The sequence below is a fragment of the Ursus maritimus genome, unplaced genomic scaffold (genome assembly GCF_017311325.1).
Source record: "Ursus maritimus isolate PB19 unplaced genomic scaffold, ASM1731132v1 scaffold_24, whole genome shotgun sequence".
In the NCBI taxonomy this organism is placed as follows: domain Eukaryota; kingdom Metazoa; phylum Chordata; class Mammalia; order Carnivora; family Ursidae; genus Ursus; species Ursus maritimus.
Window position 1 is genome coordinate 18887840 of NW_024424897.1, and position 142106 is coordinate 19029945.

General features: G+C 50.2%; 2 protein-coding genes and 1 non-coding gene across 5 annotated transcripts; 1 reads left to right on the forward strand and 2 right to left on the reverse strand.

The window, feature by feature from the left end:
• The first annotated feature begins 59918 nt into the window (after positions 1-59918).
• Positions 59919-73000, forward strand: ETV4 (ETS variant transcription factor 4). Of its 3 annotated transcripts, none has more exons than XM_040639872.1 (12): positions 59919-59978; positions 60161-60254; positions 60472-60519; positions 67145-67198; positions 68382-68508; positions 68843-69004; positions 69240-69508; positions 71441-71515; positions 71675-71743; positions 71894-72066; positions 72335-72436; positions 72776-73000. In XM_040639872.1, the coding sequence occupies exons 1-12, from the start codon at positions 59919-59921 to the stop codon at positions 72998-73000; spliced, it is 1458 nt and encodes a 485-aa protein (XP_040495806.1). The 3 variants fall into 3 exon arrangements, with proteins under 3 accessions (XP_040495806.1, XP_040495808.1, XP_040495807.1); XM_040639874.1 differs by having other exon boundaries at positions 71441-71500; XM_040639873.1 differs by having other exon boundaries at positions 68385-68508.
• A 3295-nt stretch (positions 73001-76295) lies between these two features.
• On the reverse strand, positions 76296-107303 carry DHX8 (DEAH-box helicase 8). The gene is made up of 23 exons (XM_008693517.2): positions 107093-107303; positions 102083-102168; positions 101289-101361; positions 100777-100862; positions 99812-99921; positions 99072-99425; positions 98455-98599; positions 98161-98364; positions 97390-97477; positions 94675-94772; positions 93693-93840; positions 92134-92315; positions 90289-90483; positions 89800-89985; positions 89470-89680; positions 88853-89034; positions 86373-86513; positions 82474-82629; positions 79860-79997; positions 79263-79391; positions 78885-79081; positions 78251-78430; positions 76296-77367 (listed from the first exon to the last, which is right to left on the reverse strand). The coding sequence occupies exons 1-23, from the start codon at positions 107238-107240 to the stop codon at positions 77148-77150; spliced, it is 3657 nt and encodes a 1218-aa protein (XP_008691739.2). The 5' UTR covers positions 107241-107303; the 3' UTR covers positions 76296-77147.
• On the reverse strand, positions 83964-84036 carry TRNAM-CAU. The gene has a single exon. It is a non-coding gene; the product is annotated as a tRNA-Met (tRNA).
• Positions 107304-142106: the final 34803 nt, after the last annotated feature.

A 142106-nucleotide genomic window follows, 5' to 3' on the forward strand; every position in this document is an offset into this window, starting at 1 on the left:
GGGCGGAGCTGGCATCGAAGCCAGGTGTGTGAGACCCCAGCTCGGGACAGCTGTACTAGGCCACCCCAACACACAGTGACCTTAGCCCCGGAATGACTGGGGCCACCGAGGCTCTTTCCCTTCATGAAACAAAGTGCTGGGGCGTGGTTAAGAACCCAGGATTCTGAAAGCCTCACATCCATGCTCTACCAGCTCAGTGATTTTCTGTGGCCAGACCCAAAGATGTGGGGTCTGAAAGAAAAGAGGCAGGCGTTAATAGAAAGCAGTGTGTAGGCAACAAAAACGCTCAGAGAAATGCAACGTCCTTCCCTCCACCTGCCTTCCCTTAGCTGAGGCTGGCGGCTGGTTTCCTGGGGTGCAGGTATGGTCATCAGCGGGTACTTCTGGTGCCATCTTGGGGCTCAACTTCACTGCCACCATATTCCAGGAATAGAGTCGGAGCGCAGGGGAACTGTGAGGTGTTACAGATTGATCCCTGACCTGGGAGTCACGAGATCTTCTTTGAAGTTGGCTGGTCTGCTTGAGCTCTGTGACCTTGGGTCCAGTAACCTCGGCCTCTCTGGATCTCTCTGACTTCTCTAATAAAATCAGGTCCTCTCCCCCGAGTCCATGAGTCTGCAAGAATGACCCACCCCCAGTCCTTACTCCTTCCCGTCCCCTCCCCCTCTTCCTCCTTGGGGTAACACCCCTCAATCCAGACTGCAAAGTGAAGCGAGAGAGGTCTGTTCCTAAGCCTCTCATCCTACCTCCACATTCCCCCCAGTGCACCCTCGTGGCCCAGCCACAGATTCAAGATGTCGGAGGCAAAAGCCCGGAGATATCATCTCCGGGGAACAGAGGCCCAAACATGAGCAGGGCCACTCACCGCACAGTGGCCAAGCAGAGACCAATCGATCCTTCTCTCCCTGGCTCCCAATTCAGCTGTTGTACTCTCCTTATTGAACATTAGCTGATAAATAACCAAGGGTCACCATCCTGCCTGAAGACAGAAGTCATCAAGACCCCCCTCCCCGCCCAGTCCCTTTTGGACCAAATCAGTACACTTCTCTAAACCCTAGCTATGCTCCAGACTTTAGCCTCTGAAGCTGAACACAGCCCAGACCCTGCCTTCAGAGGCTTGCCAGCTACTGAGGAAGGAGACACGGGGCAGATACCTGCAACACAAGTGACAGCAGGTGCAGGAGAACAGCTGTGGTTTGGGAGTCAAACACCTGGCTTCCAGCCCCAGCTCCACCATCTACCTTTGCAGGAGGCCTAACTGTCAGAACACAAACTTCGGAAGGGGAGAAGGAAAACTCTATTTCCTATAGCTCAACTGTCTCTTTTCAGACTTGATCCTGACAGGCTGCAGAGAACTTTGACCTCAGTGTTTCTGTTTTTTTCCCACAGGTACCCAGAATTTGTGCCACAGAGCCAGCCTCTTACCCAGAGACATGGTGTGTGTGTGGGGGTGTACATGGCCTTCAAGTGCTCAGTCCTCCCGGGGACCTCCTGGGATGCCTGTTCTCTAGTGCTTGCTGTGCCCGTGGCAGTATGGGGCCCTGCAATCTCTCATCTCTGTGTCATGGGTTTGCTGGTCTACCTACAACAGCCAGCCTTCTGCCTGGGGGCTCAACCTCTTGCACCTGTCACAATGTCAAGAAGTTGTTTAAAAAATGGGTATTGGAAGGGCACCAGAGTGGCACAGTCAGCATCCGAGTCTTGGTTTCAGCTCAGGTCACAATCTCAGGGTTGTGGGATCGAGCCTTGTGTCGGGCTCCGTGCATGGAGTCCACTTGTCCCACTCCCTCTGCTCCTCCCTCTGCTTGCTCTCTCTCTTAAATAAATACGTAATAAAATCTCCCCCCCCCAAAAAATATTGGAGGGGCGCCTGGCTGACTCATTCTGTAGAGCATGTGACTCAATCTGAGTCGTGAGTTCAAGTCACCCGTTGGGTGTCGGGATGACTTGAAAATAAAATCTTTAAAAATATAAAAATAAAAATAAATTTAAATAAACAATAAACAGCTATTCAAAACACTTGTTTGCTTATACTAGCATTGTGATTGGGGGGGCAAAATTCTTGTTTTTGGGAAATGCATGCTCCAGCATTTTGGAGTAAATTGTCGTGGTGTTTGTAAGCCTTTGACATGGTCGGAATGGTTTGGCAGTTTCCTATAAAGTGAAATATACACTGACCATAGGATCTGGAAATTGCACTCTGGTTTCTACCCTAGAGAAATGAAATCTTATGCTTAACATGAGAACTTTTACCCAATGTTTATAGCAGCTCTATTCATGATTCAAAAACTGGAAACAACCCAAATATCCTTCAGGAGGTGAATGGATAAGCACACTGTGGTACGTCCATACAGTGGAATAGTATTCAGCAATAAAAAAGAATCAGCTACTGACAGCCTCAACCACTTGGATAAAGCTCAGAGGTATTGCGCTCAGTGCAAGGAGCCCGTTTCAAAAGGTTACACACTACGTGGTTCCATCTTTATGACGCTCTCACAAAGAAACTGTAGGAATGGAGACCTGATCAGCAGTTGCTAGAAGGTGTGTCCATAAAAGGGAGACCCCAGGGCATTGGGAGGGGTGACAGATTGCTCTGTGTCCTGATCGTGGTGTGACTACACAAATCCATACATGTGTTAAAATTCATAGAGTTGTGCACCCAAGCACCAACTTTAATGTGTTTTTTTATATGAATCTTTTTTTTAAGTCAGCCCTGTGCCCAACATAGGACTTGAACTCACAACCCTGAGATCAAGAGTCACATGCTTCACTGACTGAGTCAGCCAGGCACCCCACCGACTTTAACATATTGTTTTAAAAATCTCTCTAACAAATCTATTCAGAGACAAGACAGAAATGAAGTGAATGTGGCAAAATGTTGACTGGTTGTTGGGTCCAAGTGGTGAGCTGCATACTGTACTGGTCTTTCTGGTTTTTTGTACATTTGACATTTTTCATAATACAGAGGAAGAGGATTCCCTCTGAAGAGCCGGCCTGGCAGGAGCACTAGTCCCCTCTCCCCAGGAGCACAGGGAGGCAGCAGGTGTGACCTCTCACCCTCACATCCGTGGCCCTCAAGAACTGACCAGGTGCTTTCCGGGCCAGCCCACCAAAGCTCAGCGTTTGACCAGAATCTTCTATGGCCTATGCCTGCCTGGGGTAAGAGGGACTGCCCCTATCTGGTCCCTTACATGTGACGCGAGTATTCTGGATACCAGATGGATGGATCACTTCAGGGCTGCTGTTTGGTGGGGGTGCTCCCTCCCCATGCAGTAGCCCTCCTCTGGGCCCCTACTCCACCCCTCTGGGTCACCGTGGCATTTCTCACACCTCAAGGTCATTGCGTCTGAAACAGGAGGAAAGCATCTCTGTTCCATGGCAGGAGCTGGTGTCTGAGTGTCTGAGCACACGGGCCGGGGACAGCATACCCCAGTGTCTCTGGGGTCCAACTGCCTCAGAAGCATCAGGTGCTGGTTGAAAGACAGCTTCCGGGGCCCCACCCTGGACCTATCAGAAGCAGAGCTTCCGGGACCGGGGCCCACGAGTCAGCACTGGAGCCAAGCTCCCCACAGGAAGTCTTAGAGCCACTGGCCCTGGAGAGCAGGTCAATTCCTCTACAGATGAGAAGTGCTCTTCTAATGGGCCCGTTAGGCTAGGAGAGAAAAGCTTCCCCCCTCCCTCACCCCACCCAGGGCGTAAATCTGGATTAGCCATCAGAAAAGTTCTGTAGAGGGCCAGAGAGTCAATACTTTTTGGCTTGCAACTGGAACAAGTACTCAGCAATATGTAAATGAATGGGTGTGGCTGTGTGCCAATAAAACTTTATTTGTATGGGGGCGCCTGGGTGGCACAGCGGTTAAGCGACTGCCTTCAACTCAGGGCGTGATCCCGGCGTTCTGGGATCGAGCCCCACATCAGGCTCCTCCGCTAGGAGCCTGCTTCTTCCTCTCCCACTCCCCCTGCTTGTGTTCCCTCTCTCGCTGGCTGTCTCTATCTCTGTTGAATAAATAAATAAAATCTTTAAAAAAAAACTTTATTTGTATGGAGATTGAAATTTGAATTTCATATAATTTTCACATGTCACAAAATAGTCTTCTTTTGATTTTCTTAAAAAACCACTTAAACGGGCACCTGGGTGGCTCAGATGGTTAAGTGTCTGCCTTCCGCTCAGGCCATGATCTCCAGGTCCTAGGATCAAGCCCCACATGGGGCTCTCAGCTCAGCAGGGAGCCTGCTTCTCCCTCTCCCTCTGCCTCTCCCCGTGCTTGTGCTCTCTCTCTCTCAAATGAATAAAAAAATCTTAAAAGAAAAAATAATAAAATGTGTATTACCTTTAAAAATAACAATAATAAATAAAAAAATCACTTACAAATATAAAAACTATTCTTGGGGCCCCTGACTGGCTCAGTAGGTTAAGTATCTGTCTTCAGCTCAGGTCATGATCCCAGGGTCCTGGCATCAAGTCCCGCATCGGGCTCCTTGCTCAGCGGGGAGCCTGCTTCTCCCTCTGCCTGCTGCTCCCTCTGCTTGTGCGCTCTGTTCTCTCTCTCTCTGTCAAATAAATAACATCTTTCAAATAAAAAGATTGAAGGTTGCGCTATTAAAAATAATAATCATAATAAATAAATAAATAAGAACTATTCTTGATAGAAACAAAAAGTAGACCAGTAATGGCTGAAGACTGGGAGACTAGAGAAACAGTGAGGTGTCTGGGAAAGGGTACAGGGTTTCTCTTTGGAGCGATGAAAATATCCTAGAACTGACCGTGGTGATGGTGGCGTGTATCTGTGCAGTTATTAACAACCATTGACGTACACACTTTAAATGGGTTAATTATATGGCATGTGAATGGTATCTCAACATAGCTGTTTTAAAAGGAAATATTCTTAGCTCACAGACTGTACACAGACAGTACCTTGCAGACCCCTGCCCTAGACAGGAAATGTTTAGCCTCACCAGATTTAAATGCTCTGCATAATAAAGACAGAGGGCGGGGTGGGGGAGGGGTAGATGGAGGAAAGATGGGAAGAAAAGCCGGAAGAAGACAATTTGATGACAGACCGGCTTGAGAGCTAGTTGGGGAGGCAGGGCACGGCTGATGAACGTCTAAGCCAGAGCTCACAGCCCGTGGTCCACAGGCCAAACCCACCTACCACCTGTTCTGGAAGGCCTGTGAGCTAAAAATGGTTTTTATGGATGATCATTTTGCAATCGGTTTGGTGATAGGGAACACTGGCTTTGAACACTGATTAAGCAAAATGTTTTACTCCCCACCCCCCCAAAAATAATTCCATTGCTCTCATTAGTAAACCTGTACTGCAAAGAAATTTACTGCTATTATTATGCTTTGCATTTCATTAATCAAAAATTTGTGGAAATTGGCTCTATTGTTATAGAAGTACATACCTAATATGCTTGTTTGTGGCTTTTGGTCCACAAAGCCTGACATGTTTACTACTTGGCGCTTTACAGAAAAAGTGTGTTGACCCCTGATTTAGCAATGGATGATTTTCAATTTCAAGCGGCTTCCTGTCTGGAAACCCCGTATTATCTCAAGCCTCCAGTGAAAGTCTTTAAAAGACACACCGGCTCTGTTAGCAGAGCTCAGGAGGACCACAGCACCGTGGGAGAGGCTCCAGACGGAAGTGGGCAGGTTCAGGGAGGGGGAGCGCGCGAGGAGCTGCAGAGGGAAAGCACACAGAAGGCTAAGTGAAGCAGCCTGCTGTTCACGTACAAGGTCCGGAGCCTCTGACTGCTTCCATGTTGGCATCTGCCCCTCTCAAGAGCAAAAGCGAATGTTGGGTGAACGGCTCTTTCCTCTAATTCAAGCCGTGCACCCTACTCTTGCTGGTGAAATCACTGGCATGCTGGAGACTGAGAATTCAGAACTTCTTCATATGCTTGAGTCTCCAGAGTCTCTCCGTCCTAAAGCTGACGAAGCTGTAGCCGCACTACGAGCCCACCAAGCTAAAGAGGCTGCCCAGAAAGCAGTGAACGGTGCCACTGGCGTTCCAGCTGTTTAAAATCGATCAGGGACCAGGAGAAGAAACTCATGCTTCACCGAAGAAAAATACCTAAACATCGAAAAACTTAAACATTATGGAGAAAAAACATTGCAAAATATAAAATAAATAAAAAAGGGAAACTTTGAACCTTATGTACCGAGCAAATGCCAGGTCTAGCAAACATAATGCTAGTCCTAGATTACTTATTGATTTAAAAACAACAAAAAAAAAACCCACAAAAAAATAGTAAAATATAAAAACAAATTAATGTTTTATAGACCCTGGGAAAAAGAAGTTTCAGCAAAGAACAAAAATTTAAAGCATTCTTTTCTTTAATTTTGTAATTCTTTACTGTGGCTTAGCTCAGAATGCCACTTCTGTTTTAAATAACAGAATTGATAACTGAGCAAGGAAACGTAATTTGGATTATAAAATTCTTGTCTTAATAAAAATTCCTTAAACAGTGAAAAAGAAGAAGAAGAAGAAGAAGAAGAAGAAGAAGAAGAAGAAGAAGAAGAAGAAGAAGAAAGAAGAAGAAGAAGAAGAAGAAGAAGGCGGCTAAATGACCCCAGAGCCTACAGAGGCAGAGTGCTTGCCCTGAATATTCTAGAAGAAGGTGGTTCTAGAGAGAGGAAAGTAAAAGGCTAGATCCTTCTGTTGCCTGAATGGGACCCTATGCGAGCAGACAGTGAATGACTTCCCCACCAGGGGGTCAGCCCCCTGAGGGTGGGAACAGTGTCATTTTCATCTTTGTATCCAAAACATGCCCAACCTGGTATTTAATGAACATTGATGAAGGAATGAATGGAGGCTGGAATGAATGAATGAAGCAATTATTGGATTTAGCTGACCTGAGTAAAGAGATGACTCAAATGGTGACTTGGACTAATGTCTGAGAGGAGTTCCCACCCCCCTCCCAGCCACAACCTAGTTTTTACAGCATTGCCCAAGCTGTGTCCCTCAAGACATTAAAAGGTAGAAGACAAAATGTTTCGAGGGTCCAAATGTTATAACACACGGCCTAGTGAATCCCCTTTTGGGACAGTCTCAAGAGACACTGCACGGCAGCTTATTAAAGGCCCTGAGAAGTCCTGCGCCACCAGCTGTTCAGAGTGTGGCAGGGCTCTGACACTGTTTCTCAGGTTGCCAACCAATCTCCCTTAGTCGAGTCCTCACTCATTCCCCAGAAGTTCCAGGACTTCCCAGTGTCACGGTCCCCCTGCCCCCTGCTAAAATCCGGGCAATGAAAATCAGATTGGTTCTCAGTTTTCTCCATGGCTGGTGTAAGATTGAGCTTTCTTCGGTTGTGGGTTTTTTCCTCTCCTGGTCTCTTTGTTCTTGTGGGTTTATGCCTTCAAAAAAAATTTGTTGTTGTTTTACTGTGATTTTGGTTTGGGAGGGAGCAAAAGTTGACGTGTGCACATTCATCTGCCTTGTTTTATTTTATTTTATTTTATTTTATTTTATTTTATTTTATTAAGTAATCTCTACACCCAGAATAGGACTCGAACTTACGACCCCCCAATCAAGAGTCATATGCTCCACCGACTGAACCGGCCAGGCGCCCCTCATCTGCCCTCTTTCCAAGGTGAAAAGAAGGGCTCTACGGTGGGGTCGCATCAGGCAGCAGGAGAGACTGAATGAGGTAAACCAGAGGCGGAGGGTTAGGGAGTGGACTGCTTGCCTGGCTTCCCTGAAGCACATGAGTGGGGGGAGGGCTGATCGGCCGAGGGCTCTGCTAGGGCCTGGGAAAGCCAAAATATGAAAAAACAAGGAGATCCTCCCCGCAAGGTGCTTAATGGGTGAGAGATAAGGGCACGATTTTTTTTCCCAGTGGTCAGTGTACATGATAGACACAAGCTCAGGGTTACGGGAGGCCCATGAGTGGACTGGTGCAGCCAGAGAGAGATTGTGTGCGTGTGCGTGTGTGTGTGTGTGTGTGTGTGTGTGTGTGTGTGTGTGTGTGTAGGCATCCTGGGGGAGGAAGAGCAGCAGGAGCCACATTTCAGAGGTGAAGGACAGCACCATAAGGGCTCCCGGGTTCCTGACTAGCACGGTGCCAAGAGGACCCCGGGACAACCGCGGTGGGAGAGGAGCCGAGGAGAGGACGGGAGGACCGGGAGCACCCTGCGGGAGCTTGGGCTGATGGGGAGCCACTGAGCGGTGGCCTGGTGGCTCCTTTGGGCAGCTGGGTGGAGGACGGGCCCAAGGCTGACAGCACTGGAGTCCGGGAGACGACTTAGGCAGCTGTTGCAAAATCCGGTGAGAAATGATGACGCCTGCACTCAGGCAGCGAGCGTACTCGTGATGGATCATTGGGGACAGAGTCGAGGAGGTGAAATCAGTGGTGTGTGAGCTGCGGTGGAGGGAAGGGGAGGGTGGCCTAAGGAAGCCTCCCAGGTTTCCAGCTCCTGTTGGCTGTTGGAGGAGGAGTAGATTATCCCCTCCTGCTCCCCTCCCTCCTGCTCCAACCCACCACCGCCACCCCCCTCCCTGCACGTCTGGGAGGACACCCCCCAGACCATGAAAGAGTGTTGGCTATCCTCCCTGCCCCACCTTCCCTCCTCCGTTTGCCGGAGTCCCCTGGGAAGACAGAGAGGGAGATGAAATCATGGAACAAAGAGGATTAGAGCCGCATTTCTTCCCTTCTCTACAATGGAAAACTCTAAGTTGGGAGAGGGGAGCCTTTAGGGGGGCTGGTGGGGGGAATCTGATGAGGTTATGGTTTTGAAATAGGAGCTGTCAGGAACTGCCAATCTGAAGGGCGACAGGCTCTCACTTTCTTTCTTCTAAGTAGGCGCTCTTCTTGGTTGACCCCAGTTTAGAGCCTCTTCTTCCCAGGGTGAGTCTGTCCTATTACATCACCAGCCTGCGGGTGCCCCCTTCCGCCCGGCTGACCACTGTACCCCCACCCACAGCGGAGCGCAGCACCACTTCCTAACGCTCCCTGTGCGGGAAGGGGGAGGAGGAAGAGCCAGACATGGAGCTGGAGGGGCCACCTCCCAGCGTGGCAGACGCTCTCCAGGGTCCCAGACCTCCGCGCCTCCGAATCTTCACTTGTAAGTGAAGATGATCAGACCCAGCTCACGGGCTTGCTGTGGTGACCAAGCAGGTGGGAGGGGCCACGAGAGGGGCTTTGGAAACCAGGGCCACCCCAACAATGCAGGGCCTGGGGCAAGAGGACAGATGGAGGTTCACCTGCGTGTGTCTGAATTCTGGGGAACTAAACGCTAACAGGCCCTTAGATGAAATCTGTTGTATCCTCCAACTTTGATAAATTGTCTGTCTGTCGTAAGAATCTGGAAGGCCCAGTGTGACTTTGGAGCTCCTGGACTCTTTGGAGTTCAACAGGAAACACCACGGCATGGGGAAGGCGGCCTCTGGCCCCCTGGCCCGCCGCCCAGAGCCCCCTTCTCTTCCCACCGCCAGCTCCATCCTGCACCGTAGGGCTTCATGCAGACCCACGAGCGTAGCCCAGCCTTAAGGTCTAACCCACGCACACGCACGCGCTCGCGAACACATACACACACACACACACACGCATGCATGTACACACACGTGCACGCACGCGCGCACACACATACACTGCAAACAGTGGTGGACCTAGGGGTACACACAACAGGGCATATCTGGAGACAACGGATTCTGGGAAGAAGCTCGTGCAGATCCTTGGAAGAGGGCTCCCCGGTCCCAGGGACATCCAGCATGGTGGAGGAGGGGGCTGTTGGCTCGAGGTGGGCACATTCGCTTGGCCCCGCCCACTGCTCACCCCATGGCCCGGGGCGCCTTTGGAGGAACCAGCGTTCGGGTCAGGGACCCCTTTTCCCGATTAGGGTGGTAGGTACTGTTCTGAAGTGACAGTGAGGAGGAGGGATTCTTCTCTCCCCAAGATTTTTGTGTTTCTTTCCTCACTTCCTCGCTTTGATTCTCCTCTATTTTCCTTGGGACAAATTTGGGGATAATTTACACGCCAGTCAGTCAGAGAAGTGGGAGATGAGATGCCCTCGGGGACGTATGACCCAGGAGGCCAGGAGCTCTTGGGTGAGGTCCAAAGCCTCCTCAGGCCTCGGAGCTGCTAACATCTCTCTTCCCACATCTCTGAAAGGCTTCGAGGCTTCTAATGTATTGTCTGAAAGCAGAGAATGCTTAGAGCCTTAGATAAGAGCAGAGCAAGCAACCTGGAGGGAGGGGTTGTTCCAGCACAGACTGAGCACAGTGAAAAATGCAGTGCTGGACAAGGACACGAAGGACACGAAGCCTTCCTGTCCAACGCCCCCCATCAGGTGAGACAGGAAGAAGCCACATGGGGCAATGCAGAGAGGACTGGAGTCTGGACCAAGAATTAAGAGCCACGGGCCTGGGCCTGGCTGAAGGGGTGGGGAGCATTCTGGGGAAGAACAACACTGACTCAGGGCACCTGGGTGGCTCAGTCGGTTAGGCGGCCGGCTCTTGATTTTAGCTCAGGTCATGATCTCAGGGTTGTGAGATTGAGCCCCACCTCGGGCTCTGCACTCCACGGGGAGTCTGCTCGAGGATTCTTTGTCCCTCGCCCTCTGCCCCTTCCCCTGCTTCCATGCTCGCTCTCTCTAAGATAAATAAATAAATCTTAGAAGAAGAAGAAGAAGAAGGTGGACTCTGAGATCCCAGACCTACAGCCAGCTCTCCTAATCCCAGCTACCAGCTGTTCATGCTCAGGCAAAGTCCTATCCCTCTCTGAGCCTCAATTTCTTCATCTGTAAAATGCGGATAATGACGTAATCCTCACAGAATGGTGGTGCGGATTTAATTAGGTAAAGCACAAGACATGCTTAGCACTGTGCCTGGAATGGAGAAAAGGATCAATAAAGGTTAACCACATGACTGTTACAAGGATCACAAGGCCTGGGACATGTCCGTCAAATGGTGGTTGAACTTGTATGACCTGCAGCAGGTCACGTCCCATTGATGGGCCTCGGTTTCCTCATCTGAATTAATTTTACTCTCTAGAAACATTTCACTATTAATGCCCAGAGTTCCCCTGACACAAGTCATAGCTAACATTTGCAGAGCACCTGCTGGGGGCCCGGCGCTCTCTGAAGCACTCCAGACACACGACGTCATTTTATCCTCCCCTTTGGGGGCCTTGGAGGGGCCTTCTCTTATTCCCCATTTGGCAGATGAGGAAGCCGGGACATAGGAGGGTTAGGGACGTTGCCCTGTGTCACCCAGCAAGACCCAGGCAGCCTGGCTCCACAGTCCATCCTCCTGATGTCTCATCTACCATCCTTCCCTGTCCAGATGTGGCCCGTGCCCCTATCGGAGCCACCGGGCGGCGCATTCGGATGGAACCCTCTGGTCAATCCAGCCAGCTCATTGGTGTGGCGCCTATTCCCTGCACCGAACTAGTAATGGAGCCAAATTAGTCATTTTGGCCCCTGAGTCAATGATCTTGCCTCGACGTGTTTAGACTTTCTGACAAGGACACGTCCCTCCACCTCTGGGTTGGAAAGAATCAGTGGTAAGAAATACTGCTTTTGAATTAAAATGGGAAAATGGCCACCCCTCTGATCATTTACCTCTTAACTAAGGACATCGACCCACCCTGTCTCAGGAGGCACTCACCCTCTCGGGGTGAGATACTCGGGTCTGGGACTGTTTCCCCATTTCACAGCTGAGGAAACCCAGCTGGGGGCAGAGGGGTGCCGCTGGTTGCCCGGGATCTCACAGCCTGCTGGCGGTGGGGGCAGAGGTGACATTGGAACCCAGGTCTCCCAACGCACCTGCGCCTTACCGGCTGCCCGTCCGGGCCCGCTGGTAATGCGCTCCAAGGAGCTTGGAGCCCCCCAGCCCCTGGGAGCATCCCAGGAAGGGTAGGCAGCGCCAGAGACCATTTGGCCGGGCCCCTCCCATTTGCTCGGGCCCCTCCCATTTGCTCCTCCTTCTGGCAGGGAGCGCCAGGCTACATTAAGTGTTCTTTTCTGAGTTGTGTGTGGGCAGAAGCAGCCTGGAAATTGCAGGGAACGGAGGCACCTGGCTCCCTGGGGACAATTGCGAGTCCATCTCCTCACCTTGTTTATTTGTAAAATGGGAACGTAGACACAACTGGTGTATGTTTTACATTAAACCGAATAGGAGCTTGTGGCATTTCTGTCTGCACTGGAGACATGTTTATACTGCTGGGTCCATTATGAATCTGTTTAATATCCTCCAAATTCTGTGAGTCCTTCCATCCCTGAAGCCAGGAAGTGGATAATGTGCACATAGGGAAGAAATTTCCAGGCGTTCAGACCTTTAGGTAAATGAGGACTCTTTTTTTTTTTTTTAGAGGAAAAAAGCCTGTTGCAGAAAAATTAAATTCTTCCTGTTCAAAATGGTTTTTCCAATGATCCTTTCCTTGTAGGAAATTGCTTGGGTCCTAAAGAAATGCCGAAGAAACCACCAACCACTGGAGCCTGAGGCCCTGGCCAGTGAGAGCAGCATCCCTTTGCTCCGAGAGCTGGCCCGGGTCATAGACGAGAATGACCCTCCGGAGCTGAGGAAGACTTCAGGGATGCGTCACCAGGAGCTCAGGGGGCCCAAGGGCTGCCTTGCTTGCTGGGGGCTGCTGGGAAGCCAGCAGCAGACGAATCCTGCAGGATTGGGAAGAGGCTTCCCACAGGACTGCTGGCAGGAGCAGCTCCCTGCGTGCTGGCAGAACAGAGAAGTATTATTTTAGGGAGAAAAATGAGATTCCTGTTATTGCTTTATTCCTCCTGCAGAAATGTTGGTGTGTCCCCGCCAGGGCCAAGATGAGAGGCGGGTCGCTGCCGGCAGAAGGGTGAGCTCATCGCGTGTGGGGATATGAGTTTCCAGCAAGGCGAGCGTGGAAAAAGGCTCCATGCTTTGAATGCTAAGTCCCTTGTCAAAGCAGAACTCTTTGACCCTCCCATTAACTCCCTCCCCTGTCCGTCACCGTCCTTCTCCATCCTCTCTCATCTCGATCCTCCATTATCTGCCCCCCCGCCCCACCCCCTCCCATTTGATCCCTCTGTCTTCTTGCATCTCTGGCCAAACTCTCCCCCTCAACAGCCCTGAGGGTCTGGGCACATTCTGGTTTGGAGATCGCACAAAGGAAGAGCCCAGGCTTTGGAGTCAGTTCAAATCCCAGCCCTACCAGTTACTGGCTGGGTGGTGTTGGCCAAGGGCCTTCTGCTCTCTCCATATTATCCGGCAGCTAGATGAGAAAGCAAATGGGAAAATGCCTAGGACACAGTAGGTGCTCATTCAATATCTCCTTCTTCCCTTCCTTCTTGTGGAAGCCAAGGCCATTGTGTCATGAAGGAATCCTGAGACTTTGGGGTTTACGGATGTCAAATTCCCACAGGGCTCTGGGAAATGTGGGTCACAGGTTACCTGCTGTCTTCATCACCAGAGTCTTGACATGGCCCGGGGCTGACACGAGTCACCGTGAACTGAAGCCGGAATTAAGAAGAGGGGTTCAGGGGACTAGAGGGAATCTCCTGGTCTTAGCCAAGAAAAGAACAGGAGTGTGGCCAGGAGCCCAGGCCAGAGAGGGCAGGAAGCAAGATGGCGCTGCTTAGATAGAGGCCGCCTGACAGCCGGGGAGCAGAAAACTCCGTAAAGTGGCCACAGAGCTGTACCAGTTGGAAATTCTGAAAGGTGAGGGTGAAAAGGTACAGGGCTCATGGGATGAATCACCTATGGTAGGACAGAGCTCCAACTGGCATTTTGGCTGCCATAGGCAAGGGCCTGAAACACTCCCCAGCCAACGTTGATTTTCCATCTGTGATTCACCAAGGCATGGAGGGGAGAGGAGGGGAGGACAGGCAGCCTCCTCACACAGCTGGCCACCGAAGGTGCCTGCAGCTTTTCCGCTCACCCCATTGGCCACAGCTTAGTCACGTGGCCACATCTAGCTGCAAAGAAGGCTGGGAAGTGTGGCCTCCGGTGGGCATCATGTACTCAACTACATAAAATCTGGGGTGTTCTATCACCAAAAAGAAGAAAGGGACAACGGATGATGGGGGCATTTGTCGCTTTCTGCCATAAACCGGAAGAGGAAAGCGTTTCTCGGGCCTCGAGTGGAACTCTGGGACCCGAAGGCACGCTTCTAGAATTCTCGCTGAAGACATAAAGAAGGTTCTGGGCTTTGTTTTAAGGGAGGTTGTAGTAGACTGTTCTCAGCTCTTTGCTCTCACCCCTGCCCCCTTGTGACCTTCACGCAGGAGAGCGGGCAGAATACATTTCTCCACCGCAGTAACGTTGAGCTTGGACATACGACCAGTTTGGGCCAATGGAATATGAGCAGAAGTGACAGGGAGCCAATGCCAAGCCACAGCCTACAGGGGCACCTTCTGCTCCTCCGAAAGGGCATGTCTCCAGTAGCAGCTTGCCCAAGAAGATGAAGAGACACGTGGGGCATACCTGACCCTCAGCCCGGGGCCGAGTATAGCTGTGAGCCGGGAAATACCTGAGCGCTGGTTGTGTGACGATGGCTTATTGCGGGGCGTTATCGCAGCAAAACTGACCAGCACAGAGGTTTTGGCCCCTTCAATCCCCGATCCCGTCCCCATCCTTCCCCGCACCCACACTTCCTCGATTAACTCATTTAATCAATAGTCATTTACGAGCCACCTGTCATGTGCCAGGCGCTGGTCCAAGTGCCGGGCTCCAGAAACCTTGAGGCATTTCCAGTCTGAGGAAAGGGTCAGATACATAAATAAATGGCACTATCCGTGGTATGATACCGTGATTTCTAATAAGAAATATCTATGGTCTCTGTCCCCTGCCTGACTCAGAGCTCCTAAAAACCTTTAGAATTTCCTGAGCTTAGCGAGTGATCAGTGTGTCTTTTGTGATGTTCATGAGGTGCTTTGGGGAAGCACCTGGGCCACCTGGGGGGGGGGAGGGACAGAGTTGTTTAGAGGTGTGACAATCTATTGTCATGGTAAGCACTGTAGGAGCCGGTCTAAGCCAGCAGCTGGGTGAGGGGCAGCTCAGCGCGGGGCTCTGCGGACCAGGAGAACCCGAGTAGCTCTCCTTGCATCCTTTTGTTTTCGGCCTCTACCCCCAGCCCTCCAAACCATCCAGAACCTGGAGGCCTGGCCCAGAGTCCTAGATTCAGAAAGTGCTACAGAGACAGCTGTGACTCCGGGCAAATGGCTTACCCACTCAGTCTGTTTCGTCATCTTTAAAATAGCATCCATCCCACAAGGTCAGGGGAAGACTTGATGGGAGACATGCAGCATGTCTGGTACAGTGCCTGGCACCAAGTAAGACGCAATCAATCGATGGAGTTCTTGGGTCACCTGGGTGGCTCAGTGGTTAAGCGTCTGCCTTCAGCTCAGGTCCTGGGATCGAGTCCCTCATTGGGATCGAATCCCACATCGGGCTTGGGCTCGTGCTCAGCAGGGAGCCTTCTTCTCCCTCCGCCTGCACCTCCCCCTGCTTGTGCTCTCTGACAAATAAATAAATAAAATCTTGAAAAAAATAAATAAAAAAAAAATCAAAGGCATTCTTAGGTCACCTAAACTGTGCAAGGCAAGTGGTAAAACCAGACGGAGGGAATCTGGTTGGAGGAGGTGATGTAGGAAAGATGGTTCAGAGCCGACAGCCGAGAAAGAATTCTTGAGACTTCTTTGGTGCAAAAAGGTGATTTTATTAAAGCAGGGGGACAGGATCTGTGGGCAGAAAGAGCTGCACGGGGGTCACGAGTATGGTCCATTATATACTCTCAAGCTGGAGGGGGGTTAGGGATAGTGTTAAATCTCTAAGGAATTTGGAAGAAAGGTTTCCAGCACCTTGAGGGGGCTAGTTATTGTTAGGAAAATGTTATTAATTACTGTCTACTAAAACCTTAGTCATGAGACCCTTCAGATGTGTATCGGTGGGTCCTATGCTTGGGGGACAATTGCCAACACGTATCTTGGAGGTAGAAATAAGGGAAGTTTCCAAATGAATTTTTATGTGTTAAAGTAGACTCACAGGATCCTGGGGTCTGGCTAAGATTGCCTTTTATCCTTAGAAAGTATTAACGTCAAGGCAGCTGAGCTCCTAAAGGAATGTCACTCTGCTTGTCTCAGGGACTCGTCAGTGGGCTGTAAGTTGTAGGGGAATTTAAGTTTTCTTTTCCCTTTGTTTCCCACATCACAGGTAGCCGAAAGAGCTCAGGCTTAAAGTCTAGCTCTGCCTCTCACTCCTTGTAGAAACCTGGGCCAAGTGCCTACCTAGCGCTCAAGCAGGTGGCGTCATGTGACGGGCAGGGCAAAATGCTGCTCGACCTCATGACCGGCCCTTCAGGACGCTGCTCGGCAGGGGCACCACCAAACCAGTGGACCCCTTCTTGCCTGTGTCTTTTGAATTATTTCCTTGGGACAAATTCCAAAATCTTGTCTCCTAGCCTTTCTGCAGTTGTCAGATCCCAGAAAAAGCAGGTCGCAGTAAATCCTGAGGCCCCGGACCACGCGCCGTGGCAGCGCTCCTGCTTGAAGCTGCCAGCAGTGGGTCACCCGCAGCCGCGCATTCCAGCTGGCGCCCGGGGGCCAGAGATGACATCAGCGGGAAGGACAGGTTCTCAGCCATGGGGCGGGCGGGGTGGGGTAGCAGGACGTTTTTAGTCTCCTGGGACTGCTACCTCAGCCTGAGCGGGAGGAAAGCTGGTACAAATGCAGCAACAGGCTTGCCCAGTAGTCCTTTGAGAACCGTCCAGAAAATTCTCATGGGAGTGTAGGTATCACATCTCAGAGAGGAGTTAGAGGCAGCCAAGTGAGGCTGGGGCCTCAGCCTCGGAATCTGCTGCCTGAGACACAGGGTGTGAATGGGGGCCCCCCGGGGGGCTCAGTGCCTTGAGCATCCGACTCCTGGTTTCGGCTCAGGTCCTGATCTCAGGGTCATGAGATCCAGCCCCGAGGCTGGCTCTGCTGTCAGCGGGGGAGTCTGCTTGAAGATTCTCTCCCTCTGCCCCTCCTCCCACTGGTGCTCGCAGGCACGTGCGCTTTAGCTCTCTCTCTCTCTCTCTCAAATAAATAAATCTTTATTTTATTTTATTTTATTTTATTTTATTTTATTTTATTTTATTTTATTTTAAGTGAGTGAATGAGCATGAATTAAAAACAGTAATGGCCAGAAAGAGGCAGGGTCCAAGATGGGGGCTCTCCACTGGAAGGGTCTCAGGGCATCCTGAATCCCCAGGATTTTATGCAATATTTTGTGTGCATGGGGGTGCCTGGGTGGCTCAGTTGTTAAACGTCTGCCTTCAGCTCAGGGCATGATCCCAGAGTCCTGGGATCGAGCTCCAAATCAGGTTCCTCTGCTGGGAGCTTGCTTCTTCCTCTCCCACTCCCCCTGCCTGTGTTCCCTCTCTCGCTGGCTGTCTCTCTCTCTGTCAAATAAATAAATACATAAATCTTAAAATATATATATATATATATAGTGTGTGTGTGTGCATGATCCAGGCGTATCCAGTTAAGACGCCCCATCCTTTGAGTTTGAATAAAGTCAATGCCTACCCCATTCCACGTGCGCTCCTCCCAGCCCCACCAGGAATGCTGGGATGTTGCTTATGACTTTCCTAGTTATCAGACAGCACCATCTTCCAAATTAGTTCAGTTTGTGGACCATCTCATCACCCTGCTGGTACTGTCCTTGTTCCACGCTGGACTCACCCAGAGGTAGAAATCGGCCTCCCTCCATGACTTCGATACACATACGAAATCATTAAGACACAGCATGTTCCATGGGTAAAGTTTCAAGGACCAGCAAGGTAGATGAGACATTTGTTTTGTTTTGATGTTGGGGTGTGTGTGTGTGTGTGTGTTTTATCTGCCCAGTGTCCCTTCCACCATCCAGTAAAAACAAAGAACTGCTGGGGCACCTGGCCGGCTCAGTCTGTGGAACATGTGATTCTTGACCTCGGGGCTGTGGGTTCGAGCCCCACGTGGGGTGTAGAGATTACTTTATTTTTTTTTTAAAGATTTTATTTATTTATTCGACAGAGATAGAGACAGCCAGTGAGAGAGGGAACACAAGCAGGGGGAGTGGGAGAGGAAGAAGCAGGCTCATAGCGGAGGAGCCTGATGTGGGGCTCGATCCCATAACACCGGGATCATGCCCTGAGCCGAAGGCAGATGCTTAATCGCTGTGCCACCCAGGCGCCCCTAGAGATTACTTTAAAAAATCAAATCTTAAAAATCAAAAACAAACAAGCAAAACAGAGAACTACTTTCCCCCAATTCCATGTTTCTGGAAATGATACAGTATCCCAGCCCACCAGCCAGGGGTAAGCACCTAACCCAGGCCCAACCCAATCCGATTAAGGTACCCCATCCCCAGATAGTGAGGTGACTTAGCTGGTGTGAGGTAGGCCTGGGGATATAGGGACCATCTTCCCAACCGTATGGAAGAGGTCTCTCTACAGGAAAGAGAAGGAAGCCAATACCAAGAGAAGCCAAGCCAAGAGAGACAGGGAGATGAGCTGTGTCCTGGATCCCCTTAAGCCAATGTGAGAGCGGCCACAATGTTAATGGTGTTCCCCTGAGTTTTGTAACTCGGTGGGACATTGGCTCCGCTGTCAACTTCCCAGTTAAGTGAGCCAATATATTCCTTTTTTCCTGGTTTTTCTTTTTCCCTGAAGAGATTTGAGCTGATGTTTCATCACTTGCTACCAAAAGACTGAGTACAGAAAGGGTTTCCGTCTACTCTTGCTGGTCCTCAAACCTTTAGCCAAGTCTGCAACACATTTTTCGGAATTGAGGTCATGGGGAAGGGCTGATTCCATGTCTAGGCCAAGCAGAGCAGAAAGAGGGAGGTACCTGCCGGATGGTGAGAGGCTCACAGACTGAGCCCTTCTCTCATCCAGAGCTAGGTACTTGTCTCTGTGTTCTGCTCCTGCCTTTCATACGCTGAACTGGGTCCTACAACCCCATGGCTAATCTCGAATGAAGGCATTTTCCTTCTCAAAAGGAATCCGGGGATGCCCGGGTGGCTCAGTCAGGTGGGCATCTGCCTCCGGCTCAGGTCATGATCCCAGGGTCCTGGGATCGAGTCCCTCATCGGGCTCCTTGCTCAGCAGGGAGTCTGCTTCTCCCTCTGCCTGCCACTCCCCCTGCTTGTGCTCACTCTCTCTCTCTTTCTCTGACAAATAAATAAATAAAATCTTTTAAAAAATGGAATCTGGATAAAATAGTTATATTTTCAGAGCATGTATGTATTTTTTTTCTCTGTGTATTTTTCTGGAGGAAGCATTGGTAGTTTTCATTTAATTTTCAAAGAGTCCCATGACTCAGAAAACAAGATAGAAAAAAAGAAGGTGACGAGGGTGGGGAGGGGGAGAGGTCCTCACACAGAGGTGCAGGAGGAAGGAGCACACTGCCAGGCAAAGAAAGCTGGGCTCGGGCCCTGACGGGCACTTCACACGCTGTTCCAACCAGAAGAGCCCTGAGAGGTATTTCAACATTTTCAGGCTCAGCACTCTTTCTTCAAACTAAATCTTCACAAGAAAACCCAATTTCCATGGTGCTGGGTGTCTCAGTCGATTAAGCTTCCAACTCTTGGTTTCAGCTCAGGTCATGATCTCAGGGTCGTGAGACTGAGTCCCGTGTTTGGGGCTCTGTACTCAGCAGGGAGTCTGCTTGGGATTCTCTCTCCCTCCTCCTCTGCACCCCCTTCTCACACACGCGTGTTCTCGCTCTCTAAAATAAATAAATAAAAATCTTGAAAGGAAAGAGAAAGAAGAAAGAAAGAAAGAAAGAAAGAAAGAAAGAAAGAAAGAAAGAAAGAAAGAAAGAAAGAAAGAAAGAAAGCCAATCTGTGAAACAGACAAAAGCAGGCAGGGAAGGCATCAAGGGAAACCCTCTAAAACCCCAGAGAGGTTTTGTGAAATCCTTAAGACTTCTCAATCTATACTTTGGAAAATCCCTGGTCTAGCCTAATCGATTCATTTTACAGATGGGGAAACTGAGGCCCACAAAGAAGTGAGGGGCTTGAGTGTCCCAGCAAGTTGTGACATCACTGGGACTAGAATGTATGACTCCCAGGCTCCAGTGCCCAGGTCTGTGCTCTTCTCTCTGCCTGGGAAAATGTGAAAGCCACACTTTGTGCTCGAAAAGCTCAGGGTGCTCAGTCCCTCCCACAGCCCACACACGGGGGCTTGCCATCAGTCCCATAAAATGGCCCCCACTCCAGCCCCCTGCCTCCAGCCAGTGTGAACCTGGGGCCCGGGGAGCAAGGTCTGCTGGGGCAGAGTCCCAAGACATCTCACTTTACAAGGATGGAATTTCACGACTTGTGTATTTTAATTAAATTTTTATTTTTATGCAATTTTAGCTAAAGTTCCCCTACTCCTACAGCTCACTCATTGTTATTAAAAACCATGACAAGATGAGAAAAGAAAAAAAAGAAAGGAAAAATGCTGTCGGAGCAACGAAAATGAGGCCACTTTTCAGAAGAGGTCTGACGGCGTTGCACACTTGAAACCCACCCCCAGCCTTCGGATGCTGATTCCGCCCCCGTGACTTCACAGATCAGATTTTAAGTCTGTGGCTTATTGCTTTCTGAGTCTCCTGGGGCTTATAGGATTATTTGGGATTTAATCCTTTAATAATTTTTCCTCCCTCCTGTCTGAGGGCTGGTTTTCCAGCTGAAATCAGCCTGGGTGAAACGGCTTGCTCCCAGCCCTTCTCCGACCGCTGTCCTCAATCACTACATGAAAACTGAGGAGGGGAATCCGTGGAAAGCTGAGCACTTCTGGAACTTACAGAGAGAAAGCTTAGGGACCCTATGGTGAAGAAGGGGGAAGGCAGCCATGCCAAGGCCTGTGCCTGAAGCCTGGCATATGTTATCCTCTCTATTCCTTACCACAGCCTTGGAAGTGGGGGTGGATATCCCCATTTTACAGAAGAAGAAACTGAGGCTCAGGGACAAGGAACATACTCAAGTCGACAGAGGCAGTAAGAAGCAGAACGAGGCTTTCAACCGTCTCCCACTGGTCACAGCATGCCCGCTCTCTCAGCCACACCAGCCGCTGGGCCCTGGGCCCCTTCCACCCCAACCTGTTATCCCTCACGTGGCGAGACAGGGACGCCCATGGAATGGAGACCCCCCCCCCGCCGCCGAGCAGCCAAATGGCCCTGGCAGTGAAAGGGTGAGTGATGCCCCCAGCTGATCCCCCTCACCAACCCACTCTCCGAGATGAGCAGGTGTGATCCGGTTCAGAGGGCCCCCGAGCACCGCTGTGAGCCGGGCGGGAGCGCAGAGGCGCTGGCAAGATGCCCCATGCGGGGCAGGAGCAAACCCACCCGAACTACGCAACAGGCCACGAGGTTGCCGCCGTGTGGGAGCCCAGGGGAGACGATGAGCCTCTGACCTGCACACCGGTGGCCGCATTTGGACTCAGCCCTGAGTGGAGGCGGATGTCCACCAGCAAAGCAGAAACAAGAGGAGCACTGAGCGGGGTGACAGCATGAGCAAAGGCGTGGGGGTCCAAAAGAAAGGGTGTGCATTAAAGGGGCGCCTGGGTGGCTGTCGGTTGGGCGTCTGCCTTTGGCTCAGGTCATGATCCAGGGGTCCTGGGATGGAGCCCCGCATTGGGCTCTCTGCTCGGCGGGGAGTCTGTTTCTCCCTCCTCCCTCTGACCCTTCCTCCTGCTCATGCTCTCACTGGCTCGCTCTCTCTCTCTCTCTCTCTCAAATGAATAATAAATAAAAAGAAAGGGTGCATTAAAGAAACTGCAGAAACCACAGTTCTAAGTGCAGAAGGGGAAGGGACAGCTACAGAAGTGACTGAGACGTCGGATGTGTCCTCAGAGTTTGGGGCAAGGGGTGAGATCTCAGCCCACTGTGTGGCTGGAGCATAAAGTACCAGGAAAGGCGGCTGGGAGTCTGACCCAGCTCAAGGGAAGGGACAGGGTCCTCAGCATCCTTATGCCATCAGGCATTCCCGGAGGGAGAAAATGAAGTGGAAAGCCTGACTCCCCATCCCTCCTGGCGTCTCTGGCTGGCAGCTCAATCAGTGGCTCTCCTGTTTCCGGCTTTCTGGGAGACGGGGTTGCACTCATTCACCTTGACTGGTGAGTCTCACTCATGAGCCCGAGAGCTCCAGTAACCGGCCCTCATGCCCAGCAGCGCCCACTGGAAGACAGGAGCCGCGTCCTTGAAAGGGAAGGCTCTGTCTGCTGCCCTCTTTCCCTCAGCGGTGCTCAGCAACCCGCGAGTCGTTCTTATACACAAACATATGCATCGTTAATTCAATCAACAAACCTCTAGCAGGCAGCTTCACTGTACCACAGGGGCTGTGCGAAGCGTTGGGATGTAGAGGCGAAAAAGACAGCCCCAGCCCTCCTAGGGGAAGGGAAGGACACACAGACAGGTCATTGCAACCCAGAGGTTCAGTCAGTAGAGGTGGTCACGGGGGCGATCGTTGCATGGCCCTCTCCAGGGATCTCGTTGGAAATGCCAATTTGCAGGTCCTGCTCCAGATCTGTTAATTAGAGACTGGGGGTGGGCCTAGCAATCTATGGTCTGACAAACCCTTGGGGTGATTCTGATGCAGGCTACAATGTTTGAGAATCAAGGAGCTATAGGAACACGGACGAGAGAGTGGTACTTCACCCTGAATGGAGTGATGGGGAGGCTTCCTGGAGGAAGAAATTCCTGCGGTGGAATCTTCGAGAACAAGGCGCCAGGTGAAAGGGTAAAAAGCTGTCCCAGGTAGACAAAGTGGTGCATGCAAATGCGTAGAAGATGAGGGAGCTCTGGGGTCTTCAAAGGATCACGGGAGTGGTGGGCGGGTGAACAGCCAAGCGGCTGGAGACGAGACTGGAGGGACTGAGAAAAGAAAGAGTAAGAGATTTCAGAATTTCTGATGGAAGGAAGGTGAGAAAGAGAACTCAAGTGGGCAGGTGGACCCCCTGCAGTAAACACCCCGGCCTGAGCCATGCAGGACACCTATCCCCAAGGGCCTGGAAGCTCCCCTCCCACCCCACCCCCACCCCGTCTCCCCAAAACTTAATGAAAACGGCATGACCTCATGTGTTATGGCTGCAAAGGCATGGGGGAGGCCAAATCCGGCGTTTGTATTGAAATTAATTGGGGGCTCCATGGATGATGAAGGCTTTGAGGAATGCACAGGCCCCCCCTTGTGATCCCACGAACAATGGTGTCGCTTACGACCCCCGAGGCTCCCGGGGGCTCACATCTGCACGTCCACAGCCCTTCTCGATGAAACCATAATCATAGGCAGACACGAATATTTAAAACCCCAAGCCGATACCTACAGGACCTTGGGATGAAGAGGGTTTCGGCAAGCACCCCTGGAGCTATTTTTAGCCTAGGAAATGGAGCCACCATTTTACCCCGGGGCAGCCGCTTGTCAATCAGGAAAATCCCTCTGCTCACCCCCAGCCCTGATTTATGGTGATTCAGAGGGGAGATGCTGCCAGGAACAGGGCTGGGGCCAGGAAAATTTCATCTGTCTGGAATCCGACAGGAAAAAAGAGGCCTGGAAATTTCAGAGGAAGCTGGGCTCTGTGCCTGTCCCAGCGCCTCTGTTTGTGTTCGCCGGCCTGGCTGCTGTTAGCGAGTGAAGGGTCCGCTGAGGAAAAGCGTCAGGCCAGGTTTTTCCATCACTCCAGAACTTTGAGCTTGATCCCCAGGCAGCCGCTGCTCCTGCGACCTCCGACCCCACACAACAGGAGCCTTCGTCAGGTTCCCCCGGCCCCCAGCCCTGGGCCTTATCTTAACATCTTTGTTTTTGTTTTGTTTTGTTTTGTTTCTTTTCTCTTACAGAAAAAAGAAAAAAAGGATAGCAAAGTGGTTCTATCTTTTGTGTTGTTTGTTTAATCAGATTTAGGACACTCAAGAAGTAGGGTCAATATGGACACGAATTAATTCAATTTAGTTTTAATTTCCTCCCCTGGAATGGCCCAGCTGTCCCAAAGCAGCCTCCTCATCTGTCCTCCCTGGTGCTAGGGCACCAGGAACCCCCCTAATTTCCAAATCTGAGGCTACGAGCTCTGGAAGAAAGCCAGGGATTAGGACTCTGCTCAAAATCTTTTTTTTTGTTTCCAGGGTGCCTGGGTGGCTCAGTCGTTAAGCGGCTACCTTCGGCTCAGGGCGTGATCCCTGGGTCCTGGGATGGAGCCCCGCATCAGGCTCCTCCTCTGGAACCCTGCTTCTTCCTCTCCTGCTCCCCCTGCTTGTGTTCCCTCTCTTTAACAACAAAAAAATCTTTTTTTTCCCTTTGATTTTTTAAATATTGTATTTATTTATTCATGAGAAACAGAGAGAGAGGGGGGCAGAGGGAGAAGAAAGCTCCCTCCACAGGGAGCCCGATGTGGGGCTTGATCCCAGGACCCTGGGATCATGACCTGGGCCGAAGGCAGACACCCAACCAACTGAACCACCCAGGCGCCCCTCTGCTCAAAATCTTGCTGTGAGGCAAGCTCTAAAGGCACGAACAGCGTTATGCTCTTTGTGTGCGTGCATTTTTTCATTCCCTAGGAGCCTATCTTTTTTTTTTTTTAAAGATTTTATTTATTTATTCGACAGAGATAGAGACAGCCAGCGAGAGAGGGAACACAAGCAGGGGAAGTGGGAGAGGAAGAAGCAGGCTCCCAGCGGAGGAGCCTGATGTGGGGCTCGATCCCAGAACTCCGGGATCACGCCCTGAGCCGAAGGCAGATGCTTAACGACTGAGCTACCCAGGCGCCCCACTAGGAGCCTATCTTGGGCCAGGCCCTGTAACTGGGGATGTGGTATGGGGCAGGGGGGATACAAAACGGGCATGGCCTGCCCTTGGTGGGGGGGCTAGCCCTGTAAATAAAGAACTCCACTGTCCTAACTACCGTACAAAGGAGCAAATGGGATCGGCCAGGTAAATAGGAGAGTCACAAAGCACGGAGGAGAAGCGCCTTGGGCTGGCTCAGAAAGTAGATGAAAGGGGACAAGATGAAGGGGACAAGTAGATCCAAGGGGAAGGAACCATGTGTGCAAAGAAAGAGACGCAGGAAAGAAAGGGGACAGACACACGCCCACATCCCGAGGCGTCTGGTATGCCTGGGACGTAGATAGGATCTGAGAGTTGGGCTGGCTCGGGAAGGGGGTTTGTTTAGGCTGTTGGGACTTACGCCAAGGGTGCTGCAGAGTTTAGCTGGGGAACACTGAGGTCAGATACACACTTTGTCCAGGTGACCTTGGGGGCACTGTGGAAGCTGGGGCGTAAAGGGGTGAGGCTGGAGGCAGAGGGACCAGAGGCTGATAGGGCAGCCGGGATGGAGGGAAGGGCAGGCTTTAGGGACATTTGCAATCCCAATTAGTATACCCATGGTGGCTGGCAGATGGGAGTTCAACAGTCAGACATGGGTGGGCAAGCGGAGACCTAACTTCCTAGAAATTCCAAAGCAAAACCTCACGCCATAATGTCCAGAGGACAGAAAGCATCTAGGCCCGAGGCTGCTTCATACAGGCAGCCAGGGACCCAGGGGAAGGGAATCTCAGTGGCCTGGCCCTGACCTGTCTTGGAACCCAGGGTTTCCAGTAAGACACTTGCCCGGGGCACGAAATTTAAGGCTCAAAACTCAGAAATCAAGATAGATAATATTTTAATGCAGTACTTTCTAAACCAAAATTCACGCAAAAATTTATGATAAAAAATATGAAAATTTTAAATAGAGATCCAGCCCTGCATCCAGTCTTCTGCCTCATTCACCTCACCCTAATCCCAATTCTGGTTCCAAAAAAAATTTAACTTTATAAAACAGGCAGCCAGGGGTGCCTGGCTGGCTCGGCCAGTAGAGCTTCCAACACTCAATCTTGGGGTCACAAGTTTGAGCCCCACACTGGGTGTAGAGCTTACTTTCAAAAAACAAATCAATAAATATTTTTTAAAAATAAAAAATAAAGAACAGGGAGCCAGCCTGATTTTTTTTTTTTAAATATTGTGTTAACATTTTATTACTCCTGATGACTGAGTTTTTTGGTTCCCCATTGCATTTTGGGGTTTGTGTGTGTGTGTTTTAGATTTTTATTTATGTATTTATTTGACAGAGAGAGAGAGGCAGCGAGAGAGGGAACGCAAGCAGGGGGAGTGGGAGAGGAAGAAGCAGGCTCCCAGCAGAGGAGCAGGGAGCCCAATGCGGGGCTTGATCCCAGGACCCTGGGATCACACCCTGAGCGGAAGGCAGACGCTTAACGACTGAGCTACCCAGGTGCCCCACCTCATCGCATTTTGAGCCGGTGACAAGTGTCTTGCTCCCCTCTCCCTAGACCTGGGGTTGCCAAAGAGGGCCCCTTCCTGGAATACAAGGCCCAGTGAGGAGCCCTCCAGCCCGCAGAGAACAACATGCCCGCTTGAATTATGCTTGAGAGCTGTCTGAGCTCGTGTGCGCCGAGGGCTCCGTGCTGACCAGCAACTCTGGACCCACAGGTCTGAAAGAACCTGGCACCCTGTTGCTTGGAAAATCTAATGCTGCCATGCACCTGGGAAGGGTTGTGCAAACTGTCTTTTGTTTTGGGGTTTTTTTTTTTTTAAGATTTTATTTGTTTGAGAAAGAGAGGGGGTGAGAGAGAGACCATGAGTTGGGGGGAAAGGCAAAAGGAGAGGGAGAAGCAGACCCCCCACTGCGCAGGGAGCCTGCTGACAGGGGGCTCAATCCCAGGACCCGGAGATCATGACCAGAGCCGAAAGCAGACGCCTAAGCGACTAAGCCACCCAGACGCCCACCACTGCAGTTTATATGCACAGATTTGAAAGAACTAGGCCCAAAACAGAGACTAAAATAATTCATTCGTGTGTTCATTCATTCATTCATTCATAGGCATCCACTGAATAGCTCTATGCCAGCGGCTGCCAGGCGTTGTTTGCATAGACGCGACCCCTGGCCTCACGATCCTTACAGCCTGATGGTCAGGCAGACGTAGAAAAAGGACTGCAATACAGAGCGAGGTGTGCTCTTTAGAGACAAAGGGATACAGGAATTTATAGAGCGCGGGTCGGGGGGAGGGTGTTGCGGAGCAGGACCTTGAATTCCGTTCCAGTAGAATTGTGCCAGAAGGACTAGCCCTTTTCAGGCAAGGACCTTGTCTTAGTCCATTCAGACCACTAGAACCAAAAGACCGGGGACTGGGGGGCCAGAGATGCGCAGAGAGAAACAGAGCAACCACAGACAGGGGCCAAACACCGCAACCTTCTCCAAGGCTTTACCATTCGCCTTCTGGTTCTAGACCCCCCACTACAAGTGTCCTTACCATAAGCTCCCCTTTCCTGGGTGTGACTTAAGCAAGGCTCTGTGCCTCGCAGATACACGACTCAGATCAGAACAGGTCCATCCTGCCCACTCCTGGGAGACCAGTTTCCTCCCTTCCACATCCTTGAAATGGTGAGATATTCCAGATATGCCAGAGCTCTGAGCTGGAGCGAGGAATGTTCTTCCCATGCATACTTTGTCCTATGCTTCTGGTGGATTGCGGGTGAAATAGCTTTGGGGTCTTGTTGGGGAACCTAAGCGTTACGTGGGAAAATGAGTGTTGACTGAAACAACCCATTTAATGAGGAGTTGGGGCCTAAACATGGCGCCCTGTGCAGCCCAGTTGAGATCTCCCTTCTCCCTCCGTTGCCTCTCTCCCCTTGATCCTAAAACCTTACTCTAGTCTCTCTCACTTCATAAGACACACTTTCTCACTACCCCTAAGGGGTACCCTGTCAGTCCTGCATGCACCACCGTCTCCCCTTCCCCAGAACTTCTCGAAGGAGCTAGCCACGTTCATTACCTCCACTTCCTCACCTCCGTGGAGTTCTCGACCCTCTTCCCACCATTCCATGGAAACAGATGCACGAGTCCATGGGTTTATGGAGATGTAGCTTTTGGCTGATTTTGAAATTTCTCTAGCTAAAGTCACCAATGACCTCCTTGTCTTTAAACTGTGGTTTGGTTCCTGTCTTCATGCCCTTACCACGCAGCTGCGTGGAACCCTTTCTCCTTTAGTGCCTCCCCTCTCCTGGTCCCCCAGATATCACTCTTTCCCGCCAAGCCTCTGGTCTCCCTCATCCCTGTCTCTGCCGGCCTCTCATTTTCAGCTCTCTTCTCCCTCTATACCCTTTCTCTGGTTCAGCTCATCTGAGCCCAAACGCCCCCGGCTTACCCTGCAACATCTCCAGCCTAAATTCTTGTCTAAGCCTTGAGCCTATCCTGTCTCATCTGGTCATTTCATCTGAACATCTTTCGTATGCTCAGAATCAACAAGTCCCGAACGAGCCTATCCTCTGCTCCCCAACCTGCCCCTCCTCCCATATTTCCCTGTTTTATTGGCTGTGATCGCCACACACAACCACCCAGCCCAGGAACCTGGAAAACCATTCCAACCCCTCCCTCTTCCTCCTCTTCCGTATCTACCAGTCGCCAAGCTGGGTAGTCTCTTATCAGAAATCTCTTTAGCCCCAATCCCTGCTCTCCATCCCTCCCACCCCTGTCTTGGTTCAGGGCCTTTAACATTTTCCCCTTGGATTATGGCAAAATATCCCCACTGACTTCCCTACTTCAGACACTTCCAGCTTCCATCCCTCCTCTCCATGGAAGCCAGCATTCTCTTTCTAAAAACAGATCAAAAAGGGCCATTTTCTACCTAAAGGCTTCCAATGGCTCCCCATTGCCAATAGAGTAAAATCCAAATTTTATTTTCACATACAGGGCCTTTCACGGTCTATGCTGAGCTGGTCTTACCACCCCCTCTGCCGCCACTGGTCTTCCTGCAGGCTTTGATGATCCCGTGCTTCTCCCAGGCCCAATTCATGCTGCTTCTTTCCCACTCTGCCATAGCACTTACAGACCTGCTATGTTTGTGTCCCCCCAGAAGTCATGTTAAAATCCTAATCCCCAGGGGTGCCTGGCTAGCTTAGTGGGTGGAGCACGTGACTCTTGATCTCAGGGTTGTAAGTTCAAGCCCCAGGTTGGGTATAGAAATTACTTAAAAATAAAATCTTTTTTTAAATTTTTTTTTTAAGATTTTATTTATTTGTCAGAGAGAGAGAGAGAACACAAGCAGGCAGAGCTCCAGGCAGAGGGAGAAGTAGGCTCCCCGCTGCACAAGGAGCCCGGTGTAGGACTCAATCCCAGGACCTGAGCCGAAGGCAGACGCTTAACTGACTAAGCCACCCAGGACATCCCTAGACATAAAATCTTTAAAAAAATTAAAAAATAGGGGCGCCTGGGTGGCTCAGTCGGTTAAGCGATCCCAGGGTTCCGGGATCAAGCCCTGCATGGGTCTCCCTGCTCCGCGAGGAGTCTGCTTCTCTCTCTCTCCCTCTGCCCTTCCCCCTGGCTCATGCTCTCTCCCTCTCTCTGTCTCTTTCTGTCAAATAAATAAATAAAATATTTTTTAAAAAATAAAATAAAAAATATTAAAAATAGAAAATAGAAAAAATAAAATAAATTTTAAAAAATAAAATAAACTTCCTAACCCCCAATTTGATGGTGTGTAAGGGTAGGGCCTTTGGAGATGATTAGGTCATGAGGACAGAGCTCCCATGAATGAGATCAGTGTCCTTATAAAATGAGACCCAGAGAGCTCCCTCGCCCATCCTGCCATGTAAGGACATGGCAAAAAGACGGACGTTTATGAACCAGGAAGTCGGCTCTCACCAGACACCAAAACTGTTGGCTCCTTGATCTTGAACTTCCCGGCCTCCACAGCATGGTGAAATTAATTTTTGTTATTTATAAGCCACCCAGCCTGTGGTGTTTTTATTCTAATAGCCTGAACAGACTAAGACAAGCTCCTTGTCCAAAAAGTGCCCCTCGCTCCCACCCCCCACATCATGGCTCCCTCCACCCAGAGATGAGAGGAGTTGCCCCCTTTAATGCGCTTGTGTCTGTGGGCTCTGGGGATCCCTGTGCCCAGCCCTGTCCTGCCTGCCTACTTGGCACTCCCCTTCTGGAGGCCACTTCCTTCCAATAAGGGTCAGGCCCTGGGAGACCTGGGGTGGAGGCCCGAGGGTGTGTCTAAACCTCTGGCCTTTGGCCCACCCAGCAGGGCGCCCTGTCCCCGCCAGGGTGGAAAGGTCACTGAGGTTTCTCTCCATCATCGGCCTCCTCCTCCCTCCCCACCTCCCACCCCATCCAGCCCCTGACCAAACACACAGACTGCAGGGGGCTCTCCCTGAAGTCCCTGGCTATCCCCGTCGAAAGCAGGCAGCATCCCAAAAGCAAACTCCAATGGCTTCACCTCCCTGCGCTCCCACAGCCCCACCAGCCTGTCCCTGCTTGGAGCAAAGACCGTTAGAAACCAGCAAGCACGGAAAATGACCTCAGCGGATGTCGGTTAGAGACCTTCACACCAGAAGGGGAGCTGATCCGAGGAGGGGGCCAGAGAGCAGGGGACCTTAACTGACCCAGCACCCCCCCCTCCTGCATTCCGGCTTCTTTCTCCTCAGCCCTTTGGGCCTCCAAATCCTTAGCGGCACAGGAAGATCCTGTCTTCCTTCAAGCAGGCGGAATGTTCGCCTCTGCTATTAACAGAACATCCGGGCACATTTTAATTGAAAACCGAACTCTAATTATTCCACCTGCTGACCAGGAACGCAAGCAAACCCAAGGCCAACTGTGAGGCAGAAATAGACCCACATGTGAAAAGACAGGAGAGAGAGGGGCGAAGGCTGAGGCCGCCTCCCAGGAGGCCGCGCCGGTCCCCTGAGAGCCCACCCCCCCCACGCCTTCCCCAAACACACACCCATCCTCTCCCCGCCGCCCCTCTGCTCTCCCCAGTCCTACACCGGCCCAACGAGCCCTGCCTCTTGCTCAGAGCAGACCCGCACTCAGCAGCTTTGAGTGGTATGAATCCAGAAGATGACCAGAGACTGTCCCCACCCATGGCGCTCTGCTCCCCACAGGCTCGCGCCGGGGCGTGGCACAGCCCGGGAAGCCACCAGACTCGAACGTGGGGACAATCCTTTCCTGGAATATTTGGCAGGGAGAACCTTGGTTCTCGCATCCTATCAACCCAGACAGATGATGAGGAAGAAAGCAAGAGTTGCACGAATGTTTAAGTGAAACACCATCTTCGAAATCCTGTGGGCTAAAAATCACGTGGTATCCGCAACGCGATCCTGGCACAGAAAAAGGACAGGAGTGGAGACACTAGACAAATACAACTACACACTGGAGTTTCATTGCTGCTAAGGCACCCGGGGTAACTTCACAGTTTTGACAAAAAGTATCATGGTTCCGTAGGATGTTAACATGGGAACTTGGTCCTATCATTGCCACTTTTCTATAAATCTAAAATTATTCCAAAACAGAAAGTTTAGTTAAAAAAACAAAACAAAACACATGTGGCTGCTTCTGGCTTCCTGCCCGCCCCCCCCCCCCAGCCCGGGTTCCCCAACCCCAGCAGCACACAAGTTCACTATTGGCTTGATCGGAGAGCCTTGTGTGGCAACCGCTAGGAGCCCCCCAAGGATAAGCTGGGACCAGAGGCAGGATGTGTGGTCATGGGCAGGTCTGAGCCAGCTTGAACACAAGGGAATCAGTCTGCAGAACCACAGACAGACCCAAGCCCTGGAATTCCAGATCGTTCCAGATCGACAGGTCATTTGTTCACTTAATAAGTATTTATCATAGCACGCGCCAAGGGCCGTACTAGGCGGCTGTGAGAAGGGGAATGTGGGGGGAAGGGGCCGCCGGGACAAAGATGAGTAAGGCCCAGAGAAATACAGTCTCCTCCCTTGAGGAAGCAGTGAGGGAAACAGATGTGCTCCCCACACGGTGACAATACCCGGCAGTGACTGGAGTGTGGGGATGTGCCTGCTGGGGCGATCAGGGAAGACTTCACAGAGGAGGCGTTATAAGCGCTAGCAACTAGCCAGCCCCGTCACTCCCTGTGACCCAAAGAGCGCCACACCCCACCCTCTGGCTCAAGCCGCAGGAAGGAGCCGAGAAACAGGGGGGCCCTGCTCTCTGCAAACACCGAGTGCTGTCGGCACCATAAACTCATCATCACCATCATCATCATCATCACCATCAGACCCTGCTGGCCCAGCAGGAGGCCCGGGCCGGCCGCAAAGGGAGCCCCTGGTGGGGGGACAACAGGCACGGAGGAGACCACAGCCCTGCACCCCGGCTGTTTCCCATACCTGCAGCTAGCGGGGGGCCTGTTGACACAGCTGGGGAAGAGAGGCTCCGTCTGCCTCATTAATCACTGCTCATAAGAGCCCGGGGAGGGGGTGGGGGGAAGCACCCCCAGGGGCAGGGGCTAGCTCTCACCCGGGCTCCTGAGGGCAAATGGGGGGGGGGGGAGCTGGCCTCCAGCCGGAGCCAGCGGAAGGCCTGAAGAGGCCAGGATGGCACGCATGGAAGCTGCCAGGCCCCAAGGACACCCCAGGCCAGGGGATTTCCCAGCCAGGATGTTTGTTCCAAGAGCAGTGCCTTCCTGCCGGAGGTTAGAAACCCCTTCCAGCGGCTGGTAACCCCCGAACAGGCAGGTCCCAGGAGGAGCTTTTTTTTTTCCCTCATTTGGCCAAGCCAGTGTCAGCTGTTTGCCATGCGGTTCCTGACCCTCCCTAAACCCTGTCCAGAGTGTGTGTGTGTGTGTGTGTGTGTGTGTGTGTGTGTGTATGTGTGTACAATCTGAAACCATCAAGAGTTACCAGCCTTTGCTGAGGACAGAGAGAAGATCCATTCGAACCAGAAGACTGTTTTGAACTCGACCTGGGAGAGGATAGGGAAGCAATGGAACTGTTTCTGTTCATGATTCATTCCACGAACACTCAGCGAGCATCTGCCATGTGCCTGGCACTGGTCTGGGTGCCCGGGAGACAGCGGAGAGCAGAGAGGAGGCTGTTTCCCTACAGCTCACTTTCTAGAGAGAGCAGCAGAGAATGGGAAAACAGGCTGTTCACCGGAGTGGTCAGGAAGGCCAGAGCCCTGAGCCCAGACCCAGTTTCCAGAACCGTGCTGCCCACCCCGTTCCCCAGCCGGGGCAGAGAGCAGGGGACCTCTTCCTCTGTCCCTCAGAGAGGCCTTTCCCAAATCTGAACCTGGAGGCCTGAGGCCGGCCCGACAGCTGGAAGGCATGAAGGCCTGTGTCCTCTGGACTGCCCTGTGGCCGCGGTCTGCTCCTAACGGTGAAGGAAGGAAGGGCAGGCATCTCCCTCCAGTTTAATCATAACCAGCCTGGACTAGCAGGTGGCCACAGGGCCAAGGCCTCTGCCCTCTCTCTGCCACCTGGGAGCAAAGGGTTCGTGCCCTCTGCCTCTCCTCTCCGTTCCACACTCCTTTCTCTTTGCCTCCTGTTCTTCCGCTCTTTCTCCGCCTTTCTTCCTTCTCCCCCATCCCCAGTGCTCTCCCTCCTCCCCCCTCCCCTTCTTCCTGTCTCACATTTTCCTGCCCAGGAATCAGACCCCAGACAGTACCTAGGAAGTCTGCGGCCTTGCCTAATAGAACCGTAATAGTCCTCGGGGAGGAGCGATAATGACATCCTCCTTAAATAAAAGGACTTAATGGAGATTTCCCAAATTTGAAAACCACATTTCCACTAGCAACCGATTCAGCAAGTGACTGCTCTAGAAAGGAGCTCACAGGGAAGCTGCAGTGGGGAGGGGGCGACGTGGGAGGAGGGAAGGAGTCTGCGCAAAGAACATTCTGCTCAGGGATTTGCCAGGGCAAGACCAAGCGCCTGGCCCAGGGACACAAATTACAAGGGTGGGCCATCGCAGTCCTCCCCCACCCTCCTGGGCCAGCCCAGAAAGAGCCGAAGCTCAGAACCTGGAAATCCTGTGTGACCTGGGTGAGTTACCATTCCTCTCTGAGCCTCTGAGCCTCGGCTTCCTCAGCTGTGAGTTGCCTTGTCCTCATCTCTCAGGATCACCAGAGGAAGGTCAGGCATTAGCATTTACCTAGGTCCTAACAGAGCAGAAGCCCCATGAACTGCAGGCCAAGCCTTAACACCAACTGCTAGACCAGCATCCTTCCCATCCCATGAAAGAGCAGGTAAACCAGAGCTAGGCCACCCATTCACCCTGGATTTAAGAAAAAACCGGACTATTGCACAGGGAGGAGGGGGGAAAACAGTTTTCTCATTGCTTCTCACTAAGATACTAATTAGCAGAAAGTGAGGTGCCTAATATAAAATTAAGATCTCGGGGACTCTGGGTACCTCTGAACACAGGGATGCTAAGACTGAAACCAAGGGCTCTCAAGCCCACATAATCCCCCCCCCCCGCCTCCCCAGTCCTGAGATGAGGAATGTAATGGGAAAATGCGGATGGCAAATGGCTGTTAACTGAAGGAATCAAGTCAGAAGTCCTAGATCAGTGGCGGACCCAGCTCTGCCACCGCCTTGCTCTGTGGTCTTGGGGAAAGGTCTTCGCCTCTCCGAGCCTCCATTTCCAGAGATGTAGGCTCGTGGGATGAGGTAGATGGGATTAGGTGGTCTCTAAGAGCATTCCCATTCTAAAAATAATTTAAATTGGAGGTAAAATTCTGTTGTGGGCCCCTCTGCCACGCGTGGGATGTGGTGTGCTTGCCAACACTGCCACCTTGTGGCAGGAACACAAAACTCCCTCTTGAAGCCTCCACTCCTCACCCTCGACGAAGCCACCTGGGCCCGCGGGGTCTCTGCACCCCACACCCATCCCATAGCAGAGACTCATTCTTACCCACAGTGGCTCTGTTTGGGGGCACCTGGCTGGCTTAGTGAGTAGAGCATGCGACTCTGGATGCCAGGGTTGTGAGTTCAAGCCCCATGTTGGGCACAGAATTCACTAAAAACAATAAAACAGTAGCTCTATTTTGAAAAAGCTCTCCCTTAAGAGTTTGTAACATAGGACACTCATTGTTGCAAATATGGTCCTGTCTTAGAAGAGAAAAAGCTCCTACTATGTGCCAGTTATAATGGTGACCATGTTATACACATAGTCCTGTTATACACATGATCCTGAAAACACTGCTGTGAGGAAGATACGAATAGCCTTCGTTGTACAGATGAGGAGACTAAAGTGACTTCTCCAAAGTCACAGAGCTAGAAAAAGATGACCCTGAAACTCAGAGAGAAAGGTCACCAGACTCCAAAGCTCAGGCTGCCTCCCCAAGAATGCTCGTTTTTTTTCCCCTCAGGTCTCTCAGAATCCATTTTGACAGGCCTGTTGAGCGGGGGGGTTGAGGGGGACAAAGGAGCAAGGTCTCCAAGGAACACCCTCACCGCCCTCCTGGGATGGGAGTCCATGGAACTTCCCCCAAGGCGCTTGGCTCACCGGGCTGACTTGGGACACATCAGAAGCTTTCAGAATGTTCCCTGCGATGCCGAAAAGAGACCTCCGTATCCTAAAGAAGGCACGAACCCATGGCTCAGAGGAACCAGAAGGTCAGCTCACGTAGGTGAGGCACGTTCGTGAAGTCATCCTGTCGCCACTGCTGGAAACCTCCCCACCACATCCCAGAGGCTGTGACCAACCTGAGGTGAAGAATGGAGACAGAGCCATGTGGTTCTCATCATCTCAGGAAACGTGATTCTCTTCCTGACACGTTGCCTGCAAGCAAGACAAGCCCAGCTCCGAAATTTGTATTTTCACCGTCGCTTCTCAGTTACCTCCTCAAACACATTAGAACGTCTCGCACAATCGCCACCCATGTAACCACCCCACCCCCGCCCCCCCAACAGCCGGCACCCCACAAACCATGCGAGTGTCATGAGGAGAGATCCACGGAGAGCTGCCGCGATGACCTTACCCCCAGGCTGGAGAGAGTTGTCTGTAACTGTCTCATCCCCCAATCTTCTCTTACTCTTCTGGGTGTTAGCGCCCACGCACAGGCCCTGGAAATGTCCCAAACGGACCAAGACGCTGCCAGTCTGTCCCCTAGAGCCACCCAACACCAGGATGCCGTAAACACGATGACTCCAGGACTCTACCCCTTCCGAAAGAAGCCTGTAAGACTCAAAGGCTAAACAATAGCAATAAGAATAATAATAACAGAAAGGATGCGTGTCGTCCCTGGACGCAGAGCTAACCAGGAAAAGGAAGAGTACAGCCAAGGTCTCGCGCCCTGGACCCTCTAGCCCTAAGCCCATCCCTGTCCAGTTCATCCCAGTTCCGCAGAAACATGCCCCCCCTTTAAACTCACTCTATCGCTTTCCCGTGTAGGCACAATACATCAGCACGTCCAAATGTCCTTTATCTGAGACGTTGTCACTGTCTATTAAGCGTGATACGACAGTGATGCTCCTTGACAGAGGCTTATCACCCCGAGAGACGTGCCCAGCGTCTGCACATGACACCGTGTATGCGGCTTGGCGCTAGCGGTGTGGACGGATCGGGGACATGGGTAGGCTGTGCAGCGTCCCCGGAACCAGCACGCACTGTTCTAAGAGCTTCCCCTCCGGCCTGTGTGCTCCCACCTTTTTCTGGGTTCAACAACAGCTTTACCCCGAAACCCCACCAGCGCACAGCCGTGTCCCTCCTCCCCTGCCTGCCTTGATCACGGGAGGCTTGAAGAGCCCCCAAGAGCCGTGTGCCAGCCAGGGGAAGCCTGTACCTTACCACCGAGCACTTTCTTGGGGACAGCTTTCTTTGCCTTGTAAACTGCAGAGGAGTGAAGCCCCGCTCGTTGGTGGGGTGGTGTCAGCCGGCCTGGAGCTCTGATGAACTGGCAAGGTGGGGATGGTGTCAAGGTGAAGGGCTGCCCTCTGGCTCCCCACGCCCCGGTCAGAGCAGCTGTAATTCAGGGAACAGAGACCCCCCCCCCAGCTCTTTCCCCGGTAGGTTAGAGAGGTGTCATCTCTAAGGGCCGCAGGCCAGAGAGAGCCTGGCACCAGCCCCTCCTGCTGACCACCTAGTGGGGAACACAGGCCCCCAAAGGGCCAGCAGCACCAGGAACTCAACACAGCATGTGCCCCTCGACCCCGTTTGGGGAGACCCAGGGCCAGGCCAAGCTGCAGACACCCCAGGTTCTGCTGCTGCCTGAGTAGGGGCCGAGGCAACTCCAGCCTCCAGAGGGTTAAAAAACCCACTCTCCTCCATGGCTCCATTCCAAAGGGTCTCCGTTAACACCAGAGGTCTCCTGATATCTCACTCGCTTTAATAGATTTTTCCCATTGACAGCTCGCTTTATTGACTATCACTTCCTTTTCTGCAGGGGGGCTAGCTTCTGGGTCACTGATCCAACCAACTTAAAAGGGGTTGCATTGATCAGGTTTTATTGGTGGCGACTTGCACAGAGATGAGCCCACTTGCTCCTAACTGCTAACAGCTCCTTTGTTTCCCCCTCCCAGCCCCCACTCATCTGTGGACTTACGGGAGGGACAAAGTTGGAGCACTCGGGTGCTGGGCTTTACGCAGGGACAGGGAACTTCTGGCTACATGGCCTCAAGCTCTCCGTGGCATGAGGGTAAAGGCCATTCACACACACACACACGCACACGCACACCCAGGAATTCGTGTCAGCAAGGGCTTGGATAAAGGTAGAAGCAAATCCAGGAAGTCGCCCATTCATTTCCTGAGCACTTACTGAGCACCTACTGTGTGCGATCAGCATAAATAACGCCTTCGTAACATTTACAGGTTGCAAAACCTTTTTGGATTTATTATCTCACTTGCTGCTCACAAGTCTGAGCCATAAGTAGGATGATTATTATCCCAACTTCAGGGATAAAGCACCGGAGGCCAAAGAAACCTGCCCTGAATCACACGATTCGCTAGTGGCAAACTCAGAACTAAGCCTTCGTTGTCTGACTCCAGAGTCTCCAGCCTCTTGTGCTGAGAGCCCACGGGGCTACCAAGAGGTACAGGCAAAGTTAATATTTAATGTAAGTATAAGATTATTTATGTATGTCCTGTGCGTGTGTCACTAATAGACAAAGTACGGGGTGAGGCAGAAAGAAGCAGGACTGGAAAGGCTCCAGGAGGCATCCGGTTCAACCCCCTCAACCTACAGGTGAAGAAAAATGAGTCCCAGGATATAAGATCATGCCCAATTCATATCATGAAGACTTTTGTTCATTCGTTCTTTCATTCATTCATTTTCCGTGCTGGGTCCTCGGATGTGCTCTCGTGAGAGCAAGTACTCGAGTGAGAGGAAGAGCCACTCGCCTGTGGGAACGCTCGTTCCTGTCGAGAGGGCATCTGTGTGGGCAGCCTTTGATCCTTTCCTTTCTGGGTCACTGGCCTAAACCTTTCCCCTCCGTAGGCCTCCCACCCCAGCCTGTGACCGCGTTCGGAGCAGCCCACCTCCGGCCAGGACCCCAAAGCGCCAAGTCCCCCGACTTGGTCTCGGTCCCAATTAAAATGCCCCTCCAGTGCCTTCTTTCACTCTTAGCTTGTCCTGTTCTAGAATCAGATAGACCTTGTCTGGAAGGACAGCCGCTGCTACCCAGAGCCTTTCTGAAAGCAAAGGGCCAAGACGGGCAGAGCAAGAATCGATCAACGGGATCCAATTCCACAGCCACGACTAGGTGGGGGGAGCATGTATTTTTGCGGGTAAATATGTGTGTGATGGGGCACATGAGGGGCGGCTGCTGAGGGACCATGGATGTGTTTGTGTGTCTGCGGCTGAGGCCTCTGGAGGTACTCCTGACCATTCCCCTACTTGTGCGCTCATTCAGTCATTCAGGAAGCTTCTATTCGCCCAGCGTCTTCTCTGTCGCAAGCATTGCACTGGGATCCGGTGATTCAGAGATGAACAGGCACGGTCTCTACCCAGGAGAAACCCAGGGTGGAATGTGGGCGAAAGACACATGTGCAAAGAATTACAGCTGCGTGTGGGGAGCCCCACGGTCAAGATATCTGCAAGGGAGAGGAGACAGGGAAAGTGTCTGGTAAAACACGACGTCTAAGCGGAGCTCAGGACAAATCAGCGTTTACCGAGTGGGCCGAGGGGGAAGAGGGATGTTCCGGGCGGTAGAGAGAAACATGCAAGGGCACGGTGAGCTCTTGGGACTAGAACAGTCAAGTTCAAGGGAGGAAAAGAGGTAGGCAGGGGTGGATGGCAGTGGGCGGGGACTGCTGCTAAAGGCTGGGACCAGGGGAGCCGGTCAGCAGGGGGACCAAAAGGGGGCCGTTGGATGGAAGGACAGGAATGTTCTTCCTCAAATCTGGCCAACAAGATGAGCTCTTTTTCTTTTTCTTTTTTTTCTTTTTAAAGATTTATTTATTTATTAGACAGAGAGAGATAGCCAGCGAGAGAGGGAACACAAGCATGGGGAGTGGGAGAGGAAGAAGCAGGCTCATAGCAGAGGAGCCTGATGTGGGGCTCCATCCCATAACACCGGGATCACGCCCTGAGCCGAAGGCAGACGCTTAACCGCTGTGCCACCCAGGCGCCCCAAGATGAGCTCTTTTTCATAGAAAGACCCCGAAAGATAGGCTCTCCTTATCCTTTTGGTCCATGTCTGAAACTTCTTCCAATAGAGAGAAGTTCTGCTCCAGCTTTAGCTAGAATTACTGTGTTCAACCTTCTTCAACCCCCTCTCCCTCTCTCTCTCCTTCAGACCCCCGTATGCAGAATCTGTGTTTTGCTTTCTGTGAATGAGAGAATTAAATCATCTGAATTTAATAAATTAAATAAATTTCGGCTCCTAGGCAGGAAGCTTGGCACATTTCAGAAAGAATTCCAGCAAACCCCCCAGAAACAAAGAGAGAGCCTGAGATCCACCCAAATGAGCAAAGGCTAAAAGGGCCGGCTGGTTACCAGAACCCATTTTTGTCTGCACAAATCTGCAGCAATCGAGGGATGTGCGTTACAAACACACGTGAGGGCTGTTCCCCAGAGCAGCAGCCGCGGGGGCGCCCCGCCAGAGAGACACATGCTACACGCGTGTGTCCACACGCGGCCCTGCTAAGTCCCAAATCCACACTCCAAAGAGAGAGGAAAACTTCCGGGCCCTGTTTTAAGGCGGTGCTCACACACTCACACACAGACGTCTCACACACTGACTCGAAATCGTACTCACTTGCACACGTACACACCTCTCACACATCACACGTCTATCATCCACACATACCCGCAATCACACTCGTGCACAGGTACACACACACCTCACACATATGACACCTACTCCCACGTACACACTCGCTCATACACAATCACAAACACTTGTACACACACACATGTCACACCACACATGCGCTCGCACACACACAAATGTCTCGCACACTCACTCACAAACAACACACACATACACACTCATCTCACACCACATAGACCCTCGTACACACGCTCACAAGCACAATCACACCCACTCACATGTACACACAGCCACACACGCTCACACATGTACACTTGCACGCCTACGCTCACGCATTGTCTGTGCTCCGGGAAAGCAAGACTGGCACCTCACGCGTCAGGGGCAAAGGTGTGTATAGGCTGGTAAACTTCCAGTCTCCCCAGTCGTGTCCTTTGCTGCCCAGCAGAGCGATGGGGCTTGGGTGATGTCAACATTGCCTCCCTGTTCCCACAACTAGACTCACCAAAAGCTCATTGTCCCAAGATGCCTTTGGAGATGTTTTATGTACCGTGTGTGGGAGTAGAACAGCTACACAGAAACATGCCCAGATCGTAAGTGGAGGTTCGATGTCTTTTCCCAAAGACCATTCTTTTTTTTTTTTTTTTTAAGATTTTATTTATTTATGTGACAGAGATAGACAGCCAGCGAGAGAGGGAACACAGCAGGGGGAGTGGGAGAGGAAGAAGCAGGCTCCCAGCGGAGGAGCCCGATGTGGGACTCGATCCCGGAACGCCGGGATCACGCCCTGCGCCAAAGGCAGACGCTTAACGACTGCGCCACCCAGATGCCCCCCAAAGACCATTCTTGGATGAAGAAGCAGAACAGGGACATCTGGGTGGCTCAGTCGGAAGTGTCTGCCTTCGGCTCAGGGCATGATCCCAGGGTCCTGGGATTGAACCTTATGTTGGGCCCTGTGTCATGCTCCTTGCTCGGCAGGGAGTCTGCTTCTCCCTCTCCCTCTGCCCCTCCCCCCTGCTCACGTGTGCGCACTGTCTCTCTCTCAAATAAATAAATAAAATCTTGAGAAAAAAAAAAAAGCAGCGAACATTTCCTGATCCCAGAGGCCCCCACATGCCTCCTTCCTGGGATAATCACTCTCTTGGCTCCTAACAGCTTAGATGAGCTTTGCCTGGTTTTGAACTTTATATAAATACAATCAGTTGACTTTGACACCCCATAGACATCCACATCAAGAGATTCAGGGGGCCCCTGGCTGGTTCAGTTGGTAGAGAGCCTGACTCTTAATCTCAGGGTTGTGAGTTCAAGCCCCATGTTGGGCACGGAGCCTACTTTTAAAAAAATAAATAAATAAAATGTATAAATAAATAGAGTTTAAATAAAAATCTAAAAATTAAAAAAAAATACATAACACTGACACCATAGGACAAAAGAAGACTAGGAAACAGGCATACAGAGTAGCATTTAGACAAAGAATAAGGAAAGGCTTTGAAGAGTAAAAATGCAATCCACTGACGTGAGACGCTCTCTGATCCATCAGGCGAAACTAGCTGCCCGGAGCGAAGTCAGACTTGCTCTAAGGCATCGGCGCTAGAACAGAGGGTGTGCGGACAACCACACTGTCCCCCCTTAGACATTTTTCAAAGTGGGTGGAAACCACCACACTGAATACAGACTCAGGAGATCTGAGTCAGAGTCCCAGCTCTGCCCCCAACTCTCTGGTGACCCTGGGTAAGCCATTTTGTCTCTGGGCCCCTCTGCTTTCTCACCTGCACAGCAGGGGGTGAGAATAATAATGATTACACTCCCGTGAGCACTTTGGAGCACTGCTCCAACCTACTTAATCTTCTAGACCAGGAGTCAGCAAACCGTGATCCGTGCGCCCAATCTGGCCCCTCACCTGTTGGTATACCAGCAAGCGAAGAAGCATTCTCATATTTTTTAATGGTTTGAAAAAAAATCAAAAGGATGATATTTCGTGACACATGAAAACTATGATATTCAAATTTCAGTGTCTATAAATAAAGTTTTATTGGAACACAGCCATGCACATTCATTTACGTCTGTGACTGTTTCCAGAGCAGCTGTAACAAAGACCTTAACGGCCCACAGAGCTGAAAATGTTTACTCTCTGGCTTTCTACGCTCAAAGTTTGCTGAGCCCTACTCCACAGCACGCTCACCTTGGGCACTCGTTCTGATCGTCCCCACGTAACAGATATGGAAGCCGAGACCCAGAGAGGTTAAGACAACTACCGGGGGAGGCCCAGCTGGGAGTGGGAAGTCTGAGCTAAGTGCAGGCACCTGGCTCCAATCCACCGGCTCTGGGGAGCTGCCCCATATGGGAGGCCCTCTCAGGCAGCGGGCGTGATGGCATTGCTCGGCAAACGGCAGAGAGGCTCGAAGCACGGGATAGCTGCCCCCTAACCTCCTGGCAGTCATCAGTGACTCATTCTAAACACACCTCTCAGAGAAGATGCCCCAACACCCTACACATACCACATCCAGCCCAAGACCTTCTGATTTTTTTTTTTAAGATTTTATTTATTTGAGAGAGACAGCGAGAGAGGGAACACAAGGGAGTGGGAGAGGGAGAAGCAGGGCTCCTGCCGAGCTGGGAGCCCGATGCAGGGCTCGATCCCAGGACCCTGGGATCATGACCTGAGCTGAAGGCAGATGCTTAACGACTGAGCCACCCAGGCGCCCAAAGACCTTCTGGTTTGAGTTAACCGTACTCTGCTCATGGCCCCTTATCATAATTAGTCTTTGTAGGCCCATGCTCCTGGCCTCATTCATTCATTCATTCATTCATTCATTCTCTTTTATCCCCATAGCCCAAGTCCATATGATAGTGTCTATCGTTCTGTTTGCTGAGTTCTTACAGAATGGGCAGTGTTATTTTATACACATGTGGTTTTTTATTTACTTAAATGGTATTCTGTCATTTCTTCTTGTGTCCTCTTTCTGCCTGGGCAACATGTTTTGCTCTCTACTCTCCTACTGAGGTGTAACATGCAGACAGTAAAACTGTGCCATGTGCACTGGCCTCAGTATAAAACTCGATTATTTTAGTCCATGAATATACCTGTGTCATCACCACCTACATTAAAATAAGATGCATTTCCAGCACCCTAAAAGGTTTCCTGGGACCCCTTCCCAGTCGATAAATTCTTCCCTTCCCCCATTTGCTGCCGGAGATACCACTCTTCCCACTTCCGTCCTACCCGTTAGTTAACTGCTCTTGAACAGCATCTTTTTTAAATAAAATATTATTTTTATTTATTTGTTAGAGAGAGACAGAGCACAAGGAGGGGAGATTGGCAGGGGCAGAAGCCGGCTCCCCGCTGAGCAAGGAGCCTGATGCAGGACTCGATCCCAGGACCCTGGGATCACAACCTGAGCCAAAGGCAGGTGATTCCCTGACGGAGCCACCCAAGCCTCCCTTCTTGGACTTCGTCTACATGGAATCCCGCAGTGGGTTCTCTTTCACGTCCTGCTTCTTCCGCTCAGCTTGTCTGGGAGATTCCTACGTGTGGTGTGGGTAGCAGCACAGTGCTCCTGTCCACTGCCGTGCAGCACTAAGTCTTTCAGATCGAGCCTCGTGGCTCTGTGTACGTCCAGTCTGTTGCTTCTCACGGCTGCTCCATGGCACATCCACCCCACTTTACCTTTCCACGCTGCCAGCGAGGGACACATGGGATGGCCCAACGACTGCGCTCGTCCAGCCTCCCTTACGGAGCCGCGTGTACATTTCACGGGGCTGAAGAGCTAGGAGCGGAATTGCTGAGGCACAGGGTCTGGGCCGGGCTCAAACAGACCGGTTCCACCCCAGCAGGAGCTGGAAGAAGGAAGAGCTGCTCTGCAGGTCTGCCCCTGACCCCATTCTCCCCTCCCCCTCCCCTTCTAGAAAGCCTTTCAGCTCCTCCTCCGTGTCCTCTTGCAGGACCCAGTTAAGCGCCTTGCTTCCTGAATGTCGCTGCCTCTGTGGCCGCCCGCGCCATCCTCCTGCATTATAACAAGACGATAATCAATGAACTGCTAACTCTATTGCAATAAAGGAGCGAGCCCAACCTTATATAATTCTTTTTAATTGTTTTCTCACATTACAAGGGTTTTTTTTTTTTTTTGCTAAACTTATTCCGCCATAAGTTATGTCGTTTAATTTCTCAAAGTGCTAATAATTTAATTGCTTCCTTCCTGCACACAAAGTGCCTGTACCGTCCTCCCTCCCCAGCTCTGAGATTATAAAACGGAGTTGGCAGGAATACCTAAGATGGGAGTCTTTTTGGCGGCAGGATTTGATGGGAAGCAGCTTTCTCAGAAGTCAGTGTGTGGGACTGGGAACCTGGCTTGGGACTTCAAAGGGGCATGGGGCCCAGCCAAGCCTGCCTGCTAGGAAGCTCCAGGGGGTTTGTGATAATCACAGGGGAGGGGAGAGGGGAAGAGCTGAGATTAGAGGGGCGGGATGAGGTAAGGGAGCCCTGCACACAGAATGTTCCCGGTTCTGAAGGGCTGTCAGGGAAGCTGGAATCTATCTCCAGCAGGAGGGATTTAGATCAGACCCGACACATTCCTGACAGTCAGGACCCCAGGAGAGGAGCTGACTGGACCCGGCAGGGAGGGGAGACGGCATCTGCTAAAAAGAACTAGCATTTATTGAACCCTTCCTGACAGCCTGACACTGTGGTCCCCTAGGTCATCACATTTTGTCTTCACACCCAACACTCTGAGGTCGGTACTATTATTAACCACTCTTTGACAGATGAGGAAACTGAGGCAAAGAGACATTCATTTGCTCAGGTCCTCATAGCTTGCTGTGCTTTCATCCGCCACGTGGTCATGCCTCCACCGTCTGAGCTGAATGATGACGTCACAGCTTATGGAGCAAGATGGGGGGGGTAAGAGGCCTCAGAAGACAGGATTAGAGATGAGCTACTCTTGAAGGTTCCGAGGCCCTGCTCTCCCTCCCTCCCTCTTGCCCAAGGTCTGATTCTCAGAATCACTTTAACACCTCCCACACCTCCACACCCCCACTGCCCCATGACTCCACATTGTCTGTAGGATACGAAGTCCTTAACAAGGTCTCCAGAACGTTCGCACTCCCAGCCCCGTTGTTAATGCCCCCAACTCCATTACCCTGGGACCCATATTTCCTTTTGGGCTGCTGCAACTTTGTAAATGCTGTTTCTTCGACCCGGAACCATTTCCCCTCCCCTACGGATGAAATTTCACAACGCCCAGCACAAATGCTGCCTCCCCCCTTCCCCAAACCTGCCAGGACGCTTGGAGCGCACCTCCCCGGGAAAGGACACCTGGTCCGCGGCAGTGTTGGCATGAGCTTACTCGGTCGTCTCCCCAGCTACTTACTAGCTCTGTGACTTCAGGAAACTCACTTCTCTGAGCCCCCATGTGTGGCGTGGAACAAGGGACTGGCACCCATAAAATGTTGAGCCTGGCACAGGGGGAGCCCTGAAAGAAAGACTTGCTGTATTTTTGGCAGTCAGGATCCATGTATTCCCATGTCCTGGCACACTAGCTGTCATGTAGTAGCTGCTTCATAAATAAATAAAATGGGTAAAATATCTAATTAATTCATTCCCCCCCCCAGACCCCTCCCCACTCAAGCCCCGAAATGCTGCTGTGCGTCCAAGTTTAGGACCCCAAATGTAGCATCTCTTCACTGTTTCCATTAGCCTAGTATTTCCTCTGGAGGGCAGGGCCTCCAGGGGTCCACACAAATGAACACCATGTCCCCAGTCCCCCTCCACTCCGTAAAGCAGGCAGCAGAGGGCATCCTGAACCAGAAGTCATAGGCGTGAACCATTGTCCGGGATGTCCGGCCTCCTGATTTGGAGAATCCAGAGCTTTTCCACCGGCCATCCCTCTCCTGCTCCCTTTCCTTTCTCTGACTCTGGTTATGACCTCTATTATCAATCGGGACTCTACCTCTTGCTCTGCTCCTCAGGACGGGGGTGTCTGGGACAAGCTGTGTGTCTCCTGTTCTCAGTCTGTTGAGTCCATTCACACAAGGGAAAGAGCTCTAGACAGAATCAGAGAGCTTCCAGCTCCAACTATCATTCCTGGCTGTGTGACTTTGGGCAAGTCACTTACCCTCCCTGAATCCCCAGGTTGCGGTGATACTGTAGAGAAATGGGTGAGATTCAGCCACGTAAAGCCACAGAGATTATTCTGATGGCCCCCCTTCCCTGTGACAGCTGCCTGCCCTGGGAGACAGGGTAGGGTGCGGTCAGAGCGAAATGCCTTGGGGTCTCCAGAGTTTGAGATCCGGAGGGGACCAGGGAAGAGGGGTGAGCTACAGAGCCACCACCATTACCCTGGCTGTGGGAAGGTGGGGGGCAGGAGGGCAAGGACAGACACCGTCCTACCAGGGGCACCTATGTGACCAGGCACCGGAAGTGTGGCTCTGGGCTGCCCTGCTTCCTGTCATGTGCGTTTGCCGGAATTGGGTTTGAACCAAAGGCACGACTTGCTTCTCCAGCACTGTCTGAGCAGAGAAAGCGCGCTCTGCAACCGCTAGAGAAGGAACAGGGGGGGACCCAAAGTCTCAAGGCCCCCTCGTCCCTCACCGGGGAGGACAGACACACAGATCGGTGTGGCTCTGAAGTTACCCCATCCTCAGCTGAGAGCAGCAGAGACCAAACGAGGGCCTGACACCCCGAAGTAAGCATGTGACGGGCCCAGCGTGGAAGGACCCCCAGGAGAAGCCACTGTTGAGCAGAGCAGGGGGCTCCGAACTTCTTTGAGCTAGAATTGGGGATACCCCCTCTGAGGGTGTCTCCCCCGCTTCATGTTGACATCCACTTGGCTGGGTTGGCTTTGGTGCCTCAAACTTGAGTTATGGAAAATGTTATTATTATAACATTACGCTGCTACTCCCCACCCCCACCCCCGACTAGACAGGAAGCCTTGGGCAGGTAGAGGCCTGTTTCATATCTCCGTGGACAAGCCCCTTCCCCCAGCACGCACTCACTTCTTCCTTCCTTCGTTCTCAAATATTTATTGGCTTCTGAAATCAGACAAGGCTGGGTTAATAGGCTGGCTCTGCCCCTTCCCAGCTGGGTGACCTCAGGCAAATTCCCTCTCTTCCCTGAGCCTGTGTATTCCCCTCTATAATAAGGGGATAATGACAGACCCTCCTCTCCCCCCACACAGAGTTTTCCAGAGGATTAAATTATTCTCTACAGGCTTAGAATAATGTCTGGCACTTAGTAAGCTCTCAACAAATGTCAGCTATTTCTATTTTACTTATAACATTCCCCCTCATAGCGGAGAATGTCCATCTTCCCGGCCAGAAGATACTCTACCCACAGAAGGATCTCCATGAACGTGTGTTGAGTGAACAAATGAGGAAGGACGAGGCTGGCACGTCAGGTGTGAGCTCTCAAAAGAGTCACTGCTGGTGGTGCTCAAGAGGGTCCCCTGGGGTTGACCCCAACAGCGCCCAGTTCCCCGTTTGGTCCCAAGGAAGAGCCACTCAGGCACAGGGGCTTCTCATCTCTCTGACTCTTGGCTGTTCTTTAAGGCCAGTTTCTCAAGTGTCTCCAGCTGCCTGGCCTCCCCCATGTAGGTGCAGGAAAGAGGAGGGGAGCACCACGCACCCCACTCGAACCCCTTCTTTATAGGTGGCGGAGGACAGGCCAGGGCTGACTCCAGCGACATGGTGGCTGAGCCCTGCTCTGGGAGAAGCTGTCACTTCTCATCCTGTGGCCTCAGGATCTGGCTTGTGGCCACGGGCAGGGCTCTTCCCCAAGGATTCTAAAATGTGCTTCTCCATCTCATCCGTAAGTCTGGCTTCGGGGAAGTAAGAGCACGGTGTTATTTGGAGCCCTTTCTTCCCCTCACACCCCCTCGCACAGGTTCCCCATTCCTCCCTAGTCCAGGGGGCTCTGGGAAGAAGCTTGGAACTGGAGCCAAAGCCCCCCCGCTTTGTCACCTAACTCTCCACCCCACCCCCGCTCAGCTCAGGGGAAGATACACCCACAAAGGTCCTTCTCGGACTCCTGGGGAGGGTTCATGCTGGGAACATGGATCATGGCTGCCTTTGCCCCTGACTTGCCCAGAGATACTTGGCGCCCTCCCTTGGGCTGCCCCACCTTCCGTATGGACTCCTACTCTCTGAATTAGGTCCTCCATCGACACTTTAGAGGAAGGCTTGGTGAACTTTCTCTGTCAAGGGACAGAGGGGAAATAACGTAGGCTTTGAGAGTCACACATACCATCTTTCCTGCAGCTGCTCAACTCCTCTGTTGAGCACAAAAGCAACCGGACAATATGGAAACCAGTAAGCATGAGTGCGTCCCAATAAAACTATTTATAGACACTAAAAGTTGAATTTCTTGTATTTTTCGTATGTCCCTAATGTTTTTCTTTTGATTTTCTCCAATCACGGAAAAAGGTAAGAACCCTTTGGAGCTAATGCGCCATACAAAAACAGGCATTGCACCCGACTGGGCCCACAGGCCAGTTTCCCAGGCCTTGCTTCAGAGACTCCAGTCCTTCTGCATCTCCCCCAAGAACATTCCCTGGCCACAAACTCAGTTCCACGAACTTATCTTCAATTCAGCTTCTGCAGGCTGTTTGCAAAGCCCTGACTCTTCCAGGGGCTGGACTGGGCAGCAAAAGGGGTACAGAAAAGCAGTGGGGCCCCCAGGAGCTTTGAACCCAACAAGACAAGTCCAAGGAGGAAGGTCAGTGTCATGAGAGAGACCATACCTCGTCCAATGAATAAGTTCTGGCAACGTGCTTGGCAAACTTGGAGGAGAGGAACCAGTTTGCTGGGGGGAGAAATGTACCAAGAAAGACTTCAGGGAGGAAATGACATTGGAGATGAACTTGCGGGAATGGGAACTCTAGGAATGAATTGGTCACCCCTAGTCTTTCTTCCTCCACACAAAGGCCTTTGCACAAAAACATTGTGACCCGCTAGCTATTCCCTTGGCTTCATACCCATAATGCCATCACCAGACGGTGGGCTCCTCAGGGCATGGCTAGGGACCTAACTCATTTCTGAGCCTCTGGCCCCCAAGAACACGTTTTTTGCACAAAGTGTATTGTAGTAAATGTTTGTTGAGATTGAATTGAGGTTAGGGTTGGGAGAGAGGATGACAAAGATTTTTTTTCCTATGATTTTATTTATTTATTTGAGAGAGAGAGAGAGAAAGTGGTAGGGAGGGGCAGAGGGAGAAGGAGAGAAAATCTTAAGCAGACTTCAGTGGAGCAGGACACAGGGCTCGATCTCACAATCCTGAGATCACGATCTGTGCCAAAATCAAGAGTCAGACGCTTAACCGACTGTGCCAGCCAGGTGCCCCAAGGATGACAAAGATTTGATGGAAATTGAACCAACTAGGTTGTGTTGTTCCCTCTGTTTCCTCCAGCTCCCCGGGCCCCAGAAAGGCACTTCCCAGGGAACACACCAGCTGTCTTGGCCACAACCTAAGAGTCTCAGAGGAGACTCCTCATTCTGGAAAAATTACCGCAGCCTTCTGACTTCTTGAAGATGAGAAGGGAAGCGGCAACTATTATAATCTGTGTGTACACACACACACACACGCACACGGGGACCCCAATCCTCCCTCTACGACAGCCACCTCCTGCCTCTTTACTGGACCCCCCACTTCTCTGTTAAAAAAGGTGGAGTCCCTTAGACATCCCAATACCCACAGCAGACTGGGCTCTGGGGGCCTCAAAGCTAACTCCCCTAGAATCCAAACAAGCCCGGCCACCACCACCCAGGGAATGAAACAGGTCACTCCCTCGAAGCCGGCAAACCAGAACCATGGCTCAACAGGTACTACTGTGCCCAAGCAGCATGCGGGAGAAGTGCAGGGAATAGTCAGGATGGGCTGGAAGGAGCCCTCTCCCCCTACCCCTACACCTCCTGCTTTCTCCTTCTCGCCCTGGCCACCAGAGCTGACTGATCTCCCTGAGAAGAGTTCTCAGGTGACTGGGACTCAGCCCCTCCCACCATGGGTACCCTTGACCCCGAAGCTAGCCCACCACTGCCCACAGGCCGTGCTGCCTGTCCAGAAACATCAGAGCCTGAAGTGGAGGAGGCAGTGAAGTGAGGGTGTACCAGGAAAAGGGGACAGCCACAAGGACCTCGCGCACGCCCCTATGTGCCCAGACATACGGAGAGACTGGAAAATGGCTTGTTAACTTGGCAATGACTACACATTATCTCTAGTCCTCTCACTCCTATGAGGTCATTGAAATCCAGAGCCAAGGGAGATCTTATCCCCATGGTACAGATGAGGAAACTGATGTTCCGAGAGATTGCTTGACTCACCCAGATCACGAAGCCAATCGGAGGCACAACCAGGATTTGGACCCGGGCCCGTCTACCTCAAAACCCATGTCGGTAACACCAGAGTCAGTCTAAGACTGTGCCTTGGGCTCCAGCAAAGCAGAAGCACCAATATTTTATTCTTTTAAATACTTAGGTGTTGGGGCACCTGGGTGGCTCCGTTGGTTGGGCGGCCGACTCTTGGTTTCAGCTGGGGTCGGGATCCCAGGGTCCTGGGATCAAGACCTGCATCAGGCTTGGCACTCAGCTGGGAGTCTGCTTGAGGTTCTCTCTCTCCCTCTCCTTCTGCCCCTCCCCCCATGGTACGCACACGTACGTACACGCTCTTTCTCATAAATAAATTAATCTTTAAAAAATGAATAAATAGGGACTCCTGGTGGCTCAGTCTGTCAAGCGTCTGTCTTCAGCTCAGGTCATGATCCCGGGGTGCTGGGATCGACCCCACATTGGGCTCCTTGCTCAGCGAGGAGCCTGCTTCTCCCTCTCCCTCTCTTTCTGGCAAATAAGTAAATAAAATCTTAAAAATAAATAATAAATAAATAAGTACATACATACTTTGGTGTTGGTAATCAGGATAAAAATCAGACCTTTCTGGACTTCCTCTAAGTTATTCTGGGGTTTCTATTGTTTGTATTTTAATTGCGTGGCAGGTGAGACAATGGCATAACTATCTTAACAGTACACAGAACAGCCTCCAGAAGTTCAAGTCCAGCTGCATGAATTGCTTCTCGAACTACCCGTTCTCGGGTTGTGCCAGGCTCTGTCGGGATGAAGTTTCTTTGGCTCGTGATGCATTCAGGCCTCGGTGCTCACAGTTTCACACCGTTTGAGTAAACAAAGGAGAGGAGATTGCTGTTTGGTGTGTGAGGTCTGTATTTATCGTATGGAGGGAGGTACGCGTGGTCTGTGTCCCCAAGAGCACAGCAGAAACGGAACATCTTGGCTGCCTCTAGGAAGGCCAACTGGGTCGCCAGGGGAGAGATCATAAAATCTCACCAGAGACTATTCTGTGACTTTGGAATTTTGGTTTTTTTTTTAAGATTTTATTTATTTATTTGACAGAGAGACAGTCAGCGAGAGAGGGAACACAAGCAGGGGGAGTGGGAGAGGAAGAAGCAGGCTCATAGCAGAGGAGCCTGATGTGGGGCTCGATCCCATAACGCCGGGATCACGCCCTGAGCCGAAGGCAGAGGCTTTACGACTGCGCCACCCAGGTGCCCCTGGAATTTTGTTCTATGTGGATGTCTTACCTATTCAAATAAACAAATAAGGGCTTTACAACGTTTACAACCTCGCTTGAAGCAAAAACAACATAAAATGTGAATTCAGTAACTTCTGTTTTCAACGCCGCCGACCCACCTGGGACCACAACACAAAGGTCTGGTTACCGCCTCACAGCAAGGCAGAGAGACCAACACAGAGAACCAAATGCATTTTAAAATCTCACCAAATGGGATTCATGCGGAATAAGGATCCATCCTGGAAGTCAGGAAAGCGAGAGGCAGGAAACGGGCAGAGAAGAGATCTGGTACCAACTAGGGAGGCGGGGAAAGGGGCTCCGGAGGCCAAGCCCCTCCCAGCATGAGTTTGCACTGAGGGTGGGTGGGGAGAAGGGGGAGACATTTAAAGACAGAGGAGCCCATCGGTGATTCCTGCCCTTGAGATACACCAGGAAGTCAAAATAGGGGAAGAAGGTGGAGCCTTGGAGAACCAGCCCCTCACCCATTTCTGGAACTTCAGGGGACCCTTCGCCAATCTGAGACTTGGTTTCTTTGTCTATAAAATGAAGGGTTTGGCCCAGAAAGATCTCCAGGTGCCTCACAGCTCTAATATTCTCTGATTTGATGGCTGCGGCCTTCTGCAAACGTGCATAAAATAGATGAGTTTTAAGCAGTAGTAAAAACAAAACTGAAAATCAGATTTATCATTTTAATTAAATATACTTTACATTCTCAATTTCTAGGGAGCAAAATGCTACCCCCCCATCAGTTTTCCCTTCGTGGGAGACATTCATGGCTGATGCACAATTTAAGAAAATGCCGAACCGCCCCCTAAGAAGATCCACAATTAACAAGACCCTAACAGGTATTTCTTATCAGGAAAGTGGGACTTGAAGGGGGGGAAAAAGAACATAAAAAGGAAATGTCGGGGAGGGGAAGATCAGGTGGGGTCAGGGTAGAGAGGACAGGGACTGCTAAGAACAGCTTGCTTTTGTCTCCTCTCTCCCCTCAGAAGCCATAGTTCACCCTAGAAACTGGGTGGAGCTTGGATGGGACTCAGGAGCGAGGAGTTTGGTCCCAGCCCTGGTGACATAATGCAAACTGCTCCCTTAACTTTGGAAGGCTCAGCTATAAAATGGAACTAAAAGCACCAACTTCAAGGAGTGCTAGGCAAATGTAAGAGAACGTATCTGCAAACGCTTAGGAAACCGCTGAAGCGTGAAGCGTGTGTGCAATCACCGCGTTTTGGAACCTCGAATTGGGATCCAGGATGCCTGGTCCCCTCTGATGAGGTACTGTGTCCTCTTAGCATGCGTCCCCCTACTAGTCCTTCCTCCCTGCCACACACTCTCCACCCAGGCACTTGGCCCCACGGAAGAGCAAAGAAAGCAAAGCCTCACCCAGGGGGGAGTGTCATTTCCTGGGCTCCGGGCTCCACCATCCCCAGCCCGTAAATTAACAAATGTGGTTGTAAATTACCAGATAACTCTGGGCTGGGGTCCCCCGCGGGATGGATGAGAATCAACAGGAGAACTAAATCTACAACGGGGGGTCCCTGAGTCACAGGGGAGCCCCCTCCCCACACCCTAGGGGCGGTCAGGGGCTGGGGGGTTGGTGACAGAGGAGTTTCTGTTGTGAAAAACAAAAACACTCAGAAATAAAACCGGGAATGCCCACGGCCACCACTCTTCCCCCCAAAACAGTCCAGAATGAGTCAAGAACCCAGGCTTCTGCCAGCTGTGGCTTTCCCTGCCCCAGCCTTAGCGAGTCGGGGCATCCCCTCAGTTGCCCATTATTCGTAATGACAAGAGCAAATATAGACACTCTCAGAGAACAGAGGAGAGACTCAGTGAAATAAACGGTGTTCGGTCTTTAAAGAGAGCAATTGCCTTTGCTTGGGAGAGCCCCGCCCAGCGGGAGCTGAGGTCCCTCATCATTCAAGTCTACACTTAATTAAAAAGGGGAGCATTCTGGACTCTGCCCAACTGGCACCAATTCTATTCTAATCCTTCAGGCTGCTGACATTTGTCTGTTTGTCTCTCTTTGACAAAAAGCGGGGCGGTGGGAATCAAAAGACAAAAAGAATCTTCTTTCCCGCAGCTTTCAGACAGGGCCTGAACTTGAGCTGAGGCAGTAGGTCTGTAAGTAGAGGGCTGCAAGTTCAGTTAGTACGGGAAGACACAGAACAGGACAAGGAAGGTTTTGCATTTGGGGGGAGTCCCGAGTGGCTACAGGCAGCGAATATGAAAAGCTGAAGTCACCAACACCTTCTAAAAATAGAAATGACTCTCCTCGGGGCACAGTTGGTCTCTCTTTGGCCTTCCAGACTCTTGCCAGCATGAGGCTCAACCTTTTGCCCTGGGACAATATTCCAGATGAAAGGCGGACACATGTATTCCGCCTTGTTTAAAAATACTGAAAGGCTAGGGGCGCCTGGCTGGCTCAGTCGGTAGAGCATGTGACTCTTGCCCTCAGGGTCATGAGTTTGAGCCCCACGGTGGGTGTAGAGTAGCGTTTACTGAAAAATAGATATAAAAAACAGGGGCGCCTGGGTGGCTCAGTCGTTAAATGTCTGCCTTCGGCTCAGGGAGTGATCCCAGGGTCCTGGGATCGAGCCCCACGTCGGGCTCCTCCGCTGGGAGCCTGCTTCTTCCTCTCCCACTCCCCTGCTGTGTTCCCTCTCTCGCTGGCTGTCTCTCTCTCTCTGTCAAATAAATAAATAAAATCTTTAATATATATATAACAAAACAATATACATATATTGGGGCTCCAGGCTGGTTCAGTTGGTGGTGAACTCTTGATCTCAGGGTTTCAAGTTCGAGCCCCACCCTGGGGGTAGAGATTACTTAAAAAGAAAATCTTAAAAAAAAATATTTAAATGCTCTTCACTGGATTTCTGACAAGTTCTTATACAGCTCCCCAAAAGATTGCTCCCCAGGAGGAATCCTAAAATCAGCCCCTCCCAGGGATTGGCTTGGCCCCACGGAGATCGCTGTATCCATCCCTCTACTCCTGAGACTATCACAGCTGCCACACTGAGATGAGGGTCTCTCCCGGGGACTGGAACCTCCCACCTCAGATTCCTGACTGCCAGATCCATCTGCTCTAGGAAATCCACCCCCCCTTCCTCCCTGGAGTCAGGCTGGCATGATCACCTTCTATTTCTCCCAAGGTTCTTGAGTATAACCCACCCCACAATACCCAAGAGAAAGACCGGTCTCCAAGGCCTCATCTTTTTCTTTTTTTTTTTTTTTAAGATTTTATTTATTTGGGGCACCTGGGTGGCTCAGTCAGTTAAGCATCTGCCTTCGGCTCAGGTCATGATCTCAGGGTCCTGGGATCAAGCCCCGGGTCGGGCTCCCTGCTCACTGGGAACCTTGCTTCTCCCTCTCCCTTTCCCTCTCCCTCTGTGTATGCACGCACGTACTCTCTCTCTCTGTCTCTCTCTCAAATAAATAAATAAAACAGAGAGAGTGTGTGTGTGAGCAGGCAGCAGGGGCAGAACGAGCAAGAATCCCAAGCAGACTCCATGCTGAGCACGGAGCTCAACACGGGGCTCGACCTCACAACCCTGAGATCACGACCTGAGCTGAAACCAAGAACCGACCCTCATGCAACTGCACCACCCAAAGGGCCCTTTTAAGGCCTCACCTTTAGGACTTCCCTCCTGAGACAGCTCTCCTCTACAGGGTGCCCTCTGGAATTGAGCAAGACATCAGCTTCACCTGTACCTTTCCTCTTTAGCCCGACATGCTCCCGGCCAGCCGACTAGAAGGAGGGGTCTCTTTTCTGTGGGGTGTCAGGAAAGGTCTCAGCTAAGTGGCAGGTAGAGATGAACAAGGGAAGCAGTTGCACACCACCCCCACCCAAGCACATCTCCCAAATGGTGCCTTTCCAACCATTTAGAAGGTAATAGATATTGGCAAGATATCTGTAAAGACATCTATGATGAAAGCCATTAGCACATGATTCTTAACCTGGAGGTGGGGGGGTCACAGTCCCGTTCTGTGACGACCCTGAAAAAAGCCATGGCCTCTCCCGTCAGCAAAGTGCCTATATGAGTGCACACGCCAGTGCATCCGCTGGCCTCCGCGGGTGCCCCACCCATGAACCCTGACTTCAGATGCCCTATGCTTTGGAGGGAGCAATGTAAAAGTGGGTCTGGGAGTCAAGGACAAAAGGAAGCCCGCGAGGAGCACTTTGTGTTTGGTGGTCCTGACCCACCCGTCCACGGGGACGACCCCACGGTTCCCCACCCCTACTGCCTGACCCTGTTCTCTGGTTCATTCCCCCTGGGGACAGATCTAGACTGGGAGCCCCTAAAGGGACATAGGACACCACTCGACCCTGTTTATCTCATCCATCTGGCCTTATAGAGCTGTCTCCCTGGGTTACCTCCTGAGTTCCACACTTTTTGCCATTGGGACTCTGAGCTCTTCCAGACACTGTGGAAGCCAGGCCTTTGAAGACATTTTGGGTTCCCTCACAGGTAGGCCGGACAGGTCACCCAGCGCCCCGCCACTACACTCTCTGAAGGCTGCCTGGGAAAGCCGGCCTCTCTGATGGCTGCTGGGCCTCCTTGTCTGACCCAGGTGCCTCTCTCGCCTCCTGGCAGGGCTCAGCCCAGCCCTCTGAGCAAGCCCCAGGCTGCTATTATAGGAATATTTGCATATCTAAAACCCACATTGGCATTTTATAACTTAGACTCCTGGGAAACAGGTCAGAGTCCAGCCCCAATGTACTAGAAAGAAGCATTTACCTGGGCAACCCCCTCCCAAGCTGTTTTGGGGGGACTACCGGGGAGTATGTTGTGCTTCGGCAAGGAAGCTGTGTGTCCGAGAGGGGACTGTGAACATCCTGAATCTGGGTGTGTCCACATGTCCGCGTCCTGGCTCAGAAGAGTCCTCCAGGGGTGCCTGGGTGGCACAGCGGTTAAGCGTCTGCCTTCGGCTCAGGGCGTGATCCCGGCGTTATGGGATCGAGCCCCACATCAGGCTCTTCCGCTATGAGCCTGCTTCTTCCTCTCCCACTCCCCATGCTTGTGTTCCCTCTCTCGCTGGCTGTCTCTATCTCTGTCGAATAAATAAATAAAATCTTTAAAAAAAAAAAAAGAAGAAGAGTCTGTGGCAAAAAGTCTGTTTGGGATGCCCTCCATCTGTTGAGTAGACCCTTGGGATAGATGTGTGTTTGCAAGGCCTCAATCTGCCCATTTGTGAAGTGGACAAGACACCTCACAGGACCACTGTGAAAGTGGCGCGACTTACTCAAGTCAAGCACTGGACATGCTCAGGAAATGTTGCTTATCATGATGTGATTTCCGACAGAAACCTCTGGCCCCTCTATTCCTTCCTTTCCCTAACTATCTCGAGCCCTGGAAAAGGCTCGAATGTTCCCCCTGGAGATCACTGCTCTGAGCCTGGGTGTTGAATCAGAGGCCGGGTGACAGCAGGGGCAACAGCAGCGAGTGGCATTTTCTCTCACTCAGCCCGCATGCTAAGCCAAAGCCAGAAGAAGAGCAGGAGGAGGGGGTGGCTCTCAGCTGGGACCCCGGATGGGGAATAGAAAGGGAACACTTACTCTCCAGAGAGCCAGGGGCCTTCTAGAGAAATGCAAAAGCTCAAAACCAGAGGGGCACCCCTAAGAGAGTCTCTTCTCTGGAGTGCCCACTCTGGGACCCACAGGAATCTTCTTCATTGTCATGGAGACTACATCGGAAGAATCCTCTGTCCTCCTCCCCCACTTCTTTTGGCCCTGAGACACAAGCTCTTCCCTAAGCCGGTTCCATCCAGCCCAAAGCTGGGATTTGCTGGGGCTTGTCTCTCCTGCTTTGGGCAGGGTTCCTGCTAAGCTCGATTAATTTGGTCTTTATTGCACCTCTTCGCTGAACTAGTATTTCAAGGGACTCTCCTAAGCATGAAACAGCTGGGGGAAGGTTTTAAGAGACAAAAGAGACCTCCTCAGGACCTGGAGAGCTCTCCATGCTTCCGAACGACCATGAGGCAGAATGAAAGACATCTACAACAGAGATACAGGCGAGAATGTTGTGGGGTCCTTAAGGAACTGACTCAAGTTATCTGGAAGGCTTCCTGGAGGAGGGGGGCAGTAGACATGCGTCTCAAAGAATAGTTCCTCGGAGAAGAGAGAGAAGTTTATTTTCATCTGCCCACGATGATCTCCTGGAATTAACCCTAAATAAAATAAATAGCCCTAGGTGCTAGAGCTGTGGTGTTCGAGTCCCGGTTCTCACCTTGAGCGGCCTAAAGAGCTTACCAGTATCATTTCCTTCTCTGAAATGCCACTGCCTCATCTGTAAAGTGGAGGTGTTAGGTTAGACAGAATTTGGGGTTTGTTTATTACATAAACTCTCCGGCCAACGTGGGGTCCAAGCTCACAACCTGGAGATCAAGAGCCCCATGCTTTACCGACGGAGCCAGCCGGGCGCCCCAGGTTAGATGAATTTTGAAAGCAGCCCCAGCTGGCCTGGGGTTCGGCTAGTCTCTAGTGTGTATCCCAGATAGGCAGGGGGCAAAATCGGGCTCTCCTCAAAGGAGTGTATACACTGTAAACCCAGAGATTGTCTCTGAAAGAGGGCCTGGGGGACTTCATGTTCCGTGTACCCCCATGGCTACAGCCTACACAGCCCAGCTCTTATCGGGGGTCTGTCTTGGTCACAGCTGCCTGCCTGGCACCCAGCACTGTGTCTAGCACAGTAAATGTCTATTGAACGAACTGGTGAATGATCTTGGTGAATGATCAAGGAACCAGAGCCTGTGACCAGCTTTTTGGCTACACTGAACCAGTCCTACCCCCAGGTCATCAGATGCCTTGGGGCTTTTCTCCCTAAAACCCTATGTTTGCTCTCAGGATTAAGAGGAAAGATGGCTGAGAGGGAACTGCTCTTTCAGAGGTCCATGCGGGGGCCTCTGGCTTCTGCTGCAATCAACAAAAAGTGGGTCACAGACAGCTCTGCAGAGCAAACCCTTGAGGAAAAGCCCCGATTCCGTGCTCACTTACATTTATTGAGGGCCTACTGTGTATCAGTTGTTGTCACAAAGCCTTAATTCATTTAACTGTGGCCTCAAAGGGCTGTACAGGAGAATGTGGGAGATTGGGGGCTGTAAACCCCAGCTGCGCTGAGCTGCCGCAGCCAAGTCACCACCCCTCACTGAGTTTTCATTCTCAATCTCTGTAAAATGGAAACAATAGAATCCCTTCGCCAGGTTATGGGAATGAAACGAGCACGTGGAAGCGGAGCGCTTCATAAACGCTAGTTATTATTGTTCCTCCGGGCACAAGTCCGCTCGCCTCCCCGCAGGGCGCACACACAGACATGTTCACACTCCCACGTACACGCAGATGCAGAGACGTGTGCAGACGCCAGCCGGGCCAGCCCGAGGAGCTGGCCGAGCTTCACACCCAGGGACACCGCGGAGCCCCGCAACGAAGCCGTCGGGTCCTCGGCTTCGCTCCCTTTCTCTCAGCTCTTTATGAATGAACTCCGGCCGCCGAGGAGTTTATTTTTTTATGAATGGGAGCCCGAGCCGTGAATGAGGCCGGGAGCCAGCCCCTGCGTCCTGATTGGTCCTCGCGTCTGGGAAACTCCGCCCCCCAAGGCTCGGCCGGGCGAGTCTCCGGATTGGCGGGCGTGCCCGGCCCTGGGGTTTCATTCACAAAAGTCAATGAAACAAAGGGATCGGGGTGGGGGGGGTAAGAGAGCCGAAGCCGAGGCGAAGGAAATGCACCAATCAGCGGCTCCCCCGGGCTCACAACTGTCGGCGGCGCCCGGAAAACAAGCCGGTGCGCGGGGGACCCGGGGCCGGGGCAGCCTCGCTCCGACCTAGCCCCGCGGCCCTCGGTGCGGCCCCGGGGCAAGCTCGCGAACCCCCGCGGCTCCAGCTCAGACGCCCCGGCCTCAGGTGAGGCTGCGGGAGGGGGAGGGAGGGAGAGCGTCTGTGACTCCTCGCCTCGCCTCCGACACACGCTGCACTCTCTAACCGCCGCCTCCGCAGATTCTAGGGCGGGGGGGGGGTGGGAGGCGCTGGGATTCGGGGTCGGAGGGGGCGCGGGAGTTGTGGGCGTGCGAATGGTGCGCGCCTCGCCCGCTCCTCCGCGCGCGAGCCACACACACACACACACACACACACGTCTTATGTAACCGAGCTTGGGCAGAGCAGGGCTGCAGAAAGCAGCCGAAACGGCGAGCCCGGCTCCCAGGAGCAGGTGGGACCTCCTTTGGCGGGAGGGGAGTGGTGGCGGCGCTCAGCTCCGCAGGCGGAAACCTCCCCATCGCCTGAGTGAGTCGGAGAAGTTTTGCTGTCGGACGCAGAGCCTCGGGACTGCCCCTCCCTACTGCCCTTACCCACCCCCACCCCGCTGCCTTCCCAGGACGGTGTGCGAACGCAGCCCCCCAGGTCTGCCGGCCGGGCGGTGCGGCCGGAGGGAGCGGCCGGATGGAGCGGAGGATGAAAGGCGGATACTTGGACCAGCAAGTGCCCTACACCTTCTGCAGCGTGAGCGCCGCGCGGTCCTCCACGCCCGCCCCCGCCCTACACCCCGCCCCGCAGCCCCTTCCCCGCGGCCCCCACGGGGTCCAGCGCTGCCCGGCCCCTGTGTCACCCCGGGACCCCAGCCCCGCCCCCCCAGACCGGGCGGCCTCAGGGTGACTCGGGGGCATTCTTCCCCGTCTCCGCAGAAATCGCCCGGAAATGGGAGCTTGCGCGAAGCGCTGATGGTCCCGCAGGGGAAGCTCATGGACCCGGGCTCCCTGCCGCCCCCCGACTCCGAAGGTAAAGAGCCGAAAAGACAAACCATGACCCTCTTCACCTCACGCACGCCGAGGGCCGATCCTGGACCCCCGCTCTATTCTCCAAAAGACTCCCCTCCAAGGGACTCTGATCATTCTCGGGCCCCTACCACCAAGGGGGGTCATCACCCGGCTCGCTAGGCTCCCTCCGTCTTACCGTCTCCTCCACCTCACCTCCAATTCCATTATTCACCCCTCAGATCTCTTCCAGGATCTCAGTCACTTCCAGGAGACGTGGCTCGCTGAAGGTGAGTAGTTTTGTGACCTTTTCTATGATTGGGGCGGGGGATGCTCTCTACCCCTGATATTCCAACCTAACCCACTTCTCTCTCCCTGCCTCAAGGAACTTTCCAAAGACACCCCCCCGCCCCAAGCCTCCTTACTCCCCGCTCTCCCCAGCGCCCAATGTGGACACTTATATTGATATTTATTTTCTCTGCCCTGAGCCAGGCTTGTGTAACTAGGCCCGGGGATGAATCAGACCATTGTGTGGGGTATTTGCTTATTTGAATGGAACTTGGCCCCAGGCCCATTTTCCTGGTTGAAATTTTCATTTGCAAAGTTTGTTAGCAGCTGCCAGGCGAGGTGTGTGTTGGTGTGTTTGGGGGGTGGTGAATAAGGGACAGGAGGAGGGGGAGAAAGAGCAATTAATTTGTAACCTATCTTCAGGAGTTGCCAAAACAGTGGTTTTCGCCCCCTGGGTTCCTCTTCTTCCCAACCCCCAGCGCCTAACCATTTACTGTCTGAGCCAAAAGCACAACAAAAGTTTAAATAATTCTTTTTTGCAGCCCTTTGGCAGAGAGGGCCCAGGGCTTCCCCCGCAAATAGCCTCGATTGTAATTCTGATGGCAAGTGATCCTCCCTCCCCCTTCTCTCCCAAATACCTCTGCCCCAAGCAAATTCCCCCTCCTTTGACTCGGGTGTTTGCTAGGTGGTGAACTTCGAGCTAGCTGGGGTGGGGTCAGGAGCTCCTCTGCGAAGGGAGCCGTGTTCTCAGGGTCTTCTGGTTGGATCCCTTAGTGCGTTTTTGCGGGACCTCAGGGTGTCACTGGTGGGGTGGCAGGTAGAAGGCTTGCGGTGTTTAGACAGTCTGAGAGGGAAGGGTTAATACCCCCATTTTAGGATCCCTTTATTTTAACACTCTGAAAACCAAGAATCCATTACAGTAGGAACCCCTTTTTAAGGGCTTTTCTTTAGGATTTCCCCATCTCCACCTGGGTATCTTTGGTGATTTTTTAAAGCTCACACCCAGCTCCTCTGGAACCATGATTAAAAGCTTGAGGTAGAAGGGAAAGACCCCTGACTAGATCCTTGGAGTGAGACTCTCTGTCTTGACTACCGTGGTGTCCCCCAAAATATGTGTATTAACAAAACAACTATTTAGCATAGAGCAAATGCTTAAGACATTCTGTGGAATTCGTGGCCGACCGCCTGTATGGATGTTGGAGGGATCTGGGGGTTCTGGCAAGGGAATGATACGGCTCTTCCCTGACTCTGCAAGCCCTGGGCGCCCAGCCCTGAGTTCCAGGCAGAGTCTGCCCAGTCTGCCCATCCTCCTCCCGAGGTTCCGGAGCTGAGCTGGAGCTGAAGAACTCAGGGGTGTCAGTTTCCACGGTCTCTAAAAGACTTCCTTTCCCAACGCCTGATTTCTGTCTGGCTTGCCAGCCTTCTTGTCTGTCGGCAGAGGGTCCCTCTGCGCCCCACAGTGGGCAGCTCCCAGGGCTGCGATGTAGGGGTAGGCTCAGAGGTTGGCATTTTGGCCGCAGCTGGTCCATTTGTGCCTGGGTCTGGAATGGGAAGGGGAGGGAAAAACGCTCTCTCAACCTTGGAAGCCCCACCCCTTGGCGGTGGGGGTCTAGAGATTGTACGTGTGTCTATCCGCATGTATCAGTGTGAGGGCGAGTGTGTGTGTTTCATGCTGCTGCCCTGGGAGTCCCTGTACATTTAAATCCAGTGGGTGGGGAGGTGGGGGTGGGGATCTCCTTGGTTCCCTCTCCTTCCTTCTGAGGGAGCAGCTCAGGTTCCCAGCTGGCGATGGATGGCCAGGCCTGAGAGGGGGATGCTGAGGCCACTCGCTCCTTCTCACTCTCTCTGCGGAGACAGATGCAGCTGCCGGGGCCCTGTCCCCCAGCACCATCCCAGCACCACCCCAGCCTCCTCTCCTGCCTCTTCCCACCAGGTCAGTGACCCCCACAGCCCAGAGGGAGCTTTGGGGTGGTAGGGAGGGGACTAGCTTCTTTGGAAACTTGCCAGTGGTGGGGAACATCAGGAGGAATGGGGCCGGAACCCAACCTCCCCACCGCAAGTTTGATTTTTTTTTTTTTTAATAAAGTCCCAATTTGGAGAGAAGCAGTGGGTCCTTGTAGTGTGGGTGGGGCTGTGAAGAATTTGGGGGATGCCAGGCTGGATCCGCAAGGATAGGGTTCTGGGTTCAGTCTGGTGTCTGGGCTTATTTAGGGGTGAGTGTGAGTGGGGCTCTGTAGAGACAGCTTAGACATCTTTGGGTTTGAGGTTTTTCTAGATAGTGGGGGGGTGTGTTAAAATAAGGCTAAGAGGGTGTGTCTGTTTCGGATGCCTGGGATCTGTGGAGTTGCTACAGAAGGGATCGGTCTGCTGTAGGGACCTGGGCTCAGGCAGGCTGAGCTTTAAGCCATATCTGGTTAGGGTCAAAATGTGCTGCTTCTGGTCAAAGGTTTCTTTCCCGGCTTGTCGGGAGCCCTCGGGGAGCCCTCAGGGACAATGACTTGGGTCTATTTGGTAGCAAGGAACATTGAGTCTGGGCCACGTTTGTCTTTTGTATGAGGCTGGGGTCTATAACGGAGAGTCTGGATTCGCAGAAGCTCTGGAGGTAGGTTGCAGGGGTCCTTACGCCCTCCGATGTTGTGTGCAAAATTGTTAGGGGTGCACCATACACAAAGGAATGTGGATTTTTCTAGGAAGAGACGATCCATGGGTTTTACGAGATTCTTAAAGGGGTGGGTCTGTGCTCCCCTTTTCAAAAGGTTTACTGTTCCTAAATCTTCCTCTAAGGTCTCCAGTCCCTTTGCCCTTTGGTCCCCCCTCCCACCCCACCCTGTCACATTTGCAAGTCCAAAAAGAGCCGGTGTGTGAAGGGTGTGCATGGAGGATATGTTTTACCCGTGTGCTGCCGTGTAGTGAAAAGGAAGTAGGGTGTGTGTGAATCCGTGTGTATGCACACTGGTGCCTCAGCATGTCTGTGGGACGAGATGGGGTTAATCCCCTCCCCCAGTTTCTCCTAGCTACAATGCCTCCTTCTACATCTTTCTGTCTCCTCCCCTTCCAGAAGGCTCTTGGGGACAAATGTCCCTCCATAGATAGAGAACTGGTTCCTTCCAGTACAGAGGCTGCCAGGGTGGGGGCAGGGTAAGGGTGAGAGACAAGGCCAGTGGTGACACAATGGAGCAGAATGCCTCCCCCGCCTCCACTGGAATCCTGAAGAGGCCCCTTCACCCGGTGATTGGACCCCAGGAAGGGGAGAAGGTGATGGGGCATAGATGGTGTAGGTAGGCGGCCAGCCTGGGGTGGGCTTAGCTGCTTGGCTGCTTTAACCTCCCAGTTCCCTCGCAGCCCAGCTTGGGAGGCTCCCAAGCCCCTTCCCTTCTACTGACCCCCCTGTCGGAGGGACGTTCCCTGAAATTCTCTCCTCTCTGGGCATGATGCTGGAAGGGCACTTTTCTCATCCCCATCTTTAATCATCTGCCATGTCCCCAGGCAGATAAACTCCAGCTTCATGCCAGGATGGAGCTGGGGGCAGCCCCTGGCACAATAGCTTGGCAGCCAGAACTCAGCCAAATCAACAAATAAGTAGAGTGGCAGAGTCTCAAGACCAAACATGGTAATTAGAAATTCTCCTGCTCTCCAGGAACTCGGGGCTCCGTGTCACACTGTTCCTATTTCTATTCTTGTTGGCAGTCTCTGAGCGAGGCCCTATCCTGTCCCTTTGGTTCCAGAAGCCAGTATTCTGGGGAGGGGCCAAGCAGAGACTGGGGTTCACACCGCAGCCCGTTTTTGTCTTGACTGGTTTCTCCTGGCCCTGGGAAGAGAGCGCACCCCTTATGGGGTGCGGTCTATGTGCCAGGGGGTAGCCTTCTCTGGCACCGCTGGGGTGCGGGGATTCTGGTCAGAGCTTCAGGCCTGAGGTGGGAGGAAAGGCAAGACGACCCCTAGGGCTCTGTCGCATCATGTGAACTGGCCTGTGACTGGCCTGTGACGCCAGCAGGAGATGCCCCCAGCCCATTACCTCAGTGGAAACTGGCAGTTAATGAAGCCCCAAAGGGGGCCCAGAATGCGTCAGCCTCCCCCATGTTCTCCACCTACCCTGCCCTCAGGACCCTCCTTGCCTAGGTAGCAGAGATGGAAATGTTGCTCTTCCTGCTCCCATCACCCCCATCCTGTCAACTTCGGGGGGATCGGCTGTGGCTGGGCCAGAGGGCACATCAGGGATGAGCGTGGCCCTTGCGCCCCCGAGAAGGTTTTGCTCCTTCCCTTTATCCAGTGTTTCCCAAACCTGCCTGTTCTTAAGGGCCACCGGGGAGGCTTGTTAAAAGTACAAATGCCTGGACCCCAACCCATGCTTATGGAATAAGACTCGCCAGGGGCGGGGACTGGGAATCTGTGTGTTCTTTTTAAATGAATTCTGTGCTCGAACCTATGACCCCGAGATCAAGAGTCGCATGCTCTACCCACCGTCTGAGCCAGCCAGGCGCCCCAGGAATGTGCATTTTTAACAATATCTTGGTGATTCTTGATTTGGTCAGTCTGGGGATGTTTGCATTCGCGCCTTAGCTGTCTGTGCGTTTTTGCCAAGGGACGTTGTGTCCCGCTCATTCGTTCACTCACTTTAGAATAGTTTTCTACTGACTTTTCCTAAGTTCTTCTTTCGCTGCCGGTGGCTTCTGATTCTTAAACCCCTCAGTCCCATCCCTCTGTCGAGAAGTCAGCTATCTAGAAATGTGTATTTTTAAAGCGCTTGGCAACTCTGGTATTCAAAGCAAGTTGATGAAGAATCCTGCCAAGCAATTGATCCCAGCCTGAAGTACCTCTTGTGAGACGGGCTTTCTCTGGAGGGAGGACCTGCCTTTACAGTTACCCTGTGTGGGGGGAGGGAGAAGCCCCCAGGGAGAGGGAAGAGCTGGTTGGTTAGGATCCCTTCCGCTCTTGCTCTCAAGTCCACCAGGAGGACTCCCACCAGCCTGAGGATGGGGTCATCGTATGTTTATTCATGTCGTCAACAAATAAAGCATTTGAGTGTCTATTCTTAGCCAGACCTTCTTTCCCCGTGCTGGGAAATCATCAAGACAGATAAAGCCCCTGACCTCAGGGAGCTTAACTTTCACGTAGAGAAGGTAGACGACAAGCCCATAAACGTAAATAAGTTAATAAGAGGGATCCAGGTAGCGGTACATGCGAGGGCAAAAATACACGTGGGGTGTGATAGGAGCCGGGAGGGACCACTTTGGTGTGGGTGGTCAGAGAAGGCATCTGAGGAAGCGACAAAGTGAGCCAAGACTTCAGTGGCCAGAAAAAAACAGGCAGGCGAAGGTCTGGGGGAGAGGAAAGGCAAGGAGAGGCAGGTCGGAGAGGTCAGCAGTCCAGACCATGTGGGGCCCCAGAGGCTGGCCAAGAGGAAGAGTTTGGGGTTCGAGGTTTAAGCAAGGAGAGAAGAGAGTGGACTTCTCTTGCAGAAAGACCGCTCTGACAGCTGCGTGGGGAACCACGTGCTGTAGGAAGTGAGCGAGGAAGGAGGGCGTCCCGACAGAGGCTCTGGCTGAAATCTCGGGAAGAAACCTCTGCTCATGGGGAGGCTGAAGAGGCTGCGGTGGGTGCGGGTAGAGCTAGGAGTGGAGCTGGTCCCCAGCCTTGTGTCCTTGTGTCCTTGATCCTTACCAGCCTTTCTCCGCTCTGCTTGTTTTATCCATCGGTTTCCCGTTGTCCATTCTAAGAACAGTCTCCTGTCTTCCGCCCCCTCTCCTTCAAACCACTCTCTTCCTGGACTATCAGGAAGTTCTTCTTGGTGTCTACCCTTCCCCTTCCTGCTTTGATCTATTCTGGAGAGAGGGGCAAAAGTGGCCAAAGATTCTGGGGTCAGGGGTGGTGCTCAGCTGTATGCCCACCTGAAGGAGCTGGCGAGGCCAGGGTAAGAACTGGAAATCAAAGTCCGAAGGTCCAGCTTGGAGGCCATGACCAACTGCTGTGCTATGGCTGCCTAACCCCCAAACCCAGCTCCGCCGACGCCGGCTCCCTGGGAGTGTTCTCAGACCTCCAAGCTTGGGAAGCCTTCCCCTCTCTCCTAGCTACACGCCGAAGACATGAGGCGCGGTGACCTGCCCATGTCCCCAGCCACTTCCCGTCCCACTGCCATCCCGTTCACCTCTCCTGAGCCACCCCGTTCTCCATTCCATCTTCCTTCCCAAGTTCTCCATTTCCGGAGTTCACCCAGGAGGTTGTATAAAACACAGATTCCTGGGCCAGGCCCGGGTTCAGAATCTCCCCGTGTTAGTCTAGGTCCACAGGATGTCGTGGTAATGCCCACCCATCCCGGATTCAGCTCTGCTGGGAGCTCTGAGAGGGGGCTTTGTGAACGCTGAGGGCCAGGGTTGCCTTCACTTCCGAAAAAATGGAGGGAATAAAGACAAAGCATCTAGGAAAAGACTGGAATCTGCTCAGACAGGTTCTGGGAACTTGCCGCCTTGCCTCCAGGGTCTTAATGGAGCCCAGAGATGGAGGGCACTAGGACCTGGGGTGGGGTTGCTTTCAGGCCTAGGAAGGCTGTTTTCCCCTCGGCCTGGTGCTAATCTGCAGGGCTGCCCCCCAGGGCCCCCACCCAGACTCACCTCTGACCTCTCTCTGCAGCCCAGGTACCAGACAGTGATGAGCCCTTTGTTCCTGATTTCCATGCAGAAAACTGTGAGTGGAGGGCCCTGGGTTGAGGGAATGGGGAGTGGGGGAGGGCAGGAAATGAGTCATGGGGATAGAGAATCACAAAAGATCAACTTGTTCTCTCCTAAGGAAAAGGGGGGAAGAACGGGGCTCCCCAGTCTTGGGTTTGGACGCCAAGACCAAGGCAGTGCCTGGGAGCTGGAGACCTTGGTTCAAGTCAGGGTTTGCGCCGTCCTCGCTGTGTGCCCTGGGAGTGGACACTTCCGCTGTCCCTCCAGTCCCTGATTTCTGGAAGGAGGGGCTTAAACCAGTTTAGCAGGGTCCAGTCCTACCCTTCTAGGTTACTTTCGTGCAACTGGGGGACCCTTTTGCCTCCCAGGAGACATGTGGCTGCGTCTGCAGACATTTTTAGTGGTCACGCCAGAGTGGGGTGCTATAGGCATTTAGTGGGTAGAGGCCAGAGATGCTATAAACACCCCATAATGCCGAGGACAGCTCCCCCCCCAACAAAAATCCTCTGGCCCAAAGGTCCTCAGCGCACTGTTGAGAAACCCCGCTTTAATGTCAGATACTCAGTTCTCAACTGTCTTCACCGTTGAAATGAACTAGGGGACAAATAATGGAAAACAGCCAACAACAGAACAGTCCATCACTGGCGTAGTAGAGAGAGAACCTCACACTCGCTCGGAACCAGCTCCGCGGCTCGGCCTGGAGGCTGGAGTTTGCGGACCCAACAGGGGCCGCAGGAAAGACCAATGTTCCTCACAGATAATTAGGAGCATGTGTTTAATGGTAGTCAGCTGACGTGCGAGTGGGCGGATAGCCAACCCGAACCAGAGAAAGAATGATCCTTTATAGCACCGAAGAAGAAAACATGTCTCTCCCTTGGAATTTTCCAGGGCACTCAGGAAAACCACAGGCCCTAGGTTGGAGGTGCTCACTCCTCCAAAGATGTTTTTGGGGGCTTAGGGTCACATTACATGTTGAATTTTAGACAGTTTCTTTGGTTAATATTGGACCTTAGCCCGATGTATAAAACTAGACATAGTGTAGATAGCCACACTGTCCTTGAAAGTGTCTGATCATGAGTCTCTGGAAACTGAGACCCAGGGAATCACCTGGCTGGTCCTCAAAGAACAGGTGTCGGGAGCTCTCCTTGCCTCCTCCGTGACCCCCTCTGGCCTTGCTCTGCCTCCTCCCGCTCCTGCAGTAGCTTTCCACAGCCCCACCACCAGGATCAAGAAGGAGCCCCAGAGTCCCCGCACAGAGCCCGCCCTGTCCTGCGGCAGGGAGCTACCGCTCCCCTACCACCGTGGCGAGCAGTGCCTTTATTTCAGGTGAGCCCCAGCCTGTCGGGGAAGGGGAGGAGGGCGGAGGGAGGAGGGGGAGGCAGGAGGAAACAGGTGAAGGCAGCAGTGGGATGCAAGTTAGACAACACAAAGGATTTCTGAGCCCCTGGAAGGGAGCAACGGGGCTGGGGAGAGGCATTCTCAGGATTACACCCATTTTCATGAGTTACGAGAAGGGAGAAAAAGAGCTCACTTTGGGGCCCCGTCGCTCATGCCGTTCCTTTCCCAGCACCCTCTACTCTTCCTTCTCTGGGGATAAAGGGTTCAAAGATGCTCGCCCAGCTTCTCTGCCCCCTCACCCCCGTCTCCCCCTCAACTCCAGTGCCTATGACCCCCCTAGACAAATCGCCATCAAGTCCCCCGCCCCCGGTGCCCCCGGACAGTCGCCCCTGCAGCCCTTCCCCCGGGCAGAACAACGGAGTTTCCTGAGATCCTCTGGCACCTCCCAGCCCCACCCTGGCCACGGGTACCTCGGGGAGCAGAGGTAAGGAGACAAGGAGACCTACAGAACCTGTGGGCCCAGGTCTCACTGGTTCTTCCTCAATCCCTGAGTGTTCTCCAGCTGTCCCTAAGAGACCTGGCGTGGGGGAGGTGAGGAAGAAGGGACGTTGATACCCCCCTCACCCCCACCCCAGAGCCCACTCTGCAAGCTCTGCGAGTGGGGGGCACAGGGACAGTTTAAGTTAATCTTCTCTTCCTTCTCTGTCCAACACATCCAGCTCTGTCTTCCAGCAGCCCCTGGATATTTGCCACTCCTTCACATCCTCCCAGGGAGGGGGCCGGGAACCCCTCCCAGCCCCCTACCCACACCAGCTGTCGGAGCCCTGCCCGCCCTACCCCCCGCAGAGCTTCAAGCAGGAATACCTGGACCCCCTGTACGAACAGGCAGGCCAGCCGGCGGTGGGCCAGGCTGGAGTCAATGGGCACAGGTACCCAGGGGCGGGGGTGGTGATCAAACAGGAGCAGACGGACTTCGCCTACGACTCTGGTAAGACATGCTCCCAGGGAAGGGGGTTGGAGGAGTTTTGCTGGGATTGCTGGGGAGGGTGGCATGCGATCCTATGAACAGTTCCATTACACCCAGAAGGTCTCCCTACAAGTTTTTTACCTGCTCACCCGCTTACCGCTTCATACATCCAACCCGCCCAACCACTCACTTTTTGTCATAGTTTCCAAAGAATTGTCATTTTTCAGTCAGCAACCTTCTGCTCAGATGAAAGATAAGAGGGGTGCAGTTCCTTGCCCTCAGGCGGCTTGAGGTTTCATAGGGAAGTTGAGGTTTATCTCTTCCTTTTTCTCTCTGCCAAGCGTTTGAGGCTATCATTACCTACTGAGACCCGAATGCTGGGCCGGGAGCAGGAGTTGTGAGGAGCTGGGGGACACAGAGATGAGTAGGATGTGTCATTGGTCCCAGTCCCCACGGAAGCTTAAAATTATTAACGGATTTGAATGAAGAGAAACATGGACCTGCAAGGAGCCAGGCTCCTAGTTCCAGCGGGAACGCAGGATTACTGTGTGGTTTCCACATTCTGTTCCAGCCTCCAGGTTGATGGAGCTGGGTACGGGAGCAGGGCTGCTGCCTGAGCCTGGACAGGAGTGAGGGGCACTCAGCCAGATTCTTGACCAGCAAGAATGCAAAGCCTCCGGGGCCTGAGGGAGGGCCATTCTCATTTAGGAGGGACCCAGAAAACCTTGGCTTCTGTTACATTGTCACCATCCCCAAATTTGAGTTTATCTGCAAGTTGGTGTGAGAAAAATAAATACTGAGATTAGAGTCGGCTCAGGGCAGGCTAGAGCTTTCGGATTTCCCATTTCCTGATGTACAGGCTTTTAGGGGCGGGGGGAGGGGTGAACCACAAACCCCCAGGCTGCCCAAGTGAGAACCACAAGGGTTCGCCTCTCCTCCAACGTGGGGCAGACGCTGAGCCGCGCCTGGCAGCGAGGTGGAGGAAGGAGGAGGGAAATGCTCTTGCCGCTGACCTTCAAAGGATGTAGACCGGAGGAGATCTTGTTACATGCCCTTGAACTCCTGCCCCACCCCCTTCGGCTTCCTCTCAATGGAGTCAGGAATTCCATTCACAAAATGGAGGCATGAATGAGCCCACCCTCCAGCCTCCTCCCGGAGGTGTCGGGTTTCACCGTCTCATTCATAGGTGGGAGTGGAGGGGGTAGGGCGGGAAGGGGCTGGAGCTTGAACGGGTGGCTTCACGCCACCCGCCTCCTCCAGGTGGAGTAGGGCTCTTTCAATCCTAGGGAAGGGAGGGAAAAGGGAGTGAATGCGCTCTGCTGTCAGACCTGCAAAAACACAGCCCAGTGCCCACCGGCTCTTCCCAGATACAGATACATTCCGGTGTGCTCTCTCGCTCTCCCTCCCACCTCCCTCCCTATGGGTCTTCCCCCAGCCCCCATCCTCCTCCGTTTCCTCCCTCCCTACACAACACACACAGAGCTAGGAACCTGGCCTGCTGCACTCTCTCTCTCTCTCTCTCTCTCTCTCTCTCTCACACACACACACACACAGCTAGGAACCTGACCTGCTGACCGGAGGCTAGCCCATTCCAAGGGAGTCTTAGGCATGGACACTGAACCCTTTCCCCGGAGGTTCATCCCTCCCCCCCCTCCTCCCCCTGAACTCACAGGAAACAGCTGTTGCCTGGAATCCTGCGCCTTGTGCAACAGCTTTGCCCAGCCCAGCTGCTGCCAGCAGTGCCCTCTGGCCCTCTGGCCCAGACTTCAAGCCGAGAGGTTCAAGCCTTGCGCTCCCTCTGGGTGAACTTGCCTTGGGATTTGGTGCTTGGCAGGCAGCTGGGGAAAAGAACCGGAATGCAGGCTGGCAGGAAGACGTTCTCAAATGTGGGCAGGACTGCCGCCTCCCCCTGCAGCCACCTGTAACATCACCCTTTCTTTCCTCCCGTCCCAGATGTCCCTGGGTGTGCATCAATGTACCTTCACACAGAGGGTTTCTCTGGGCACTCTCCAGGTGACGGGACCATGGGTAAGGCGGCCCCCTCCTCTCTGCCAAGCCCCTTCACATTGGACGGGGGTGTCCTGCTGTCTGGGAGGGTCTCCTGGCCAGGAGTGCCTCGGGATGCTGGGGGCTCATAGCAGTGAGCCCCCCCCCCAGATCTGAATGACCCCCAACTTCCTCCTCAAGGTTATGGCTATGAGAAACCTCTGCGACCATTCCCAGATGATGTCTGCGTCGTCCCGGAGAAATTTGAAGGTCAGAGAAGTGTTTGTGAGAGGGTCAGGGTCTTGGCCATGCCCTCTGTGTCCCCCCTGCCCCCCTCATTACCCCTGGGGAGAGAAGAAGGGGTTGCTTGGGGGACCAGAAGGCACAAACCTGACGGCCCCTGTTTTCTGTGTCACCCAGGGGACATCAAGCAGGAAGGGGTGGGAGTGTTCAGAGAGGGACCGCCCTACCAGCGCCGGGGGGCCTTGCAGCTATGGCAGTTCCTGGTGGCCCTGCTGGACGACCCGACGAATGCCCACTTCATCGCCTGGACCGGCCGGGGGATGGAGTTCAAACTAATAGAGCCTGAGGAGGTGGGCCTCTCAGATGTCCCCACCTCTCCTCCCCACCTCTTTGGGGCCTGGAGATACTGGGACCTGAGAATGTGGCAGACGCCTCCCCATCAGAGTTGCTTTTCCTGACCTGAATTCTTGTCACACCTGGGTCTGTGGGCTGCTGCTTAGTCTGCTGGACCAGCTTACCATTTTGTACCAAGAATCTCTGGTGTTCTTTCTAACCTGCCCCCCCGTTTTTTGTCTGCTGAGCAGACACCACCATCCCAAAACTCTGTCCCGTCTCCAGGTTGCCAGGCTCTGGGGCATTCAGAAGAATCGGCCGGCCATGAATTACGACAAACTGAGCCGCTCGCTCCGATACTACTATGAGAAAGGCATCATGCAGAAGGTTGGGGGGCCAAGGGCCCAGGGATGGGAGGGGGAGGGGCAATAGCCGTGGGAAGATGATGGGGGCAGGGGAGCATTTCTCAGCAAGTGTGTGGGAGCAGATAGTGAACCAGTCAGAGGGAATGAGAAATCGTCGACAAGATTTCCCTTTCCCGAAAAAGTGCCACCCAGTAACTGCAAAGCCCAAAGTGTGGAGACATCGAGATTGGAGAACCGGAGCTGTGCAGGGAGCTGGCGCCCCCCGTGTCTGCCTGGACCTGGCCAGGCCGGGTCGTGTTCCCCCTGCCCCACACCGACCTGGAGGGAGAGCTAGGCCGACCCAGCCCCTCTCTTCCCACAGGTGGCGGGCGAGCGCTACGTGTACAAGTTTGTGTGTGAGCCTGAGGCCCTCTTCTCTCTGGCCTTCCCGGACAATCAGCGTCCAGCCCTCAAGGCTGAGTTTGACCGGCCAGTCAGTGAGGAGGACACAGTCCCTTTGTCCCACTTGGACGAGAGCCCTGCCTACCTCCCGGAGCTAGCTGGCCCTACCCAGCCCTTTGGCCCCAAGGGTGGCTACTCTTACTAGCCCTGGCCGCTGCTCCCCTGCCGCCGGGGGGTGCTGCCCTGTGTACATATAGATGAATTTGGTGTTGGGGAAACCCTCACTGTGAAACCCACAGATGTCTTTGGAGCAGATCCCCACTGGCCCATCAGTCGCCCCTGCCCAGACTCTGAGCTGCTCACCAGAGTTGATGGGAAGGAAAAATGGAGAACACTGAAAGTGTAAAGGTGGGGTCTAGAAGCTCCCCTGGGGGTGTCACCTCCAGCCTCTTCCCAGGTCCTGCTTAGAGGCCCAAGCTGCACTCCTCTCCCCCAACACAGAGAACAATAGTTTGCTCTGTTCTGGGGGACAACAGAGAAGGAGCATTCCCACTTTATCCTGGTGGAGAGGGTTGCATTGAGCTCCCTGGATCTCCCACTGTGGGCAGACAGAAGCCTGGATCTTGCACTCCGCTCCAAGCTGTGACCCCCCGAGGGTCCTGCTTGTCCATTCTTGGTGCTCTGTGTTCCCAGAGGCAGGGGGAGGCTGGAATAAGGACGCTGGTGTGGGGGAGGGGCTGCAGGGTGGAGGCAGGGAGGGCTGGGTTCCTGCTCCTAGGACCCTTTGCCTTTTCTCTGCCTTTTTCTAGGCCTAGGCCTGGGATTCCACCTCCACCTCCAACCTCCCCCACATCTGCCAGACCCCAATAAAGGCCCCTGCTTCTCCTGTTAGTTGTCCCGTGTCCTTTGCTGCCATGGGAGAAGGACCTGGGGTTGGAAAGAGCTTTGGCCTTGGGGCAGATGACCAGAGTTTGGCGCCTGGCCTTGACACTTAGCTTCACAGTTGGATTTGGGAAAAGACAGTTGACCTCTGACTTTTCCTCTAAAAATGGGCTCAGTGATACCTGTTCTTTCCCCCCGTTCTATCCCTCTCCAGGATTATGGTGTCAGGATCCTGAAATAATGGTTGACGGGTACTTCATAATCTGGCACTGGCTGTCTTCTTGCTGGGGAGGGGCCAGACAGGGCTGAGCTTGGAGGCCCTCCTGGAGCTTCCTCAGGCAGTTTGGCCTGTGGTTTTGTGACCATGACCGCACTACCCACGTCTATACCCCAACTGTGTGTCCCCCCTTCTGCCATGGCTCCAGGTTTCTGTTTTTGCTGAAGCTGGGGACGAGTTTATACAGAGAGGATCTGGAGAATGGGGAGAGAATGGGCACCTGGGCAAGAGGGTGCAGGGAGAGGCTGGAGCAAAGCCCTATGTTCTGGCCAGTGAAGGCAAAGGACCCTGGGTCTTCGGGGAAAGGGGACTAGAAACAGGCTCCTTCCCCATATTTAGGGGACACCAGAATGCTGGGGCCGTTCTCTGTGGGTGGACGGGAAAGTCAAACCTGAGAAAGTGGTAACACCTACGGAGGAGACCTGTCCAGGTGTGAGGGTTAGAATGGAAGGTTCTAGACCCACGCTCTGGTAAAAATGCACGCTCCAGTTAAGCCAGAACTGCAGCCCTGCTGAGGCTACGCAGGCCCAGCCCTCATTAAGGCTTGAGCAGCTTGGGTCCCCGGCCCCTAAGCCCTCAAAGGAACGGATGCCCGTCAACCACTACCACAAATAAAAAGTAACGTTATTGTTTTCCTAGAAACTGAAAACATCAACTTACTTTTATAATTTAGAGCAAGGAACAAAACATTTTAAAATACAAGTTTTAAAAAATATACATGTTTTTTTAAAAATACATAATTTAATTCCACATTAAAGCCAGACTATCTCGGTGGGAAGCTGTAGAAGTCCATGGAAACCCTGAGGTCCTGAGTTTTCGTAAAGGAGTGACAGATTTGGATGAGAAATGGTATCCACCGCCTGAGACCTGTGACCTCTATCCTCTGAAGTGTGAACACTGCCACTCCTCACAGCCCTTTGTTCAAATCTTAACCTTGGAGGGCCACGACTCCGAGGAGGCAGTCCGGCTCCGGACTGGATGAAGGTGAACCCTGGACGGAGGCGTAGAGTTCACACAAGCCGCACCGGGACAGTTCCCCCCACGTACACAAGCACACACTCAGCACGTGCGCAGGGGCAGGAAACTCCTGAGCGAGGCTCCTGCAGGGGCGGGGCGAATGGCCTAGAAGTTTCCAGCGCCCTGCAGAAGACCCACATCCTCTCCCAGGCTGTCACTCAATCTCAGGGAAATATTGTTTCAAGGAAGAGAAACAAGGGCCCCATTGTGTGGGAGCGGCAGGCAAGTCCTCCTTCCCAATCTGGCCCCTTTCTCCCTCTGAGCAGGCTCAACAACGCTGCCTCCATGCTGTTTCCTGATGGTCAGTCTGAAGGTCAGACCCCTAGCCATACCGGCAGAGCAGAGCAGTGACCCCAGCTCTTAAGAGGGGCAGATGTTCAAGGAACACCCACAGAGCTAGGGTCCTTTTTACTCACCTAACCCACACAAGATGACTAGCCCTGCTGCCTCTCACGTTGGCCTGTTAAACATGTCCTCAATCTCAGCTCAAATCCCAAACCTCCCCACCCCGTCCCCAGGGCCTTTATGATCTCCTAGGTGCCCATGCCTCCAGGCTTGGTCACTCAGTGGGGCAGGCGGCTGCCCAGCCTGGAGTCTGTTCCTGAGCCGGAGACTGGGTAGCTGGGTGCCCAGCCCCAGCTTCACGTTCGGTTTCATCTGTAGGCCCCTGCCAGTCTCTCCCCCTAAGGCCTTAAAGGTAAACACACAAAGATCCCCTGCCCATAATTACTGGCCTGGGCTTCCTGAGGAGCACGTGAACAGAATCAGCTCAAGGGTGGGGCAGGGACCTCTGTCCGCAGACGCCCCGGCCTGTATTCCTCTCTGCTGGATCCTCTCTGAACTGTCTTTAGGGTGGTCAGTTTGCTGCCCAAAGACAGCCTACATTCTTTTACATCCTAGAACGTCCTAGAGTCTCTTAGCTTCCGGTGTACAACTCAGTACTTCTGGTATTTACATCATTTCAGAATTTACTAGAATAGGGATGGGGGAGACAATGCAGGCCATAATCTCCGACGTGCCCAGTCCCCCAGGGGCGTCTCTACCAGCTCCACACCTACACCTGCTCTCCAGAAGCCCCACCACCTGGCCTGGCAGCATCTGTCTGATGTTCTTCCCAGTAGAGAGCTTCCTCAGGCACTGGGAGATGGCCATTCCCCAACCAAATGCTACGAGAAACCCACTTGGCGACAGCAGCACAGACCGGCTATGAGAGGGGTTCTGTGGGTTTTGTTTGTGGTGGGGGACGAGAGGCTTTGACCAGAAAAACCCTTTGTTAAAGCCCATCGAGGACCCCAGGGGAAAAAAATAAGAACAAAATAAAATAAAAGCTGTGACATCGCTTGCATGTTTCAAAAAGAAAAAGGACACACTGCGCGCTGTGTGGCGTGCAGAGGAGGGAGGCCGGGCGAGCATTCCGCAGCCAGCAGGCTGCATCTGTGACCACGCAGGCGCCCAGACTGGGCCAGTGGATGTGGTTAATCACGGGGCCATGCGGCAGAGCTGGCCTCGCGCGGGCATCAAGAGATAGGACTGCAGGCCTGGGCGATGCGTCACCCCCAAGCCCGAAGAGGCCCAGAGCTCTGGTTACAGGGGACTCTCCACCATGTGGAGAAGCCACCCATCTCCTCAACCCTGAGCCCAGGCCAACATCCTAACCTTCCAGCTAGAAGACACAGCCACAGAAAACCATTTCTGTTTCCTTAAGAAAATAAATATTTCTAGGACGTTAAGCAAAAGTACAGGCGCTGGATAGGGGCGGGAAGTGGGGGCAACACGGTCAGTGAGCTTCGTGGCTCCCTCCTCCAGAGTTCCAGCTACGGCATCAGGTCCTCGCTGCGTCTGGGGGTCAGATGCTCGCCACTCCCGTTCCCATCCTAGGGCTACAGGAGTCGCCCATGTCGTGGAGATGATGCCCTGTACTCCCATGTCGGCTCTGAGCCCCCGCTGGCCACAGTGCCTTGAGGTGGGAGCGGCTGGAGGCTCTGGCCAAACCAGGCGTAAATCCGTTTCAACTTTACCACCAGGGAAGAAGTAAGAGTCAAGTTTAGAAAAGGCCCAGGGAAGATATTCAGTCACAGGACAGCTGTACCCTCAGGACCAGTTTTTCCTCAGTAAGAGTGAGTCCAAGGCCCAGGCCTCGGCCGCAGGAGAGGCAGACACGGAGAAGTCCCGCCTCTCAGCGCCGCCGGAAGGCCCGGGATATTCTCCACGCGTTGGGCTCCTCGTAGCGGTTGTACAAGGGTTCAAGACGCTGCTGCTTCTTCTGCTTGCTCAGCTTGGTCGGGTCGGAGACCTTGAAGAAGGCCGGGGCGAACTCTACAAGCCACCTGGGGTCGATAGTGGTGACCTCACGCATGTACTCCTTCGTGGTCAGCACCAGCTCGTGGTACACCACCCTGAGTGCGGGACAGACAGAGGGCTGCAGCCTCCCGCGCAGCACCCCCCCCCCCCCCGGGTCCCCGGGGTCCCTGGCGTGCCTCGGCAGAGCTGTCAGGATGTGTTCTAGTCCCGGCTCCAACTAGTCTTGGCTCTAGCTAGTTAAGCGACATGAAGCCAATCACACCGCTTCTCTGGACCTGGGTTTCCTGCTCTGTGGGACGGGAGCGTGGTTTTTCGGGCTGTCTCCACAGAACTCTGGGGCCCTGAAGAGGTGCCTCTGGGGGCTGCCGCAGGGGCTGGGGAGGCCCGCGCGGCAAGGCTCTGCAGCTCCAACCCCTCCTAGCATGACGACACCATGGGTTTAGAGCAGTTTGATGTTAGGGTGGGTAAGACTCCAATTTTTTTAAGTGCTACTTAAAAAAAAACTTGTTTAAACCGTCTCACTAGAGGCGCCTGGGTGGCTCAGTCGTTAAGCGACTGCCTTCGGCTCAGGGCGTGATCCCGGCATTATGGGATCGAGCCCCACATCAGGCTCCTCCGCTGGGAGCCTGCCTCTTCCTCTCCCACTCCCCCTGCTTGTGTTCCCTCTCTCACTGGCTGTCTCTCTCTGTCAAATAAATAAATAAAATCTTTAAAAATAAACAAACAAACAAACAAACAAATAAATAAATAAACAAACCGTCTCACTAGACGATCTCTAAGATCATCCTCCTTGGCTCTCACTCCTGTGATTTTATTTCTCTCGACTGTGCCTACCTCCAGCTTCTGCCGCTCTAGAAACGGAAGCGATGCTAGAGGAGGTGGTGCGAGTCCGGGTGAACACCTGAGCGCAAGGTGCCAGGATGGTTACACGCCCTTTCTGCCCACGACTGCCCCTGGACCCGAGTCCTGCCCACCTACCATTCGGGCTGTCTGTTGAAGAGAGCGCTGGAAGGGTGGATGTAGACCACCTGCTGGTCGATCAGCGTCCGGTAGCCCTCCTGCGGGTCTTTCTTGGCAGCGTTCCGGAAGAATCCACTGCAGATGGCCTTCTGCACTCGCACCGTGGACTTGCCACAGGAGACCACATCCAGCTTGTGCCTAGCAGGAGAAGAGATCAAAAGAGAATGAAGATGCGAGACTACTCCGCATTCACAGGGTCTATCTTCTGGAATGATGGTGCCCGGGTCCCCAGAGTCTTGGGTTCCCCTCTTCCAGCCCTAAGTGTACCACAGGGGCAGCTCTACAGCGGGCAGGATGGATGCAGGAAGAGCCAGAGATTTTATTCGATTGAGCCTATAATGTTCCAGATACTTATAAGCAAAGCATTCTTCAATTACTAAGAAGTAAACTGCTTAGGAACTTTCTGAAATGATTCTCAGTTGCCCCCTGCCTGGGCGGTGGGGGGGTGGGGCACAACAAAGATGGAAAAGCTGGAGGAAAAGGCGAATGTGAAGAGCCTGTAACTTCTCATCAGGTGCACAGAGAGACAGACGAACAGACCGGATAGTCAAGCAGGCTCCACTCAAACACGGGGCAAGCCACCAGACGTCACCTGTCCATTATGCCCAACATCTGCTTGCGAATATCCTGGGCCCGGCGCAGAGAGCGAGCCTGGATAAAGTTCTCGTAGCACCACGGGTTGGAGAACTTGTTGTTCTTCCAGGAGTTGTACACGGCCAGCAGGGTGAGGTGGTCCCCTTCGGTCTGGTGGAACTTGGCTTTCTTCTGGTCTGCGAGGGCTTGTTTATCCTGCCAAGAGGTGGGACGGAGGATCATTTTCTGTCCAACGGCTACTATGTGAGCACTCAGCAGCTCCAGAGAGGCCTACCTGGCCCTGCCGAGTGTCTACGTGAAGCACTGCGGTGACAACAGGCTGATGTTACCCACCGTCGCCACGCCCTGCACCTGAACGTGAGCCTGCTCTCCCTACCTTGGGCCTGTAGAAGACGTTCTGCACCGACAGCATGGACACGATGGTTAGCATCTCCTCGCTGCAGCCCAGATGCACGGACATGATCAGCATTTTGCACAGCATGGGCTCCAGAGGGAATTCTGCCATCTAGAGGGAGAAGTGGAGACTGCAGTTGCTGCCCCGCGGAAGAGCCATGCGACACTGAGGGTCTGAGGGGGTAACACACCCAGAACCTTTACCCGAGCATGACGATATGAACTGCCGGTCTCTATCCGAAGAATGTTGTTTTTTAATTTCCCAAATAAACCTCAACAAAATGTATGTGACTGAGAACATAACTACTGTTGGGGTAGATGGGAATTTTGCAGACCTCTTTTAAAATTAAGCCTAGACTCAATCATGTATCCTGAAGTAAAACTGACTGTACACAGAATTCCTTTTTCTGTAAAGAAATAATTTTAAGTGATGGTGGAACATCCAGTTTAAAAACAGGCATCTAAAATTCTACTCAAAGCTTACCCAGGGCCTCAGAGTTTGATTTTGCACAGAACAAAGAGTACGGAAGGCTGGCCAGGGCCCTCCCCGAAAGCACCGGAAGTTCAGTCTGGTTCCTACCCTGCGGCCCAGGCGAGTGAGCAGGCCCTCGTCGTCCAAGGCCCCCAGCGTGTACAGCTGCTCCATGGCCGTGATCAAGGTTTCCATTGGAGGGGCGTCCATGAAGTCAAAGGACAGCAGGTCATTGATGCCCATGGCCTAGAAGAGAAGGGAAGAAAGTGTGTGATGGGAGGGTCAGCTCTGCCAGCATTAACGGGGAGGGACAGTCCTTGTCCACTTCTTTCTTGTTTCTTCTGTCACAAGTAGGAAGTCATCAGCAAGCTTAGCGGTCACCTCCAGGGCTGGGCCACACAAAACCCTCAGACTAGTGGAAAGCATATACTTTCTCAGAAAACTTTAAAAACTGCTCCTTCAGAGTAAATGTAAATATAACTCGACACCAAAACGATCACAATTTAAATATGGGCAAAGGGGGGGCGCGCCTGGCGGGCTCAGTCAGAAGAGCTTACGACTCTTCATCTCGAGGTTGTGAGTTCAAGCCCCACGTTGGGTGTGGAGATCACTTAAATAAATAAATCTTTAAAAAAACAAATAAATACAAGTAAATAAAAATGGGCATCAGACTTGGAAGAGACATTTCTCCAAAGAGATTATAAAAATAGCCAAAAAGCACATGAAAATATGCTCCACAGAACTGGTAATTAGGGAAATGCAAATGAAAAGCACGAGATGCCCCTTCACACCCACGAGGACGGCTCCAATGAGGAAAAGAGCAGAACCAGGGTTGGCAAGGATATGGAGAAATAGGGACCCTCACGTGTTGCCAGCGGCAATGTAAACCGGTGATCTCTCAGTAAGTTAACCATACGATCACCGTAGGATCCAGCAATTCCACTTCTAGATATGCCCCAAAGAACTGAAAGGAGGGACACAAGTAGATACTTGTACACTAGGTTTCACAGCAGCATTATTCACAATAGCCAAAAGGCAGAAACCACCCAAATATGCACCAACAGAGGCAGGGACAGACAAAACACTGTGTGTATACAACGTATTATTCACCCTCAAAAAGGAATGAAATTCCAACACACGCTACGACACAATGAACCATGAAAACAAGAGGCAGTGCAAAAGAGGCCAGACACAAAAGGACAAATACTGCATGATTCCATTTACATGGAAATTAAGCTCCAGAGACCAGAAAGTGGACTAATGGTCACCAGGGGCTGGAGGAGGGGAGGAGGGATGGTTCAATGCAAAAGGGACAGAGTTTGTTTGGAATGATGACAAAGTTCCAGAAATGGATGGTGGTGATGGCTGCATACCTGGGGAAGTACTTAATGCCACTGAACTGTAGATCTTTAAAAGGTTACAAGGGTACTATGTTGCGTATTGTAACAAAATTTTTAAAAAAGGACAACACACCAGCTTGTCCTGTCTCTTACATACGTAATTTCTACTTTGCATCGAGGCAGTGCCTCATGTCAGGCGGCAGGGATATGAAGATGACTAAGATATGGCCCCAGCTCTCATAGAGTTCACAATGGGGAGACACACGGACACGAAACTGCAGTAACACAGTGAGATCTGCGTGCCGGGCGAAGAGTAGGCATTTCATGTGTTTGTTGGCTAATGTGATGAATCAAAGAAACAGACGAGTGGTGCACTATCCAAGTGTGTATAAGGGGGATGTGGTAGGACCTAAGCCTTCTGTTCCTTTCCCCTAAACTGACTGTGACCATAAACACAGCAGGTGCCCAATAAATGCTTATTGTATGAATAATCACTACAAGGAATTATGTTAGCAATCAGCAAGCACTGTGCCAAGGGCCTTTACCTGTGTTATCTCATTTATTTTCACAATAGATACTATTAATAGCCCACTTCTGGAAAGGAGAATATAGAACAGAGGGCTGAGCAGATAAATTTGCCAAGGACACAGAGCTCGGAGCCGAAGTCTGAGCCACAGATGCCTCTCTGTTCTCACTCCAGAGACTAGAGCAGGGGTTTTTTTTGTCTGAAGCTCTGGTTTAGCCTCTCTTACGGCGAATGAATAATAAATTACAACAGAGCACTCTGCACCAGTAGAGTGCCAGGGCCCCAGGGCAGCATCAGTGTCAGGGGGTGCAGATGCCATCAGCTGGGAAATTATTCATGCAGCTCCCCCTGCCAAAGAGAATAAGGGTCCTCACTGGGGACCGAGAGAGGAAGAGCAATGATTCAGAATGAAAACCCAGCCCCCAGAGGGTCAGTCAGTACAGAAACCTGTACTGATAGTTCCCTTGCAAAGTTCTTGGATTGGGAGTTTCGCTTCCATTCTAGAAGAAGAGGGCCGGACTGGGGTTGAAGGAAGTGTGCCTGTCCATGGTTTGGCACTAATGAGATTTTTCTAATATCCTTTTAGAAAATGCTACCAAATAAAATCTTTTATAACCAAATATCCTGCTGGTTATTATGGTAAGAAAAAAACGTGTGCTCGCAGCAGACATGCCAACTTAGCCCCAGACCCGCAGTGGAGATGCTGTTATCACAGCCATTTGCATTCCATTCAAAGGGATTGGCTCCACGAGGTTACTGCAGTATTTAACAAGGTTCATAAAACAGACGCTCATTTACTATGGACATACGACTGGACTGTTCCACCAGCCCATTCTAACAAGACAGTGATTTCTACCTTGAGCGAGAGCACTGTGCTCGCTAGGTTGGTCCTCTGGATTTCCGGCACGTTGGTGGTCAGCATTTCATCTCGGTAGGCACGTTCGGTGTACAGCCTGTAACACTTTCCTGGGCCTGTTCTGCCGGCTCTGCCAGCTCGTTGTTTTGCCTGAGCCTAGAGGGGTGGGCATATAAAAGTAACATATCTGTTAAACATCGTTCAACAGCTTTACCCAGGAAATCTACTAAAAGGGGGGCACTGAGCAGCTGGCAAAACCTGAAATGGGGTTTATTTCACTTCCTTTAGGACCATTTCCAAGACTATCAAAGCTCTTATCATCCCCTCTCTAAAACTCAGCATTTCAGGAAAGTTTGTTCAAAGGAGGCAAATATTAGCAACGTGAATGGAAGAAATATTATAAAGATCATAGAAATGCACATTCAAAATACTGTGACACAATATAAAAGAAAAAGCGTAACACAGTATGAAAAATACCACCTCCACTGTCGTGACCAAAAATGTAAGTGAACTAAAGAAATGTTATGTTAATCACACCAGTGATGACTCGGCAGCTTGTGCGTGCGTGTGCGCGTGTGTGTGCGCGCGTGTGCGTGCGTGTGTGTGTGTGTGCGTGTGTGTGTAAGTAGGCTCCACTTACAAAAGAATTATGAGCTCCACTTACTTCATGGCCCAGCATGGAGCCTGACACAGGGACTGAACTCATGACCCTGAGATCAAGACCTGACCAGAGACCAGGAGTTGGATGCTTACCCGACTGAGCCACCCGGGCGCCCCTCCCAAATCAGGTTTGGGACTCTCAATAACAGAAGGAAATGTTCGCGCACAAAGGGAGAAGAGCAAGTTACAGAACAATACTAAATTTGTAAACGGAACAAAAAACTACCAAAAGGAAAAACTAGGACAAAATGCCCCCAAACTGCGGCTCTGACGGTAGGCTTGCAGATCGGTTCCATCGACTTTGATCACAGATCTGATGTGGAACATTATTTTACCTTAATAATCAAGAAAATTAAACGTTTAAACAAAAAAATACACAAAACTGCATACTTAGTAGACGACTAGACTTGCAAACAAGAAAGAAACAAGCAGGGGCGCCTGGGTGGCTCAGCGGTTAAGCGTCTGCCTTCGGCTCAGGGCGTGATCCCGGCGTTATGGGATCGAGTCCCACATCGGGCTCTTCTGCTGTGAGCCTGCTTCTTCCTCTCCCACTCCCCCTGCTTGTGTTCCCTCTCTCGCTGGCTGTCTCTGTCTCTGTCGAATAAATAAATAAAATCTTAAAAAAAAAAAGAAACAAACAAACAAAAAAAGATGGGCGGCAGGAAAAGCATCAAAATGATGACAGTGGTGGCAGCAGGATTACAAGCAATTTAACATTTTTTTTCCTCTTTCCCCAAAATAATGTAATACTTCTCTGCACTACTGAGGGGAGGGGGCCGCTGATTTTTAAAGTGTGTGTTTTTTAAAATTATTTATTTAAGTAATCTCTGCACCCAGTGTGGGGCTCGAACTCACAACCCTGAGATCATGAGTCCCATGCTCTTCCAACTGAGCCAGCCAGGCACCCTGAGGGGCGCTAATTTTATATTTAAAAAATATATGTAGTTTAGCCATAGGTTGCTAGGAAACAGTGAATGGCAATCGGAAGAGGGCCATTTGCTGACAAAACCATCTGTCTTACAAGTAGTATCAGGACTTTACAAATACCTATTCCAGCCCCAAACCAAAGGACAGCGTATGAAAAATCACTAAGCGCACAAAGGCAGGCAGCAATCGCACAGTGGCAGACTCCACGGCGTTCTACAGATGTCTCTCTCCAAATCAGAGAGGACAAGTGCAGCTAATTTCTCAATCACTGCGAGTTGCACGCACCATCCCGAGGAATGGTACAAAACATACACGCAGGGGCCAGACCGCCCCGGTTCAAATCCTAGCTCCACCAGCTGTGTGACCTTGGGCAAGTCACTTAACCCCTCTGTGCCTCCTCCTCATCTGTGAAATGAGGGTAAAGACACATCTACCACCGAGGGTGGGTGCGGGAGCGCAATGAGTTCATGTATGTGCAAGTACCGCGGGCCGGCACTTAGTAAGCACTCTGCACGCGGTAGCTAGCGCCACTGGAGGTTCGAAAGGACGACAGCCTTCTGATTTCTATGGATTACGAAAGTCACGCATCCCTCTTATAAAACATGAAAATAATACGTAGAAGCACACGGGGAAAAAAATGCACTTCACCCCTCAGCACAGAAACCGGCAGCTCCATCGACAAAACCCCCAGCTACCATGCCCACTGCACGCCGTCTCGGGCGCATGCGCGCGCACCATTTATTTTTAAACAAAACTTGGATTCTAGGTGCTATGGTCCCATTCACTTTTTTCAAATAATAGATCATAATTATATGCTTATGTCATTAACTATAGATGCGAACAACCATGTTAACGCCACGCAACACTCTATGGCGTGGATAAACCATATTTTATTAAACGACTTCCCTTTTGGAGTTCATTTAGCATTTTCCCAGGTTTCCCTTCATATAAATAATGCTTCGGTGAACACCCTTTCCCCTTACTTTCAGACGTGTGCTTAGTAAACTTTCAGATTAATTCCTGCAAGTGGAACCATTACATTCAAAAGATGAACTCTGAAATGTTGGATGCCTTGTAGCCAAAATGCCCTCAAAAAGGCTGATCACGTTATTCATTTTTAAACATAATTTGGGCAGGAAATTATTCCACAATTACCAAAGAAACACATTAACATCTCATGAAATATTACTATCTCAGATGTCTGTGGTTAAGTACAGTATTTTTAAAAATATGTCCATATGGGTGCTGGGGTGGCTCAGTCGGTTAAGCATCTGCCTTTGGCTCAGGTCATGATCCCAGAGACCTGGGATCAAGCCCCGCATCAGGCTCCCTGCTCAGTGGGGACCCTGCTTCTTCCTCTGACCCTCCCCCATCTCGTGCTCTCTCTCGCAAATAAATCTTTAAAATAAATATATGTCCTTATATAGTTTTATAATCTAAGGTGCTAGAATTTAAACATTTTAAGTTTGAGGAGGCTTTTTAATGTTGAAACACTATCCTAAAGATTGAACACAAACCACACAAAATCTTCCTTATCTCACAAAAGCACCCAGTATCTTAAAGGTTCCTCTTTTTTTATTTTTAAGATCTTATTTATTTATTTGAGAGACAGTGAGAGAGCAAGGGTGAGAGTGTGAGTGTACAGAGGAGAGGAAGAAGCAGACTCCCTGATGAGCAGAGAGCCTGACGCGGGGCTCAATCCCAGGACCCCGAGATCATGACCCGAGCCGAAGGCAGACGCTTAACTGACTGAGCCACCCAGGCACCCCTTAAAGGTTCCTCTTTGAAAACAATAAAGTTCAGGGGCGCCTGGGTGGCTCAGTCTGTTAAGGGTCTAACTTCAGCACAGGTCATGATCCCAGGATCCTGGGATCGAGCCCCACATTGGGCTCCCTGCCCAGCAGGGAGTTTGCTTCTCCCTCTCCCTCTTCCTCTGCCCCACCCCCCTGCTTGTGCACGTAAATGCACGTGCGCTCTCTCAAATAAATTAAATCTTTAAAAAAAATCTTAAAAAAAAAAAACCAATAGGGGCGCCTGGGTAGCGCAGTCGTTAAGCATCTGCCTTTGGCTCAGGGCGTGATCCTGGTGTTCCGGGATTGAGTCCCACATCAGGCTCCTCCACTGGGAGCCTGCTTCTTCCTCTCCCACTCCCCCTGCTGTGTTCCCTCTCTCGCTGGCTGTCTCTCTGTCACATAAATAAATAAAATCTTAAAAAAAAAAAAAAACCAATAAAGTTCAAAATATAAAACCACAAAAAATTTAGAAGCCCTAACAAGGATTTTCAGGATAGCTGTGGGTAGAAGCTGCCATACCTGAGAAATCGGAGTGACCACGAGCTGATCGATGCCAGTCTTGGAATTGTAAACTTTTTGCTTCACAAACCCAGGGTCCACCACATAGTAGATGCCATCAATAGTCAGCGAGGTCTCTGCGATGTTGGTGGCAATCACAACCTGCAGACAAAAAGGACACCACTGGATTGAGCCGCCCAGGCTCCGCCCGGAGCTCTGAATCAGGACCTCTGACCTCAGACATATTCCCGAAGGAGTGTGCCATTCTCAGCCTCTCTAGGGGATTCGACAGCACTTCGTCTGTTCGGCCTCAAATGAGTGGAAGGGGAGGTGCCCTCATCTTAAAGGTCAAGTTGGGAACGGGCTGCTACCTGAGAGGAGAAGCAAACAGGAAAAAGCAAAGGCCAATCAAAGCCAATTTCATTTGGTGCAAATGGCTACATATCTCATTTTCTAGATCCAGTGTTGATTACTACAATTTTAATTTTCTTGCACCCTGGGAAAGCAGAGATTTCCTGGCATCACATGTGCCGGCGCAAAATGAGATTTTTCTTCCCCCACGGGGACATCTGGACTACAAAATGAGCTGTTTGTGTACGTGGAACGAGAGATTTTTTTTTTTCCTGATCATAAAATGAACGAGGCAGCAGAGGAATTTCACGGTTTGTGTGTATGCAGCAGTCTGTGTGATCTAGAAGATTATTGGTCTCGGCTTGGCACTGCCACTGTTCTTCCACCCAGAGGTTCAGCTAATAAAACACAATTGCTTGGAAAAATCATTGCAAGGAAGCACCAGAACATCCCGAGTCGTGCCAGCATCTCCCTGGCCCTGAAAGGCTTCCACCTGCCACAGAGCTGCAGAACCCTCTTAAAAAGAAGTCCGATCACCAGGAACAGAACAGAAGAGGAATCGCCGTCTTCCCCACCTCAAACCTGTTCCTTCTCCGTGTTTCCCTCCTCGGCACCCTCTTCCATCCAACTGTTCAAGCCAGAAAACTGCGAGTCACTCCTGACTTCTCCCTGCCCTTCTCCCCTGCACCTCCAGGCACCCGTTCTGTCTCGTCCATTCTAACTCTTCAGTGTTATTTGAATGCATCTGTCTTCCATTCCAAGGTATGCACTCAAGAGAAATGAAAACATATGCCTGCACAGAAACTTGCAAACAAACGCTCATAGCGGCATTATTCCTAATAGCTAACCTGTGGAAACGACCTGAATATCCGTCAAATGGTGAATGGAAAAACGAAATGCGGGACAGCCACATTCTGGAGGTAGACTCTCATTCTACGGTAGAAGATCGTGTGGCAGTAAAAAAAAAAACGAAGTACTGATACACGCTACAACGTGGATGAAACCTGGAAACGTGCTGCGTGAAAGAAACCGGTCAACAAGGACCACGTATTATATGACTCCATTCATATAAACTGTTCAGAATAAGCAAATCCAGAAATACAAAAAGTAGATGAGTGGTTTCCAGGGACTGAGCAGAGGGGTGAATGGGGGGTGACTGTTAAGAGGTACAGGGTTTCGTTTGGAGGTCATGAAATTATTCTAAAATTAACTCTAGTGATTAATGGTTATGATTAATTACCACCAATAATGGCAATTAACAGTCAAACGACTCTGAATATACCAAAAGCCACTGGATTGTATGTTTTAAAGGGATGAATTGTATGGTATGTAAATTGTGTCTCTGTAAGGCTGTCATCTAAAAAAAACCCATCTGGGGGCACCTGGGTGGCTCAGTCATTAATCATCTGCCTTCGGCTCAGGGTGTGATCCCACCGTTCTGGGATCGAGCCCCGCATCAGGCTCCTTGCTCCTCTGGGAGCCTGCTTCTTCCTCTCCCACTCCCCCTGCTTGTGTTCCCTCTCTCGCTGGCTGTCTCTGTCAAACAAATAAATAATCTTAAAAAAAAAAACAAAACAAAAACCCATCTGTCTCCTCTCCCGCTGTCTCATTTGCACATCCCCACGGTTAGTTCCAGCGGCTAGAAGGACACAGCCCCCGGGGACGGCCACACTCTCCTGTCCCTAGGCTATCACAGGCTGTGCTCTCAGAATGCTTGTCCTCCCACCCTGCTTGCCTAGAGGAACAGCCACATGCTCTTCAGGACGAGCTTAGATCCTGACTTCCTCTAAGAATTCTGGGCGAGGGGCTCCCCCTCGGGGTATCCACAGCCCCAGCAGCTCTTTCACAGCATGTGCTCAGGGCATGTCTACTGGTGGGTGCCCCACGGCAGAGACAGGCCTGGCCTCACACCGCAGCCCTAGTGTGTGCTCCGAAGCCTGACAGACGCTCACAAAGTATCTGTCGGATGTAGGAGAGGACGAGGAGCTGGGGCCACATACAAGATCTGTATTCCTTAACAAACTGGTTGGACTGTTTTCTAAGACATAAGAAAACAAAGCTGGCGTGCACCTCAGGCAACCCCCGTCAGCGGCAGGTGCACGCACCGCGTGGGTCCAGAGCGCACGGGAGCTCCACCTCTGCCCAGTTACCTTCCTGCTGCCAGGCGGAGCCGGGTCGAAGATTCGGGTCTGCATCTCACTGGGAAGAGCAGAGTATACCGGCAGGATGATCAGCTCTGGAACATCCGGTCCCAGGGATTTCATTCTTTCATAGAGGATCTCGCAAGCGGTATCGATCTCCTCCTGACCAGTCAGGAAGACCAGGATATCACCTAAGAAGAGAACGTGGACTTCCTGGGTGCGTGCTCCATACAAGACCACAGGGACATGAAAAGAACGCCGAAGGATGGAAGACACACTCCTATTCCGACCTCTACTAAATCAAGTGGTTTTCATCTGTCCGGGTTTATTCTGGTTTTTCCTTTTGAGTGTGTCCTTGTTTTTAATTTTTTTTTTTGATTTTTAAAAATTTGGGTCAATATGTGTGAGCGCACGTGCATGCGTGTGTGTGCACGTGTGTGTCTATGTTTAAACAGATGCACTTAAACCCTGTGCACCATTATTTGCATCTCTACCACCACTTCAAACATGCAAGACTTAGGCTCACAGAGAGACTGATATTTACAAGGCATTTTTTTAAAGATGAGAGAAAAGTGACCCACGTTAGGACTTTTGCCCTAAGACGGGAAGATGCCCTTTCCTCCCACCTGGCGGTTCTGTTAAATGGATCTGCATGACGGTGATCAAGCTGGCGTCCAGATAATCTGTCTCGGGTTCCTTCGTGTACAGTATTTCCACCGGGTATGTCCGACCTGGGATGGTGAAGATGGGCGCTTCGTAGAAGTACTGCGAAAACTTCACTGCGTCCAGCGTGGCGGAGGTGACGATCAGCTTCATGTCCTGCCGCTTCTGAACCGTCTAGAGGGAAACGCAGTGCGGTGAAGAAGGACTAGGGCACAAAGGCACAGGGACTCGAATCCAATTCCCACGACTCAGTCCCCAACAGGTGGAAGGGGCACCAAAGGGCACCTCGCTACCTTCTTCAGCAATCCAAAGAGCACGTCGGTGTGAATGGTTCTCTCGTGCGCCTCGTCCAACATGATGATCGCGTACTGTGTGAGGTCGGGGTCAATCAGGCACTCTCGGAGCAACATCCCGTCTGTCATGTACTTGATCACTGTCTCCGGGCTGGTGCAGTCCTCAAAGCGAATGGTGTAGCCCACCTAAAGCAGAAGCGAAGCTGAAAACCTCAGACACGAACCCTTTCCTTTCTGCAACCAGCAGGCAAGACTTTGGCCCGGTCACACTGTTGCCTGTAATCTTAACAGGTAAGAATTTGACCAAGGTGTGCAGTGATTTCCTCATAGTAAAATCTGCCTTGGACTTGACCCTGAACGGATTAATGACGACAATGAGCACCCTCTCCCCCTCGGAGAAACCTGAAGTACCATTCCCATTCTACAGAGAGAGATCTGGGCTTTACACTCTCTTTAGGCGTTTCCAGAACAGCTTCACTACCCACTTACCTCTTGGCCCAAGCAACAACCAAACTCCTCCGACACTCTTTTGGCCACGGACATGGCTGCTACTCTTCTGGGCTGGGTACATCCTATCTTGCCCCGGGACGTGTAGCCTGCCTCCGCCAGGTACTGGGTGATCTGCGTGGTCTTCCCAGATCCTGTCTCTCCAATAACAATCAGGATTTGGTTGTCATGGACAGCCTGAAAGCAAGAGAATATAAACATAATCATTAAAATTTCCGACACGTTACTCTGCAGGAAAATAATTAATGCTTACATTCTAACACTAAAGAACAAAAAGGGGATACAACAATATACATATGGTAGGATTACAACCAGAGTCCAAGTTACTTTGAATCGTGCATAGAAAAAAATATTAATGGTGATTTTCTATGGGCAATGCTCTTTCTTATTTGAACTGCATGCATAGCTTAAATTAAAAACCTCAAACTTTATGGGTATTCATTTTTAACAGACTCAACTCTATTTTTTAAAATTTTATTGGTTTTCTTCAATTCATAAGAACCTAAAGGTTGATGCTAAAAGCATAAACTACCACCCAGATATCCCTGATTTTACATATATATATATTTTTTTACGTACCACATGCACATGGTTAAAAATTCAACAGTAAAGAAAAAAGGTATATAAAGTGTTCCTGGGTGTCTCGGCTTAGTCGGTCAAGCATCTGCCTTCGGCTCAGGTCATGATCCTGGGGTCCTGGGATCAAGCCCCGAAACAGGCTCCCGGCTCTTTGTCACTGCCAAATCTCCAATACCTTACCCCAGAAGTCATCTTATTTCTACACTGTTTATAACAGCAAAGGACTGCCATCAACCTATACGTCTATTAATACAGGACTAGTTAAATAAGCCAAAGCACAGCCACACAAAAAAGCACCCAAAAAAAAAAAAAAAAAAAAAAAAGGAAGATTTTCCGAGCTATGTCATTAAGGGGGAAAAGCAAGATGCAGAACATATGCATGATATGCTGCCATCTACAAACATACAGTAGACAAGAAACATACACCGTTTATGCACACAGGTACACGTGTACTTGTACTTGCTTGCGTATGTTTGAGATAACACAGAAAGGATTCACTAGGAACTAGTAAACTCGGCTGCCTAGGGAAAACTTGCTGGTCTTCAAACCTGATCTCCAAAAAATGGAAAATAGTACCCGAAGCAAAGTGTTGCCCATATGGGATCCCTGGTCAAGCATCCCCAACCTCTCTCACTGGCCGGAGACGCAGTTCCACGCCACACAACACCCCTGCCCACTCGGAACGGCTCCATGGGCCCCTCGTTCAAACAGGTTTATTTTCTCATTGGAAAAAAAAAAAAAACATAGGGGTGTCTGGCTGGCTCAGTCGGTGGAACATGCGACTTTTTTTTTTTTTTTTTAAAGATTTTATTTATTTACTTGACAGAGGGAGACAGCCAGCGAGAGAGGGAACACAACCAGGGGGAGCGGGAGAGGAAGAAGCAGGCTCCCAGCTGAGCAAGGAGCCGGAGGCGGGGCTCGATCCCAAGACTCTGGGATCACGCCCTGAGCCGAAGGCAGACGCTTAACGACTGAGCCACCCAGGCGCCCCGGAACATGCGACTCTTGATCATGAGTTCAAGCCCCACACTGGTGTAGAGATTACATAAATAAACCCAAAAAACTATATAGACTAACATATACATTTTTATAAGTACTTGGATGTGTTCTGTTTTTTTCCTATTCTCTCTGGAAAAGCCACTTCAAATGTACACATACCCGTCCAGCTAATTTCAACTCAAACACGTCATCCTTCTTTTAGAAAACACCGCTGCTCCCACACCAATACATCGTAAAGGGGCTTCTCACCTGGACCAGCTGCTCCTTCAGCTTGTAGATGGGCAGGCTCTCTCTCTGCTCAATGATTGACATCTGCGTCTTTTTCCCGTAAGAAGCTTTGTTGCCCCCAAAGGCATGCTTCTTCCACTCAGGGATGTCATTGGGCATCATCCCAATACCCCTCATATTGGCAGCAATCTGCCTGCCTTCCGCTGCAAAGAAAAACAGGCGACTTAGTATTATCCTCAAGCTAGCTCAGCGCCCCCGCCCCCAACATTCAACAAATCCCATTTCCCCAGTTGATCCCTCCTGTCTGCTACCTCTGTGTTCAAGGCACCATGCTCTCTCCTCTGTTAGAAAAGCCTCCTAGGGGCATGTAGTGCATGGTGCACTGGGTGTTATACACAACTAATGAAACATCGAGCCTTACATCGGAAACCGGGGATGTACTGTATGGTGACTAACATAATAAAAAATCATTTAAAAAAAAAAAAAGAAAAAAGAAAAGCCTCCTAGGTCAGCTCAGTGTCTACACTCGCCCCATCGATCCATCTGTGGGGCACTCTCAACAATCCTTTAGAAATGCAACTCTGATCATGCCCCTCCCCTGTTTAGACCCTGGCAGCCCCTGACAGCGGAGTCTAGGATTGAGCCCCAATTCCTGAGTCCTGGCTGCCCCACCTCATCCCCACCACTCGGCCCACCACTCGAGTCCAGCCGCACAGGCCTGCTTTCCAGCTCACAGCCCCAGGCCAGGCCACTCCTCAGCCTGGGACACACGCCCCAAGGCCCACCTCATCCCCTCTGACGGACAAAACCCTATTTATCCTTCAGGTCTCAACTTTCTCAGGGAAGTGACCCACGTTACCTGTACTTCCTCACACAGCTCCGGTCGTGATGTAGTTAGTTAGCTGGTAACTACGTGTGATTAACCTTCATTTTCCCCACTAAACCGTAAGCCTCGTAAGAGCAGGGATCATGTCTACTTACTTCACAGCGTGCCTCAAGCTCCCCAGTTGCCTCACACAAATTACTAAGCACTTGTTATGACTGTATCTGGCAGTTCTGAACACTGACTACACAAAGAATTATGTGAAAAAAGGAGCTTCAAAGCTGTATTATCTTTAGCATAAAAAATTCTGGGGACACCCGGCTGGCTCAGTCAGTACAGTGTGCAACTCTTGATCTTGGGGTTGTGAGTTCAAGCCCCACGTTGGCTGTGGAGATTGCTTAAAAATAAAATACTTTAGGGGCGCCTGGGTGGCTCAGTCGTTAAGCGTCTGCCTTCAGCTCAGGTCATGGACCCAGGTCCCGGGATCAAGCCCCGCATCGGACTCCCGGCTCGGCAGGGAGCCTGCTTCTCCCTCTCCCACTCCCCCTGCTTGTGTTCCCTCTCTCGCTGTCTCTGTCAAATAAATAAAATCTTTAAAACAAAATAAAAATAAAAATAAAAATAAAATAAAATACTTAATTTTTTTTTTTAAGTAAACTCTATGTCCAACATGGGGCTGAGCTCAAGAGTCGGACGCTTAACCCACTGAAGGCTCAGTTGTTTTTGAACAGTCCCCGCGCCCCTCCCAGGGTCTTACCATCAGGCAGAGGATCAACCCAGTGTTTGTTGAGCCCCATGGGAATAGAATCCATCTCCGCTTCCCGCTGGGCCTGCTTGAGTTCCCGCCTTTCTTTGGCTAAGGCACTCTGCATCATTGCTGCTTGGGAGAGGGAACCATCCGGGTTCTAGTGCAACAGAGGACAAGCAGCATCAGAATGAGACCTCAGCATGCATTAAATGTCCAGGAACTAAAATGCAGAGGTTAAGCCCCTTGAATCTAAGAAATGAGACCCACCTGGAAAGACGTTCATCTCAATGTACCAGACTACACTGGAGGAACTGGGACTGTTTGGCTTGAAGATGAGAACCCCAAGAGAGATGGGACACACAAGAAAGGGGTAAGACTTCTTCTGTATGGTCCCAAGAACTAAAATTAAGACCAACATGGCTGTCTCGGTAAGAGAGATTTCAGCTCTGCCTAAAAAAGAGCTAATGATCAGATCCCTCTGAAGATGGAATGGGTCTCTTTAAGGGATGATGAATTCCCTGTCACCAACCAGGTCAAATACACAGAAAACCAAAGGGGAGGAATGCTGCAGAAGGGTACATGAGTGAACTACAAGCACTGTATGGAAGGCTGGGCTGGAAGACCTTTAACATACCCTTGTCCAAACCTAAAAATGTATCATAACTTTCCATGAATTCTTCTCTTCACAGCCCTGCTATCCACAGCACCCAGTGCTACAGCTTTCAACTGAGGGCCAGCCCCAAGTGAGCCCTTCAAAACTGCCTTGGACTCTTTCAAGGCAAAGGCCTTGAAAAGACAAAAGTAACAAAGCCAAGTCAATCACTCTTTAAAACAAAAATATTCTAGATCCTGACCAACAGTCAATACTTTCTTCTAGCCTCAGTTCTGCTTCCACAGATGTAATAGCCGGCTCCGAGAAACTAACTCAACAGTTACTTTAAGAAAAGAAATCCACCCGCCACACACAGGTTAGAGCCCCAGCACTTCTCACCTTGACGATTTTAATAGGGCTCATGTCCATGCTTTGCTTGGTGTGGCCTCTCAGGAACGGAGGCTCTTCCTCAACCAGTTCGATCTCAAGATCTTCATCTAAAAGATGAATGAGCAAAAACACAAGAGAGAAATAACCAATCATTTTCACCAAAACAAATGATTTCCATGGATACAGGCGATCTTTATCAAAGATAGCTCCCAAGGTCAAAAAGACAGCAATTCAATAGAGAGGACTGTCTCCTCTGCCCTCCAGATACTTCTGCCATTTATGCTCTGGCCCAAGACTGATCAGAGGAGCTACTTTCCAAAGAAGTTAAGCCTGTGGAAAAATGTGGTCTAACATTCTTTTTTTTTTTTTTTTAAAGATTTTATTTATTTATTCGACAGAGATAGAGACAGCCAGCGAGAGAGGGAACACAAGCAGGGGGAGTGGGAGAGGAAGAAGCAGGCTCATAGCAGAAGAGCCTGATGTGGGGCTCGATCCCAGATCGCCGGGATCACGCCCTGAGCCGAAGGCAGATGCTCAACCGCTGTGCCACCCAGGCGCCCCTGGTCTAACATTCTAAACGGCACTAAGGTATTTGCCATCCAACTCCATTATGGAGTAACTTCACCCACAACAGACTAGCAAAAAATTAAGTTGAACACCTGGACAATACCAAATGTTGGCCAGGATGCAGAGCAAAGGAGCCCACACTTATGACAGAAGTGTAAAGGCGGGGGGGGGGGGGGCTCGTTGGTTCAGCTGTTAGAGCATAAGACTCTTAATCTTGGGGCTGTGAGTTCAAGCTCCACGTGGAGTGTACAGATTACTTAAAAATAAAATCTTAAGGGCGCCTGGGTGGCTCAGTTGGTTAAGCGTCTGCCTTCAGCTTAGGTCGTGATCCCAGGGTTCTGGGACCGAGTCCCGCATCGGGCTCCCTGCTCAGCAGGGAGTTTGCTTCTCCCTCTCCCTCTGCCTCTCCCCTGTGCTCGTGCTCGCTCTCTCTCTCTCACGCTCTCTCGCAAAATAAATAAAATCTTCAAAAAATAAAATAAAGTCTTTAAAAAATTTCATAATAGTATTATTCATAAAAGTAAACAAAAAACAAGAAAACAGAGGCACCTGGTGGCTCAGTTGATTAAGTATCCAACTCTTGATTTCGGCTTAGGTCATGATCTCAGGGTCGTGAGACCGAGCCCAGCGTTGGGCTCTGTGCTCAGCATGGAGTCTGCTTGAAATTCTCCCTCTCCACACTCACATTCTCTCTTTCAAAATAAATAAAATATTGAAATACATTTTCTTTTAAAGATTTTATTTTTGAGAGAGAGAGCAAAAGAGAGCACGAGCAGGAGCAGGGGGTGGGGGGGGCAGAGGGAGAAGCAGACTCCCTGCTGAGCAGGGAGCCCAATGTAGGACTCGATCCCAGGATCATGACCTGAGCCAAAGGCAGATGCTTAACCAAGTGAACCACCCAGCCACCCTCAAAATAAATAAAATCTTTAAAAAAAAAACAAAAACGAAAACACAGAAACAGCCCATATGCCCAACAAAAGTAAAATGGATAAATTATGGTAAATTTACATACAGAAAACACGACAGCAGTGAATACGAAATACAACTATAAAAAATCATCATTGATAGGGGCGCCTGGGTGGCACAGCAGTTAAGCGTCTGCCTTCGGCTCAGGGCGTGATCCCGGCGTTATGGGATCGAGCCCCACATCGGGCTCCTCCGCTGGGAGCCTGCTTCTTCCTCTCCCACTCCCCCTGCTTGTGTTCCCTCTCTCGCTGGCTGTCTCTATCTCTGTCAAAAAAATAAAATCTTTAAAAAAAAAATCATCATTGATAAAGATCAAAAGAACGATTTAAAAAAAAGGAATTAAGTTCAAAAACCAACTAAATAAGGTAGTAGGTAGGAACAGATTTATAGAGAGGAAAATGCTAAAAAAAAAAAAGGGAAATAACACAAAATTTAGGATGGTGGTTACCCAGAGGAGGAAAGAAGAGGATGTAATCGGAGCGGGACAGGTAAGGGTTTCAAAGGTGCAGGTAAAATTCTCTGTAACCTGGGCAGTAGGTACCTAGTGTTCATTTATTACTTACATCAATTTTATGTCCTGGGATTTCACAATTTTTAAAAACTGTTAATAGGCTGAGTTAAAATTTCTTTCCATGGCAAGTCAGAGGTAATCTAATTGGACCCATGGTTTTCAGAACAATTACTAAGACTATCAGATGAAATTTACTATCCAAAATACAATTACAACTTTTTAGATTCTGAACACGTATCACAGGGTTGCCTGGGTCGCTCAGTTGGTTAAGTGTCCAACTCTTGGTTTTGGCCCAAGTCATGATCTCAGGGTCACGAGACTGAGTCCCGAGTTGGGCTTCGTGCTCGCAGGGAGCCTGCCTGTGATTCTCTCTCTCCCCCTCCCTCTGCCCATCCCCCACACACGCTCTCGCTCCCTCTAAAATAAATCTTAAAAAAAATATATCATAACCAAAAAGTACAACAATATATGTCTGTCAGAAAAATGCACTTTCTGCTTCCATCCTGGAGGAACCCCCGTTCTCAGGGATAATGAGTGGTGAGACCTCAGGAACAAAGGAGCTAAGTCACTACTCAGAGGCAGATGTAGCTTACACTACATCTAAACCACCCTATCCAACTGCCCTCCTTGCCCACTGTCTTCCGGACGCGTGACCCTGCTCGAGCCGAGTGGCTAGTTACCTTCTTCATCGTCCACTTTAGGGAGAATGCCAGTCTCTTCGTCGAAGTCCGGAAACTCTTCTTTGGAAAGGACATTGGCAGCAATCATCTAGTGAAAGGACAGAGCGCAGCACCTGTCACCGGCAGGGACTGAAACCCTTCCTTTGTAGGCGTTAATGCAGAGGTCCCACACAGGAAACGCAAGTTTTTTTCCTCTTCCGACCCGGGACTGCGGGGCCTCAAACATCATCTATCCCATCCCTAGGGGGCACAACCTGGTGCCTAAAAGCTCAAGGGTCTGTCCTCCGGGAAGTGTTACCTGCTCCTTCCCTGCTTTCCCCAGCACTGGGCACATTCCCGGTTACGTAACACCCAACTTCGACAATCGTGTTTCCATCTGTCTCCTCCAGTGGACTCTGAGTTCCTCAAGGGTAAGGAACCATGACACGTTCGTCTCTACAGCCCTAGCATCTACTCAGTGCCTGGCACCCCGTGGCTCTGACGTGCACGGACAAGTGGTGAGAACAAGAACGAATGTTTACACAGCACTTCCCACAGGCAGGCACTAGCCTAAGCGCTCCACTCCTACGGATTAATTTGATCCCCACAGTGCCACCACTGGCCCTGTTTCACAGATGAGGGCACTGAGGCACCAGGAAGTCGAGTAGCTTGGCTCCAGATCACACAGCTAGTCAGCGGCCAGAAGTCAACCCAGGCCACTGAGCTCCAGGGCCCGCCCTAACTACTACGGCCTGCAGAATGACTCTGATCATAAAGGCAAATGGCTCCGACCTGTTTGATCTCCCACTTCTCCGGGTCAGAGATGCGGGTAAGGCGCTTGCGCTCCAGTGAATCGTCCTCTACTTCAGGGGCGCTGACGAGGGAGAGGTGAGTGGGTCTGTCTGGATTCCTCATGGAGGTCTCCTCATTGGTCTCCCCAACGAGATTTCGTCGCCGGTTGGGGTTTAGATCTTCTCCAGTCTCTTGATCCACATCCTAAAGCATATACAAAAAAAGGGGACTAACTCATTCTTTGTCCTCTTGTTTCCTTGGCCATCGGATGAGGACACGGGGTATCTCACCTACCTTCATGCTCAGACTGGTCTTGGTCCCAGTGAAGGACAGTACTTTGACCTTCACCCTCTGGCCTTTGCTCACCACATCAGCCACATTGGCCACACGGCCTTCTCGCCGGAGCTCAGAGATGTGCACCAGGCCTTCCCACCGCTTCCTAAGGGAAAGTCACACACATCTGGAGCATGCCTAAAATACATTTTCCCCAACCAATTTCCACCCTTGTTGGAACAAAAGGAAATGGTCTTAAACTCAAAAACTTGAAAGTACCAAAAAGGGGGTCAAAAAATAAAACAGTGGGGCACATGGGTGGCTCAGTCAGTTAAGTGTCTGACCCTTCATTTCAGCTCAGGCTGTGATCTCAGGGTTGTGAGATCGAGCCCCGCACTGGGTTCCACACTGAGCGTGCAGTCTCCTTGTCCCTCTCCCTCTGCTACTCCCCCCACCCCCACGCACTATCTCTCAAATAAATAAAATCTTCAAAAAAGAAAAAAGGTCAAATTCTAACAACCTGATACAGTTGATTTGATTAAAGTGGCATTAACCGTAACTTTTTAGAATGTGAAAATCCCCAGGGATAAGAGAAATTCTGCTCATCACAGGTGTGGAAGAAGAACACCAGCCATTACCTTAATCCCTCCAGCTGCACAAAGCATCCAAACTGCATGATGCTGGTAACTTTGCCATTGTAAATGTCTCCGATGGCAGGCTCTTCCGGGGGCGGGCGGTCCACATGCTTATCCCGCCATCTGTCCAGAGTCCTTTCCCCATACTTGTCCCGGTCCTTCCTGTCTTTGGGGGGACTCTGACTTCTGCTCCTGGACCGATACCTGGACTTCCCTTTATTCCTTTCCCGGGTCCTGGAACGTGACCGGGAGCGGGACCGGTGTCTCCTCTTGTGGTCTCTATCACGGTCTCGGTCTCGGTCACGTTCTCGGTCCCGGTCGCGGCTCCGGCTCCGCTTCTTCTTCTTTGTCTTGTCCCTAACAAATCAACAAACACCTGTTTGAAAAAGAAACCGGCCCAATTTCATGTCCGCATCCCCAACACCCAGCACAGTGCCACACACATGGCAAGGGCCTACTAAGCGTTGAACTGAATTATAGTTTCTCTGGGACGCCCCTGCAGGCCAATGAAGGATGAGGTCACAAACATATTCCGCCTCCTTCAACCCAGATTTCTATCTTATGAACAACTTAGCATTTGCCGTGTAAATACTCTTTGCAGGGAGCAATGAAGTAGATCTAACAATGTGGTACGTGGCCAGTCTAGATCCTATAAACTTGCCCAAAATTTTGCTTAGCAGGTCCACAAAATTCTACTATCACAGTACCCTCAACCTCCAAGGGCTAAGACACTATGGACAAACCGGTGCTCAGCATCTCTCTGCTTCTCCTGGCCCGCTGCACTGGGCATTAAGGCCTCCAGTTCCTTTAGGACATCCACAGCGACTTTCACATCATCCTCATCCAGCATGGTCTGTGACGACAGCGGCCGGCAAAGTTAGGAGGACAGGGGGAGAAAATCATGTGAGAATCTGCATTCCAGGTCCATCTGCAGACCTGACAGGCCCTACATCACAGACCACTTTACGTGAAGGAAGCAGAAGCTGGAGATTTCCAGCACAATTTGAGAGAGAGGCAGAAGGAATGAGCAAAGGCTCTTGGAAGTCACGGCTACATCTGACAAATTTCCTTTGTCCTTCATGCAAGCCTACGGAGGGCAATTAGCTACCACCCCTCCCGTGAAAGCATCCGAGTGATGATTATAAACAGAACATAGATGTTAAGGGCGCCCGGGTGGCTCAGTCGGTTAAGCATCTGCCTTCGCTCAGGTCATGATCTCAGGGTCCTGGGATCAAGCCCCAAATCACATCAGGCTCCCTGCTCAGCAGGAAGTCTGCTTCTTCCTCTCCCTCTGCCCCTCCCCCTGCTTATGCACTCTCGGGCTCTCTCTCCCTCTCAAATAAATAAATAAAATATTTAAATAACAAATAAAAATAAAAACACTTCTAACATGTAATAGATTTTAAAAAAATCTAATTTCACATATCAGGTATCTGTTCTAGAACCTTAAGCTAGTTCATACTTATTTCATATCCCTAATCACTGCTCCCCACAATTCTCAATCCCATTTCCCTCAAACACCATTCTCCGAACTGTAACACTATTCTATGCATAATGCGTACTCAGGGAAGGATCCAACATTTTCAATTTGAAAAATATTATTACAACGAACACAAACTTCAAACTAGGAACTAATGAGACAAAGAAAAAGGACAGGGATGGGGGAAACACCCAGTTATGGTAGACATTCTCAAAATGGAATCAGTACCCGAACAGAAGGGTTGTCCGGTTGGCAAAGGACTGGGAAGAGTTCCTTCAGCTTTTCTTTCCCAGTTTTGGGTTTAACAATTGGATCTTGTTTCATCAAAGAGCATAAAGGGGTTAAAAAAAAAAAAAAGAAAAGAAAAAGATATATTTAACATTTTTAACAAAGAACCCCAATAACAGATTTGCATCAAACTAAAAAATTGGACATAGCATTTTTCTACCTACTACTCATATACATTACTATAAACATGATTCAATTTTCTAAAAATAACACTGATGACAAAACCCTCAACAAACAATCTGGGCATGTGGTAGGGTGTGTGCTGGGGTGGGGGATACATCAGAATTCATTTGGGTAGTTATGTCTTATGGGTTTAATTTTAAGTCATTTGGAAAATGTTCCTAGACTGTGTACTTGGCTCGGGAGCTCCTGCAAGGGAAAGAACACGACGTACAGGACGCTCACACTCTACACGGCTCTGGGGGCTAAGCGCAGCGGAGCGCTCTACTCACCTTTGCTAGTAGAAGGCTTTGCTGGAGGCCGCATGGTCTGTATGAGCCGCAGCAAGTTACTAATAAGGGAATCCTTTCAAAGGAACAGAACAAAAATTGTCAGCCCCTGAATTCGTGCCCGAAAACACTAGTTTTAGGGGCACCTGGGTGGCACTGTCAGTTAAGCATCTGCCTCTTGGTTTTGGCTCAGGTCGTGATCTCAAGGTCATGAGACTGAGCCCCATGTCGGGCTCCACGCTCCCCCCCCCCCCCCCACGCACGCATGCGCTCTCTCTCACTCTAAAATGAAAACATCTTAAAAAAAAAAAAAGAAAGAAAGAAACACTAAGAAAAGGTGGTTGTATTCCTGAACGGAACTAACTAGAACAAAAGCAGCACAGGGTATCAATTTGATGGGCATGAACCTAGCAAAACAGCTTCAGAGAAAGCTGATATTTAGGATTCTTTGGGGGGGAAAAGTAATTTCGTTCCATTCAACCATTTTTATTTTCCACTGTTCAGAATTACTTCCAAAACCTAGACTCTTTTGTCTTTAACTTCGGATTCATAAAACAAGAATATAAACACTCATAAAGACTTAATGATGGAAATCCTGCCCCATTTTCCTAGAAAGGTATCACAGGAAATACGGTTATATCACCATTGCTTAGTGGCATGAAAACATTACACACTTAATGGTTTCTTGGATTGGTACGCACAAATTATCTCCTCTCTCCATCAAAATCCTATGTGAAATCCTATCAAAATTTCAGTAGTGACATTAAAACAAAAGAGGGGTCTCCGGGTACACGTACCGTGAATTCGGCACCATTTTTTACCAGAGATGCCTTAAAAGTATCAAAGGTGGTATTTTTCTCAGCAAGACTGATCACAAATTCAGCTGCAAAAGAGGAAAGGGATTAAAACTGGAATGGAGACTAACAAAAAATCACTTTCAAGTACATTAAAAGCAAAACCAATTAGCCTATCCAACAGTCATAAAAACCAAAGAGCACCATCCAGTGAGAGTAAAGAGAATTTAGAGTACCAAGATTATCCAGGTATGTTCCAGTTAATTTTTAGAAACGCAAAGAAGATATTACTACAGAGTGGCTCACCGGGCCCTTCAGTGCATCTAAGGGAGAAATATCTCCCTCTCCCAGATCATCGTACCCCTCTCATGAGACTAGTAGCTGTGCGCATTGCCACACAGACTCCAGAGCTAACAATGCCCCAAAGCAAGAGCCCTCCCTCTCCCCTCCCCCCACGATGGAAGCACACAGTAGGATGCTTTCTACAGTTTCAGGAAGGTCAGACCCAGTCCATCTATGGGAGCCAGGCAGCTGCTGAATGGTACAATCTCCAAATTGATCAAAGACTCACTTGCCCCTCAAATTTTTCTCTACAAACCTGCCCAGTGTTTGAAATTTCTAATATTAGAGCTATTTAAGTAAGGGACTTTTGGAAGAAAAGTGCATTTTGTGAGGGGTTGAGATAATAAGCCTCACGCTGTGAACGCCACAAGAAAATGGTAATAATGATTTCCCCTGGATTTTAAACCTGAAACACACCAGTAACAGCCTAGCAGATCTGGATCGCTAACACAAGCTAGCGCTATCATGCCATTTCCTAGCGGGAACTTTTGTGCCTTTACCTTTTTGATGACCTAAGGAAAAGCCAAATGCCATCAGGCTACAGGGACTTAGCTTATGCATAACAATACCAACGGTTAAGGCTTTGAGACCACCTGCCATAGACCCAGCAAGCACTATGCTAAGTGCTTCCCGTAAGCTATCCCGTGATCCTCACAACAGCCCTCATTGATCCCAGTTTTTTTTTATTGTCCCCCCCGCCTTTTTTTTTGGCAGATGAGGAGGCTAAGGCTTTGAGATGCTCACCTACCCAATAATAACTGGTGGAGCCAGGATTGGAACCCAGGCAATCTGACTTCTGAGCCCACATTCTGTAGACAAATGTGGAGGGAGAAGCAAGTCACGTGGTGCGAGGCATGCAATGCTCAAGAGACTATTCCAAAGCAATCAGCAGCATATTCACACTGCAGCTGTCATTAATCAGGGCTGGGTTATTTTTTTTAATTTTCAGAATTATATAGGGGCATCATTAAATTAACTGAACTATCAAGGATGAATTAGTAAGACTTTTTTTTTCCCTTAGCGAGCTCTATACCCGATGTGGGGCTCGAACTCACAACCCGGAGATCAAGAGTCACATGCTCTACCAACTGAGCCATCCAGGCACCCCAAAGATGAATTCATGTTTTGTTTTTTTTTAAGATTTTATTTATTTATTTGACAGAGATAGAGACAGCCAGTGAGAGAGGGAACACAAGCAGCGGGAGTGGGAGAGGAAGAAGCAGGCTCCCAGCGGAGGAACCTGATGTGGGGCTTGATCCCAGAACGCCAGGATCATGCCCTGAGCCGAAGGCAGACGCTTAACGACTACGCCACCCAGGCGCCCCAGATGAATTCATGTTTAAAAACAAGTTCAGTGATGGGGCGGCTGGGTGGCTCAGTCGTTAAGCGTCTGCCTTCGGCTCAAGGCATGTTCCCGGGGGTCTGGGATCGAGCCTCACATCAGGCTCCTCCGCTGGGAGCCTGCTTCTTCCTCTCCCATTCCCCCTGCTTGTGTTCCCTCTCTCGCTGGCTGTCTCTCTGTGTCAAATAAATAAATAAAATCTTAAAAAAAAAAACAAAAAACAAGTTCAGTGCTGAAAAGAGGAAAAATAATGACACCGATTTAGGTGATAATATAGGAGGGTGCCAGGGTGGCTCACTCGGTAACCGTCTGACTCTTGATTTTGGCTCAGGTCATGATATCAGGTTGAGGTGAGATCAAGCCCTGCGTCAGGCTCTGCGTTGCACATGGAACCTGCCTAAGATTCTCTCTCTCTCTCTCTCTCTCTCTCTCTCTCTCTCTCTCTCGGGCGCCTGGGTGGTTCGGTCCTTAATTGTCTGCGTTCGGCTCACGTCATGATCCCAGCGTACTGGGATTGAGCCCCACACTGGGTTCCCTGCTCAGCGGGAAGCCTGCTTCTCCCTCTGCCACTCCCCCTGCTTGTGTTCCCTCTCTCACTGCCTCTCTCTCTGTCAAATAAATAAAATATTTAAAAAAAATAGATTCTCTCTCTCCCTCTGCCCCTTCCCCCATCTCCCTAAAAAAAAGAAAAATGATAATACATTAAGGCCAAAATCAAAAGAATCAAGTCAAAAAATAAAACATAAAAGTAGCAAATATATACCTTTTAGTTATTAAACCCACTCTGGCAATTTAATTTCAACAGAACAATACTATCTATCACATTTTTCCACCTTTAGTAACTTTAATGTTACTGGTTTTAAAATTCTGTGTCCAACACTGTGATACTGTGATTTGTGAGAAGAAATGTGTGTTTGGTCTTCATCCCCTTTCCAGGCACAGCCCTCATAAAACCCGTGGAATTTCAGAAGCATGGAGAGTGAAAAAGGTCTTTTGTTACATTAAAGAGATGACTTTAGGAAAGTGCCCAAGTAAGGTGGGGCTGGTTGCCAGGGAAACCAACCACGTGTTTACATGCTAGAACTTTCAGCCCCGCCTCTGGAGAGGGGAAAGGGGCTGGAGACTGAGTTCGTTTACCAGTGGCCAACGATTTCATCAATTTTGCCTTTTTTTTTTTTTTCCAATTATGCCTATTATAACGAAGCCTCCACAAACACCCAAAAGGACTGGGTTTGGGGAGCTTGTAGGTAGGTGAACACATGGAGATTTGAGCACAGTGGGGCACTTAAGAGAGCCTGGAAGGGGCGCCTGGGTGGCACAGCGGTTAAGCGTCTGCCTTCGGCTCAGGGCGTGATCCCGGCGTTCTGGGTTCGAGCCCCACATCAGGCTCCTCCACTATGAGCCTGCTTCTTCCTCTCCCACTCCCCTGCTTGTGTTCCCTCTCTCGCTGGCTGTCTCTATCTCTGTTAAATAAATAAATAAAATCTTTAAAAAAAAAAAAAAGAGAGCCTGGAAGCTCCTCCATCTTTCCCACATATCTTGCCCTACGCATCTCTTCCATCTGGCTGTTCCTAAGTTATATCCTTTTATAATAAACCAGTAATCTAGTAAGTAAAATGTTTCTCTGAGTTCTGGGAGCCGCTCTAGCAAATTAATCAAACCCAAGGAGAGGGGTGTCATCGGAACCCCTGATCTACAGTGACTGTGGGTCAGCACCTGACCTTGCAAATGGCATCTGAAGTTTGGGGTGGGGCAGTCTTATAGGTCTGAGTCCTTAACCTGTGGGATCTGATGTTATCTCCAGGTAGACGGTGTCAAAACTCAGTTCAATGTAGGATACCAGCTGATGTCACAGAACCACTTAGCGGTACTGGAAAAAACACACATCATAAACGGTGTCAGGGGCACCTGGCTGGCTCAGTCAGAAGAGCTCGGGACTCTTGATCTCAGGTTCATGAGTTCAAGCCCCACGCTGGCCACAGAGATTACTTAAATAAATAAATATTTTTGATAAATAAATAAATGGTGTCAGTATTACAAACAGAAAACGCATGTTTGTGGTTTACTTGCAAATTAAATGGAGACTTCAGTTATATATAGGCAAGAAAATTATGGAGTTTATACCTCATTTTGTTTTTTTACATAATGAGGTTAACCTCAAAATGATTTAACACTGGCTCAGTACGTGTTTGCTGAACAACGAACGTACAACCCAGATAGCAAACTACGAGACTGTCACTCATTACCATCTAAAAGAGAAGGAGAATGAAGACAAAAGATACCGGACAAGCACATCTTGACTGGGAAGAAAAATGTGACTAAAACATATTGGCAGCAGGGCATCTTCCCAGGTGTGACATGGTAACCCCGAGAAACACACATTATCGTCCCCATTTCACAGATAAGGAAAACAGCTTCAGAGACATTAGGTATCTTACTCAAAGTCATAAGGTCATACATCTAACCTCCCTGACCCTTCTGTCACATGCCCTTTCCTTTCCATCTCTCCAGTTGATGACTTCATCTTCATTTAGAAAATAGAACAATTAAATGGAAGTCTCTCCCTCATCTTCCTACCACCAATCCCTAAACCTATCTGCACCTACAATCGCATTCTCTGTCCTCCTTCCTATTAAAATGGATCAAGCATCCCTGTACCTAAGGTCAACCCCTCCATTCATGCTCTTGATCCCATCCTCCCTTTGCTTTCATAAGGGCTCCACCAGCCTGTGGCCTTAGCTCTAGGCCCCTAGCCTTTTTCAATTCCACATTTTGGTACATTCAACGCCTAATAAGTGGTTGAGAATAGTTAAAGGCAGACTTCAAAAGGCTAGATCAGGCTCACATTTGATACGTAATTTTGAGGAGATTACTTAATTACTCAGACCCTTGTTTTCTTAATCGAAAAACAGATAATACTGTCTCACAGGGCCGTGTGAAGATCAAGTAAGATAATGTAAGCAAAGCCCTGTGCATAATATCTGCCCTGTCAATAAAGGTCGGCCATTATTATCATGATCACGATGGGGTTGCTCCTGCTGTTGTTCTTAACGCTGTTTAATTAACTAGAGCTGGGAGCAGGGGTAGCAAGGAGCAAGAGCGATAGTCGCTCCGGGTTTCACTGACAGCTCCGGGCAATGGTTTCTAACAGCTCAGCCTGGAAGGTTCTCAAGCGGGGGCCACGGCCGCAGGTTCCCTGGGCCCAAGTATCTGCGACAGAGAGGGAAAGAAACTCACAGGGACACACGTATTCAGCCCATCAACCCCATTTCTTCTTCCGCTTCCCTCGACCCCAGGCCCAGAGGCCGCAGGGGCCTCCCCGGGCTTACCCAGATCCTTGTCGTTGATCCCCAGGTGATTGTCCAGCTCGGTGCAAACTTTCGACACTAAAGACAGATACTCGAGTTTGGCGAGTTCCTCCGCGGGGCCTAGCTCTGTGCCGGTTACGGCTCCCGCCAAGGCCACAGCCACCGCCATGGCTACGGCCGCCGCCACCCAGCTTTACTGCCGGCCGTCTGAGCTACTCCCGTTTCCACTTCCGGGTCGGCGCACGACCCTTTTGTTTACAGTAAATTGAAAACTCTAGGAACTTCCCGTGACGCAATCGAAGAATCATAGAGATCAGACAGGAAGCGCTTGAGGAAGGGACGGCCAGGTGGGTTACTCGGCACGCCGGCAGCGCCCTCTACAGGCCAGCGAGCTGCTCAGTCGGCTCTCAGGCCCGGAAACGTTCAATCTCAGCGCTCTCCCTCCTGAAGTCGGCAGAGGGCGACCGTGGCCTGCGCAAGGGGCTCCGGGGAGGTCACGACCCTCACGCCTCCAGCGCACCGGCGCCTGCGCTTTGAAAAAGGCACCTGAATTGAAGCCTGGAAAAGGCAGAACTTGCTGTACAGCGGTTCCCTCTATTCCCGGAGCTTTGCCTCTTCGTGGTTCATGAGTGATTCTGTAATAAACCATTAGGTGATAGTCTAGTTCTATTATTAATTCATTTTACAGATAAGGAAACGGACACTTCCACTATCTACCTAAGTGACATTGGGCAAATTAATCTTTGGGGGCTTAGTTTTCTTATCTATAAACTGAGATAATGTTGCTTTAACTGGGTTTAGGTGATGACTAAGATAATTGTGCCAGGAGCCCGACGCATAGTGAACACACTACAAATTCCACTTAGTATAATCCTAAGGATGAGATAATGGTCATGGTAAAATTCATCTGTCAGGTACATCCCCTCAGTCTGAGACCCCAGAGAGCGACCCGGCTGTCTCTTATGAAAAGCGCTTCTCAACTCCGGATTTTCCGGTAGCAATACCCTCAGAACATGTGCCCCCAAATAGCAGCTGTGCTGTGAACCTAAGGTCATAAGCTCAGGTCTCCCAACTTCTGTTTCTGGTCTCCCATTTTCCTTTGCAACAACCCTAAGGTGAAGGAAGCCTTTTCCCACACCGCACTGCTCTGGGTGATGAATAAGGAAATGAGGGCACCCCGGGGTGAGTGGTCCTCCAATCAAGCAAAAGGGAGGAAATCAGACCCTTTTGCCTTTAGCTTCAGGCTACATTACACTGCTGCACCTTTGGACTCTGTCCGTCCAACATCTCACCATGGACTAAAAAAATGACAGAGAAACCCCTGGAGCAGTAGCTCTCACTGACTTCGAGAGCTCCTTGTTTCCAGGCTCCTAAGGAGTCAGTAGCGCACTGATTATTTTTCCTTGTGAATGGAAAGGAAAATCCTGCTCTTGATTCAACACGCTCAACTTGCCGGCTTGGAGTTAGGATATTAGGGACTTATTCCGTTTGGCTTCCTTTCTTTGTGCTTCTCTGCCTTTAGAAATGTTATATTTATATTCTGCTTTTCTCCAATATTTAACAGGAAGGGGGGAAAACATGGAGTTTGTTTTGTCTTAAAAGTACTGTGGGGGAAAGGGCTATAGAACCACAATGGGTAGTAGTTGTAGTAGCAGTAAATACTGTAAGAACTCTTAGGATTGGGTAGCCTGGGTGGCTCAGTAGGTTAAGTGCTTGCCTTCAACTTGGGTCTTGATCCCCAGGGTTCTGGGATCAAGGCCCTAGTCCTGCTCCCTGCTCCGTGGGAGGTCTGTTTCTCCCCCTCCCCCTGCTCGTGCTCTCTCTCTCTCATATAAATAAATAAAATCTTAAAAAAAAAAAGGTTCTCTCTCTCCCACTGCCCCCCATGCCACGTGCTCTCTCTCTCTCTCTCAAAAATAAAAATAAAATAAAAAATAAAATAAGGTTTAACTTTTAGCACTCCAGGATTATTTGGAAATTATTGAACATACGTCTCAACAGTAAATATTAACAGCAAAACTAATTAAATTTTATTTACATATACATGTTTTCAAGAGTGCAAGTTTGTTACACAATACGCATATTTCCTGTAACACCAAGGAATTCTTTGAAGCCAAAGGAAAAGAAATAAAAGCAAAGATAACGGATAACTTGACAGCCCAAACACAGATGCACATGGAATCCTCCTCTCCCCTTATGAGGAGGCACTGAATCAAATGCAGTCCTAAAGTGAATGCATTCTAATTGTCCTTTGGTTATTATATATCTATATATAATATAGATATTATATTGAATATTATATATTATATAACATATTAAATATTATATCAGATACACTTAATTGCCCATTACTATTATTATGTTGCTTTCCTTGAACAGCTTCCATGTGGCCCTTGTCACACAGCCATTGACAGTTTACCTTCACCAAAAACTATATTAAAACAAATAGCCTATGCTTCATCACCACCCACACCACCACCCATTACGGTTAAGAAATGATTTCCCACCATCCTCTTTGTAGTAACAAGGACTTTGCTTTGATGCCTATTTCCAGACTGATATATGTGTTCAGCTCTAACCGCAATCCCCGCATTATTTCTGCTCTGTCCCAGAGACTAGTCACAGCTGCTGGCATTTGGGTAAGAAGTTGGGGGAAGGCAGGAAGCAGAGAAGAAAGTACTGAACCTCTTAGCAACCCTAGACTGGATGGGGGAGGGCAGAGATCACCTTAGTGTGTGTCGCCAAAAGATGGCGTCCTCAGGGAGGTTGGTGAGAAAAATCACAGGACTTCCTGTCACCAAAACAAAATGGTATTGCTGCAACCAAGACAGCCCTCGCTTTTTCTGCTGGGGTAAAACTCAGATCTTAGAGGAAACCCCTCTGCTCTGGAAGGCAAAAATCAAAATGATTAGCGTCTAAGCATATAACTGCTGCTCAGCGATTATTGTTATTAATGCAGGCGGACTCTAGAAAAAATGGCACCTCCTTCACTGCTCCACGGGGCCCTGACCCAACCTAAAGACATTGGTGAAAATGGCCTTAACGCTTTCGTCTGAGGTCCTCCAGGAGCCCAGAGAAAATGAAGGACTGAAATACCTCTTTGACTTTCCCCCCAAATTCTTCTCCCAATCTGAATCAATTCATCGAACGCATATGGGACATCTACTTTGGACCCAGGCACTTTAGGTAGGTTCTGGAAAGGACCCTTAGGGATCTGGAAGGTGGTGGGAAGCTATCAAGGAAGAACTAGAATATTCTAAATGTGGCACTCATGGCTGGTGGCAGAGTTGTGTTTATAACTGGTCTCTCTGCTGCTTAAACATGACGGCAGGTGACTGGAAGACAAAAAAGAAAGCAGGTCTGCTGCCTGTCATCTGGGGGCAGCTGGGGGAGGGCCGGGGGCAGACCAGGGCCGGAGCCATCTCACAGGACAGTTTCTCCTGCTGCAATCCATTATTTGTCAGCCTTATCTTTTTATGCCCAGACATAGCCTCAATTTTGCCCTAAATGTCCCTGACCTAGAATTCCCTCCTTGTTAAGCCATCAACCTACCGTCGGTAGTAATGGATGTTTTGGCTGCAAATTCTCCAAAGCTTTATAGCATTAGGCAAAAAATATTCCTCCTCAACAGGTCTTTGTGTGTGTGTGTGTGTGTGTGTGTGTATCTTTTCGTCACAATCAAGTTTCCTCCTTCCTCACTTTCAGGACTATCTTAAAAATATCAGGAAAAAAGAAAAAAATCAGACACCCAGATACCCTTACGAGGTGGACTTTGTAAATAATAATAATAATTCTCCCATCTCCACCTCTTCATCGTCTGTGAGAATGGTAAGGAATTTTCACATATTTATTTATGAGTTAATCACTCTTTAAGTGACCCTGCTTCTTAAACTCAATTGGAGTTGGCTTTCTTTTTTTTTTTTTTTTTTTTTGTTTATTTATTTTTTAGCACTCTCTACACCCAACGTGGGGCTTGAACTCATGACCCCAAGATTAAGAGTCACATACTCTTCAGACTGAGCCAGCCAGGCACCCCTGGGTTGGTTTTCTTTAAAAAGGAATTTTTAAAGGTCAATGTGACAAGTATGGGCAACAAAGGGACAAGTTACATGAGGCTTCTTTTTCCTCTAGTGATTTTTGTAGCCTCTGGTTGCTGTTTGAGGTAATTCTTTAGGAACTTTTAAGGCTTTCCTCAGGAGAGATGCAAAGAGCAAGCCTAATCAAGAAGGGTATTGATGGGAAGAGACCAGAATAAAGGAGGGGCCGCGTTCCATTTGCAAGCCAAGCATATAAACAGCTATCCGGTCAGTCCAGTCCCCGGACCAAAGATCTGGGTTAATCTGCATGTTCTCGCCACTAACTCAAAAGACACTGCTCCTCTGGAAACTTCCCTTCTTCCCCCAAGTAAAGGAGGATGAGTTTCCAGCCTGGCCTCCATCCAAAATCTGGAGCGCCCAGCAGAGCAAGCCACGCCAGACCTCTTCCCCAGCTCTCCAGGCCTGGAGCCTCAGGTAGCAGAGCGTCGGTGGTCGGTGTTCGCAGTGGTGGCTGTCCCCCACCCCCACCCCGTGCCTAAAAGAGCTGCCTCTCCATTTTGGGTTCACAGCAATTATGGTGATTTATGCCTCCAGAGTGAAAATTAGCAATCTGGTGAGGTAACTAAAAATGAACGCATCTCTTGCTGGAGTTCACTCCACCCAGCTGGGCCACCCAATAAAACCAGCATATGGGGCAATTAGAGAGCCGAAGTCCTGCTCTCAGAGCTCCGCAGAAGCAGACAGAGTTCAGGGGCCCGGGTTCCCCTGCCTGGTTAGAAAATGAGCACAGGTCCTAACAAGCATCCCCTCTGCCCCTCTCCAATGCCCCGAGTCCTCTTGTAAACACAAGCCTGTGGGTCCACCTTTCAAAGTCATTTGTTCCAGGACGGCTAATTTACCCTCTTTAGTTACAAACTGGCCGAGAGAGGGGAAGGGGAAGTAAGGATAAACCTCTATCACATGCGTATGTGTGGGACAAGGATATTTTTTCTTCTTAGTCATATATTTGCCTTTACATGACCCAGAAAGACTATCTTCCCTAACGTCCGCACTCCACACTCAAATATTGGTGTGAGTGGGGCACCCGCGGGGCTCCCTGGAGGTGTCCAACTCTTGATCGCAGTTCAGGTCTTGGTCTCAGGGTCGTGAGTTCAAGCCCCATGTGGGCTCCATGCTGGGTGTGGAGCCTACTTAAAAAAGTCAACTATTGGTGTGAGTGAAAATTTTTGAAAGACGTAGAGCTCTGATATTGATTGATCATCCTCACCACTGAGCATGCGCAGAAACCCCCATTCTGTTTTACCCCCATGGACGTGGACCTAATGGAACTTCCCAGGTAACAAAGATTGATTGGAGTCACGCTGTCCGCTACTTGGAAATTTGGATTTAAATGCAGTATTCAGGGGCGCCTGGGTGGCACAGCGGTTAAGCGTCTGCCTTCGGCTCAGGGCGTGATCCCGGCGTTATGGGATCGAGCCCCACATCAGGCTCCTCTTCTGGGAGCCTGCTTCTCCCTCTCCCACTCCCCCTGCTTGTGTTCCCTCTCTCGCTGGCTGTCTCTGTCTCTGTCGAATAAATAAATAAAATCTTTAAAAAATATATAAATAAATAAAAATAAATGCAGTATTCAGGGGCGCCTGTGTGGCTCAGTCAGCTAAGCGTCTCCCTTGGGCTGGGCTGAGGGCATGATCCCGGAGGCCCAGGATTGAGCCCCCGCACCAGGCTCCCTGCTCAGCGGGGACTCCTCTTCGACTTCTGCCCCTTACCCCGCTCGTGCTCTCTTCTCGTGCTCTCTCTCTCTCTCTCAAATAAATAAATAAATAAAATATTTTTTTTTAAGAACTTAAATCTTTAAAAAAGATTTTATTTATTTATTTGAGAGAGAGCAAGCGAGAGAGCAGGAGCAGGGGAATGGAGAGGGAGGGAGAAGCAGACTCCCCACTGAGCCGGGAGCTCGACATGGGGCTCGGGCCCCCGGCCACGATCATGATCCGAGCTGAAGGCAGACACTTAATCAACTGAGCTACCCAGGTGCCGCAATAGATAAAATCTCTAAAAAATATAAATGCAGTATTCAGTCATTTGTATTACTCATGAAATTTTAGAGCGGAAAGGATTTAAGAAATAATGTAATCAAACTTATTCTGAGGTACTGTGTTAATTGTATGAGTACGACCTGGGCATCAGGATTTTGAAAAGCTCCCAGATGAGTCTGCAGTGTAGTGAAGCTTGGGGACCACTGCCCCAATCCCCTAATGCAAGGTTTCTCAACATCAGCACTATTGACACTTGGGGCTAGGGTCATTATTTGTTGTTGGGGGTTTCCAGTACACATTGTAGGGTCGTTAGCAGCATCCCTGCCCCCACCCCATCTCGTAGATGCCAATAGCCTCCCCTGCCCCCAACTGTCACAAGTGTCAAAAAAGTCCCCAAAGGGGTGCCTGGGTGGCTCAGTGATTAAGCATCTGTCTTTGACTCAGGTCCCCATCCTGGGGTCCTGGGATCAAACCCCACGTCTGGCTCCCTGCTCAGCAGGGACCCTGCTTCTCCCTCTGCCTGCTGCTCCTCCATCCCCCGCCCCCGCTTGTGCTCTGTCTCTCTCTCTGTCAAATAAATAAATAAAATCTTTAAAAAAAAAAGTCTCCAGAGATTGCCAAATATCCCCTGGGGAGCAAAATCAGTCTGGTTTCGAGCCACTGCCTTAATGTCATCGGTTCCCATCCTCCTTGACTATGGGTACCATTGTCAAAACCCTCCTTCCGAAGACTCTCCTTAACGTGGCTTTCTCAACACTGCCCTCTGACTCAGTATGCAAGGACATATTGATATTCAAAACATGTTTACAGAGGGGACCTAGCAGTTGCTCACATGTCTTTTGCTCACCTCCCCTTAACCAATTATCTGCAAGGGAGACAAGAAATGTGACCTTCATGGTGGCAGTCATGTCTAGCTAAAGACTGGGGTTCTGGTCCCACAGTACTTCCGGATCCTGTCTTTTTCCCACTTTCCCCCCTTCCCACTGGCTGGATGTGCAGATGCGGTAGTGTTGAGTCATCGTGGACTGTATGAGCAAGGTCATGACCCCAAGGTTGTTGAAATAAAATGACAGGAGGACCCTAGGTCTCTGACCCCCCAGAGCCACTATACCAGCCCTAGACTGCTTACTCTTGAACTGTTATGTGACAGAAAGAAATATACTTCTGGGGAGACTGGCTGGCCACTCTTGAGCATGCAACTCTTGATCTCAGGGTTGTGAGTTCGAGCCCCACATGGGGCATAGAGATTACGTGAAAATAAAATCTTCCAAAAAAACAAAAATGAAATATACTTCTGTCTGGTTTAAGCTACTATTACGAGAGCGTCACTATGACATCAGCTGAACCCACAACCTAATCAATAAAGATTCCATCAAGTTCAACTCTCACTTCCAGCCACTCTCAGATCTGTCTCCAGCCGCTGCAACTCTCCCAAGCTCTGAGTCCACATTTCAGTTACCTATTGGGAGCAGCAACTGGATACCCACCCGAAATCTTTAACTTTCTATATCTAACCCCGTCCACTAACTTGTCCTGCTATTTTCTCTAGTGCTTCTCAAAAATGCATCCCATTCTCCAAGTTACTCAGGCTCCAAATCTTAAAGGCGCATCTGAGTCACCCCACAGGAGTCCATCCCGAAGCCTGGCATGTGGTAGGCACAAAAATGTTCAAGTTAAAGGGCTCAAGCGGCTTTGTCCAAAGCCACACATCTAGTTAGAAATGTTTTGCTAGATGATGGAGACTGCACATTCAGATGATAGACGATGTCCTGCTTTTTTTTTTTTTATGGGGCTGACAATGTCATGAGGACACAGGCTTCTTAGGAAAAGGTAGTGATTTGAGAAATTCTAAACTACAATTTAAATAAGTGTTGTGCCATTTTGAGCCTTTGGCACACCATGCACTATAATTATACCCATGTGTCTGTGTAATACAAGATACAATATAAGCATTTCATGTATTTTCACGGAGTAGAAGTGACTCTTCTCCCGAACATGCCCAAGCCTGCCTAATTCATTGTGGGCCAGGAAGTATTTAGAACACTGAGATATTTTTGAAACTAAGAATCATTGTGGGATCCTCTGGGTCAGTTTTAAGCAAATCAGAGAATACCATAGTCAATATTTGAGCCATATGGCCTGCTTTTACAATTGAATGTCTGTAGCCAACCTTGTTTATGTGCCCATAATTTTCTTTTTTTTAAGATTTTTGAGCTATAGAAAGAGAATCAGTATTCATTGTGTATCTACTTAAGCATGTGGCTAAATGCCCTAGTGGTTATCATCACAGCCCGAGGAGGTAAGTAGGGACTGCAAGATATGGGAAAGTGGGAAGACAGGCAGCAGGACCATTTGGCCAGGCTTCAAATGATGGGGCCTTCAATTTTCTCTGCTTTTCAGAAAGCAGATTTGAGCACGGCTGGTTGAAGCCTTGAACTATATCCTCCAACTCTTTCTAAAAGCCATTTGCCCCAGTTGCCTTGGCCTGGACTAGTCATTCACAGCTACGTGTAAATTCCAGCTGAGTTTGTGATCACGAAACTATCCCCTTGGCCACTTAGGAGACAATGCTCGTGTTACTATCGCGCTGGCTCACAAGGAAACCTTTTTTCCTCCAGAGCACAAGGGAAGATGCTCTTTGGGAACATCTAGCTATTTCTATGAATATAATAGAAAGACTGATTAATAGCACATACTCTTGGAGATTACAAATTGCATATATAATAACCCGTATTATCAATATACTTGTTTATTATAATTTTAAATTTCTGAATCATAAAAAAACGATTCCTTACAATTTTCTACGTTTTACCTTTCCCTTTATTCATTTTATTTTTTTTTTAAGATTTTATTTATTTATTCGACAGAGATAGTGACAGCCAGCGAGAGAGGGAACACAAGCAGGGGGAGTGGGAGAGGAAGAAGCAGGCTCACAACAGAGGAGCCCGATGTGGGGCTCGATCCCATAACGCCGGGATCACACCCTGAGCCGTAGGCAGACGCTTAACCGCTGTGCCACCCAGGCACCCCCAGTTTGCATATTTTAGTATTCACAGAGTTTCAGTCACCATTTTTAAAGGTATTGTTTAATTAGACACTGAATTCCAGAACTTGGGTCTTGCCCAGGAAATAATTTATTTAAAAGTAACTGCTTTGCCTACTTTTGGACGTGAAAGTAAATATTTCATGTCACCAAATTTCTTTGTATCAATACATTAAAGATGTCCTGGTTTGTCTCATTATTTTTCAGCCCCCAGTACTAGCTAGATCAAAGGGCAGGACGGAAGCGTCAAAATGTCACCATGGCGTTGGGTGGTATGCTTAGTTGCATTTTACACATGATCAGAGGGAGTCTCAGAGGTGAAGTAGCTGTATCATTGGGTTATCAGCCAGGCTCACAGTGAATTTCCCGGATCTCTGGAAATGGTTTTGTCTCTGCTGCCTGACACCCTCCCTCCCCAACATTTGATTGGTCTGGGACCAGACACCTGACCCATGCCAGGCCAATCAGACTTCTTTCTAGGATATTTGATATTGGAATAGGGGAAAGAGACCAGGACTTCTCTAATGGTGAAGTTATGACTCATGAGACACAAGCGCTACCAGAAGGCATGATCCCCTGTCTGGAGAGAAAGCCAGACGGAAAGAATAAAGCCAAACATATTAGAGAGGAGAAAGAAAAAAAAAAATCCATGGGAGAGCGTGTCCTGGAGGCATTTAAGTCCCTGACTCCAGTTACCCCCAATTCTAGATGCTCTTGGATCCTTCCACTCAATTCCCCTTTTTGCCTAAGCTGAGTCAAGTCGTCTTTATGCCACTGGTAACTGGAGAGTAAAGAGGCCTGAACTGGAGGAGGAGACCCTGGAGCCCGTGCTCTTTTTGCCACAGTAGACCAAGATCACCTGATTGCTCAGATCTTGTCCCCGCAACGTGAGAATGAACAGCACAAAGGCACCAAACCCAGCCCTTCAGCCTCATGTGATTCGCACCCATGTTCAGCTTCACTTTCCCACAGAGCGTGGGAAGCCGATGTTCCCACTGATGTACGTTTAAAAATGACACGCGCCCCTTAGGGCATGGGCTCGGAAGGAAATGTTACACTCCTAGCTATGTGTCTACACTGGACTTGGGCGGCTTGGTGAATAATCAGCCCAGTGAAGCCGCACCCAGACAAATTCATACAGGCTTGGGAGGATGGGAAGGGAAAAGAAAAGAAGTAGAAAATGTGAGCTAAAGGCAAAGATAACAGGCCTCTCCATGGTTATATGCTTTGCTTCTCCCAAAGTCCCTTCCCACGCCTCATCTTATTTTGGGTCCCATGGCAACGCAAGAGGGAGAGAGAGCAGGTGCAGGCTAACCTCCACTTTACAGAGAAGACTGTGGAAAGACACCTACCCCAGTGCCAGGAGCATAGCAGGTGCTCATTCAACTCATCCCTTCACTTCACATGCTACCGATGTTCAGATGTTCAGCGACCGTTTGATGAATGAATAAATGTGGGGCAAAGGCATGAAGTGACTTGTCCGATGTGACAGAGCTAATCAAGGACAGAGGAGGCACTGAAACGTGGGTTGCCTCGCTCTGCACCCGACCACAAGACGCTGCGAGCATTTCCAGCGCCTTCATGAATTCATGCATTGCAGGTTGAGAGACCTTAATTCTCCACTGCATGAGACGCAGTGCCCTTTGCCACTTCTCAGGCTTGCCAGCCGAAAGTTCTTCAAATAAATGCTTACTGGCCGTAGACATTATTAGACCTTCTAGCCTTGAAAGGTCTTGCTTCCCAAGCAAGCTGTTTCAGAAACCTAGGACTCCAGCACAAAAATGCTCAAGGAAAAAAAAAAAAGAGTGATTCCTGCAGGAGCTAGCAAGTGATTTATGGGTCAAACGTGCAGTCCCAATTCCCTTTTTGCTAGTCTCAATGGCATGAGAAGCTAATTCGGGGAGGCAGAAGGACATTCCATTGCCCAAGTTGTGTAAAAGGGAGGTGGAAACCCTGCCCTTCCATAGCCCGCAATCCCAGCGGCAGGAAACACGGTTTCTCCTGCTGAGCACGTGAAGATGATTGAGGCCTGTCGTTGCTTTATTCCCTTGTCACCAGAGGAATATCAGTTCAGAAATCACACGCGGAAATTAAATCAAAATTTAAATGGGGGGGCGCCTGGGTGGCACAGCGGTTAAGCATCTGCCTTCGGCTCAGGGCGTGATCCCGGTGTTCTGGGATCGAGCCCCACATCAGGCTCCTCCGCTATGAGCCTGCTTCTTCCTCTCCCACTGCCCCTGCTTGTGTTCCCTCTCTCGCTGGCTGTCTCTATCTCTATCGAATAAATAAATAAAATCTTTTAAAAAATTTAAATGGGGATGCAGGCGTTGCTGTCACTTGGGGAATGTCCCCCAGCTGAAGCGGCAGAAGCTCTTCCTGCACCCCCTGGGAGCCATCTGTCACTGACTCCCCCGGTACCCGACAGAAGCTTCTGTTCCTGGGGCAGGCTGAATCAGCTGGGCGTGAATCCCCAACTCAGATCTGTCTTGGACAATCCAAGTTCCTGGCTAGATTCCAACCAGACCCGATCCTGAGGAAACAGAGTAAGTCCCAGGGAAGAGGATTCATTGCTTAGGGCAGCCTCTTTGGGGTCAGTCAGCCACAATCAACTTGACCTCCCCTTGGGGTGTGGAGAAAATGAGCCCTGGGACTTATCCCGGGTCCCAGGGTAGCTCCAGGCACCTGGTAATTCAAGCAGAGCAACTGGGCGGTGCAGGATAAATGCTGAGCGGTACAGCCCTCCTGGGGTGGACCACCTCAAACCTCGAGTGAAGGAAGGACATTGTAAATTGCATTGGTCCGCCTAGGTTGGTGAACAGTATCCAGAGAATTTATTAATACCAAAGTCGGGCGGGACGCCTGGGTGGCTCAATCGATTAAGCATCTACCTTCAGCTCAGGTCATGATCCCAGGGTCCTGGGATAGAGCCCTACGTCAGGGTCCCTGCTCAGCAAGGAGTCTGCCTCTCCCTCTCCCTCTGTCCCTCCCCCACCCGTTCTTGCTCTCTCTCTCTAATAAATACATAAAATATTTTTTTTAAGATTTTATGTATTTATTTGACAGAGACAGCCAGCGAGAGAGGGAACACAAGCAGGGGGAGTGGGAGAGGAAGAAGCAGGCTCCCAGCGGAGGAGCCCCACATGGGACTTGATCGCAGAACGCTGGGATCACGCCCTGAGCCGAAGGCAGACGATTAACAACTGCACCACCCAGGTGCCCCAATAAATACACAAAATCTTAAAAAAAAAAAAAAAACTCACCAAAGTCACCAAGAGACTGACTTAATGAGGCCACGTTGACCCTTTGCAATGAGCACGCACCCTCCCAGCGCTAGGAGTACTCCAGTCTGAAATTACGCAGGTGCTGGACATTACGCATGACACCTCTATCAGTTGGATGGTCCTAACTGACTTACTGGGTGAGGATCTCTTAGGTGTATAGAGTCATGAGGCCCTGAGTAAAGCTTCCCAAGAGGTCAGCAGCTGTCTTAAAAATTGTGTGTTTCGGTATTTGGCAGGATCACGACCTGAGCCAAAGGCAGACACTTAACCGACTGAGCCACCCAGACGCCCCAATATCCATCTAATTTTCAAATCTTGTTTCCAGGAATGTGTGCTACAGACGCGTGCACAGAAGCAAGCAAGGCTACATGTCCAGAAGCACAAAGATGTTCATTGCCCCCCTGCTTATAATAGTGAGAATCACCCTAATGCCCATCACCAGGGAAATGGTTAAATGAATGACAGTGCAGCCATATGGTGAGAAGCCGTGGACTGGCACAGTGCTATGATATCATTATTTTTTTCTTTCTTAAAGAATAGATGATACAGATGGATGTAAACACACTTAGAAACATATGTTTTTATACATATCTAATCTGGAAAGAAGCACAAGAAACAGAAGAGAGAACTAAGAAAGGACAATTAATTTCTCTAAATCCTTGTATTCAGTTTAAATATTTACAATGAAGCATTATCTTTAAATTTTTTTATTTAAGTTCAATTAGCTAACATAGAGTGCATCATTGGTTTCAGATGGAGAGTTCAGTTATTCATCAGTTGCAGATAACACCCAGTGCTCATCACATCACATGCCCGTCATCCAGTTACCCCATCCCATTATCTTTAATTTTTTTAACTGTTTCTTTCTTCAATTCTATTCCTCGATCTTTTTTCAGAATGATGTCAGCCCAGCCTCTGTCCCACCTGCCATTGTCTAGACCATTAATTACCCAGTGAGCTTGCCGTTGAACTCGATAGGCTTCCGTGAATTGCGTCTCCAAGGTCCCCTCCCTGTCCACCTCTGTAAGGGGAAAAGGTTTGATCATTCGACCTCATTATAGGTGGCTGATGCATGTGGTTGTACGATCATGTTTTCCTAGAAACAGTGATAAACAGACACCTGAATCAGTTAAGGGGGACAAATCCACGTTGTTAATGCTCCTTCTGACCATCTTAATACATACTGTCAAGGGCGCCTGGGTGTCTGCCTTCAGCTCAGGTCATGATCCCGGCGTTCCGGGATGGAGCCCCACATCGGGCTCCCTGCTCAGCAGGAAGGCTGCTTCTCCCTTTCCCACTCCCCCTGCTTGTGTTCCCTCTCTCGCTGCCTCTCTCTCTCTGTCAAATAAATAAATAAAATCTTTTTTTTAATTAAATAATTAAAAAAAAAATAAAACATACTGTCAAAAGAAAGGGTGGAGGTGGGAGCCTGGGTGTCTCAGTCGGTGAAGCATCTGACTCTTGATTTCCGCTCAGGTCATGATCTCAGGGTCATGATCTTAAGGTCGTGAGATCAAGCCCCAGGTCAGTCACCATGCTTAGTGGGGAGTCTGCTTCTCTCCCTCTATCCCTCCGCCTTCCCCTGCTCTCTTTCTCTCTCTCTCTCTCTCTTTCCCTCCCAGAAACAAATAAATCTTTTTAAAAAGAGGGGCGCCTGGGTGGCACAGCGGTTAAGCGTCTGCCTTCAGCTCAGGGCGTGATCCCGGCGTTATGGGATCGAGCCCCACATCAGGCTCCTCCGCTATGAGCCTGCTTCTTCGTCTCCCACTCCCCCTGCTTGTGTTCCCTCTCTCGCTGGCTGTCTCTATCTCTGTCGAATAAATAAATAAAATCTTTAAAAAATAAAAATAAAAGAAAAAGAAAAAGAAAGGGTGGGGGCAGGATGGGGAGTTGTTCAAAAGACAGAGCATTTCAGTTTTGCAAGATGAAAAGAGTTCTGTGGATGGTGGTGCTGGTTGCACAATGACGGACGAACTTACTGCCGCTGAAGCTCACACCTCAAAATGGTGAAAACGGTCGATTTTACGTGCATTGTACCACAGTGAATCTTCCCATGGCCATCAGATCGTGGTTTATTTTTTAAATGGCAACAAGATGATAAAGCAAAAGCAAATGCCCCCTTTTAAATGCATTCTATCCTGATTGATGCCAGCCATTGGAATTTTGGCAAATCAGGCCCTTTCCCTCCTCAATCAAAACAAAAAGTCCTTCATCTGTTACTCAGCTCCAAAGAGATCTATTCGACAGGGTACTATTTTAAAAAGGAAAGACTTTTGCAGGACACCGGGAAGGGAGCCATTTGTAACCCTCTTATAAAGCACCGGGACAGATGAAAATTAACTGGGAGCCCTTATGGCCCGAGGTGCCTGAAAGGAAATGGTGGCCTGTCCAGAGCCCTGCAGCCCTTCCTGCACCCCTGCAGCTCCTGTGCACTCATCGGTCACCCATTAGCATCCAATGGCCCCGTCACATGGGAGATGCCTGACTCCGGCCAGCTCAGGAGAACCAGGGACATAGGGCAAGTTCTGTATACACGAGGAGCTTACTAACTGCAGGCTCGTAATCTGTTGGGTGAGTGAAAGGGAAAGGCTGGCTCTCAGTCCTTGTTCTGATTTCCAGTTCGAATCCAGGCAGACCGCAGGTCTGGAAAAAAATGCTTCTGTCCTCAGAGATTCTAGAAAAATTCTTAGTAGGAAACATTCTGAAAAATCTTTTGAGCCCAGAAAAGGCGTAGGTCTACATTCCCATTCCCACCTAGAGGCTGGCTGCTTCCTTCGCTGCTGCAAGTGTTCTCCTAACTTCTTTGAGCCTCAACTTTGCCATCTGTGAAGTGGGATAATAGTGGTGCCTAGAGGCAACAAGCAAGCAAACAGATAAATAAGTAAACAGGATGATGTTTGATAGAAATAAGGACTATGGGAAATATAAAACAGGGGGATTAATTCATTCAGTGTTCAATTCGAACAAGATGTAGGAGCATCTGGGATGGGCCAGGCCCTGCTAGGTGCTGGAGGTATGTCAATGAGCATAACTGACAGCAATGAGCAACCTGACAGAGATCCCTGCCCACTGCACCTTATATTCCAGCTCCTAGAGGACAGAGGATGTGAGGATAAAAGGAAGGATCCTATGTTAGAAGCAATGGTCGGGGGAAGCCTCTTTAAGGAAGAGACTTTTGATTTGAAGAGGACATCTCTCCAAGAACCTTGCAAGAGAACAGCAGATGCAAAGGCCCTGAGGCAGGAAGGCAGCTTCCAGGAACAGAAAGGAGGTCAGGGGAGCTGAAGCGAAGCAGGAGGGAACTGACACTTTCTGGAAAAGTCCACAAGTTTCCAAACTTCAGAACTATAGGTGGGCAAGGGAGTCCTGGGAATGGGTTTGGAGGATGGGAAGGTTTTCACTTCCTTCTTCCACTTGCTCATTTTCCTGTGCCTGGACCGGAGCCCTGAAAGGGATTCATCCAGCTTTCCAATCTGAACTCCCAAGGAAGTAAGGGTTCCGGTGAGGAAACACTGCTGGGCCACCACCCCTCAGGCAAAAGCCAGTCGCCCTCTCCAAACTTGGGAGGCTCCCTCTGCCAGACGCATACCTCCCTTGCTGGAGGGAGTGGAGGCCCCCAGCACCAGTGCTATAATGGTTGTACTAGATTTTTCCAGCATGCAAGCGTGACCACATGTCACTTCTCTGCGTTGTTAGAGTTCAGAATCTATTTCTGCCCGCAGGTGCTGAACCGGAGATAAGGCGCACTTTGATCGGCTCTGGTTAGGTCTGTTTTCTCCAGGGAAAGTCCCCCCACCCGCAAGCAGCCTGGACGAACCCATTTCATGCTTGTGGATTTCCCACCTCCGGGTGTGAGGCTGTCAGGCCCCACAACTGGCAAAGAAAGGCATCTCTACAAGGGTAGCCTCGAAGGTGTAACATGGTGCTTTGGGGGGTAATTTACACTGGAAGTAGACATTGGAAATCATTCTTCATTTGCAGGTCACTGGCACTTCACACAATGACAAAAGTCACTGGTCCTCATGGTAAGGGGCCAAGTCAGTAATGCCTTTTGCATCTCTCTCTCTCTCTCTCTCTCTCTCTCTCTCTCTCGGGCGTGCACACACACACACACACACACATGCACACACCACTGTGATTTGCCACCTTTTCCTTCAGAGGAAAAAAGGAAGTTCAGAGGCACGAACCCAGGCGGGGCAGAGAGGGGTGGGTCAGGACTTCACTCCTGTGGTGTAAGAGTGAACCACCCTCGCTCGCCCCAGGGCTCACCACTTCCTCCGCAGCTTCTGGGAAGGCCCTCCTATCCCCAGAGTGTGGACAAACTGGCTTCTTTTTTGCACTGCGAGAGCTCCCGCCAGGAACTGCGAGGCGCCAAGGTGGGAACTTGGAAGAAGCACAATTTTAAATTAGGTTGGACGGTTGCCTCTCTGGAAATGGCAAGTTTCTAGAGTATGGCAGAGTCAATATTGTCTGTCCTGATGAGCAAACGTGAGAGGGTCTTCGACATAGAGAAACCACCCAGAGGAGCAGGCGCCCCAACTCCCAGTCCTGGGAAGAGACAGTGGGGTCACCAAAGGGTGGCTGAGAGAGGCTTCACCCATTCCCTGTTAGCAGCCTGCCCTGCTCCCGGGGACTTGATGGGGACATTGATTGACACTGACTATTTCCCTGTCTTTTCTAAAGGGCAAGCCCCCACTCCCACTTTCCATGTGGTTGCCCCTTAAGTCCTCTTGGAGAGAAATTTTGAAGCCACGCTGGTAAGAAAAAACATAATAAAAATAATAATAACTCAAAAACCACTCTGACCCTATGCCATCCACCCTGCCAACCTCAAAATATTTTATATTTATAGAATGCATCATAATTTTCACTCCCCTTTCCCCATAAATGATTGAGTTTAATTTCATGACGAACCCTTCAGGTAATAGGTAGGGGTTATTAGCCCCTTTTTTACTGCAGAGGAAACTGATGCTCAGAGAGGTTTGGTAAGTTGGCCAAGGTCACCCAGCTAATACAGGAAGTGGTGAAACAGGGCCCCAGATCCAAGCATCTGGATTCCGAGTTCCAAAATCTTAACACCATGTCCCCTCTACTCCATGTCACCTCGGATTCGCCCAGCTCTCGGTGGGTGGCAAACAGAGACCGCATGGGCTGAGGTTGGCCGTGGATGACACCGAACCAGCTTTCTCACCAGAAGTGGCAGTGCGTGCTCAGTGACAGCCTCATTACAATGATTAAATCGTCCTGTGTTGGTGACAGATTGGAAGATTGGGGGGCAGGTGGACTATGAACCCAAGAGTGCCTCTGGGACAGCCCAACCAATGAGAACCATCCATCACTAGGAGCTGGCAGGGCCGATGCGCTCCTCCAACATCTCTGGGGACAAGACAGCCGGGGACCCTGATGAGCCAGATGTTATCTACCGCCATTTGCATCTAAAATTCCTCATTTCTTGACATGAATTGATGGAGGAGGCATAAAGGGGTGGTGTAATGGGGTTGGTACTTTCAGCTCCTTTCTGACCTCCATTTAGGGCAACCTCAAGGGGGAAGTTCTCCTAAGGTTAAATGGCTTTAGGTGATGAGCAGGAATGCGTTAGACAACTCAGCCAAGGACTGTCAGAGGCCTGTGGAGGGCAACTTGGCAGAATCTACCAGACTCTTAAACGAATTGAATTTATCCTACAAATATATTCTCTCATGGGCCAAAGAAGTACTCACAAAGCCATTCATCGTAGCATTTGTATTGCTACAAATATCTATTAATGGGGCGCCTGGGTGGCTCAGTCAGTTAAGCATCTGCCTTCGGCTCAGACTGTGACCTCCGGGTCCTGGGATCGAGCCCCGTGTTGGGTTCCCTGCTCAGCGGGAAGCCTGCTTCTCCCTCTCTCTCTGCTCCTTCCCCCCCTGCTCGTGCTCTCTCTCTTTCTCAAATGAATAAATAAAAAATCCTTTAAAAAAAAAAAGAATCATGGCCCACAAGTAGGACCAGATACATAATTCTCAGGGCCCAGTACGAAATGTTGACTCCTTATTCATAAATTATTAAGAATTTCAGAAGATTAGGGGCGCCTGGGTGGTGCAGTCGTTGGGCATCTGCCTTTGGCTCAGGGCGTGATCCCGGTGTTCTGGGATCGAGTCCCACGTTGGGCTCCTCTGCTGGGAGCCTGCTTCTTCCTCTCCCACTCCCCCTGCTTGTGTTCCCTCTCTCGCTGGCTGTCTCTCTCTGTCACATAAATAAATAAAATCTTAAAAAAAAAAAAAAGAATTTCAAAAGAGTAGCGGCAGAACATGAAATCAAGCGTGGGGTCCTTGCAAACGAAGGGCTCCGCTCCACCACACGGGTCTCCCGGGCCCCGGGGAGCCGGCCCTGCACACACACAGCGGCCAGTTGGGCAGAAGGGGGCGGCTTCGACCAGCCCTGCAAAGCAGACCAAACCCATGGCAGCTGGTAGGTTTGCCCCAACAAGGACATCTGGGAACACATTTCCTCACCGGGTCACTTTCCACGCTCACGGCTGCCCTGGTCATGAGCTCAGAAGAGAAACCAAAGCAATAAAACAAACATAAATCAAAAGCAACCGTGTTAATAAAATGGATCCAGAGGGTCAGTGTGGCAGGTGGGACATTAGGATTCAGACAGCTTTAGTACCTTCCTGGAAAAATTACACGAATTGCTGTCAGAGGATCTCAAAGTTCACACAAAATATGTCTCCTGCCTCATTTAACTCCCATTTCCCCGGCAGTAAATTATTAACTGAACAAGCTGGAGCCGGTATAGCTGTGGTTCCAACAGAGGCCTCACATCCGGGCGGAAAACTGCTCAACACTTTGTACTGGAAGCAACCCGAGCGCCAGCACCTGCCTGCAGGGGAAGACTCGTCCGCACGGCGTCCGGCTTCCCTTTGGAGTGGGGTGCAGAGTCCCCGTCAAGGGGCCCAGGTGGCCCTGCAGCCTCAGAGCAGCGGTCCAGAGACCGGTGACCTCATAAGGCCAAGGGCACCAGCGGGGCCCACGGAGGCTGCCAGTGGGGGATCAGAAGGGGAAAGAGGTAGGGAAAGGACAGAGGGGAGGGGATCGACTGAGGACGAGAGAAGAAATACAAGCTTTGGGACAAAATAGATAGTTCCAAAGTGCAGCTTCCCCCTTTCACCGTCCCCATCTCAGTTTCTGAAAGTCCTTCCCGTCTTTGAGGCTCCATTCAGGGAAGATTTCCTCCGGGAAGCTTTTGCTGATTGCCACAGAATGATGTTCCTGCAGAAAGAAATAATAGCAGGGCTCCTGAGCGGCTCAGTCGGTTAAGCGTCTGAGTCTTGATTTTGGATCAGGTCATGATCTCAGGGTCGTGAGATGGAGCCCCGTGTCAGGCTCTGCGCTGGGGGTGGCGCCTGCTTTGGATTCTCTCTCCCTTTCCCTCTGCTCCTCCCTCCCTTCTCTTTCTCTCTCTCTCCCTCTCTAAAAAAATAAATAGAAGAAGAAGGAGAAGAAGGAGGAGGAGGAGAAGAAAGAGAAGGAAGAAGGAGAAGGAGGAGAAGAAATACTAGCTAACATTGGTGGAGAGTTTCCCATGTGCCACCTGCTTCATCTAGTTTAGTCCCCCCAGCCCTTCCAGGTGGACGTTATTACTGCCCCGATTTTGCAAATGAGGAAACTGAGGTACAGAAAGTTGAGTAACCTGCCCAAGGTCACACAGGGGGCAAGTGTGCAGTTGGGACCAGCCTGACTCCAGAGCCCTCGCTTTGGACCATTCAGCACTCCCATTTCCTTCTTCTGCCTCACCGTGTGCCCTCAAGTGGCTCAGGCATGGCTGCTTGTGGTATGGACCGTGGCGCCCTGGCGTCCTGGTGTCACCCCATGCCCGAGAAAGCTCCCTTGAGCCCAGGACTCTGCCTTACTCATACCCCCATTCTTCCAGCAACGCATGACAAGGTCTCGTACACGGTAGGTGCTCAGTAATACCAGTGCCATTCCTTTCTCTCCTCGGACACGTGTGCAAAGAGGATTGTGTCTCAGCTACAGACTGAGGGAAAATATTTACAAATCACATACCCAACAAAGGATTTGTATCCAGAATATATCATGAACTCTCATAACTGAACAAATAGGAAAATGGGCAACTCAATTAAAAAATTAGCAGGAGATAGGGGCATGTGGGGGGCTCAGTGGGTTAAGCAGCCGACTCTTGATTTCAGCTCAGGTCTTGATCTCAGGGTGGTGGGATGGAGCCCCTCGTCATCGTCATCGGGTTCCACGCTCAGCGGAGAGTCTGCTCCAGGATTCTTTCTCTCTCCTCCTCTCCCTCTTCCCCCTCCCCACTCACACTCTCTCTCTCTCTCTCTCTCTCTCTAAAATAAATAAATAAATCTTTTTTAAAAATGAGCAAAATGGGGCACCTGGGTGGCACAGCGGTTAAGCATCTGCCTTCGACTCAGGGCGTGATCCCGGCGTTGTGGGATCGAGCCCCACATCAGGCTCCTCCGCTGGGAGTCTGCTTCTTCCTCTCCCACTCCCCTGCTTGTGTTCCCTCTCTTGCTGGCTGTCTCTATCTCTGTCGAATAAATAAAAAAAAATCTTTAAAAATAAATAAATAAATAATAAAAAATAAATAAAAATGAGCAAAAAACACTAATGCTTGATCAAAGAGGATATTATGGGGATAGCAAATAAGCACATGAAAATACGTTCAATATCATTAGTCATTAGGGAAATGCAAATTAAAACCACGATGAGATATTACTACACAACGATTAGAACGACCAAAATAAAAACTACAGATAATAAATACCACGTTAGGGCAATGATATGGAGCTCTCCTCCATTGCTGGTGAGAATGCAAAATGGAAAATAGTTTGGCAGTTCCTTGTAAAGTTAAACATACATACATTTACCCGGAGACCCAATATCCCCACTCCTGGGCATCTACCCCGGAGAAATGAATATTTATGTCCACACAAAAACCTATAAATGTATAGTTATAGCATCCATAGGTATAGTTGCCAAAAACTAGTACTAGCCCAAATGTCTCTGCATGGTTGAATGGATTTTAAAAAACCCGTAGACCGTCCACACGGTGGAATCCTACTCAGCAATAAAAAGGAACAAACTTTTAGTACGCAACTTGGATGCATCTCAAAGGCATTTAAGCTGAGGGAAAGAATCAAGCCTCAAAAGGTTACATGCTGTATGATGCCATTCACACGCCATTCTCAAATGATAAAACTGCAGGGACGGAGGAAAGATCAGTGCCTGCCAGGGGATGGGGTGGGGGAGGGGCGGCAATAAAGGGATAGCACAAGGGAGTGTGTTGGAGTGATGGAACAATCCTGTATCCTGATTATGGTGGTGGTTATATAAACCTATATATGTGTCAAAACTTACAGAACTACCCACTGGGGAGGGGGCGCCCGGCTGGTTCAATCAGAAGAGCATTCAACTCTTGATCTCGGGGTCTTGGGTGTAGAGATTACTTAAATAAATAAAACTTCAAAAGAAGAGACAGAACTCCCCATTAGTATGGCTATAACCAGGGGCTCTGGTTGGTTCAGTCGGTTAAGCATCTGCCTTCAGCTCAGGTCATGATCCCAGAGTCCTGGGCTCATGCTCGAGTCTGGCTCTCTGCTCAGCAAGGAGCCTGCTTCTCCCTCTCCCTCTGCCCCTCCCCCCTGCTCGTGCTCGCCCGCTTGCTCTCTCTCTCTCACACAAATAAATAAATAAATAATTTTTTAAAAGGATGGCTATAACCAAAAAGAAAGATAATTACAAGTGTTGGCGAGGATGTAGAGAAATTGGAACCCTGACACGTGGCTGGAAGGGATGTAAAATGGTACAGCCACTTTGGAAAACAATCTGGCAGTCCCTCAAAAAGTTAAACATAGAGTTACCATATCATCCAGTCATTCCACTCTTCAATATATGCCCAAGAGAATGAAAATAAATGTCCACACAAAACTTGCACACAAATGTTCTTAACAGCGTTACTTATAATAGCCAAAAAGTGGGAGCAACCCAAGTGTCCATCAACCAATGAATGGCTACAGAAAATGTGGTATACACAAAATATGCAATGAAATATTATTTGGCCATAAAAAGGAATAAAGTACTGATATATGCTACAACATGGGTGAATCCTGAAAACATGCCCAGTGAAATAAACCCAACACAAAAGGCCACATATTGTGCAATTCCATTCACAGGTAATGTTGAGAACAGGCAAATCCCTAGAGACGGAGAACAGACTCATGTTTGCCAGGGGGTGGGGGGAGGGGAATGGGGAGTAAATAATAAACGGTACAAAGTTTCTTTTGGGAATGATGAAAACGTTCTGGAATTAGCGGCAATGGTTGGACAACTTTGGGAATATACTGAAAGTCACTGAATTGTGTACTTTAAAAGGGTGAATTGAGGCTCCTGGCAGGCTCCGTCAGTGGAGCATGTGACACTTGATCTTGAGGTTGTGAGTTCTAGCCCCACGTTGAATGGAGAGATTATTTAAAAACAATTTTTTTTTTAAGGGTGAGGGGCACCTGGGTGGCTCAGTCGGTTAAGCATCTGCCTCTTGATTTCGGCTCAGGTTGTGATCTCAGGGTCGTGAGTTTGAGCCCCGCTTCAGGCTCATGCGCTAGGTGTGGAGCCTGCTTGAAATTCGTTCTCTCTCCCTCTGCCCCTCCCCCCCAAAAGGGTGAATTTTACAGTATGTGAATTATATGGACAAAAATATTCATAGAACTGTACATCAACAGAAAAAACTTTTCATCAAATTTAACAAAAGCAAGCATCGTGTCTAGAGGGCAGGCACCAGGTTCTCACCTGTTTTGGGTCATACACACTAAATGCTTAAGACAGTGGTTCCCAGACAGCCACACATTGGAACCTCCATAAACTTCTGATGTCTGGCAACCATCCCCAGACATTGTGATTAAATTGATCCGGGGTGCAAGCTGAGAGTTTGGAAAGCTTTCAGGGTGATTCTAACAGGCAGCAAAAGTGGAGAACCCCCGGCTTGGCAAATAGCTGATGAACAACCACTCCGGGGAACCAAAAGTCAGCCCCCTCCCCGGCTTCACTTCGGAGAAATCCGATCGGATTTGTCCTTGGCCAGAAGAACAAATGCCATCGTTTCTGCTGTTCACCAAGCTGGACGGAAACAAATTAGGACATTCCTTCCAGTTCCTTAAGGGCCCCTGCTCTCCCCGCAAACGTGTGGTTGATGAGATCATCCGCAGTTCAAGGAGAATATGTTCTTCAGGGCCGTGCCTCCTCCGTCCTGCTCAGGCTCTCTCGCTGGCCCCACTGGTAGCTGGGGACGGGAACGTGGAGGAGGAGGGAAGGAGCCACTTAATAGCCACATTCTCCGTAGGATGTAGCACGCTTTCTTCATTACCCTTCTGAGGGACATTCACGTTTTCAAAGAAGACCAGATGCCCGACAAAGGCATGAATGGCTAAGGACAGACTGAGATGCTAGTCGGGGTGTTTTTGGAGGAGAGGGTCTCTTCCCCTTGACTTTTCAGGCATGTGACTGTACTGGCCCTGAGCTTTTGGGTCCTGTTTTCTTAGAACAGAGAATGAGATCGTAGCTAGCAGCCTTCCGATCGCTTAATGACTGTGGTTTGAATTGAAATTTCATTCAGTTATGATTAGATATTGTCTCTGGCATTTATGGTCTTTTTTGGGGAAGGAATCTCACGCTTCATTGAAGGTGCTTTTGTATTTTCCACTGTTGTTTGATGCAGGTGAGTCTCCTCTCCCCGACTTAGTTATTAAGACTTTTGGTTGCAGATTACAAAAACCAACTCAAGGTTTAAGCAACAAGGGAGTTTACAGTAAGATTACAGGTGGGACTAGGAAAAGGTAAACCTTCCGGAGAGCGGGAATCCGGGAATATAAGGTCAAGATCAGGGAGTAGAAACTGGGGCCCCACCCTAGTGGATGGGGAAGTTAGAGCTCAGAGAATAATAATCACCTAACATTAATTGGGTATTTACCATGTGCCAGGCACTGTTCTAAATCCTGCATGTTAATCCAATGAGGTTATTCTTACATCATCATCATCACCATTATTATTATTACGAGTAATAGTACATTACTATTACTATTGCCATTTCATAAATGAGGAAACGAAGATACACAGAAGATAAAGCAACATGTCCAAGGTCTTCCAACCTTTGAACCTTCCTGCATTTGAACTCAGGCAGTTTGGTTTCAGAATCTATATATTTAGCCGCCATGTGAATGATGCCTGTAAGAATTGTGCAGTGGGCAACCTGTATACCTGTAAATAGCAGCCCTGCCAATGGATCAGTGTTTCTCAACAGGGGCACCAGGGGGATAGAGGATCAGATAATTTGTTGTGCAGGGCTATCTCAACCCCGTTTACTAAATGCCAGTACTAATCATTCCAATCATTGTGACAATGAAAATGCTCCCAGGGGAGAGTAGCAGCCACAGTAGAGAACCACTGGGATAAACAGACACCCCCAAAAGGTGTCCCCCTCTCTATTTTGTGAGCCCCTTGAGACCTAATATCCATGTGTCTTCTTTTCCTCCTCCCCTAGCAACCAGCCCAGGGATCTGTGCATGAACTCACTCAGTGCACAGGGCATGCTTGGAGCCTAGAGCCCGATGGTGCCTACAGTCCTCGCCCCCAGGATATGCCTGAGCGCTGAATGAATGCAGGTGTCCAATCTTATCAGCCTAAAATAATAGGGATGAAGATATGAGTCATACATGGTAGATTCACTTCAACAAGCCTTCACAAACGTACCACACTTTTCCCAGTTTAGAAATTAGTCATTTCTATTATGAAAAAAGAATGCAGCATTTTTTAACTTGGGGAAAGAGAAAAGTAGTTATACTCCTACTTCCGGCATAACTAGTCTGTTTTGCATGTTGCCTTCATCCCCTGTCTATACTCACTCTTCGTGTACAGATTATAGTCAAAGAACACCCATCTGGGCTTCTGCTCTTTTCGGGTAACATTTATAAATGGTTTCCGTGTTGCTACGCCGTCTTCTGCAGAGTGTTCCATTACACTGATCTACTCTAATTATTATTATTATTAGTCCTTAGAAAAATCTTTATTACAAGCATTTTTAAAGGATCTATTTTAATTTTAAGCAAACTTCCAAGTGCTAAATGTTTAGCTGATTTCCAGGTTTATTGGCTTTTGGTTTTTTGCTTTATGGGTAATGCTGCCATACACATTTCTATGCATATAACTCTGCTTCTGTTCTAATTATTCAGATAATTCCCAGAAACGGCCTCAGTGAGGCAATGGGTGTGGACATCTTTATGGCTCTTGGAACAAAGTTCCCTATCACCTTCCAAGAAATAAGCACCAGTTATTGTTTCCTGGCAGTCTGAGTGCACGAATTTCACTACAACTTCACCAGCATTAAAGACTCTTCTTTTTTCCCCCCAAGATTTATTTATTTACTAGAGAGAGAGAGAGACCGCGAGCAGGAGGGGCAGAGGGAGAGGGAGAGAGAGAATCTCAGACAGACTCTGTGCTGAGCGCGGAGCCGACATGAGGCTCCATCTCCTGACCCTGAGATCACGACCTGAGCTGAAACCAAGCGTTGGACACTTAACCTACTGAGCCCAGCCGGACACCCCAAGGACTCTTCATTCAAAAAAATAATTGTCCACGTATGTGAAATGGTGGTATTTCAAGTTGGCTTAAATTTGCATTTCTGTGACTTCCTGCATTTTCCTGCTGCTGTTTATTATTACAATACTCCTTATATTAATAACTTGCACACAGTGCCTAGAATGGTAATTCTTATCATCATTGTACACATCACTACCCCACTAGAGAGGTGAGGTTGAGTTGCCCGAGTTCGTGGCGTCGGTCAAACTTAGAAGGAAGCTTCGTCCAGTGCTCTTTCCGGCCACCCACCTCCTAGCCTCCCCTTGCTCGGACGCGCTCAGGGCTGAAATCAGCTTGTAGGGTGCAGTTCCCACCCAGGAATCCACGAGGGGCTGGTGCAGAGGGTCCCTGAGGCTCTGGAGTTAGCACCCATCTCTTTCCCAGTAATCGGCTCCCGTCAAAGGGGCAAAGACAGCCCCCAGATCAGGTCCCGGCACCTCAGCCTCCTTCCCTGTCTTTCTGCTCCGGGTCCTGTAGAACGAAAGGAGATGCTCCCAGCGTTTCGCCTCTGATATATTCCTTAGGATTGTGATTCCCAGACTTGGCTGCTTCCCAAAATCCCTTGGGAGAAACCTTCCCACTTTCCACACACAGATTCCCCGTCTCTGGAGTCAGAGTCTTCAGAGGTTAGGGCCTGAGGAGCTGCGGGGTTTAACCCCCCCCCCCGACCCAGGGAATGATGAGGCTCACCTAAGTTTAGAAGCCATTGCCTTAGGGTTCATAAGATCACCCAGGGGTGCTTGTTAAATATGCAGATTCCGATCTATCTGGGGTCTGGTATGGGGCCGTGGGATGTGCGTTCCTACTAGCGTGCCGTCCACAGACCACACAACGGTGACCTTTGGGGACTGGGAAAAGGCCTCGCAAGCCACCACTTTTGCAACTGAATCAAAACGTAGACAAACCTCCACTGGAAACGGCTCTTCCTTCTCCCCAGAGGAACCGGCTAGACTTCTTGTAAACCCAGTTTTCTCGGCAAGCGCCAAAGCATTCGCGTATAGGCACTGGAGAGTGGAGCGAAAGGAGAAGCGCTTTTCTGCCCAGGAGAAAACTCTCCCTCCCAAGCAGAAGGGGGGCTGCGGGGGGCCAGTGTGGCAGGTGGTGTTTATCTGCAATCACGGGCTATTCATCAGACTTCCAAACCGCCTCTTAGATGCAAATCGTTCATCAGCACCATCATGCAGCCCTTCATCCCGGGGACTGGCAATTTCAGTTGTCTTTTGTTCCCCCTTTCCCAAATCCAACTCCCCCAGAGCCAGCGGAGGCTGGAAACCACACAAAGGCACCACTTCCCATGTGAAAGGACAGGCCATCTACCCCAGGGGGTGGATCCCCAGCTCCCCGACTTAAAACAGGGGGTCAGGTTTGTTCGCTTAGGCAAAATCACAACGATGTTTTTACGTGGGTTCCAAAGTATTTCCTCCCTTTATTGGAGGAGGGGCGAGAGGATATTTAACTTCAGACATCTAGCGATCTTCGACTACCTTACTCTCCACCAAATAGTTATCTGAGGGCAGGAATCCGGGGAATCTCAGCCCAGATCAAGTCATTTGTTTATCTAACTGTCTTCACTGCGGATGGGCAGAGCGTCAGAAGCAACGGCCTCCGAGACAAAGGACAGGGAAAGCCGCCGTGTCTCTACATCCTGCAAACATAGGTTTTGAGCCGGGGAAAACCATGATGGAATTACAGTGGCAGTGAGAAAAATCTTTTTAAAAACTCTCAAATTGACCAATATTAAAAGGAATTCTAATACCCAGTATTGGCAAGGGTGGAAGAAGTGGGCAGCCCACTCTTCTGCTCTACTTCCTGGAGGGCAACTGGGCAGTTGGTGTCACAGGCCCTAACCATTAGGCAAATCCCATGCCACCGCAGTCACACTTCTGGAATTTATTCGGGGGGGGGGTCAAATATGCACAGATACTACTTGCAGTGATATTTGTAATCTTTTAAAATGTTCAAGGACAAAAGAATAAAAAGCATGGAGTAGACATACACAGGGATCTTTGTAAGATCTTAAAAAATAACGTCATGGAACAGGAGTTGGCAAACCACACCCACGGGCCAAATGGACCTGCCTCGTGCTTTTGTAAATAAAATTTTAATGGAACACGGCCATGCTCCTTTGTTTATGCGTCTGTGACTGCTTTCGTGCCGCACTGCAAGTACGTAGCAGTTGTAACAGACCTTCTGGCTTGTAAAGCCTGAAATATTTACTATCTGGACCTTTATTTTAAAAAGTTTCAGGGCGCCTGGGTGGCTCAGTGGGTTAAGCGTCTGACTCTTGATTTTGGCTCAGGTCATGATCTCATGGGTCCTGGGATGGAGAACCCAAGGAGACTTAAGATTCTCTCTCTCTCTCTCTCCCTTCTGCCCCTTTAACCGCTCATGAGCACGCGCACTAAATAAATAAACAAACAAATAAGTAGAATCTTTGAAAAAGTTTGCCACCTCTGCTCTGGAAGAATATTCACTGACAAACAAAAATGTTTATGATATATTTCTAAGTGAAAATAAAAAATCAGGGGTGCCTGGGTGGCTCAGTCATTAAGCGTCTGCCTTCAGCTCAGGGCGTGATCCTAGAGTCCTGGGATCGAGCCCCGCATCGGGCTCCCTGCTCCACTGGGAGCCTGCTTCTTCCTCTCCCACTCCCCCTGCTTGTGTTCCCTCTCTCGCTGGCTGTCTCTCTCTCTCTCTGTCAAATAAATAAAATATTTTTTTAAAAAAAGAATGAAAGAAAATAAAAAACCAGGCCACCACATAATGTCATTTTTGTTATGCATAGAAAATAAGACTGAAAGAAATTCAAATACCAATGGTTTTCTCTGGCAGGTGGGATTATGGGTGATGAGGTGCGTCTGTCTGTTTCTGACAGCCTTCTCACGTCGGTCCACACTGAACACGTACTTCTATGATGGGCAAGAGGGAAGAGGAAAAAAAAGAGTAACTGGGAGTTGTATCCTACATGGGTCTCGCTTCAGTCCCCGTTTCCACTCTTGTCTCCTGATCCCCATCTGAATCGCCAACTCCATCCCCAAGCCCTTCCCAAGTAGGTCCTTGCCCCAGCCCCCACCCCAATCTTGTCTTGCTTTGCAAAATCCCTGCTCAAAAGAAAATAATAATAATAATAATAATAATAATAATAATAATTCCTCTTATTCGGGGCGGAGGCTACATCAGCATTTGTGCCTGGGGACCTGAGAGGAGGGAGGGGGGAGGAGAGGAAGAAGTGAGTTTGTTTGTTTTTACTGGTTGTGCCTTTGAACTAAAAAAACAAACCTAAATAACGTAGGTATTCAAGGCCTTAGCCCGTCCTTCAAACCAAGAATTCCTCAGCTTTACCCCAATGTTCATAGCAGCATTGTCCACAATAGCTAAATCGTGGAAGGAGCCGAGATGCCCTTCAACAGATGACTGGATTAAGAAGTTGTGGTCCATATATACAATGGAATATTACTCAGCTATCAGAAAGAACGATTTCTCAACATTTGCTGCAACATGAACTGCACTGGAGGAGATAATGCTAAGTGAAATAAGTCAAGCAGAGAAAGACAATTATCATATGACTTCTCTCATCTATGGAACATAAGAACTAGGAAGATCGGTGGGGGAAGAAAGGGATAAAGAAGGGGGGGTAATCAGAAGGGGGAATGAAGCATGAGAGACTATGGACTCTGAGAAACAAACTGAGGGCCTCAGAGGGGAGAGGGGTGGGGGAATGGGATAGGCTGGTGATGGATAGTAAGGAGGGCACATATTGCGTGGTGCACTGGGTGTTATACGCAACTAACGAATCATCGAACTTTACATCAGAAACCGGGGATGTACTGTATGGTGACTAACATAATATAATAAAAAAAACATTAAAAAAAAAAAAGAATTCCTCAGCTTTGTCACAGTCTAGGACACTAGGAAGCCACTGGGCTGAGGTCGAAAACCTGAATACTGAGCAGCATTTCAGTATTGTAAAGGGACCACCTTCACTCTTGTACCCATTCAACGACGTGCTCCCAAGCACTCCCTGGTACCAAACAGAGGCCTGCCTCAAAAACTGCAGACAAGCTTGGCCCTTTAAAGGAGGAATAACACCGTCTTAATAAGCAGCTCTAATACCTGCACCGCACGTTACCGTGGTCAGCTCTCTGTTACACACTGATGTTGTTCTGTTTCTCCCCACTCAATGTAGAAACACTTTGACATCACCAAGCACTCCCCTGTACATGGCCCCACAAGAAGTATTAAAAAAATATAAGCATGGCAACAAAGTGGCTCTCAATCAAGTGGCACATCAGGATCACCTGGGGAGCTTTAAAAAAATGGCAGATGTCAGAAACTGCATGGGGTGCAGGCCAGGAATTTGATTTTGAAAGCTCCTCCAGAGAGCTCTCCCTTATGCAAGGCTACGGTCCATGTGAGTTCAAGAGGTGGTTCTGGAACTTGGCTGCACATTGGAATCACCTGGAGAGTCTCCAGATCCCAGTGTCCAGTCTGGCACCCAGAACAATTAAATCAGAGTGTGTGTAGGTGGACCGAAGCACTGGTATGTTCTCTAGCTCCCCGGGTGACCCCGGCGGGCAGCCAAGGTTGAGAACCACTGAACTGAAGGAATTCAGAGCTGATAAGAGGACAGGCCAGAGTGGCCCAAGAATGTTCTGCAGGAGATGGGATCTGAGCCATGGCTTCAAGAAGGAGCAGAAAAGAGGAAAGGAATTTGAGGGTGGAGAATGCCACAAGGACACATTTGGCTCAGGCAAAAGATTCGTCATGAGAAATAAGGCCGGGAGCATCGGGTGGGGCCCGATCTCAAGGGGTCTAGAATGCCGAACAAGGGGTTTAGCTTAAACCTAAGAGATAGTCATAGAAGATCTTGAGCAAGGAGGTGACTGATTTAAGATTTGGAGGAAGATAAGTCTGAGAGTTGATAGCAAGTTTACATAGGAGCCAGCAGAACCAAATAAGAGATTGTTAAAGATTTTCTAAAGTGATTAGATCTAGTAGTGGAGAGGGTGCAGAGAGACACACATTCTCACATACTGCTGGGGGGTGTATAAATTAGCCCCACTTTTCCAGAAGGCCGGGCAGCCCTAGCCCTTAGGGTGCCTTTGTGAGAATTAAAGTAAGATGCCCGTCCCTCCACATACACACAATCCCATGCCACAGAGCGTGGCTCGGCGACCAGAGATGAAGCTGAATTTTCAACCCTGTCTTGCTCCCCTTGACACTGACCCCATGTGCAAAAAACAGCCCCCACAATTATCTGCAGCAGCCCTGCCATGGAGCAAGTTCCCAAAGTCATAGGACTGCCCATCATCAGCCTCCGCTATGGTCACTAAACATGGAGCATATAGGGACTGTTCCTGCACTGGGACAGGTTCATCAGAGAGCTACGTGTATCTTGGAAGTGCCCAAGAAAGCAGGGAGGGTTCCGGAAGAACTTGGACCAGGACAGAACCCATCAGCGGCAAGCATCGTTGATCACCTGTCCAGCAGATACTCCCTCATCTGCCTTGATTCAGAGCCCTGCTTTTCCCCTACAGCGGTGTGCCCAGCACCAGCGATGACTTGGGATTGTTCTAAGCCATTCCTGCTAATTGCTGTCCCCTTTGCCAGCGATCGGTCCAAGGGAGCATATCAAGGGTTGGAGCTATCGGCAATAAAAGGATTTGCCTTGCCCGAAGAAGTATGTGAAGCAGAAGCCCTTCTCCTGCCACCAAGACCTGACCATCCACATCGCTGTGTCCTGTTTGGAGCCAGCTGCGAGAGGACATGTTGGAGCTGCGACAGCCACCTCAAAACCAGGAAGAATCTCAGATTCTCAGAGATCCTGAGCCAAGAGAATCCCTGAGATTCTGACTCAGCGCCCTGACCTTGCCGAGCAGCTGAACTAATCCTGGAAGCGCTTACCCCCAGACCTCATGTTTTGTGAAATAATGAAATGCCTTTACAATTTGAGTTCTCGTTCTTTAAGTAACGTATCACTTACAGCCGAACGCATCTGAACTTTCCAAACACCTGCAAATTGATTTGTTCCACAAGAACCTAATGAGCTCCTGCTTGATCCCTGGGATTTAAAGATGGGTGAATTTTCAGCCCTCTGAGAACTTCAATTCTAGAGGGAAAGACAGACATTAGGGGCGCCTGGGTGGCTCAGTCGTTAAGCGTCTGCCTTCGGCTCAGGGCATGATCCTGGCGTTCTGGGATCGAGCCCCACATCAGGCTCCTCCGCTATGAGCCTGCTTCTTCCTCTCCCACTCCCCCTGCTTGTGTTCTCTCTCTCGCTGGCTGTCTCTCTCTGTCAAAATAAATAAATAAAATCTTTAAAAAAAAAAAAAAGACAGACATTAAAACAAATAAACCCATGGGAGACGCGCTCTAGCAGAAGAACAGAGTAGTGCAGGATGACAGAAGGCAAAGTGACTTGGTCTGAGAATAAGAGGATAAATGGACGGCGTTTTGTTTCAGACTTTAGCTTCGAGGGCTATCCAGGCGAAGGTGTGTGAGGCTGTGGGCAAGAGGTCTGAATTAAATGTATACACCTGGGAGGTGTCGGTGGAAAGCCAGGGGTTGAAGTCATGGCAGTTGCTAGCATCTCTCAGTATATCAGGCAGGGATGCTTTTGGCAGCTTAAAAATGAGAACAGCAGGGCCAGCCCAGCACTGCTGCCTTTGTCGTCTTAACCAGATCACAGCTGCAGGGCAGCATGGCGGTGATCGAGCCCGTGGGTTCTTCTCCGCAAGCTCGCAAGAAGGGTGCTGCAGCTCCTGCCGCTATAGCCTCATCGCTTTTTTTATTATTATTATTGTTGTTTAGATTTTTTTTTTTAAGTCATCTGTACTACCCAACGTGGGGCTCAAACTCACAATCCTGAGATCAAGGGCTGCACGCTCCACCAAGGGAGCCAACCAGTTGCCCCTTTCGCCATCTCCTGAGTAAAGGCAGGAAGGGCTGCTTCTCCTGAAATCCCTCCCACCCAAGCTTCTATTCATGGGCCGTTGGCCAGGGCTACGTCATGTGTCCACCCTGAAACAGATCACGTACCAAGACACATTTTTTATTATGGTTTATTTTTTGGACCAATCATGATTCATCCCCGGGCAGAGAGGAGGGGTCTTCCTCCCTGAACAAGAAGAAAAGGCAATGTGGAATGGGCCTCCGACAGCATCCTCCACTCCCTGAAAGAGCCCAGAGAATGGACAAAGGCCAAAGACAGACAACTGGAAACTTGTCAACATTTTCAGGATGGTGGGGGGGGGGGTTGGTAAGGGAGGTAGAGATGGAGGAGAAGAGATCAAAAAAGCAGGAGGAGGGAGTTCCAGGAGACAAGAAAAAAGAATTCCCAGAAGGAGGAAGTGGCCAACAGCTTCAAACATTATTAGGGAGGTCAAATTGATGAGGACAATCCTAGAGGCCATTAGTCTTGGTGAGGAGGAGGTCACTCTTGACCTTGGTAAGAGCGTTGCCAAGAACATAAAAACATATGGAAAGGGGTGAGTGGGAGGTAAAGTAGGGAAGTGTGCAGGCAAATGGAAGAAACAAAATATGCAGCCAGAGGGAAAAACCTTGGAGGGAAAAGCTATATTGAGCACAGAGTCGCTAGAATCCTGAGCTAGAGGCAGACCTGATTGGAGCTAAGCAGGAAGACTTGACCAGCTTCCTCTCCTGCATATTCATCAGGGGCCTTCTTGCCAGCACGAGAGAGCGAGTGAGACAGTAGCGCCTCTTCCACCCCGACTCCACGATTAATTCCCATTTCCCTTGGGGCTTGGCACAAAAGAAGGACTAAATCATGCTCTCCCACCATCTGGGCGATTATGGTCTCCCATCAGCTGGTACAAAATGAAGGGTCTGTGACACTTAGTGGCAACCCTGCCCCCATCACATCTGGGCCTTCATCTCTTGAATTAGCCAATCAAGGGACATTTGGAGATGTATTGTGATTCAAGTGACGGAATAAATAACCCCTTGGCCAGGCTGCACTCCAAGCCTCCCAGTCTTCGTGATGCTTAATCGCAGAAGGCAAAAGAGGTGTGACCGGCTCTGCTCTCTGACGTCTTGGGGCAAACACAGGCGTCTGGGCAGGAGGGTGACAGCAGGAATGTGCCCAGCCTCCGGTCCTCCTACGGGGCCTTCCTGGAGCTTCCGCATCTGCTGTTCACCCTGGACCCATGACCTAGAGCAAAGGGATATCTTGGGTTGTCTGGGGGAGGCCATGCTGGGCAGACGCCAACCAAAACTTGGGAAGGCCTGATATGAGGATTCTGTGATCCTAGAGCCCCGATGTGTCCCTCTATCCTGGCACCAATCACACAGCACTGGAATCTTCTGGGACATCTCTGTCCCATAGACTGTTTGCCGCCTGAGGGCAAGGAGCAGATCTGCCTTTTCCGCCCAGTGCGCAGAATAGGGACTAACATCAAGTTATACTCAAGGGGTGTTGACCATGTGAGCAAACAAATGAATGAAAGAATGAGAGGGTGTAGAGAATATATTCTGACCACAAAACGCTCCTCAAAGGGCATTTCTTCGGGAACCACCATGTGTCCATGGGGCAAGAGGGGGTGGGGACAGTGTGTCACTGGGATCATGCCTTCTGATAGGAAGATAACTGGTTGGGCCCGTCTCCTGGTCCCCTTTGGATTACAAAATACCTTCACACCTGGTCTCACATGAAATATTCCCAATCACCTTGATAGGTTGGGAAGAAAGAGGAAATAAGTCAAATGAAATCCTAAACAGATTCAGTAAGGAACTTCTTAGCCCTCTCAGGGATGCAATCAGGACAGAGAATTCCCTTCCCATTTGTGATGAATTAATCGTACAACAGGGATTACATTTCCCATTTTACAGATTAAAAACAAAAACAAAAACAAACAAAAATTAGCTCAAAGGCATAAAATCCCTACTGTGTTTACACAACGAGTAAATAGAAAAGCCAGAACTGGAAACTGAGCCAAGCCCAACCCTCTTTCCACTTGACTCCCTTGCCTCTTTG

Bases quoted from the DNA above. Each gene is read 5' to 3' on its own strand.
- ETV4 (XM_040639872.1), top strand. From the start codon at position 59,919: ATGGAGCGGAGGATGAAAGGCGGATACTTGGACCAGCAAGTGCCCTAC. The intron at 67,199-68,381 runs GTGAGTGGAGGG...CCGCTCCTGCAG, and splicing joins TGATTTCCATGCAGAAAACT to TAGCTTTCCACAGCCCCACC. The intron at 68,509-68,842 runs GTGAGCCCCAGC...CCTCAACTCCAG, and splicing joins GAGCAGTGCCTTTATTTCAG to TGCCTATGACCCCCCTAGAC.
- DHX8 (XM_008693517.2), bottom strand. From the start codon at position 107,240: ATGGCGGTGGCTGTGGCCTTGGCGGGAGCCGTAACCGGCACAGAGCTA. The intron at 98,600-99,071 runs GTAATGGCTGGT...ACTTTCCCTTAG, and splicing joins GTGCAGCTGGAGGGATTAAG to GAAGCGGTGGGAAGGCCTGG. The intron at 82,630-86,372 runs GTATGGCAGCTT...CCACCCCTCTAG, and splicing joins TGGTCACTCCGATTTCTCAG to GCTCAGGCAAAACAACGAGC.